The sequence below is a fragment of the Lynx canadensis genome, chromosome E1 (genome assembly GCF_007474595.2).
Source record: "Lynx canadensis isolate LIC74 chromosome E1, mLynCan4.pri.v2, whole genome shotgun sequence".
Classification (NCBI taxonomy): domain Eukaryota; kingdom Metazoa; phylum Chordata; class Mammalia; order Carnivora; family Felidae; genus Lynx; species Lynx canadensis.
Genome location: NC_044316.2, coordinates 39960727 through 40064973, shown reverse-complemented (window position 1 = coordinate 40064973; position 104247 = coordinate 39960727). Strand labels below are relative to the sequence as shown.

The 104247-nt window shown below is 51.0% G+C and overlaps 6 protein-coding genes across 14 annotated transcripts; 3 read left to right on the top strand and 3 right to left on the bottom strand.

Moving 5' to 3' along the window:
• Window positions 1–9631: 9631 nt before the first annotated feature.
• On the top strand, window positions 9632–17700 carry CE1H17orf113 (chromosome E1 C17orf113 homolog). Of its 2 annotated transcripts, XM_030295533.1 has the most exons (3): window positions 9632–9765; window positions 14193–14925; window positions 16198–17700. In XM_030295533.1, the coding sequence occupies exons 2-3, from the start codon at window positions 14383–14385 to the stop codon at window positions 17680–17682; spliced, it is 2028 nt and encodes a 675-aa protein (XP_030151393.1). In that variant the 5' UTR covers window positions 9632–9765; window positions 14193–14382; the 3' UTR covers window positions 17683–17700. The 2 variants fall into 2 exon arrangements, with proteins under 2 accessions (XP_030151393.1, XP_030151394.1); XM_030295534.1 differs by lacking the exon at window positions 9632–9765 and having other exon boundaries at window positions 13114–14925.
• Window positions 17688–28191, top strand: ZNF385C (zinc finger protein 385C). 3 transcript variants are annotated; one of them, XM_030295536.1, is made up of 8 exons: window positions 17688–18798; window positions 19075–19223; window positions 21095–21205; window positions 22620–22785; window positions 24862–25158; window positions 25711–25904; window positions 26177–26272; window positions 26762–28191. In XM_030295536.1, the coding sequence occupies exons 1-8, from the start codon at window positions 18405–18407 to the stop codon at window positions 26996–26998; spliced, it is 1644 nt and encodes a 547-aa protein (XP_030151396.1). In that variant the 5' UTR covers window positions 17688–18404; the 3' UTR covers window positions 26999–28191. The 3 variants fall into 3 exon arrangements, with proteins under 3 accessions (XP_030151396.1, XP_030151397.1, XP_030151395.1); XM_030295535.1 differs by having other exon boundaries at window positions 17689–18798; window positions 26177–26287; XM_030295537.1 differs by lacking the exon at window positions 26177–26272.
• Window positions 28132–32362, bottom strand: NKIRAS2 (NFKB inhibitor interacting Ras like 2). 2 transcript variants are annotated; one of them, XM_030295539.1, is made up of 4 exons: window positions 32237–32362; window positions 31164–31271; window positions 30522–30763; window positions 28132–29842 (listed from the first exon to the last, which is right to left on the bottom strand). In XM_030295539.1, exons 2-4 carry the CDS (start codon window positions 31255–31257, stop codon window positions 29603–29605), a joined length of 576 nt encoding a protein of 191 aa, XP_030151399.1. In that variant the 5' UTR covers window positions 31258–31271; window positions 32237–32362; the 3' UTR covers window positions 28132–29602. The 2 variants fall into 2 exon arrangements, with proteins under 2 accessions (XP_030151399.1, XP_030151400.1); XM_030295540.1 differs by having other exon boundaries at window positions 31164–31267.
• Window positions 32363–34807: 2445 nt separating this feature from the next.
• Window positions 34808–64020, top strand: DNAJC7 (DnaJ heat shock protein family (Hsp40) member C7). 2 transcript variants are annotated; one of them, XM_030295076.1, is made up of 15 exons: window positions 34837–34923; window positions 39063–39221; window positions 46179–46267; window positions 47018–47142; window positions 47616–47729; window positions 48365–48439; window positions 52705–52823; window positions 53323–53476; window positions 54009–54173; window positions 54994–55085; window positions 58169–58242; window positions 58636–58782; window positions 59245–59397; window positions 60939–61001; window positions 61442–61689. In XM_030295076.1, the coding sequence occupies exons 2-15, from the start codon at window positions 39193–39195 to the stop codon at window positions 61477–61479; spliced, it is 1437 nt and encodes a 478-aa protein (XP_030150936.1). In that variant the 5' UTR covers window positions 34837–34923; window positions 39063–39192; the 3' UTR covers window positions 61480–61689. The 2 variants fall into 2 exon arrangements, with proteins under 2 accessions (XP_030150935.1, XP_030150936.1); XM_030295075.2 differs by lacking the exon at window positions 39063–39221 and having other exon boundaries at window positions 34808–34923; window positions 61442–64020.
• LOC115500567 (2',3'-cyclic nucleotide 3' phosphodiesterase) lies at window positions 63043–69722 on the bottom strand. Of its 2 annotated transcripts, none has more exons than XM_030295073.1 (4): window positions 69620–69722; window positions 67757–68426; window positions 65924–66063; window positions 63043–64551 (listed from the first exon to the last, which is right to left on the bottom strand). In XM_030295073.1, the coding sequence occupies exons 1-4, from the start codon at window positions 69620–69622 to the stop codon at window positions 64102–64104; spliced, it is 1263 nt and encodes a 420-aa protein (XP_030150933.1). In that variant the 5' UTR covers window positions 69623–69722; the 3' UTR covers window positions 63043–64101. The 2 variants fall into 2 exon arrangements, with proteins under 2 accessions (XP_030150933.1, XP_030150934.1); XM_030295074.1 differs by lacking the exon at window positions 69620–69722 and adding an exon at window positions 69452–69547.
• A 1593-nt stretch (window positions 69723–71315) lies between these two features.
• Window positions 71316–94903, bottom strand: TTC25 (tetratricopeptide repeat domain 25). Of its 3 annotated transcripts, XM_030296381.1 has the most exons (12): window positions 94698–94901; window positions 92955–93086; window positions 92602–92752; window positions 91855–91916; window positions 91391–91556; window positions 89846–90070; window positions 89466–89673; window positions 82775–82861; window positions 80739–80935; window positions 78354–78454; window positions 74441–74525; window positions 71316–72036 (listed from the first exon to the last, which is right to left on the bottom strand). In XM_030296381.1, the coding sequence occupies exons 1-12, from the start codon at window positions 94809–94811 to the stop codon at window positions 71501–71503; spliced, it is 2064 nt and encodes a 687-aa protein (XP_030152241.1). In that variant the 5' UTR covers window positions 94812–94901; the 3' UTR covers window positions 71316–71500. The 3 variants fall into 3 exon arrangements, with proteins under 3 accessions (XP_030152241.1, XP_030152242.1, XP_030152243.1); XM_030296382.1 differs by lacking the exon at window positions 92955–93086; XM_030296383.1 differs by lacking the exons at window positions 71316–72036; window positions 78354–78454 and having other exon boundaries at window positions 74442–74525; window positions 94698–94903.
• Between the last annotated feature and the right edge of the window lie 9344 nt (window positions 94904–104247).

Below are 104247 nucleotides of genomic sequence, written 5' to 3'. Positions count from 1 at the left end.
CTTCTTGGGATCTGGGAGCTCTCCCTGGGGAGACTTCCGGGGCCGGACCCCTAAGCAGCATTTCTCCAATCTGGAGCCCTCTGGCAGGGATAGGCTATCTGACAAGGGTCTCACCTGCGGGGTGTCCTGGGATCCTGAAGGCCGGGTTCAGCAAGCTGGGGAACACTCCAGCTGAGGGACAGGCAGGGGAAGCCTCTCTTCCTCTGGCCGCTGGACTCCTGGCCGGGATTTCTGCCTCTCCCTGGCTGGGGTGACTTTGCAGAGGTTTGGCTCTAAGCACTGAAGGGGCCGCTGGCTACAAGACAGATTTCTGGGGGAAATGGGTGAATGCATTCGTGAGGGTGATTCCAGCTGACAGGCACATGGGGGCCGTGGGGGAAGCAAGGAGAGGCAGGCTGCTGGCTGACAGGGAGAAAAGGTTCAGAACCAGGCCCAGCGTGGGAGGTCGGAAGGGCCAGAACTTCCGCCTGGTTCCTGGGGGCAGCACCAGAAACCTACTTTGCAGCCCAGGTAGGCAGCTTTGCCAGAGGGCTGTAACAAGCCTGCCTGTTCTTACGTTTTCATTTATTCCTTTTAATTTTAGAGAGAGACAAAGAGCACAAGCCGGGGAGAGGGGCAGAGGGAGAGTGAGGGAGAATTTTAAGCAGACTCCACGCTCATTGTGGAGCCTGACACGGGACTCGATCTCATGACCGGGAGATCATGACCGAAGCGGAAATCAAGAGTCACCCAGGTGCCCCAAGGCCGCCCGTTCTTTGGGTGAATAGTCATGGGTCACCCATTGTGTTCCCTGCACTGTGCTGGGGACTGGAGACCAATCCTGGTCCTGCCTCTCACCATCCTGCGCCAGGATTGAGTCCGTCTTTTGGTCTGAGACAGACACAAAAAGAGCAGCTGAGTGTTGTGGGTGCCACACGTGGGTACAAAGGAGAGAGGGTAGTTATACCTGGGGACACCAGGAAAGGCCTCCTGAAGGAAGGGGGATGTGCTGAACTCTGGAATAGGCGCACGGGAAAAAGGGACATGGCAGGCGGAGGTCACTGCGTAAAGCAAAGGCAGGGAATGGTCTGATGGCTGGTAACTGCTGTCCACCTGAGCGCTTGGGGCTGGATGCCAACGCTGTGACTCTGAGTAAGAGTGTATCTGACTGTATGGATGTTTCCAGAGTGTGTGTGTGTGTGTGTCTATATACGTCTGAGCTCAAAAGCCACTCACTAATTCATTAGATATTTATGGAAACCTATGTGCAAGCTGCTGTTCAGAGGATTCATAGTTGTACTTCTATCCAGCTGTACTGAAATATTATTGACATGGAACATATGTAAGCTTAAGGCGTACAATGTGATGACTTCATGCATATATATATATATATATATTATAAAACAATTACACATATACACGATAAGGTTAATACCTCTATCCCCTCGCATCTTTATGATTGTGCATGTGTTGATAGCCTTTTTTAACGTTTATTTTTGCGAGAGAGAGTGTGTGAGCGGAGGAGGGGCAGAGAGGGAGACAGAGGATACAAAGTGGGCTCCGCACTGATAGCCCAGAGTCCGATGCGGGACTCGAACTCACGAACTGTGAGATCCTGACCTGAGCCGAAGTTGGACATTTAACCAGCCGAGCCACCCAGGAGTCCCTGTGTTGATAATATTTAGTATCTTCTCTCAACTTAAGTATCTAGTGCAGTGTTTTTAATTATAGTCACCATGCAGTGCATTAGATCCCCACATCTTATCTGAAAGCTGGGAATTTGTACCCTTTGCCCAACATCTCCCCATTTTTCTGACCCACCAGCCCCTCGAAACCACCATTGTAATTTCTATTCTATGAGACTGGCTTTTTAATTTTTTTAATTAATTTATTTATTTTGAAAGAGAGAGAGAGGGTGCACAGGGGAAGGGCAGAGAGAGAGAGAGAGAGAGAGAGAGAGAGAGAGAGAGAGAGAAAGAGAGAGCAAGAATCCCAAGCAGGCTTCATGCTATCAGCATGGAGCCCGATGCAGGGCTCAAACCCACGAACTGTGAGATCATGACCCGACCCAAGATCAAGATTCAGATGCTTAACTGACTGAGCCACCTGGATTCAGTCTAAAGACTCGCTTTTTTAGATTCTGCATGTAATTGAGGACATACAGTGTGTGTCTGGGAATTCATATTTTTCAAAGGTGGCATACCTACCTGTCAAAAAAGAGTTGTGTGAATACACACGCAGACAAGTTTGTCCAAGATAATAACAGTCTTCACAGAGGTGGGTGTATGGTGCTTGGAGAAGTGAGTCACTGTCCCTCCAGTCATCTGTCTGTGCTGGCCCGTGCCGGGATTCTGCACAGAGACGTGCTTGGTGCCTGCGACCCCTTGCATCTTTATGATTGCATATGTGTTGATAACATACACGGTCAGGCACACACACAGTCTAGAGGGGGAGACAGCCATGGGGCCAGACCTTTCTAACCGTCTTGTTGAGGGAGTGAGCAGCACTGTGGGAGCATGCGACAGGGATGGCCGTGCCTCGGGCAGGGATGAAGGGTCCTCGGATTTCCAGGAACCCTGGAATTTAGGGGCTCCAGCCAAGAACCTGCTCTCCATTGGCCTCATTGTTTCTGAGTCTACTCCAGGCCGTGACCCCCCAACACCCACCCACTCCCGTGGATCTCTCCTGTCTCCTTGTCTCTCTGAGGGCTGGGGTGGGAGAGGCAGGCCCCCAACTGCCCTGCAGCGAGGGGTGGGGGTAAGAAGACCTCAGGCATGCGGAAGGCCTTTCCCAGCCCTTGGCGGGGACTGGGCCAGAGCAGAGAGCCCTTGGGGTGCAGCTCCGGAAAACCAGAGTCACACCTCAACTTTCAAGAGGCTCCAGGCAAAGTATAAGGAGCCTTTAACACACTGATTTGTTCCTAGACACGTGAGGTCTCAGACCTGCGGCAGCCAGGAGGACCACACTTCCCTGGCAGGATGCTGAAGGTGTGGGGGTGGGACAGCCGCTCTGGGCTCTGGGAGGCCTCCTGGAGCTGTCACTTTGATTAGGGGTCTGTGGGGCTGGCGGCCTGCACAGCGACAGGCCGTCACAGGCAGCGAGGCAGGGACCCTCTCCTGCTCATGTGCCCGAGGCCATCCTTGGGAGGGGGAGGCAGGGACTCTTCCCTCTCTGAGCCTGCTTCCCCATGCTTGGGTCAGAGGCCTCCTGACTCTGCCACACCTAGGTGAGCCTCGAACTCTTGGGACAGGGCACAGGGTGAGGAAGTGGCAGGTACCCCACACTCCCCCAACTCCCCTCTCCAGATACCTCTGCAACTTCCCCTGCCCATGCTCCGCCCCATCTGTCTCCCACACAGTGCGCCCTTTCATTCTTCAGGAATGTGTCTTGAGCCCTCTCTCCCCAGCTCCTTGTGCTGCCTACCACAGGGTGGGGAGTGTGGGCACCAGGCACCTCCACCCCAATAAGGCTGAACTCAGTGACCCTACTGACCATCACACACACACACACGCACACACACACGCCTCTAAACAATGTTAGGTGGTTCCTGAACATCCACGGAAAGGTTTGCCGGCTCAATCCTCTTAGCTCCAACCTCTAGTGTGGATGTTGGGCTGGCACAGGGAACATGTAAGCATCTACTCAGGACCTGAGCTGTTGGAAAGCACTGCCACATGCAGCAAGGCATTCCCTTCTCACCCAGCCAAGCCAGGAGTAGATGATGGCATTCAGCCCTCACTTTATTTATCTGTTTGTTTATTTGAGAGAGAGCATGAGTAGGGGATGGGCAGAGGGAGAGAGAATCTTAAGCAGGCTCCACGCTCAGCACAGAGCCTGACACGGGGCTCGATCCTACAACCCTGGGATCATGACCTGAGCCAAAACCGAGGGTCAGACGCTCAACCAACTGAGCCACCCAGGTGCCCCAGTCCTCACTCTACATTGGATATTGGAGCTTAGGGTGTTTAAACAAATTACCCAGCTGGGTTCAGATCCTAGCATATCTGACCCACCCACCCTACCCACTTTGCTGCTGAGGAGAGCAGCACTTATTAAAAGATATTGGGCCTAGGGGTGCCTGGGTGGCTCAGTCGGTTAAGCGTCCGACTTCAGCTCAGGTCATGATCTCAGTTCGTGGGTTTGAGCCCCGTGTTGGGCTCTGTGCTGACAGTTCAGAGCCTGGAGCCTGTTTCAGATTCTGTGTCTCCCTCTCTCTCTGCCCCTCCCCTGTTCACGCTCTTGTCTCTGTCTCAGAAATAAACAAACATTTAAAAAAATTAGAAATAAGTAAAAATAAAGGATATTGAGCCTTAATATTTTAGGAATGAGGAGAAGGGATGTCCAGAGAAGGTGGACTGGCTCCCAGATGACTCCACGGTGCTTAGAACCCATGGCCTCTCCTCTGCCCTGTGCCTTGGTATCCTCCACTGAAAAATGGGGAGATGCCAGCCAACTCCTCCTTGGCCTCGCCCAGCTGGGGAGGGGAGGGGAGCCTCCCAAGGCCAATCCATCCCTCCCTTCTCTTGGCAGGACTGACCCAGCCATGCAATTCAGGGCCCACCCCCAGGTCCACCGTGAGGACTGCAATATGACACCAGAGCAGAGAGAAGGGGATTTCAGAAATCACTTAAGTTCCAGACGGGCCAGGGGGGCCTTGAGTGGGGAGTGCAGGGTAGACACTAAGGGGGACAGGAGAACAAGAGATGAACTCAGACTATAATGGATTTCAGGGCATAGACGCTGTGTCTTTGGGGGCAGGGAGGGATCAGAGTGGCAGGCGGAGGCTGTCCCCTGCCCTGCACCCTGAGACCTCCCCCAGCTCATGCTCTAATCAGACCTTCCATCTCTTCTCCGATTCTTTGCACAAGCCTCTTGCTGCATTCGGAGCCTCAGAGATCAAAGACCTTGAACTCAGGTCATGCCTGAGTCGCCGGCTTGATGAGCTCCGCACCCCCCATTCCCCGCAGATGGATTAATTTCAGTCCCATCAGGAAGCCCGGGAAGCCCTCCAGCCTGTGCCCCCATCGCTTCAGTATCTCCCTGGGCTGCCGATTCCTCCTCAGTGCCCCCAACCCATCCCGAGGCCTTTGGGCACGTGTTTCAGAGAAACTGTGCTCCCCCAAGGCCACTGGGAAGTTCTTCTAGCAGTCTAACCACTACCTCCTGCTGCTGTTCTCCTTAAATGGCAGGTGATAGAAGTGCGCCTTGCTGTCCCTGGACAGCCATCACATCCCCCTCCCCCAGGTGTGAACCTGACCATCAGACACTTCCTCCCTCCCCCCCACCCCACAGGGACCACCAGGAAATGCAAGGTTGTCTGGGTAGAGAATTAGGGGGCTTAGCTCAGATCCCTGCCCTCAAGAAGACAAAGATTCTGTCTGTGTCTGGGTGGGTTAATTAGCTCTGGGCTTGAGTTTCCTTCCGCTCCCCAAACAAGCAGCTCCTTCCCCCTAGAGCCTCTTCCTAACAAACCTGTTTTCGGGAGCTGCTGCCGCCAACCCCTCCCCAGACCCTTTGGGCTGTACTGGCTGCTCCAAAGATTACAGGTTATTGTCTGGTGGAGACAGGACGCTGAGGGGGTGGGGGGCTAGCGCTGGGACTGGGCTTGGAATGCCAGACTGGATCCAGCTGTGGGGGTGGCTGCCTTCTCTCCCCCATTCCGCCCCCTCCCAGCCACCAGGTGCTCAGGTGAGTAGAGAGCTGGCCCTCAGTCAGGAAGAGGAGGGGGAGGAGGGAGCAAATGGAGAGACAGAGACTGAGGGGTAGGGAAGGGTATGGGCAGGGGAGGGGTGTCAGAAGTTCTAGCTGGTCAGATGACCATGCCCCACCCCACCTGGCATTGCCCAGGGAGCAGGTCCGATGGTCCAGGTACTGGACTAAGAGGGGCAAGCCGCCTGCGCTCCCTTCCCCCACCTCCATGGCCAATGCTCTGGGATGAAATCGGGCCTCAGTCTCCCCTTCAGCAAAAGGAGGCCAATGTAAGGGGACGGTGGGGAGAGGATGAGTGAGGCTGGACAGGAGAATGGGGGCTCCTGTAGCAGCAGGCCCTGAGGCAAGGCTTCAAAGTCCAGCAAGAACTTTCTGGCAGGCTGAGAAGTGGCTGGCAGAATCTCCTTTCTGGAGGTCTGTATGGGCAGGGTCAACTCTGTCCCTTGTCCCCACATTTGCCCCATATCCCACCGTGGGGGCAGGAAGTGTCCTGTGCTTTCCACCCTGGTCAGGATGGGAGAAACTAGGGAACAGGCAGCTCCTTCCAGGCAAAGGGAGAAAGGGCCCTGCACCCACTGCTTTCCAGCGGCAACAGGAGTCCCTCCCTCCGCCCTCCCCTCCTGTCCCTCACATCCCCACCCCTTCCCTCTGTCACTCTCTGGCTGGTTTCATTTGCTCCTCAGACGGCGCGCTCTGCGGTGCCTCGGAAGGCAGAAAATGCTCTTGGGTGAGTGCCGAGGATGCCGGAGTGTGGGGAGGGGGCTCAGACAAGGGTGGGTCTCTCCTCTATCTGCCCTATCCTCTTCCTGCTACTGCTGGCGCCCAAAAGTTGGCTGTCGAAAGATTCTGGGAGCCAGTTGACTCTTGGTACCTTTTCCCAGGTCCAGGGCTGGGCCGGGCGGGGGGGGGGGGCATTCTGGCTGGGAACAAAGGCAGGGGTGGGGGTGGCGGGCAGGGCCAGCTCGGAAACTGGAGGTGTTCCCTGCAGGAGGGAGGTGAGCGACACTTTGGGGCAGATGCATGTTCAGGAAGCCTGTGCCAGAGGTTCCTTGTATCAAATCATACCTTCTGCTGCCTCCAAGGGGCTGCCAGGAGCCTCCAAGGAGGATTGTGTGTGTGCTGGGGTTGGGGAGGGGTGTTGAAAAGAGAGTTATTAATTCAGCAGAGAGAGAGAAGTGGACAGAGAGACAGGCAGAAATCTGAGTGGCTCCTAACTGAGGTCCAGCCACCGTGCTGAGGTCACTGTGCTGCCCCCCACCTTTATCTATGGTCTCCTAGCTCACCTCTCCACACAGGGGTTGTCTGGCACACTGAGGGAGACAGCCATTATGTTTTAAGGGGTATTTTGGGGAACCCCTTCCACGGGGGCAAGGGCTGGAGGCTGTGGGGCTGGGGCAGAGCTCTTGTGACTGGCCTTGGGGTCTTCCTCCAGCCTGGGGAGAGGGGAAAGTCTGGAACATCAACACGTCCCATCCCAGGTGCTGGGTGACCCAGAAGTGGCTGGGGGCTCTAGAGAATGTGGCTGGGGTGGGAATCCTAAGCCTACAGGGGAGTGGGCAGGCAGGAGATGTTGGATCAACCCTCCCTCCCCTCCCCCCCCCTTCCCTGCCTTTGACTCTCTCTCCCTCCCATTTTCTTCACAGAGTTTTTGGTTTCATCTATGATAGGAAGGGTAGCTTCACTATTTGAGGGTGTGTGTGTGTGTGTGTGTGTGTGTGTGTGTGCGCGTGCATGCATGCGTGCGTGCATGCGTGTGTGTGTGTGTGTGTGTGTGTGTGTGTATGTACCGCCTCAGGGAGGACCCTCTCATCTGCCCCTATGAATCGTGGTGAGGTGAGAGAGAGAGAATCTGAGTTTGGCTACATGAGCTTGTGTCCATGTCTGATGCATTTAATTTTGTAAGGGAGGGTGTGCGCCAGGCACCTACCTCTGGGTAAATGTGTCTGTATATGGATCTTCATATATACGTATCTCTTTGTAATACCTGCCGCTGCCTGCCTGTGGTTTCGTAGTATGTGCATATCCCTTAGTAGGGGTCTGGGTGTCCTCGTATGTCTGTCTCTCTGGGTATATGCGGTCTGACTGTGTCTTTGTTGATCTTGCCTGTCTGTGTGCACGTGCATGCTTATGCGTGGCCTCTGGGTCCGCCTTTGCCCCCAGCCAGCCTGGGTATCTGGCCATCTCTGCGTGGTACCACCTCTGTACGGGCACACCTCAGTGTGCCAAGATGGACTCATCACGAGGAGATGTGTGTAAGTGTGTGCGTGGTGTTTGTGCCTATTGCCATCTCTGTGGGCGCCCACGGGTCTCAGGGTGTGAGTCCCTGTGCTCTTCTGTGTATCTTTCCAAGTGATGGCAAAACAGCAGGATGTGGTTTGCCCAGATCTTCTCCCTTGGGTGGCAGCCAGAGTGATGTTATTTCATAAGACACCTGCTCTGTGCCCCTGCCTCTGCCTCAGGTGGACCCCTGGGGTGGCCTCTTCTCTGCCACTCAGTTTGTTTGTATTTGACCAGAGCAATAACCCACCCTCTTGAGGCAGCCGTCCAATGAGCCGTGGGTCCCAGCCGTGGACCTCTGGCTAGGGTTGGGAGGAGAGGGGCTTAGCGAGGGTGTTCTGCTGCAAAAGACCATCACAGACAACTTCCTCTCCCCCTCGCACACACATATCTGACCCTATCGTGGGTGCCAGGCTGTGTGGTGCTATCCTGGGGCAGGCTTGGGGTCTGCAGTGTCTCCCTTCATTTGAGCGTACCCACAGCCAGGCGGTCACATGTGTGTGCATGTGACATGACTCATGCATCATCCCAGCGGCCCTGGGGGCCAGGGTTCACTGTGAATGTCAGCAGCAGACGGTGGGTGGCACAGAGGAGCGATGTGGGAAGGGTGCTGGGGGAGTACCCAGACGCCACCGGAGAGGTCCTGACCTCAAATCAACGTGTGCCCTAGGCCTTGCGTGGGAGAAAAGTGTACCCAGTTGGGAGGAGGGCCTGGAAGGCATTTCTGGGTGACTGTGTTGACTGGAGGGAGAGACTAAATCACCAAGTGCCCTGGCACACCTTCTTCAAATCGCCTCCACACCTAGTTCCTTTGTTCCTCAGACCCATTCCTGTCCTGCCCTTTCCTCCTCACCCAGCCATAATTCCTACTTCACAGATGAGGAAACAGGCTCATAGACTAAGTGTACAGCCCAAGGCCTCAGAGTTCAATGTCTCTGGAACTCCAGTGCAGGCCTCTGGACTGCAGGTCTGGGAGGGATGGTCTGCCACAATTCCACATTCCTCCACCTTCTCCTTCCCTCCCCTGGGAACCCACATAGGGGTGAGGGGCTTCTGTGCGTCTGAGAATTCTAGGAAGAGGCCCCTCCTCTCTCCACCAGCCCTCCCCTTCTGGCATCCCCATTACAAATAACTCATTAGATTAAAGATTGAGCTCCCAGCTCCAACACCTCCGGAGGTTCCCCACAAGGCCTGAAGGTCAAAATCCCCAGTATTCACTGCAGAGCCTTCCAGCCGCAGGCACCGCCCCCTCCCCTCCATACCTCCACTCTGCCGTGACTTCGTGAACCTGCCCCGCACTTTCAGCTTGGGCCAGGCCCACCCACTGCCTGGGATGCCCCTGTCCTGGTGAAACTTCACTTTTCCTGCAGTGAAACCTAATAGACTCTCCCCCGCAGACCTACGGCTTTCCACGCGCTCCTGTGTGATCCCAAAGCATTTTGCTGGTGCCTCCCTAGCGCCCTGTTTGGCTCTCGCCTGTGAGCTCCTCTAAGAACTGACCGGTGCACGTGATGAATGAATGACTCTGTCCCTCCCGCTGGCTGGCGGGACACCTTTCCTGAGGTCTCGCCTCCGTCGCTCCGGCTGCAGCGCCCGCAGCGGAGGAGGTCGAGCGCGCGCTGGGCGACAGCCGGGGCAGGTGAGCCCCGGGGCGCCGCCACCCGGCCCGCCACCCCGGCCCTCGCCGGCTGCTGGCGCCTCTTCGCCCCGGTTACCGCTAGTGGCTGCTGTCGCTCAGTGGAGCCCAAGGAGACCGCGGCCAGAGCGTCCACCGCGCAAGATGGTGGCTCCCGAGTCTCCGTGAGTGTGTGCGGCGGGCACGGTGGCCGGGCCGGGCGGGGCGCCCCCTCCAGGAGCTTCGCGGCAGGGGGCGGGAGACGGGTGGGGTCCCTGCGGGCGGGGCAGCAGCGGGGGGAGGCGGGGGGGGGGGGGGGGGGAACTCCCCCACCACGCGCCCCCCAGAGGAAGTTCCCCAGCCCTCCGTGTCCGGCCCAGGGCGAGCAGAGAGCCCCTACCTCGCCTGTCCTCCGCCTTGAGCGTGGACCTTCCTAGGGGCTCCCGAAGGGAAGGGGCCCAGAGGGGACTAGGGAGGAGGCTGGGGACTGCCATCCTGGGGCCAGGTGAGCACCGTGTTTGAGGCTGACCTGCCAGGGTGGAATGGGGACCGCAGAACAACACACAGTCACCCCAGGGGCCCCACAAGTTGTGCCAGCTCACGTCCAGGTGGCCAGGGCGTGGAGAGAGAGGTGAGAGGGACCTGGGTCTGACAGGTGCACACCCCTGGTCAGCTTTGGTCATATAGTCACATTTGATTTACACTCCAGCCCGTCCAGCCTGGTTCCTTCAGGTTGAGGTAGGGAGGGGAATGCCAATGCTTTGGCTGGGTTGCTCTCGAGGAGCACTGTCCAGTAGAACTTTCTGGGATGAAATAAATGTTCTCTGTCCGGGCCATTTAATACGATAGCCAGTAGCCACATGTGGCTATTGAGAACTTGAAATGTGGCTAGTTGAGACTGAGGAATTGAATTCTAAAATGTTTATCTAATTCTGATGAACAGCCACATGTGACTATTGCTACCATATCTGACAGAGCAGTTTCAGAATCCATCTTCCCATGCTTCCTCCCTACCAATCTTTTGTTCCTTTATCAAAAACAGTAACTTTATCCCTCTGCAGAATGGGACAGGATAGCTAGTTTCTAGGTATATGGAAGGGACTTGACAAACTTTGGAAGGGTACCACCTTGGACTTGCACCTCTTCCCCATTCTAAGATCCCTTGGGTGGTAGGCTGGATAGGGTCACACAGAATCATGGGATCTTAGGAGGAAGAGAGGTCAAAGGCAGCTGTTTTAGCCACCCAAGAGGTACCCAAGGCTTCACTCCATTGTTCTCTCTGCCCCAAAGCTGGTGCTTCCTTACTCATTCACTCCTGAAATTTTGTGGAGCACCTGCTGGGTGCCAGGCAGTGCTCCCTTCTCTGGGGTCCAGATGTGAACAAGTTGGTTACGTTTCCTGCCCTCAGGAAGCCTGCTTTCTTGAGAGAGAGGGAGACAGAGAGTGGGGGTGGGGGGAGGATGCCAAGCAACAGAAATGCAGAGAAAATAAGCAGATTTGTAAACTGTGGGGAGTACAATAGAGGAAACAAACAGGAAGCAGCAACAGAAAAGAAGGGGACCTCCTGGGAAGGGATAGAGAAGTCTCCTGGGAAGAGGCGACAACTAAACTAAGACCAGAGAGGAAGTGAAACAGGCAAAGTATTGAGAAGGGAGGATAGAAACATTCTGGAAGAAGGTACAGCATGCGCAAAGGCCCTGGGGATGGGAACCTGGCACTCTGGAGGAACTGAGGGATGTAGCTGGAAGGGAAGAGAGGCACAAGTGGCCACCAGAGAGGTCAGCAATGCCTGGACATTTGGCAGACCTCGAAAGGGATCCTGGCATTGGCCTCAGAGAACAAGAGGTCATAGAGGGGTTTTAGGCAGTATGTTTTAAAAAGCCCCCTCCAGGTGCTATAGGTCCAGATGGCTCAGAGAGGGTTAAGAGTGGGTGGAAACCCAGAGTGCCGTCAGGAAGTGACTGCTGTAGTCCAGGCAGGAGATGCAGGTGCCCTGGATGAGGCTGGTGGCAGCGGAGAGAAGAGACAAGTGAGAAGCTGATTGTGGAGGTGGAAGTGACAGCACCTGTGGATAGACTGGGTCCAGAATGTGGAAGAGAGCAGGGGCTGAAGGGGCAGGTTTCTGGCCACAGCACCCGGGTAGGAGAGCAGGTATTTCCTGAGCTGGGCTGACTGGGAGAAGAGCATATTTGTAGGGACAGATCGACAATTCCATCTAGATGAGCCAGGAACGTGGTTTGATGGAGAGGTATGGAGCCCAGAGGAATGGCTCGGGCTAGGCTTGTTTATTTCAGGGTGACTGGCAGGGATGGTTCTGAACTTTTTGGACGGTTTTAGGTTAGGAAGAGGAGGAGGAAGTGTCATCAGAGGTGGAGGAGTGCTGATGGGGGAAAGGAAACCCAGGGGACATAGAGTCTTGGAAGCCAAGAGAAAAGCATGTTTCAAGGAGGGTAGGGTGAGCAGTCTAGGGGGAGAGAATTGATGAATTTCACCACACGTAGCAACAGAGAGCACCTTCCCTTGCACTGAACAGGCTACCCCTGGGATTCTGCTCATCTGCCCTTGTACTTACCCATTACATGCTAGGTTCCATTGCAGGGTGCTGGGTATATCTGGAGGACAAGACAGTCACCGCTTTCTTGGAGCCCAGAATCATCTAACCCATAGCCTCAGACACATGAGGTTCTTTCATAGGGCCCAAGTAAATCCTTTTAGTCTTTTAAACAACAAACTTGTGCTGAAAGGCATCTGGATGCCCAGCCGTGCATGCCCAGGGACTTAGGAATCCCAAACTGAACAAATGTGATCTTAGCCTTCTGGGAACCAAGTGCAGAGATACACAGAGAGTCCCTGAGTTTACCATATTGTATCACCAAGATCCATGCGCAGAGAATTATGGGAAGCTACAGGATAGGCACCAGCCCCGGCTGGGGGCTGGGGGCAGGGGAGGGCAGGGTGGCAGAGGGGATGCAGAACTGCTCTCCAGGAATGAATGGAGATTAGCCAGGGAATGGGGAGGGATAGGAAACTCCAGGCACAGAGGATGGAGGCAGGAGCAAAGTAACAGCTGGGTGTGTGGGGGGAATGGTAAGCCTTTGGAGCTGCTGGCCGAGCAGACGGGAGCTGCGGGAGGCTGGGGAGGGCCCCGCTGGCTCATGGTGAGGTGTGTAGACTCAGGCAACCATTTAGGACGCCACTGAAGAGGTGGAAGCGAGAGAGGGATCTGTGTCTGAGCTCGCCCTCTGGCTGCTGGGCAAGGGACGAATCTGGGGGCATGCCTGCAGAGGTGGAGGCAGATGTATCATCCAGGTGTCACCAGAGTCTCAGCATGGCCTTTGGGGTCAGGAGGACTTAGATTCTTTTTTTTGTTTGTTTTGTTTTTTTTAGAGTTACTTTATTATTTTTTTAATTTCATTTTTTATTTTTTAAAATGTACATCCAAATTAGCATCTAGTGCAACAGTGATTTCAGGAGTAGACTCCTTAGTGCCCCTGACCCATTTAGCCCATCCCCCCTCCCACCACCCCTCCAGTAACCCTCAGTTTGTTCTCCATATTTATGAGTCTCTTCTGTTTTGTCCCCCTCCCTGTTTTTATAAGGAGGGCTTAGATTCTAACTCTGCCTCAGCCTTACTCTAACTTACTGCTCGTGGAACCCTGGGCAAATCACCTGAAGTCCCCAGCCTCGGTTTCCTCCTCTTCAAAATGGGGATGATACCACCCTCAGAGTACTTGAAAGAGGAATCTTGGCTTTCTCGTGGAGTCACTGTAAAGTCCTTAGCACAAGGCCCGATGAAGTTCACATTTGACAAATGGTAGTTACTGCTGTTGTTATTAGTAGGCGTGGAGAGGTGGGGACAGGGTTGAAGGACAGCTAGGAAGTTGGCTGGTTTTGGCCGCTGGCTGGACGTGGCCTTCTGGTCCTGAACGGCTCACCTGTCATCGTGCCTGGGGCGGTGGAAGCATGAGCGAGGTACAGGCAAGCAGCTAGCTCCTTTGGTCTGGGGTCTGGCCCCCACTTCTGGGCTTCCCTTCCCAGAACCCCACTATCAGGGAGTGTGTGTAAGTGTGAGTGCGCCCATGTGAACGTTCAGGGAAGGGAGGTCCAGTGAAAACAAAGGACATTCCTTGGTGCTGTGACTCCGGGAGCTCAGCTTTGTGCTAACTTCATTCTGATGAAATAAGCGATGGTGGACTAGAGAGACTGGGCATCCTCTTGAGTGAGGAGTCAAGGTCTGAGTTGGAGTCCTGGCTCAGTCACGAATTATTCATGGGCCCTGAGAACCGCTGTCACCTGGACTCAGTGCCCTCACCTATAAAATGTGGTTGCATAGATGATGCCAATCTTTTCAGAGCTGAGTTCTGACATGTTCCAGCAGTCAAAGTTAGTCAGCGCCTTGTCCTGGATGGAGGGAGACCCTCAGAGTGGGCTGGGGACCCCCAAACCTCCCCCACTTTGGATAACATTCTATGGCCCTTTGCATGACCCCACCCATTCCCAATAGCCCTTCCCCATTAGGTGCAGTCCACCCGTCAGCTGGGGAGTGCTCTGTGGGCAGCATGAACCCACCTCGGACCCCCTAACGCCTCTCCCTTGTCTCTTTCATCTCCAGTCTCCCACCGGCAGAGCGGGAATAACCGTTCCCAGCTAAGTTAGATGGATGGTCCCCATTAGCCTGGCGCGCTGCTCCCCTCCTCCCCCCACAATTTCCATTGTCAAGGGAGGTGCTGCCGTGTGTGGGGGGAGCCTGGGGGACCAGAGCATTTGGGTGGGGTCGGGGGTGCCCTGCCCCTTGAGCAGGAATGGTACCCCCGGGGAAGAAACCAGCGGGAGAGGCCTCCAACTCCAACAAAAAATGCAAGCGTTACTTTAACGAGCACTGGAAGGAGGAGTTCCCCTGGCTGGACTTCGACTACGAGCGGAAGCTGATGTTTTGTCTCGAGTGCCGCCAGGCCCTGGTGCGGAACAAGCACGGCAAAGCCGAGAACGCCTTCACCGTGGGCACCGACAACTTCCAGCGCCACGCCCTGCTGCGCCACGTGACCTCGGGGGCTCACCGCCAGGCTCTGGCTGTCAACCGGGGCCAGCCCACTTTTGAGGGCCAAGCTGAGGGAGGAGGGGCCTACCCAGACCTGGCCACCACCCCCACCCCCACGGGCGTCAAGGTGGAGGTGGACCCGGCCAAAGTGGCGGTGCTGACCACGGTGTACTGTATGGCCAAGGAGGACGTGCCCGACGACCGCTGCTCTGCCCTGCTTGAGCTGCAGAGGTTCAACCTGTGCCAGGCGCTGCTGGGCACGGAGCATGGCGATTACTACAGCCCCAGGAGGGTGAGGGACATGCAGGTGGGTGGCAGCCAGAGGTGTGGGGGAGGGCTCGAGGAGGGAGGACATGGAGCTGTCTGGGCACAGCGCCAGCATGCCAGGCCCCCGGGCAACAGCCAGAACGCTTCATTCATACCTTCACCCAGCAGAACCTTTCACTGAGGCGTATCATGTGCCAGGCCCTGGGCCAGCTGCTGGGGGCACAGCTTGGAAGAGGCCAGACCAGGCCCTGTCCTCAGGGGCACAGAGGTTTTCCCTCGCTGTCTAGGCCAGAGGTTGCAAGCCTGGAGCCTCGATCGGCCCACAGATACATTTTGTTGATTTTCACAGTGCTTTTGGAAAACCTAAGTTAATTTCCAAGTTAAAAAAAAAAAAAGAAGTGAGAGATTACACATAAAAATGCGGATTTGTGACTTCTGAAAAGCTAGGTCCCTATGCTCTCAGGGCATGAAGAGCAGACCCGGGCCTTCGCCATTCCCTTTGGTGTATCCCTGGCCCACTTCAAGCCCAGTACCGCCCATGTGGCCCCAGGGGGCATGCAAGTTGCAGCTCTGTCCTAGGTACCAGTTGTGTGAGTCCTAGGGGCTGGGGTGAGGGTGGGAGAGTTCGATCTCATCCTACAGAGTGATCGATGACAGACAGACAAACGGAGCACACAGTTGGGGTTCTATGTAACTGGGAGGGAACATGTCTATCAGTTAATCCCTGAGCAGCAGAGTGGAGGGAGACTCCCAGGAATAAGGCGGACTAGGGCAATGCCATAAAAGCACACATAAAATGCTATAGAATCTTTATGGTTCCTAAAGCATTTTTACACTTACAAGCACAGCAACATTTGTAATTGCTGACAACCCTTTTTTTTTTTAATTATTCATTTTTGAGAGAGAGAGAGAACATGAGCAGGGGAGGGGCGGAGAGAATGGGAGACACAAAATCTGGAGCAGGCTCTGAGCTATCAGCACAGAACCTGACGCGGGGCTCGAACTGGCAAACCAGGAGATCATGGCCTGAGCCAAAGTCGGATGCCTAACTGACTGAGCCACCCAGGCACCCCAATTGGTAGCAACCTTTTAAGAGCTTAGAGGCAGGCAGTGGCCTGATTTCAGAGCTGAGGAAACTGAGGCTCAGAGAGATGAAATAACTTGCCCAAGATCACACAGCCAGTAAGATGCAAAGCTAGGAGTGGTCTGTCTGCCCCCAAGGTCTGTGCCCTTTCTTTCCCCAGTACTGCTGCCTCCCCTTTGCAGGAGGAGCCTAACTCTGTCCCTTCCTTTCTCTCCCTGGCTGTCCCAGGTGGCCATTGCCAGTGTCTTGCACACAGAGGCCTGCCAGCGCCTGAAGGCATCCCCATATGTGGGGCTGGTGTTGGACGAGACCAGGGACTGGCCCGAGTCCCACAGTCTGGCCTTGTTTGCCACTTCGGTGTCCCCCTGTGATGGCCAGCCTGCTACCACCTTCCTGGGCAGTGTGGAGCTACAGGAGGGTGAGGCCACCGCTGGCCAACTCCTGGACATCCTGCAGGCCTTCGGCGTGTCTGCACCCAAGCTGGCCTGGCTCAGCTCGAGCCTCCCCAGTGACCGCCTTGGGCGTGTGGGCCCACAACTCCGGGCCGCCTGCCCGCTGCTCACCGAACTACACTGCCTCCCTGGCCGGACAGATCCCGAGCCCCCTGCCTACCTAAGCGAATATGAAAGTGTGCTGGATGCCCTATTCCGCCTCCATGGTGGCCCCAGTTCTCACATGGTCCCTGAGCTGCGGGCAGCACTGGACCTTGCAGCTATTGACTTGGCAGGACCGCGGCCAGTGCCCTGGGCCTCCTTGCTGCCTATCGTGGAAGCTGTGGCTGAGGCTTGGCCTTGCCTGGTGCCCACGCTGGAGGCCTCTGCTCCAGCCTCCCCTACAGCCAAGGCACTGGCCCTCGCCCTACGCCAGTTCACCTTCGTGGCCTTCACCCACCTGCTGCTGGACACTCTGCCATCCATGCAGAAGCTCACCCTTGTCCTGCAGCCTGAAGAGCCGGACTTGGCCTTGTTGCAACCCCTGGTGATGGCAGCCGCAGCCTCCCTCCAAGCCCTGCGCAGCTCGGGTGGGGCGCGCCTCCAGGGCTTCCTGCAGGAGCTGGCGTCCTCCAGCTCTGACTTGGGCGGTGGGCGCTGCACCTACCGCGGCGTGGAGCTGGTCGGCTACTCCGAGGCTGCGGTGCGGGGCTTGCAGCGGCTGCGGGGGGCCTTCCTAGACTCCATGCGGCGGGGGCTGCGGGACTCCTACCCCGGGCCCTCGCTGGACGCCGTGGCCGCCTTCGCGGCGATCTTCGACTCGCGCGGCTACCCGCAGGCACCCGAGGAGCTGGGCGCGCACGGCGAGGGGGCACTGCGGGTGCTGCTGCGCGCCTTCGCCCCCGCCGTGGTGCGCCAGAGGGCGCTGGGCGACTTCGCGCTCTTCAAGCGCGTGGTGTGCAGCCTCGGGCGGCTGGGCCCGCGGGCCTTGTGCGCCAAGCTGGCCTGCGCGCGCTCCGAGCTGCACGAGCTCTTCCCGGACTTCGCCGCCCTTGCCGCCCTGGCCTTGGCGCTGCCCGCGGGCGCCGGCCTCCTGGACAAGGTGGGCCGCAGCCGGGAGCTGCGGTGGTGGGGGCAGAGCGGGGCAGGGGAAGGCCGGGGTGGCCCGGCGGTGAAGATCGCCGTGGATGGGCCCCCGCTGCACGAGTTTGACTTTGCACTCGCCGTGGAGTTCTTGGAGAGTGGGTGGGCGGAGGGGCTCCTGGGGTCACAGCTCACGTGAGGGCGGCCCCCTTCCCTCCGCCCAGACAGCCTGGGGCCCTGAGCACTCTAGGGGCCAAGACAGACTCTAGGTGACTGTGCTGCACCCAAGCTGACCCCCTAACTGTGGCCTTCCAACCACCTGCCCCGTGCTTCCTCCGCTCCACGCTGAGTACTAACCCAGCCCCGTGGGCTGTGGAGGAAGGGCTGTGTCGAGGGGGTCCTGGGCGAGCCCACGGAGATGTTGGGTTTGGGGACACCCTCAGGATCACTCCTGCCCTTGCCAGAGTTTGGGGAGGAGTAGCTCACCATTTTCCCTCTGGACCCAGCCCAGGTTTGGGCCATAGAAAAGCTGAGGAGTCTTGGTTGGAGGGAGAAAGGAAGACTGGGTCTGAGGGATTGAGGGAAAGGGGAATGGGTCCTTGGCTGTTAGCTCCCTGCCTGGCAGCATCTCTTCTCTTCAGATAGGACTAGACGGCAGATGACTTCCTTGGTGTCGACACAGCACAGCACCCTCTCTGTGCACAAGCTACCAGTTCAAGGGAGGTGGGGGTGGTGCCCTACCTCCCCACCCACTGGTAGGCTGCCTATATGTGGCTGTGTATATAGATATACACATCTACAAATGTAAAATAAATCTATCCTATCTTGCATATCGTTAACACACAAAAAATCGAAAAGGACTTCTTCCGGCTTTGCAATGACAGAGTCCAGAAAAGTTTCAACGGACTGCATTTATTTCTAATGTTCTTCTTCCTCAAAGTCTGGTTGCTCCCCAAAGTTCTGAGCCTTCCCCCACCCTTGCCTCAGACCTTTAAGACCAAAGACTGTAAAACCACAGGGCTGGAAGGGCCAACTCTGAGGACCAGCCTCGGGCCACACCCAGGAGCTGGAGGGCTTTTTGCCTCCTGGGAGAAGGAGTTGGGGCCTCGCCAGAGCTGGGGAGGGGGGGGGGGGAGGACACATCCCTTCAGATTCCAATGGGTTTCCCATCCCCTCTGTCAGCCTTGCTGTGACTGTGTGGGCATTAGTGAGAGGGGTTTGGGTTTAACTTGCAATAAACTGGAAACCCAGTGCATCTCGCAGTCTCCATGGTGCTGTGTGTGTGTCAGGACTCCTCTGGCCTGGGATTCATGGGGTACTTCTGCTACCTCTATAGGGGATGGGAGGGGCATCCTCCTGGACTGGGAACCACAAACTGTGGGCTTCTGCTCCCCCGGTTGTGGAGAGGAGAGGCACAGAAATGGGCGGTAATTGCCCTGGGCTTAGCCAGTGCTACTTTGTGAAGAGGCAGACAGGAGTTTCTGCCCCAGCTCCACACCCGAGAAGCCCATCAGCCTCTTTTTCTGGCTGTGGAGGTAGATGTGAGCCCCGTGGCTCCCCATTTCAGACCCTGCCCTTCTTCCTCCTGCAGCAGGCCCGGCCTCCAGCGCCCCCAGCCCCCTGCTGGCCTCCCTGCCCCTGCCTGCCAGGCCTCTGCAGCCCCCGCTGGACTTCAAGCACTTGCTCGCCTTCCACTTCAATGGCGCTACCCCGCTCAGTCTCACCCCCAACTTCAGCACGGTACGGGCTGGGCTGGCGGGTGGGGGCATGCGGCCAAGCTTGGGGTGGGCAGGGAAGGTGGGCTCAGAGGGGCTGGCTCTCAGAAGCTGGGTATAAGTAGAAACGACATCCCCAAGAGTGACTAGGTGCCCCCCAAACGGGGACCCCTGGCCCAGCTTTTCCTTAGGCCAGGGAATGAGGATGGTTCCAGTAACACCTGCTGGGCCTGTCGTCTGTAGGTTATACTTGAATTTTTGTATAGGGACATCTATGGGTGATCTGTGTACGTCTGTGTGCATTTGGGGTATGCCCTTCTATTTTAGTTTATGTGTCTGTGGGTCTTTGTGTGTTCCTTGTGGTTGTGAATGTGTGTGTGTGTGTGTGTGTGAGTGTGTGTGTTTGTAAACATCTCTTTGTGCCTGGGTCCTTGTATGTAATTAATGTGTATGCCTGTGTATCTGAGAGATATTTTTGTGTCTTTGTGTCAACTCTGTATGTGTTTGATGTGTGTGACCTGTGAGCGTGTGTGTGTTTGTGTGGTTTGGGTGATTGTGTGTCTATGCAAGTGTGCCATTCGTATGCGTGTGAGTGTGTATCTTTCTGCATGGCTCTGTGATTTGTAACTGCCTGTAGGCTTATGTGCTATGTGTGTGTATACCAGTCTGTGTATTTCCATGTGTGCATGTGTGTGAATGAAAGTGTAGGGAGCATGAATTTTACTTCACTCCATGAGTGATAAGGAGTAACTCCCTGCTTTCTTTAATTCTGGAAAATCAAATGTAATCATCAAGGAGCCCACCCTACCTGACAAGATGGCGGGAAATTCAGTCTCAGTCACTCTTTGGAGCCCCTTTCCAACCTCCAAGGTCACACAGAGATCTGAAGGAGCCTGAGTCCTTTGGGGAGGGTCCCCTGTTCTTCAGTCCCCTCTGTCACTTGCTGACACACTCACTGTTCATGCACACAGTCCCTTGGGAGTGGATAAAGCTTCTGTCACCCTCCTCGCTGGGGGCCCTGCTGGCCATTCTCCTGTCCTCTGCCTGCCCCCAGCCCTCGGTGCTGTTAGGTGAGGGTTAGAACCTCTTTCTGTTCTCAGGAAAGTTTCTGAAGGCATGCTTTTTTCTCAAAGCCTCTGTTCTCTTCTCTCAGGAAGGTTGAGAAAGTTCCTCTTGATAAGCAAGCCGAGACCACTTCTGCTGTTGGTCCAACAAGCCAGGCCCTGAGAAAAGGGAACAGGAAGACTTGGTTTGATAGAAGAGAAAAAAAAATAGTTAAAATAAGGAAAAGGGAAAAAGAAACCACATAAATTAATGTTCCAAAGAAATGATCCTGCTGCTCGGGGAACCTTCTGGCCTCCATGTGCTGCTGCCTGTCCTTTCCCGGCCCCCCACATGCCCCAGCCCTGCTCTCACTCCCCTTCTCAGGCCCTGTGACAGTGGCAGAGCTGATGAGATCAGCCTTCTCTGTCCCAGCCCATGGGCCCAGCGCAAAGCTGGGTTGTGGGACAGGATTTCCAAAAGAAGACCCTTTGTCCCTTCCCTGCTTCTCCCTGCCTCTAACTCTGTCCCAATAGTTGTGATTCTTGTGAATGAGGAAAACAACAACAACAACAAACCAGAGACCAGAGGGGCTGCAAGAGATGCCAAGGTGATCACCAGGACATGGTTCTGTTTCTCCCGATCATGGAGGCCACCCTGGCCATCCCACTGCCTCCAAGCAGAAACCCGGGGAAGAGATTGTTTGTGTGTCTCCTATCCACAAGGATGGGGAAGTTCTTCCTACGGCCTGATTCCTGCCCTCCTCAATAGTCTCTAGTTTTTGGCATTTTGCACTGCCCCCTCCCCCCACCAAGCCGACCCCAGAGTTATTGTGCCCTCCCACCCCCTTCACAGATGGACCCAATCCAGAAAGCTGTCATCAGCCACACGTTTGGGGTCCCCTCCCCTCTGAAGAAGAAGCTCTTCATTTCCTGTAACATCTGTCACCTGAGGTTCAACTCAGCGGTGAGAGGGAGTAGTGGAAACAGATTGGGGAGGAGGCTGGGCAGGGAGGGGGCTGGACAGTGGCTTCCGGGGTCTTTCCTGGAGGAATAAGGCCGGCAAAGGGACTGGGGTCCATATTTTCTGTCCCTGGGTGCAGAAGAGGCACTCCTGGTCCTTTACCCATCCCACCCTCTCCTCTCCCCAAATTCCTCTGCCTCTTCCCTCCCTCTCTAGTGGTCCTGGGACTCCATTTCCCTCCCGCTTCTCTCCTGTGTTCTGGATCCTTCTGCAAGAGAGAAGACTGACCTTTCCTGCTCTGGGTCCCAAGGGACACCATCAGTTCCTAGTCTGGAGCTGAGTTCTTAAAGCATCTGACAGTTAACATGTTGAACGTTTTCATGCCCATCATCTTAATTAGTTCTCATGACACCTTGTTAGATGGATAGGGGCCCTGTTATCATCCCCACTTTTCAGATGAGGAAAATGAGCCTCAGAGAGGTTAAGTGTCTTGTCCGAGGTCACACAGCTGGTGAGTAGCAGAGCTGAGATTTGAGCCCAGGCCTGGCTGACCCCAAGGCCCACATACTTTCTACCACAGCCTGCCCCTAGATAGTGGAGAAGCCTCATTCTGGCCTCCCAGAGAAGATTTACCTTCTCTCTGGACAACTGTGGGGCTTGGAGAGATCTGCTCTGGTGAAAAGGTCTAGGGAGGGGCCATGGGGGCCTGTCTTTCCTATACTTGGGAGCAACAAGCAGGGACCCCTAGGTGAAGGGGGGAGGACACGAACAGGCCAGATTCAGGGGTTTCCTCCAGGCTTTCAGGTTATATGAGCCTTATAAGAGATGGACAGAAAGACCTTGCTTTGAGGGAAGGACCATGTCTTCTCCATGCTGGGCTCCTGGCACAGAGCCTGGCAAAGAGCGAATGCTCAACAACTATTTGCTGAAAAACTGAACAAAGAGATGAATGTTCTGGAGTGCACATACCCGAAGCATGAGGACTGCTCTATTTTTTCCATTTGTGCATTTTTGAACCTGGCAACTAACATCGTTGAGCACTTGCTGTATGTACTAGGCCCCTGTCATTCATGTTCTCTTTTTAATTCTCACAACCCTGCAAGGTCAGTATTGTCATCACAAACTTTACAAGTCAGCAAAATGAGGCTCAGAGAAGTGAGGCGATTTGCCCAGGGATGCACAGCTCATCAAGTGGCTGAGACAGAATTTGAAGCCAGAGGCTGCTTGTCTGGAGGCTCATGTATGAGAATGAGTTCTGTAAACCTCAAGGCCACACAAATGCTGTGATGACAAGGATTCACCTCTTGTCTGGCCAGAGCCCTGTCCCTTCTGACCTGCCCCCCTGCCCCTCGCCAGCTCATGGATGGGGCATGTGGACTCAGCAAAAAATGGTGACCCCAAGTCCTCCCCTCCCCAGAACCAAGCTGAAGCACATTACAAAGGCCACAAACATGCCAGAAAACTCAAGGCTGTCGAAGCCGCCAAGAGCAAGCAGAGGCCACAAACCCTGGCCCGGGATGGGGTGCTGGTGTCCCCCACCCTGACTCCAGCCAGTGGATCCCCTGGAGAGCCGCACAGCAAAGGTCAGTCCTGAACTCTTCTCCCCTCTCCCCAATCCAAATCTGGTTTCTGGCAAGGGGTTGGGAGATTTCTGCATATTATTATTACTTTTAAAACGTTTATTCATTTTTTTGAGACACGCGTGCGCACGCGCACACACACACACACACACACACACACACACACAGAGTTGAGTGGGGGAGGGGCAGAAAGAGAAGGAGACACAGAACCTGAAGCAGGCTCCAGGCTCTGAGCTGTCAGCACAGAGCCCGATGTGGGGCTCGAAGTCACGAACTGTGAGATCATGGCCTGAGCCGAAGTCGAACACTTAACTGACTGAGCCACCCAGGCGCCCCTGCATGTTGTTATTATTTTTGTGTGTGTTGGGGTATTCCATACATACAGAAAAAGGCACACATCACAAATGTTGAGCTCGATGAATTTTCCCAGTCTGAATATACCAAGATCAAGAAACAAGCACCCAGAAGCCCTCCTTGGTCTCCTCTGGGTGACCACCTTGTTGTAGTAGCTTTCTAGGCTACCATAATCAATGACTGCAAACTCGGTGGCTCAAGTCAGAAGTTTGAAATCCAAGTGTTGATGGGGTTGATTCCTTCATGGGGGCTCAGATGGAGAGTCTGTCCCATGCCTGTCTTCTAGTTTCTGGCACTTGCTGCCAAGCCGTGGCATTCCTTGGCTTGTAGATGCATCCCTCCAATCTCTGCCTGTGTCTTCACATCACGTTCTCCCCGTGTCTCTGTGTCTCCATGTGGTCTTCTTATAAGGACACCAGTCATTGGATTGGGGCACACCCCAGTCCACTGTGATCTCATCTTAACTACTTAACATCTGCACAGACCCTAGTTCCAAAGATCACATTCTGGGGTTTCATGCAGATGTGAATTTTGGGGTGATGCTAATCAACCACTTGAATTCAACTACCCTCCCCCAGGTGATCCTGACTTTTCTTGCCATCGATCCGTTGCACCTGGTTTTGGTGAACCCTATCGCATGGAACTTTTGTGCCTGGCCTCTTCCATGTTGTTGCATACAGCTGTGGTTTGTCATTTTTATTGCTGTGTAGTGTTCCATTTAATGACCGTACAACGCTGTCTTTTTTTTTTTTTTTTAAGTTTTTTTGTTTTGAGGGGAGCCTGGCTGGCTCAGTCAGTTAAGCGTCTGACTTCGGCTCAGGCCACGATCTCAAGGTTCATGGGTTCGAGCCCTGCATTGGGCTTTGTGCTGACAGCTCAGAGCCTGGAGCCTGCTTCGGATTCTGTGTCTCCCTCTCTCTCTGCCCCTCCCCCCACTCATGCTCTGTTCTCTCTCTCTCAAAAATAAACATTAAAGAAATTTTATTTTATTTTTTTTAAATTTTTTTAACGTTTATTTATTTTTGAGACAGAGAGAGACAGAGCATGAATGGGGGAAGGTCAGAGAGAGAGGGAGACACAGAATCCGAAACAGGCTCCAGGCTCCGAGCGGTCAGCACAGAGCCCGATGCGGGGCTTGAACTCCTGGACTGTGAGATCATGACCTGAGCCGAAGTCGGACGCTTAACCGACTGAGCCACCCAGGCGCCCCTAAAGAAATTTTAAAAATATATATTTTTGTTTTTAAAGTAATCTCCATACCCAGCATGGGACTTGAACTCACAACCCCGAGATCAAGAGTCGCCTGCTCTACTGACTGAGCCAGTCAGGTTCCCCTCTCTTTTTTTGCTTAAATCTATTCTCCTGTTGATGGATTTTTGGACAGTTTCCAGTTTTATGCTATTACGAATAGTGCTCTATGAATATAACACCACATCTTATTGGCAACTTCCGCTTATTTAACAGTTAGCAAAGAACTGTAAAGTATCGGGGCTGTGAGGGCTATCTGAGACCACTCTGTCCAACTCTACATTTTCAGATGCGGAAGCTGAGGCCTAAAGAGGCCCAAGTCTGCCCAGGGAGTTGGTGGGAGAGTGGAGTCTGGAACCCACTGCTGGTCATCCCGACACCAGGGATGCTTCCACTCTGCCATGCCACCCCCAATATGTCACTACTTAAAATCATGGCCTCCAGATGATTCTAACCCGATGCGTTCGATCTCCCCAGCCGTTCCTGCAGCCCCACCCCCTGGCCCCCAACTCCAGCCACCGCTGACTTTGACCGACCCCACGCCGAGGGAGCCGGCTCACTCAGATCTCTTGGATGCTGCCTCCTCTTCCTCTTCTTCCTCCTGCCCACCCTGCTCCCCGGAGCCTGGGAGAGAGGCGCCAGGGCCTGAGCCCTCAGTGGCTGCTGTGGGAAACGGTGTGAACGGGGAGGGCAGGAGCGAGAAGGGGCGCCTCTATTGCCCCACGTGCAAGGTGACAGTGAACTCTGCCTCCCAGCTTCAGGCTCACAACACAGGTCAGTGCTGTGCCCCTCTCCCTCCCCCACCACCCTCACCCCCGAGTCCAGGGAGGAGTGGGGCAGGGAGACCCCCTCCACAGCTGCAGGCAGGCTGGAGTTTCTGGGCACTTTGCCCAAGGGCTTCATGACAGAGGTGTTGTGTTCAGCTGTGATTGGGTGGGCATTTGGGGTCCTCCCACTAATGCTTGAGGCGGGAGAATTGGGAAGAGAAGTCTGTGGCAGCAGGAACTGAAGGGTCGCTGGGAGAAGGCAGGAAGGTCCTCCTCCATCTATCTTAGACCCAGAAGGAAAGCACTGAGATGGGAGCAAAGGGAAGCCACAAGGCTCCCCTGCAGGGAGGCGTTCTGGGGAGGCTGGGGGTGGGGGGGACAAGAGAAGCTGGGAGGCCCCGGCGGAGGTGGGGAAGAGAACGCTCAGGTGGCTGGAGGGGAGAGCGTGTGCAGGCGGCTTAAGGGGGCAGCCAGCATGACCTGGTTCAGAGGCATCTCCCCTGCCCTGGAGCCCTTCTTGGGTGCTGACAGGCTGGGGCTGTCATTCCTTCTCTCTCAGGAGCCAAGCACCGGTGGATGGTGGAAGGTCAGCGAGGTGCTCCTCGAAGGGGCCGGGGCCGCCCTGTGCCCCGGGGAGGCGGACACAAGGCCAAGAGAGTGGCAGGGGGCCAGGGCAGCCGACAGGGGCCCAGCCCCCCCTTTCACTGTGCCCTGTGTCAGCTCCAGGTCAATTCGGAGACCCAACTCAAGCAGGTGGGAGAAACCAGAGCAGGGCTGAGGGGTGGGACCGGTCCCAGGTGACAGGAGGGAGCCAGGGAGGAAGAAGAGGGAGGCTGGAGGGGCAGTGGGCTCCTGGAGGGGCCAAGGCTGGGTCTCACCTCCCCTTCCCACGGTGATACCCAGTAGGTGTGCGTCTGACGTGTGACTCATGGGTGAGGAAGGGTTAGCTAGTGGAGGATGATAGAGTCATCTAGGGGTCCTTGGGCTTCCTTATCCTGTTGCCAGTTTGTCTGTCTGTCCATTAGCACCTGAGCAGCAGGAGGCACAAAGACCGCCTGGCTGGGAAGCCCCCCAAGCCCTCCAGCCAGCACAGCAAGCTGCAGAAACATGCAGCGCTGGCTGTGAGTATCCTCAAGGTATCTGTCTCCCGGCGACAGGGCTGGGCCCTGGGTCAAGAGGGGAGAGGATGGGCCAGAAGGGCAAGCCGGGGGGGGGGGGGACTGGTGGGGGTGGGGCAGGAAGGAAGCCACCCCCCCTTTAAGGCTGCCTGGGCAGAGAGTCGGGCTGGGGTTTTGGACCATCTTGGGATCTGCCCAGTGGAATTTCCGGGGAGGTGGGCCGAGGATAGTAATCTCTGGGTCAAGAGCGAGGAGTGGGCGTGCATCTCCTAGAGACCATCTCTGCCCCCACCCCCCATAGCCTCCTTCCTCTGGGCAGGAAGACAGGTGCTGGAGAAAGCCCTTTGGAATGATGTTTTGGGGGTGGGAAGGGTTTAGGTTTGGAACCCTAAAAGGCACGTCTTTCCTGCAACAGAACGCCCAAGGATGGGGCCCCGGGAGGGCTGGGATTTTCCTGGGTCAGACTGTGTCCATTCTCTCTCTCCTCTGCAGTCGAAGCTAGCCTTGCAGAAGCAACTCACCAAGACACTTGCAGCCCGCTTCCTGCCCAGCCCGATCCCCGCCGCTGCCGCAGCCATCTGTGCGCTGCCAGGGCCCCTGGCCCTCAGGCCTGCCCCCACAGCAGCCACCACCCTCTTCCCAGCTCCCATCCTGGGCCCGGCTCTGTTTCGCACCCCAGCAGGAGCCGTCCGCCCTGCCACAGGGCCCATCGTCTTTGCCCCCTACTAGGCTTCCTGGGGAGGCCGGGGCTCGGCACCCAGCAGTCGCTGTCCTTGCCTCCTCTTCCCGAGATGCCTCAGTTTCCTCCATCCCCTAGGAGACTGCTATTTACAGCCAAAGCTTCCTGCCCAATCTAGGAAGAGCTGGGCTACTTTTAAGGGCAGCTGCCCTTTGCCCAGTCTGGACTACGGATTCAACTACAACCCTCCTGGCCCAAGACCTTCCAACCCTCCTCTCCCCAGCCTCCTGAGGCTGGCACTGGGCTCCCCTGCATTGCCCAGCCTGATTTGCAGGGAGCAAACTGAGAAATCCCAAAGATCTATGCAAAATCCTAGCCCCAGCCCCATGGTGCTCTCATTTCCCCCACCTGAGACCTAGAACCCCATGGTCCGAGGTCCTAGGAATCTTAACTTTGAGCCTGGCAAGAAGTCTAGAGAAGAGGCCCTCTCCATTCACTGGACTCTCTGGAGAATCACTGGAGGTGGCAGATGGGGTCTCAAGCTGGACAGGGTTCAAGGCTATCTGGACAAGGTGACCCTGGGGGAGTGGAAGAAGACTGTGGAGGAGAAAGGGGGGGCAGGGAGCAAAGCCAGGGTGGGGCTGGGGCTGAGAGATTTTGGGGTTCCTCCGCTGTGATCAGACAGGGCTGGGAGAGGGGTAGGGGAGGGTGATTTTCTGGCTGGGCCCAGTTTTAACAGAGGTCATCAATCCCACACAAGCTCTCTCCTCAGCCTTTCACTGATTTCTCCTGAACCCCAGCTGGGGGTGGAGGGTGGTGGTGGGCATTGGATCTCGCCAGACTATGGACCCAGCTAACACCAACCCCCCCTCCCCCAGGGCTCCCAAAAGAAGAGCTTTCCCCTCAGGCTCCTCACCCCAAACCGGTCCCCAGCACTAAATCCAGCTTCCCCTCTTCCCAAGCAGAATCCTGCCCCCTCCCTGTGAAGCTGAGTGTTGGGATCCAGGCTGACACACTCAAGACCCATTTTCATGCTGTCAAAGTTAATGTCACAACCTCCATCCCACCCCCCAGCACTGCTCTGTCACCCCACAATATGGGACTTTGCCAGTATCCACCTGTATCTTTTCCTTTTTTAGATATTTCCAATGGGAGGACAAGAAGGGGGGAGGGGAGGGGAACCTTTTGATAACAGTTGTGGTTTTATTGTGTCCAATGCATCAATAAATGAATTCAAGCCCGAGCCTGTAGATGCCCTAATTCGACTCACCCAGCCCTGCCCTATTCACCTCTCCCATCCCAGGGAGAAGGGGTGTGGACTAGAGGTCACCTGGCTCTGGCTCTGGTGTCTCATCTCTGCTGGGTGTGCACATTAGAAGCATGAAGTGGACACGGGAAGTCGTGGGTTACAAGCTCACTTGATAGCATGTTGAAAGTGTAACCACCCTTCTGAGCCCCGACAGATCTGTCAGCTCCTGAGAAGCTGCTACTGGTTTGCCTTGTTCTATTCAGGCATCTGAGGTAAGGAAGGGCTAGAGGAGCACCTTGTCCAGCCTTCACCATGGCAGCAGGCATATAAACACAGGTAATTTATAAATAGGAGTCCAGCTATCAGCTGAAAACAACCACAGGAAGGGGTGAAGGCCAGGCCCCACCGGGTGTGAGGTGGGCTGATCGGGCACTGGGCGGGCGGCCGCTCTGGCAGCTAGAGGCAGTGCACGCCTGCCCCCTGGTGGTTGGGGGAGAGCAGTGTCTCAGCCTCCAGGGCCAGTGGGCATAGCACCTTGAAGAGGGAGAAGCAAAGGGTACAGTAAGAGCCAGCCCCAAGCCACAGGTGTTATAAAATCAGAGGGCTGGAGAGGATCCAGAAGATCATCTAAGCAACTCCCGTCACCTTACAGATGAGAAAACTGAAACCCAGAGAGAGGAAAGGACTTGCAGGGTCCTAAAGCCAGCTGGTGAAGCCCAGCCCATCCTTCCTTTCCACCTCAGCCAATAAGGGCCATGTGCTCCCTGAGCAGGAAGAAGAAGCAAAACAATTGGGGGGGGGGGGGAGTTAAAGCAGAAAATTACACTTCCCAGGAGGTTGGCTTCTTCCAGCCAAGGAGAGGACAGGAGAAAGGTGAGGGGGTCAGAGTTGGACACCAGCATGCACACACATGCACATGTGCACACGTCTACACGCACATACATAATACCTGGACGCCCTTCCTCTGGAGTCCAGTCTGGTGCCATGAGTATGAGTGTGTGTGTGTGTGTGTGTGTGTGTGTGTGTGTGTGTGTGTCTGTCTGTCACTGGCAGAAAGCTCACAGGTGGGGGACCCATGTGACAGGAACCAGAGCCTAGACTGGGCACTTGTGCATGGCAGCTCAGCTTCCCGTCCAGGGCAGGTGGAAGGGGACATTGACCACAACTGCCCCAGGTCATGGAGGGCAGGTATGATAAGAGCTGGTGGGGAGGGAGGCTTTGGGGGCACTAACCTAGATTATCTCCACTTCCCAAGGCTGGGAGGGAGCAAAAGTGACCTGAGCCTGGGACAGCCCAGCTGCCTGGCCTGGGAAGGACAGCTTGTCTAACCCCACCCCTGGATATATCTCCCAGAGCCCCAGAAGCTGGAATGAGGCTGGGAAGGTGGAGGAAGGATGGCAGGTCTTCAGCCGTCCAAGGAGCCGCTGCCCTTGTTCTTGCGGCTGAGGGGGAAAGCAGACTTGCTCTGGGGCTGGGTCATCTTGCTGGCCAGGTAGACGAAGGGCTCCAGCAGAGAGCGGCGGTCAGCCACAGATACCTCCCACAGCTTCACCTTCTCGGACTTGGCCCAGTGCTGAGCCACGTCTGGGTCTACACGCCGTTGCTCCTGTAGGTCACACTTGTTGCCAAGGACCACGATGGTGACCTGGGGAAGAGGGACAGAGTAGAGGCCTGAGGATGTACCACGGGCCTCAGAGTTGGGTGTGAGGGTTGGCAACGACCTAGAAGTCCTAACAGAAGAAAAAGTCTCAACAGCTAACGTTTTGCCTCTTCTTATATAGGAAACAATGACTGGGGAGAGGGAGATGGTTGCTTTTTATTCTCCTTCCTCTGTTTAAGTTCTACCCTCCATCTGGCCCTCCCTCCAGGAGTTCTCTTATAAGCCCTGTGTCACCCGTGCCTGCTTATTACGAGCATCAGTCTGTTTCTGGCTAAACAACTGGTGAGGGAACATTCCCCAAACACCTGCAGCTTAAAGGGGGATTTGGGAACAGAAGGATAAGAGCAAAGAACCATCATAAAGAAAGATTAGTGGGGGCTCCCAAAGTTAGGTCAGAAACCTCTAAAACTAAAGGAAAGCCCCTTTGGTTGAGCTGCCTCAACATACAGCCACCTGTAGGGGTGAAGACACCCTCCAGTGGCCTCCATCCCCCCTCTAGCTCCTACCCTACCTCCTGGGACATGAATGAAAAACAGCCATGCCAGGCTCCCCAGAGCCAGCCCAGGGCCCACTCTTTCTCCTAACCCCACCCGTGGATATGTCTTTCAGAGCCCCAGAAGCTGGAATGAGGCTGGAAAGGTGGAGAAGGGATCCCCACACACACCTCCTTCTTGTCCTTGGATTTGTCGATCTCCTTCTTGAGCAGCTCTACACGCTGAAAGGACTCTCGGCTATCCGTGCTGTAGACCAGGACATAGCCATCAGTGCAGGAGAAGCAGTGCCGGGGTAGCTCGGCCCCATCCCGGAGCCCCCGGGTGTCGTAGAAACGCACCTGCTCCCGCACCCCCCGGTCGGTCTCAATGGAGCCCACGTAGATGTCTTCCTGTGTCTCAATCATCTCAGAACCTGGGGCAAAATGAGGAAAAAACTTGTTTGTAGAAAGAAGGAAGATGGGAAACGTGGGTGACTGAGTATATCCTAACAGGCCAATCAGCCAGGGAAGGAAAGGAATGTGGGGCTGGGGACAGAGGGCCAGGGACTGACAGGCAGGACTGGATGACTTGGGGAACAGCATGGATCTCATGCTAACGCCATACTAAGCAAAAGCGTGACCTGAGAGCTTTTCCTCGCTATCTCAAATATTGGGTTTCCTCTTTCCAGATTTCAATATGCTGGGGTTAAGGTCGTTATGTAGATTTCACTCTTTGGGGGTACAATAACCAGCAGCAGCAGCTTTTAGCCTTTTCATGTTATGATCACATCCTACTTATTCTTCCACCATGTCCCTACCCCCAACAACACTCACCTACTACATGGTTCCCATATAGAAGCTGCTCCAGGATTGAAGTTTTGCCCACAGATGCTTGACCACACACGACCACCTTGCAGCTCTTCCCCATGCTTAGCCTTCTGCCTTGAAGAACAGAAGCACACTGGGTGAGGTGGGATGAAAACAGAGGGCAGATCTCCTATAACTGAGGGCCAGGTTCTGAACCTCAGAACTTCAGGGATTCAGCACTGTCTGTCCCCTACTGTGGTCAGGGTGTATTGGAGTGATGTGTCTCCGTCCGCTACTGGACAGTGGGCTGTACTTTACTCATCTTTGTCATTCCGAGCACCTGATCAGTAACTGGCTCAGAGCAGGTTTTCAGTAATTGTTGCCATAAAGGAGAAAGAGAGTCTTTGGTTTAAAGGAACCACTGGCCGGGTTCCTTTCTGTGCACAGGATGTGGAAGACCAGTAGCTGGAGGGAGCTCCACTCAGCTTCCTGTCTTGAGCCATGCCTCCATGGAGAAATAAACAAGAATGCTATATTGTGTGGATTGGTCTTAAGCGGCTCTTCGTCTGGAGAGCGAGCTAATGAGAATGGGATTTTGCTTTCCTGTATGATTCATCTGGACAATTAATTCCCTCTAATTCCCAGTCAAGTCCCTGGCTAAGATGAAGAACATCACACAAGAAAGAGTGAAAGAATCTAAGGGGAAAAGGAGAAAATCTGTGATGCCCTTGAACTCATAAGCCAAAATGAGGCTCAGACACAGAAACCTCCCGGACAGAGATCTCGTCGAAGGCATTCCAAACACAAGCTTCCCAGAAGAAACCCCAGACAAGGACTGCATCAGAGAGCAGATACAGAGGGCACTCCCAAGAGGTGTCTTAAACAGAGACCTCTCGAGTAAACTCCCGATATAGACCCCCTCCCCGCTCGGGGCCCAAATAGTGGGCCCCACAATGAAAGGATACCCCAAGTGAGACTGCTAGAGGGGCTTCCGCCACCGATTTACCCCCGAGGGGGCCCCTAAAGGGAATCAGAGGCAGAGACCCGCCACCTAAAGCGGCCCGGATGCGGTGACCGACCCTGGCCTGCCACCTCCGTACCTCCCGGAGCCCTCGCAGCACCCCGGCTGGGCCCCTCCAGGCGCGCCGGGACTAGGGGAGGGGCAGCACAGCCACTAGCACTCCGCTTTTCCTCCCGGGTCGTTCCAGGCTCCGTCTGGCCCCGCCCCCCAGCTTCCGTCCTTCAAGGACCAATTCCGGCTGCAGCTTGCAGGAGCCGGGCACACAGCGCCCCCAGAGGCAGGAAGGGAGAATGACGGGGAGAAAGCCGGCACCAGGACTGGCTGCACACGTGAGCACAAGGTTCTAGGCAACTTGGACACAGGGGGCTGGTGTCTCTAATGCCCAAATGTTCTTTCTCTAAAGGCTACCATAGTGCAGTGACGCTTCATTTATTCAATCGTTTATTAGTCAGATGTCTTCTGAGCAGCTACTCTGTGCCAGATATAAAACCACATGCTGAGAAAAAATGTAATTAGACAAGGTAGCTGCTCATGAGAACATCACCGTCTAGAGGAGCTAGATATCTACAGGGCAGCATGGTAAAAACTATTTTGGAGGTGCTATGGGAGCACAGCAAAAAACATTGGACTTCAGGGACAGTGGGCATCACAGAAAACTTCCTGGAGGAGGTTATGTCTGTTTTGAGATTTGAAGGGTCTGGGAGGAAAGAGTGGAGGAAACATGGCAAAAGTCATGGCATTTTTCTGGAACTACAAGTGTTTTGGTTCAATATTGTTGGTGGAAAGGAGGCAAATAATCGAAGACCTTGTGTGTTAGGTCAAAGAGTTCAAACTGTATCCTAACAGCAGTGGAAAGCCATTGACAGGTTTTATGCCAGTGAAGTGACATGATCATTTTTGCTTTTAGGAAGGTCATTGGCAGAAGAGTAAAGAATGGAGATGAGACAAGGGGCCAGTTAGGAGACTATGGTAGTATTCCAAGTTTTAAAAATAAAAATGAGGAGAGCCTGATTGGTATGGAATGGAGACAGATAGATTTGGAAGACATTTGGTAGGAAAATCAACAAGATTTGGTGATAAATTGGGAGTCAGGAGTGAGAAAGGGGGCGTTCATGATGTCTCCTATCTTTCTAATTCGGTGACCAATTGGTGAACCCATTTGACAAGATAAGGAATTCAGGAAAAGAGAAATAAGCATTTGTTGTTGTTGTTGAGGAATGAGAGAATGACAAACTTGACTTAAATATAAATGTCTCCAGGATTTGTGAAACATACAAGACATCCAGTAGATATAGAGATCTAGAACTCACAAGTGAGAGGCCTAGGTTGGAAATATTGACAAAGTTGAGGGTCATCTACAGCTCAAATGAAAGCTATGGGAGTAAATGAATTGGCTTAGATGCAAAGAACACACAGTGGGAAGATGGTCCACAGACAGGTTGGCTTCCTGCATTAGACCATAGATTGTGACGCATTGGCAGGCAGGGCAGGTGGTCTGTGAGTATCCGCCCAATCTAGCACACTCCCCAAGTAGGCCATTTGGAGAGACTAGTGAATGATTGGCTGGCTGAATGACTTCTCTCTTCCCACCCACTGAGCCTCTCCCAACCTTCTCTAGCCAGTGGTGGGTGTGGTTTCTGCTCCCTTAGCACTGCCATAGGCAGAGGCCTTTCAAGAAGCCTACTGAGGATGACACTATTTTACTGGAGGAAAGGAGTAGATCCTTTCCAAATTCACTTGTCCCCTTCTTTAGTTCTCAATTAAAAAGTTTTAACCTCAAACTCCTCCAATTTTATTTAACCTCAGAAAACCCCGGTTTTATTCAAACCCACGAATACTATTGGTTCGAGTTCCCAGTCCAGACTGCATTCGGCAAAACAAGCGTGCCGAGCAGGGTGTTTCCATAAAGGATGAGTACTGGGGACACTATGGAGCAGGGACCTCACCCTGAGAGCTGCCTTATAAACTCCAGGGCAGGGTCTGGGGCGCCGTGCCACCCTTCCTAGGCTTAATGCTGAGATGGCACTCCCAGGCAGCTGACATGAAAGCAGCCTCATTAAAGGGTCAGCGTCATTAGGGTGATGAACCAGTTGTTGCTTGGAGATCCAGTGGGGATGAAAGGCGCGGGGTGAAGACGCCCTGCGTTCCCCTGGCTTGGTTGGGCAGGGCTTCCAAGGGCCGATGAAAGCTAGGGGAACTGGGCTCAAAGTGTCTCTTCTTGCCTTTCCCGGTAGGAAGCTGTGAACACACTCCAAGGTCAGGAAGGTAGTAGTGGGGGCTCTTTCCCTCCAGAGTGCTGGGTCACCGAGTCCCCAACCCAACCCAGACTCTCCTGAACCTTACTGGAGACTCTCTAGGATTGGAAGTTGCTATGGCAACGAGGCTCTCAGAATACTGAGAAGAGCTCAGGCCTAGAGAGGCATCACCCTCTTGTACCCCTCACTTCCGACGCACGGGTAAAGTGGCGCCTCCTACGCACAGGCACCGTCCCTGGGCCACCGGCCCGGCACGGAGACCACCGTGGACCTCCGGAGGCGGGAGGCCTCTCTGGCCCCAAGCGGAGCCTCTCGATGGTAGACGGGCCCGAGGGAGCCCCTCTGGGCGCAACGCCGCCGAGCGGCTCGATGCTCCAGCCGGAAGTGCTCTTCACCGCCTGCCTCCCACCCGCCTCTTTGGTCCCGGCGGTAAGATGGCGGCTGCCGCGGAGTGCGATGTGGTAATGGCGGCGACCGAGCCAGAGCTGCTCGACGACGAGGAAGCAAAGAGGTAACCGGGTAGCAGGGTAGTGGAAGGGGCGAGCTTCAGCTCCGTGGCCCCGGGAAACCCGTCCCTTCCGTGATGCAGCCCGTGTTGAGGCGACGCCCCGCCCTCCGCGACCCCCCCCCCCCATCTGAGATAAGTCCGGATGGACCCCCTGAAGGGGCGCTCCCGGAGGTCGGCCCTCCCCTCCTGCTTCCGCCTGGCTGGAGAGCTGAGGCACGGCCTGGTTCTCCAAGCAGGGAGCAATGTCGCTCTTAGTGTAGAGGCCGGGTCTCGGAGGGGACCTCAGAGGTCTGTTGTGGGGTGGGGGAGGCTGCGCGGCGACGATGACGACTTCCTTACATCGCCCCCGACCCCCGCCTGCTCTTGTTAACTTCTGTGCATTGTTGTCTATCAGCACTTTGCATCTCCGAAGCCCGTGTTCTCCTCACCCCCTCTCCTCAGTAATGTGTCCCAGCGACCACGAGCCTAGGTCCGAGCGTGTCTCCATTATTGACCTGGTGCCCCCTCCCCGTACCCCAGAAATCGGAGATGAGAGAGAAAGAAGAGTGAGGGGTTTGTCTCATGCTCTACGCGTCAAACTCCGGCCCTTCCGTCCTTCCGGAGTAAGATCCTCATTCTTTCCAGGACTGTTCTTTCTTAAGTTAAGCAGCAGAGAGGAAGGCAACTGCTTGGGCGCTGTTGGCACCGCTGGGCCGCCGCAGTGGCTCGAGATTGCCAGTCTGGACTAGCCAAGGGAGCTGCTGAGTGAGTGGTTTTCGAGAACACTCTGGATTCTGGCTACAGCTAAGGCAGGTTATTGGAACACAGTTGTGGGTAGTCATACTTGTCCTAATCCTGAAGGAGAATTAACGAAATGGTTCTGGAAGCGCGGGGCCCTTTCCTTATCAACTGCAGATTAATTGACTACAGTGCCCTCAGTCTCCTTCACTTGTCTTTCTTATCTTTGTACCAAACCCTGTCTGTATGGCTTCATTCTGGCTGCCTGAGATCTGAAACCAGGGTTCTGAGGATTTTTTATTATCCAAGTTAAAATACGGGGAGGTACTCAGGGTGGCAGAATGAATAGTTCTCAAGCTTCAGGGTAGTTTACTGCAGCCTGTGTCTCAAGGTCTGTTGAGAACTGAGAGGCTTGACACAGTGTTGTAGTAAGTCCTTGGGACGATCAGAGAAGGCAGGACACCAGAGTCTATAGTCTCTTTCTCTTCTTGGTTTTGAGTTTTCACAGAGGACCTATTTCTCAGGTGTTGAGGATTAGGCATCATTAAGGAACTACACAACGGGAAACAACTGCCCCCTCCCTCTCCTGTACATACCGAGCTTACGTTAATTGCAAGGATTTACTTTACTTGGGATTGTGAAGAATTCAGTGGTTTTTTTTTTTTTTTTTTCTTTTTTTTTTTGGTGCTATAGAGACTTGGGCTATATGTAGTAATTTGAAAAAAACCTTCTCTTACATAATATAGATCTCTGATGTAGGGACTGTCCCTAATTTGGGTTTTACTTCAAAGCCCTCTATCTGAAGCAGGTCCTTTTCCTTAAAAAACAAAAACAAAACAAAAACAACACACAGCCTTAGAGGATATTCTAACATAAAACTATAGTAAATGAACCTGAGGATACATTAAGAAACACAAAATGGGTGGGGCGCCTGGGTGGCTTGGTTGGTTAAACGACTTCAGCTCAGGTCATGATCTCACGGTCTGTGAGTTCGAGTCCCGAGTCGGGCTCTGTGCTGACAGCTCAGAGCCTGGAGCCTGTTTCAGATTCTGTGTCTCCCTCTCTCTCTGCCCCTCCCCTGTTCATTCTCTGTCTCTCTCTGTCTCAAAAATAAATGTTAAAAAAAAAAAAAATTAAAAAAAAAAAAAAAGAAACACAAAATGGGTGATGCTGTAATGTGACCACATCACACAAAAACATGGTATTTGGTAGAAGAGGTGTCAATGTAGGTTAACTCTGCCTTATTACATGGAATTTAAGATGTCATCGATTGTAAAACGCACAGTTGTTTTATCTGCCACTAAGAAAAGATACATCCTTGCTAAATAGACTTCCATGTTACACATATTTATATGCTCTCTTTTAGATACGGCTAAAAATGGATATTTATATCACTTATGTGAGCCAATCAAAAGGAAAGTATAGTGAAATTAAAAAAAAATTACAGTTTGATTTTCTGCCATATAAGGCATCCTTGGAGAGTAAGTAAGCACTGGAATCTAAGGAAAAAACCATGTTATGTATGGTTTATGTATGGTTTTCCAATGCTGAAAATGGAGTGATGATGTAGAAGTTTTGGAGGAAGGTGGTTTTACATTTTTCATGTGTCCTGGAATCCTGTGTACCCATAGCAGAAGGCAGGGATAGTAACATCCCTTACAGATGCCCTTTACTATCTGGCTTGGTTAGTCATTTGGCCAAGTTTGTGTCTCTTATTACAGTCCTACTACCAGTTCACTTGGGGACACCGGAGTTGATGGGTCTCTTGGGTTGTTTTTGTGAAGTCCAGCAAGGAATCCTTCCTTCTGTGCATCTTGGTTCAAGGGCTTGCTGCTGCTGCTAAATTGTTATGGTCCCACAGCGGCAAAACGAGAGGAGCTTTCAAGACTTGGGGCCTCATGGTTGCAGCATTTTAAAGGGCTACATGTTTTATTTCATTAACTAGTGTCTCTAGAGAGAAAAAAAATGTACTTCAATTTTTTTTTGCTTGTCACTCTGACAGAGTTCTTTTTCCTCCATAGCAGCTGAGAGGCTAAAATAAAAGATGTATTAGTTGGCATCCAAAATAGATCAGGGTTCTGAACATGAAGATTATTTGTTTCTCTTTGCCCACCAAAACAGATAAAGCTACTTGGGGAGCCAGAGAGCTAAATTTCAGAGGTTTTACAATTCAGCTAATTTAATTTAATTTCAAGCCTTACATTTTCCTGGGAAGATGCTGATTGCTTTATGTAATGTATGAATACCGGTCTTGAATGAAGGCTGTCTGGTCACATTTCCTGGGCTGGGGAGGTCACCGTAGGTAGTCTTTATTATGGTAATATCGAAGGATTTCCAGTTGTTCCTCCACAGAGGAGACACTTCTGTGTCTCAGCGTATATCAGGCATGACTGGACAGTAGGGTCTAAAAGAAAACAGAAGCCATAGATTTAGAAGACAGAACATCCTTTTCTGATTCTTTGATAATCTTTTCCATATCTGTGTGAATGCACGCAAGAACATTAGGTCCCTTCTTAGTATCCAGGATTGTAAGCTCTGTAGAGTTTGCTTTTTATTTCTCTTCCTATTGCTGCTGGGAAGCACTGAACCCTGAATCCATATCCCAGGGTCTGCAGTAGGTGCTATTTATTTTACTACAGATTCCTGGCACATTTTGGTGTTTGTGGCCATAGCCGAAGAGCTTGTAGTGTTCGTTGTCTTCCCCAGCTCTTCTTCCTCACTTTGTTTTAAATTCTTAGACATTTGTCTCTCTAAACTTTGTCTTCAAGGTCATGAAATGAAGCTAGACATTTCAGTAAGCCTGCAAGCTGAATGGGATATTATCTTTGACCTTAAACCCAAATCAGTGAAAACAGTGTTTGCAGCCTTCATTTTCATTTTGGTATACTCTTAAGTGCGGGGTCAGTGGTGAAGAAATGAGAGGCGGGACAAATAAGTCATGGTTAAGGAACGGATAAACCTAGGAATACAGAATCCCAAACCAGCAAATTAATTGAATCTGATTTTAACAAGTGGCAAAATTGTTAAATCAGGGGCACGTGGCTGGCTCAGTGTCACTTTTGATCTCAGGGTCGAGTTCAGGCCCTACATTGGGTGTAGAGATTACTTAAAAATAAAATCTTTGAAAAAATTGTTAAGTCATAACTAGAGCAAAGGTAGAGCACAGAGAAAGGGTCTCTCTGTCCTTGCTGCTTTAATTCAAGTCCACATGCTAACCAGAACCAGATACCAACCAAATTGAGCCAAGTTGAGTGGCAGTTGCTCTAGTGTCTATTCCGTTCCAACGACCTTAACTCTGATTGGCTTAAAACCCAGGCTTTTTGAACATTCTAGCCAATCAGGGATGAGTGTAGTCATCGAAGCTAGTATTTTAAAAGTTTTTAAAAGCTGAGTACTGGGCACTTGCCTTTGCTTTTTTTCTCTAGGACTTTAGAAGATTGGAGAACAATGGTCAGCGGCTGCCTAGGTGCCTTGTGGTCTGATGCGCAGTCCCTCTGAGAGCCCATTTCTCCCTTACTCCACTAATGTTTGGTCCCTTTTCTTCAGTGCTGAGTGATGTGGAAGTTACTTAGAGGTCGTTCCAGGTATTCTTTTAAACTCTCTGAATTTCAGCAGTAAGACCGGATTCGTCGTGCAAATTATCTCAGTGTTTATTCATTTTATTGGATTGACAATTTGTTTTCTTCCCCATTCAGATCAAAATAACAGTTCCTCTGTTTTATCCCACCATTGGCAGGGGGATGAATGTTTGAGGCTTTTGAGAATGAAAATATGAGGAGGAATATTTGACTTTCAAAGTCTAATTCTGATACCTAATATTCTGGTGTTGTGTGACTTAAAGTTTTTGTGGGGAAGCTAGATTGTCAGATCAACAAAGTGTTAACCATTTCTTCTGATTCTCTTGTTAGCCTTTGGGGGAGGGGTGTATGAGGCAAGCAGCATTTTCTCTTGTTTTTGGTCTGTCCTGAGTTTTTCCTCTGGCAGTTGGAGATAGTCAACCTCCTGTTAAAATAAGGAACCAAGAGAACTCTGGAAGCAACATACCAGTTGACAACCTAGACTCCGCACTCTGGTTTTCATCTCTACCCACTCACTCCCTCCCCTCCCCCCAAGAAAAAAACCTCAGCAGCTTTTTTCTTAATTATAGTTCCTAAGTTCTAGATTTTTGTTGTGTACTAATGTCCCCATGAGGGAAGTAGTGGATCTCACAGAATGGGGAACCAAGGGATAGAAAATGGTGGGTTTGGGAGTGTGTTATGAAAACAAGCCTCTGGCTATTGCTGAAAGGCCAATGCCATGTGGACTCAAGAGTGGCTTCTGAGAAGCTTGTTTCCCCAGGTCTCCTCTCCCCCGGAGTAAAGAAGATTAGGTAGATGCCACAGATTGTGATACCTCCCATTTAAGGAACTAGCATAAATGTATTACGGTTGAGTCAGCTATTTCATATGACTATCTTTTCTGCCTGCATTAGTGGGATTTCCGTCTGGATGGATCCATTAGTTGGTTGCCTTGTCCCCCCCACTGAATAAGACATTGCCAACTCCATGGTGTTGCCTGGTGTCCTTCCCTGCTTGAGCAGTAGAGAGTGCTACTGCCTTGTGTAGCCTGTATCTGTGACTCCACTTGGTGCCTCTTGGTCCCTTCTGGTTCTGCCCCTGTTGAGGCTTCCCCCTGAATGTCCAGAAAGAGAACACTTTGAACTGGTATGTTGTTAATGAGTTTTCTTCATCTCGATCTCCTCTCTTTTAGGAGAAGGCTGGGTATTTTAATTGTGCTTTAAAGTGAAAGCAGAAGCTGTTTATTCTAAAGCAAATTGGGTAAAGGATGCTGGGTAGCCCACTTTTACCAACTGGTAGCCATTGGACAGCCCACCCTCTGTTTTCGCTGGACCATTATGAAGCCTTTATTCACACTCAGCATATAGCACTTGCATTTAGCAAGCACTGAATCTGTGGAATTGTTCCAAGTCATATGTGGCTTCCGCCTATAAAACTTGTCGCTTCATCCCTAGACTAGTTACAAAAGAAAGAACAGTTTACTCATTTGGTGAGATGGAATAAAAATAAGGCTCCTGGGCTCTTTTTACTTTATTGTCGTGGAGGTCAGAGAGAGTACAGCATGAAACAGGCCCATGACATGTCTTCGGGGACAAGAGGTCTTGGTCTGTGGGAAGGAGGAAGGAATTTCTACTCTGAGACTGGCCAAGATCCCGTAAATTCTAAAGGGTGGAGGACATTTCTAGATCAACGGGCAACTAGTAAACTTGACTGAAAAAAAGAAATGGGTGCAACAATCACAGAGTGAAGGTGACATTTTGGAATTAGTAATTATAATAAGATTGCATAAAGGTTGATTTATGGGCAATATAAAGTATTGTTAGTAGATATCTTTTTTTTTTTTTTTAACGTTTATTTATTTGAAATAGAGTGCAAGTGGGGGAGTGGCAGAGACTGAGGGAGACAGAGAATCCGAAGCAGGTTCCAGGCTCCAAGCTGTTAACGCAGAGCCTGATACGGGGCTCATACCCACCAACTGTGAGGTCATGACCTGAGCGCAAGTCAGATGTTTAACCAGACTGAGCCACCCAGGCGCCCCTAGATATCTTTTTTCTAAGATTCTTTCTGCCAATAAAATAGTCTCCAAAACCAAAGGCCCTGAAACACTCCTTTGCTCTAACAAAAGAAATCATCTTGTCCTGAGTTGTAATTTTAGCATTTAGATGTTTCTTCCACAGTAAGGGTAGCAGAATACATCAAGAAAATGCAAAAAAAAGAGGTGCAAAAAAAAAAAAAAAAGATTTCAAGCTTCTGCATTTCTTTTGATTTAAACTATTATAAATGGTTTTTGGAGAACTGAATGTTATTAAAAGTATATTATTGTAGCCAAATACTTGAAATAGATAAAAGCAGTCTGGTATGTTTTTGTCATACAAAAATCAGATTAGTGTTTCCTAGGTTGCAAATATTACAGAATAGTGACCTATGTTAGTCTGTATTTTTCATTCACTGAGGTAATTAAATCTTAAAATGATACGGTACAAGTGATGAAGCATCTCATCCCTCTTTTAATAATTCACAAATACTGAAACATGAAACAGTTCCAAAGAGAGCCAAGTCATTGAGGATGTTTTAAAAACTGCCACCCAGTGAATCCTGCATCAATGAAAGCGGATGAGTAAAATTCTCTGCATAACTCTTTCATTGCTAAGAGACAGACTAGTTTCCCTAAGGCAAAGATCTTGTTTAAGTGTTCAAGTTGGAATATTTAGAGAGAAAATGAAGATTTTTGTAGAGCATCTAATTGGGGTCATGTTGCAATGTCAGCTGCAGTGTTTTAAGGTATGTTTAATTTAGCTGAGCTGTAAATGTGCAAAGTTGACTGGTGATTGTAAGCCCTAGTTGTCTGACTTGATCACATAATGCTGAGCCCTACTAAGACCTGTGTGATACCAAATGATTCCGTTGGCCTTTTGTTGGAGTAATTAGCATCTGTGATGCTAAATTGGGAGAGAGAGTATAACTGCATGATCAGAGGACACACAGATTTTTCACACGTGTGTAGTGTAGAAGAGCAGGTTATGAGGCTGCAGTTTTCTGAAGTTTGATGAAGTTATTTCCAAAAAATAAATACATTTTAAAAAAGCAAAGCAGACTAAGAGCAGAATGTAGTCTGCTTATCTGTATGTTTGAGAGAAGGCCTGCCGGGCCCTCTGGTGAGATCCTGTTGTTTGGGACCCTCCCTATAACCTCCAAAGAGGATAGAGAGTTTTGAAAATCTTTCAGTGGCTCTTTTCACAGGAATTTGTTGCTGGCTGTTAAAGGGAAAGGACTGGTTTGGTGGAGGCTAGAGTCTTTCTTTCCCTGTGTCTCCTGGTGAGTCAGAGTGGCGAAGCTTATTCTGCTTAGAGATTGGGTGGGAAACTAGATAAATTAGTTTTAATCTAAAAACCTTGATGCCAGCTGACAGGATCTAGTGGGCAAGAATCACCAGACTGTTGGAGTTAGGGAACGTGTGCAGCTGCCTTGGATGCCTCTCCGGCTCTTCCTCTGCCGAAGGACATGTGATAGTATCACCATAACCACTTCAGGAGGCCAGGATCTTCCTTGGAAATGCTTTGAAAATCTGAAAAAGCACTAGAGATACAGTGTGGCTATTAATAGCTCCATCAGGTCAGTCAGTTAGGGCCAAGTCTATATTTTGATGTGATACTATATTTCAAGGTTTGATCTGAATTTCGTTTTGTGGCCTTAGAAAATAATTGGTAGCTTAATTAGTCCCTTTGGGAATCCTTTCCTCTTTTTGGTTAGTCCAGGTGAGCCTAATTAATCCTAATTCTTCTTTCTCAGTGCCCATGTGTTTTGGTAGGTACGTGTTGTAACCTCACTTTGTTACCCATCGACTCTGGCAGCGAGCGGTGTGACAGATACCAGTGCCAGATTGCCCTCAATTCCGGTGTTAACCAGCTCTTCTCCTTCTTTTCCAGTCCCACGCCTTTGACATCTCATCCTTCAGTCCCTTTGCTGTAAGGGCAACTTGAACAAGCTTCAGCCCTTTCTCAGACTCCCAGGGCAGGACTTGAATGGATTTGACCCTGGAATTGTTCCTGATGCAGCCTTGTTCAGTTCTTGCTGCTGCCATGCTGGATTCCAAAGATCCACTTTTTCCTCGACTGGTCTCACAGGGTCAGGCCCATTGGTTAAAGCTTGTCGCATACTTGGTGGGGAGGTTCAAAATGGAGGAGGGACTCCACTTTGGGAGTTGGACCTGGAGGCAAAAAATAAGCCCTTCAGCCTAAAAGCACTAAGTGCCCATTGTTTAGGCAGCTGTTAATCAACCATGTTTCTATGAAAATAAGTCCTTTTCATGAGGCAATTGTGTGGGAATAGCTAATTCTGGCCTGATGCTGTGCAGTGTGAGGTTAAAAACATGGTAACTTGTCACAACACAATTCTTCTTGTTCTTTCTGCTGTGGGCTGACTCTACATTACTCGCTTTGTTTGCTCTAGAATGGAATCTACTCACCATTTACTAAAATGAAATGCATTTCTTGGTGGAGGCAAAGTCCAGTTCACTAGGTCTTGCATCTTAAAGAGAAAGGAGCCCTGCTCTCTGTGACTAATTGTTAGGAATGTCATTTAGCTTGTTTAGATCCAGATTGTAGTCCTGGAGTTGGATTTTACACGCTGTGGCTGTTTTATGTCTTAGTTTGAAGAAATTCACGCTCGTTGCCCATGTCTTGTTCCTAGCAAGACAGATTAATTTTTAAAGTCTTAGTTAGGCAATAGATAGAGATGAGCATTAGAGAGAAAGCTAAGTGTAGTAGATAGCACAGTGCACAGGCTTTGAAATCTGACAGGTGTGGCTCCACATCCTGACCTTGGGCCAGTTTTTAACCTTCTACCCCTTATTTTACTCCTATGAGAAAGGGGAATAATGTGAAACACCTGATGGGAAGATAACATATGGAAAGTACCAGACTTCAGTAATTGATACTGACTTTCCACAGAAATCATCCTTTGCCTTTTTGCTAAAAGCCAGTGCTGAACTTCCTTGTATCCATGGGTGTTAGTGTTTCAGGAAAGACAGAGCACCTTTCTGTAGCTCTGCAGATTGCTTCACCTTTGACTAACAAGCTTTATACTGCTGATATAGTGTCTGTTCACATGCCTGGATGCCTTTGGCTTTCCTCTAGGATTTGCGTATTCTTAGCCACTAGCCTAAAAGAGAAGGCTAGATCTTTTCAGGTACATCTTCAGTGTTTCCTTTGAATTTACCATTTCATGTCTTCACAATGGTTTGACTCAGCTTCTGGCATCCAGGGTTGGGGAAACCATTTCTTCAGATCTCTTGGCATGTCTGCTCTTAAAAGATAGGCTCCTCATAGTTTTTATAGTGCCTTGCTTAATTTATAGAGTTACAGGATGGTGTCTGCCATGTAGAAAGGTTGCAGTTGGTCCTGTAAATCTTGCAGCTGGGGGATCCTTCTTGAGGACTTAATAGCAGATGGCCTCTTTACAGCATTGTGACAGTTGGTGTAATAAAATTATTCAAACAGATTCATGTCCATCACAGTTCAAATCTGTCAGCATTTGTAGATCATTCCCATTTTCTTTCTCCTTTCTTCTGGCAGCCTTTTCATGTTAGTAGGGCTTGCCAGAACAGTGATGGAGAAGAATAGAAAGGGAGAGGGCCTCAATTTAAAAGGAGAGCAGCTTTGCTACTTTGTAGTTTAAAATATGTAAATAAAAAAATCACAAATCTTCCCAATGCTGATGTCTGTAGAATCAAGCTGTAAACTCCCATACCATCACCAAAGTTAAGAACTAGGTACTTTTGTCCTTGCTTCCCTTGAACTGGGTTCTCTTGTGTGTGTGTAGAGGACAGAAAAAGAAACAGATTCTTACAGCAAAAATGCTCAGGTATTTAGTTATATTGCAGTAACCATTTTGGTAAAGAATTATCTTTGTCACTCAAAGATAATTGAGTCATTAGAATGATTTGGGGTATCTTTGATAGAGGTTAGTAGTTCTTTTGAAACATTGTTGGTCATGTCTTAATTCTAGTTCCTTGGTCTGGAGTATAATTCTCACATAACATTGTTCCTTTTGGAAAGAACAATTTGTCTAATGGTACAGCTTCAAAAAATGGATCTTGGAGTAGGGCAAAAATTCTGATACTACCCATTTGGTGGTTATACAAGGTACAGTAGGAACGGTATAGGGGGCAGTAAGAACCCACCCAGATGTGATAGGCAGAGAGAGTGTCAGTAGATGGGTACTTCTCAAAGCATATCCCCGGCAGGCTGTACCTCGTATGTCCCTGTTACCCACGTTCTTGGTCTCTGCTGTCACTCAACTCCGTCCTCCATCTTAAACATCAATATGCTCTGCTTTTAACTCCTTTGCCACCTGCTTTTGCTCTGCTTGTCCTTTCAGTGACAAATGCATGAGCCAGTTTTCAAGAGAACAGATCATTAGAACTCTAAAGATGTGACCCATTTCACATTAAGAAGTCATTGCCCCAGAATGGAATGATCTGTAACTGATTTTTTATGGTTGCTAAAGAGGCAGAAGTTGTGGCACAGTGGAAAGGAAATAAATAGAAAAATTCTGGGGCTCCTGGCTGGCTCTGTTGGAGGAACATACAACTCTTGATCTCGGGATCATGAATTCAGGCTCCATGTTGGGTGTAGAGATTACTTAGGTGGGTAAGTAGGTAGGTAGATAGATAGATAAACTTTAAAAAATTTTTTAGTTTCTGTGAGAGGATGTCTAAATTTGCCTGTTGTATGGGGTGTGACTGTAGGCCAGAATAGTGAGGAAAGGCAGGCAACACAAGAGAGGTTTTCTTCATTTAGTTTAAACGTATCTGACCCAAAAAAGCCCCCCCAAAAAACAGCATTGAACAAATCTATAAATTCCTTCAAGTATCGCACTAACTTTCAGCTCAATATGCCCAGAGCTGTAGACCAAAGATTGCTCCCATGAGATTACAGAGGTTATTCCCTGTGTAAAATAACGTGCCCTTCTTTCTCTTTTCAGGGAAGCAGAGTCTTTCAAGGAACAAGGAAATGCATACTATGCCAAGAAAGATTACAATGAAGCTTATAACTATTATACAAAAGCCATAGGTGAGAAGGACCTACTGCCTATGCTGAAAGATAAATTTGCTGAATACCATTATAAGTAGCCCCTCTCGAAGAAGTAGCCTTTGGCGTAGTGGGTTCATAACTGTTATGAACTCTTTTGGACTTAATGGCATGTGAACTCTTTTGGACTTAATGGCTTCATGAGGGATGACGCTTTCTAGCTCAAATGGGTAGTTTAAAGGCAATTCCAGAAATTCTAGATCTAATGGCAAAAAGATAACCGCCTAAATGCATCTCAGCCATTTCCAGTTCATTTAACTATCTTAGAAAATGGCCCTTGTAGATATTATCAAGCCTTAACTACTTCCGTGCTCAATTTGCCAGCATATTTTAATCCCATGTCAGCATGTTTCTCACCTAACTTGCTTACAGGTTCTCTACCCCTAATTCAACAAATGCAAATTCATTTTCATGTCTTATTACATAAAATACAATTCATTAAGAAGATGAATATGCTGACATCTCCCAACTTTATCCTGAAAAGATAATCAGAGCACTTTCAAGCTAAGTGTAAATTATTTTTAAGCAACTTCCTTTTTCATTGGTTGCACCATTGCTGCTGTCCATTTGCACAAGTAGTCAAAAATTTGGCCATGGCCTTTTAAACAGAGTATGTCAGCATTCCTGTTAGAGTTTGATTGCCTTGATACAGTTCTGAGGGAGATGGCCCCGCAGTTTTTGAGGCAGTGACTTGGTTAAGCTGTATTTTACTTTCTTCTGCCCTTCCTGTAGATATGTGTCCTAAAAATGCTAGCTATTATGGGAATCGAGCAGCCACCTTGATGATGCTTGGAAAGTTCCGGGAAGCTCTTGGAGATGCACAGCAGTCCGTGAGGTTGGATGACAGTTTCGTCCGGGTACGTGATGTGACCACTTGGCTGGGGCAGAGGGGCGGCAGGTGGGGGGGGATTGACTGGGGAGAAATGGTTGGGGAAAGATCAGCTGGGGAGGACCGGTTGTTTCAATTAAATTCTCTGTCCCAGAGCTTCTCAGTCTAGACACTGTAGACATTTGGGACCAGATCATTCTTTGTCATGGGGAGCTATCCTGTGCATTGTATGATGTTTAGCAGCATCCCTGGCCCTTAACCACTGGGTATAAGTAGCACCCCCCCCACCCCCACCCTGGCCCCAGTGGTGACAACCAGAAATGTCTCTAACATTGCTAACCATCTAACCATCCCATGGAGGGCAGAATCTCCCTTGGTAAGAACCACTGCTCTGGCTATTTTCATCCCATGTCGGTTTTCTGTGGGTGTTTCTTGCTGCTGTTGATTGCTTTTTGCTTGGCCAGTCATGCTCCTTTTCTTCCCTCTTTCTGTTTCTTCTAGGGACATCTACGAGAGGGTAAATGCCACCTATCTCTAGGGAATGCCATGGCAGCATGTCGTAGTTTCCAGAGAGCCCTAGAACTGGATCACAAAAATGCTCAGGCACAACAGGAGGTATGGTTCTGATCTTGTGTGTAGGGAAAAAGACAATGTGGTATAGTGACCTGAAAGTCAGAACTGAGAGCTGGAAAAAAAGAACTGAGCTAGTTTCACTCCTGCCATCGGCCACACCTGGCTAACTGTAGGCAGTCTCATAGTCTGTCTGAGGCTTGATTTTGTGTATGTAGACAGTTTTGAGTATGATTTATAGGTTTAGGAATCTGTGAAAACTGGAGGGTTTCTGAGATTCCTGGGGTGGGCAGATGCTGCAAGGAACTGATTTGAATGAAGTTGAAGAATCTGAGTAAATTCAAATCCTGATTAAATTGGTAGCAGCTAAAACATGTTTTAGTTCCGTTTCCATATATACCCTGTTTACCTCTGGTTGCATTTTAGTGAGAATCTGGAAACTTCTGCTCGACCTCTGACAATGCCTTGCCCTTATTTTATATCTTTCAAGGCATGATTCTTGTATTCTTGACTTTAAGTTCAAACTGAGGGTGCAGGTTGGGCTTTACCCTTCACCAACTTGATTTGTAAAGTCTGTGGTTCTGATTTTCTTGAACTAATAATTCATCAAAGCCTTAATTTTTGTGTTTGTTGAACCTATAACTTCATTAAAACTTTCCTTATCTGATTTTCTGGTATAGTTCAAGAATGCTAATGCAGTCATAGAATATGAGAAAATAGCAGAAACGGATTTTGAGAAGCGGGATTTTCGGAAGGTAAAGTATAACTATGGGGAGATCTCACCTACCCTTTGTCACAAGGTTTCGTGTGTGTGCGCGCGCGCGTGTGTGTGTGTGTGGTATAGTACACAAGATCCAGAATAATCAGTTACCACTTTATTTTGACTTTTTTTTCTTTTTTTTTTTTTCTCTCTCTTTTAAAGACTGTTTTTTTTAAGAGCAGTTTTAGGTTCACGGCAAAATTGAGAGGAAGGTAAAAAGAGTTCTCCTATGCCCTCTACCCCCCCTCCCCACATACATAGCCTCCCCCATTATCAACATTCCCCCACCAGAGGTACGTTTGTTACAGTCACATTTTTGACAGTTGTGAATAGAGCTGCTCTAAACATCTGTGTGCAGGTTTTTGTGTGGGCATAAGTTTTCACTCCTTTTGGGTAAATACTAAGAAGTGCAGTTGCTGGATCATATGGTGGAAGTATGTTAAGTTTGCAAGAAACCACCCAAATGGCTGTACCATTTTGTATTCCCGCCAGCAATGAGTGAGAGTTCCTGTTGCTCCACATCATCACCAGCATCTAAAAATTTTTTGGGCCAAGGTACTTATTTTCTTAATAATATTTGGCTTTATGATGAAAAGCAATAATAGTTTACTTGAGTTTGTTCCTGGTTTTGATATAAGATGGTAGCCTAAAAGTGTGCTGCTAATAGAGGAAACACTGGTTGGAATTAAATATTATGTTTGGATAATCCATTTTTATTTAAATAATGGGAGCTAGCTCTAACTCTTGCTTTATGTGAACTGGATGCAGCTGTAACTAAAAAGTAGAGGCTCCTTTTAGATTCTTGAACAGTGTATGTAACCTGTCATCAGTACCATTTTGATATTAGGCTTTTTTGCTTTTTAAGTTTTTATTTAGAGAGAAAGTGTGAGTGGGGGAGAGGCAGAGAGAGAGACTCCCTAGCAGGCTCTGCACTGTCAGCGCAGAGCGCAGTGTGGGGTTCAAACCCACGAATTGTGAGACCGTGACCTGAGCCAAAGCTGGAAGGTTCACCGACTGAGCCACCCAGGGGCCCCATTGATGTTAGGCCTTTCTATGAAAACCCACTAGTCTCCTTTATGGGGCCGTGTGACAGTCCCATGAAAATTAATGTGCCAAAAAGATTGCCCTGTCTGAAAACATGCGAAGGGTATAAAAGTTTGAGATATCTTTCTAGATCTTGTTTATAGTGGTTATGCCTCATCTGTATAGTTCTGAATTCCCTTCTTTAGATGATATTTTGACGTAGCTTTCATTAGTTTCAAAAGGGACGGTGAATGGCTCCCAAAAAAGTTAAAAACCACTGATCAGGATCAGTTTTCAGAATCACTTAAAAGAGGTTTGTATTGGATCGGTTGAGTGGTCGACCCTTGATTTTGGCTCAGGTCATGACCTCATGGTTGGTTTGAGCCCTGAGTCAGACTCTGTGCTGACATTGTAGAGCTTGCTTTGGATTCTCTCTCTCCCTCTCTCTCCCTCCCCTGCTTGTGCTCATGCTCTTTCTCAAAAATATAAAATAAACTTTAAAAATTAAAAAAAAAAAAAAGTTTGTATCATCCAGGGAACAGGTGAGAATTTGCTCAGTGCTTTCTGTGAAAGGGACTCAATAAATGTTTGATAAAAGGATACAGTTAAGAATTATTCATAAGTCAAAAACTGTGCAGGTCTTTTATTTGGTAATAAATATTTCTGATTAGCTTATGCAGAGTCCCAGCATTAACTTATCAGCATCCCTCTTCTGTCCATTGGTTTTAATAACCACAGTGTCTTTGTAATAACCACGGTGATTCATAAGTTTTTTTATTGTGTGTGTGTGTGTATCTGGAAAGCGATTCTGCCTTCTGTCATGTTTTCTGAGGTTTACATAGGCAAAAGCTTTGTCTCAAAAGGCAATCTTTTGAGTTTCTTTTCTCTCTTGCCCACTCTGGAGCCAGAATCCCCAGTTTGTGACAGAATCCTCTGTTTGTGACATCCCAGCCCCCCCACTGTAGCTCATGGTGATGTCACAAATGAAGAATTATGATCCTGGCAGGGGAAGCAGATGAACTTGGAAGAAACAAAGATCTTCTTTGCCTGCAGCTGTCCCTGGTCGTGGGGAGATGGGGGTGGGAAGTGAGGCACTGAGCTTCGGCTCACACTCCACTGACCCGATGGGCAGAACCATCTCCGCACAGAGCGTTGCGAAGGCAGCAGGGTGTGGCTGCTTACATTTGACTGCTTCACCTCCCCCCCAATTATTTTTCTGTCGAAGGGAGAAAAGGTCAGCACCGTGACTCTACATCATACCTAAAACTTCATACAGTCCTGGGACTTCCAGGATAGTAACCCGTGCCCTGAAAGAGAGGCGCCCCACCACTGCTCTGAACCCTGCAAGGAGTCTTCCCAGTGGAGCAGAGCAGCTCGTGGGGTTTCCCTGTTTCCACATATTTTCAAATTAAAATTTTTGAATAGGTGCCATTCATCGTTAAAAGAAGTGGAAACAGATACTCAGTGATAGGTATTCCGCCCGAACTTGATTTCCATCTGCTTAGTTCTCACCCACTAAAGTAACCACTGTTCTTGTTTCTTCTGTTCCCTTCCAGTTTAGTTGTACACATATAAGCAAAGAGAAGCATAGATTTCTAATTTTTTTGTTTTTGCATGAGAGGAAGGAAATAATGCTGTATACTGTTCTATACCTTTTGTTTTCCCCCCTCCCCCACTTAGACCTTGAAATCTTTATTAATATATGGAGAACGTCTTTATTATATTTTAGAGGCATGTAGCATCCCATTATATGAATGTCTAACCAGTTGCCTGTTTGCTGGAATTAGTCCTATTTCTGCTTCTGAGTTTTCAGACTTCATCTCTTCCTGATCCCCAGGGCCAGATTCTGAGAGGAAATGGGTGTCCCTTAATTCCACATTTCTCCTTTGGGTCATTTATTACTGGACAAGAAGGTGATTCAGCAAGGATCTCCCAGGAATAGCAGCTAACCCAAAACTGAAAGCTCAGAGAACAAACTTCTGAAAAGAGAAAAAGGGTGAGGGCGGGGGGCACCAATTTCTGCTCAGGTCGTGATCTCACAGTCCGTGAGTTCGAGCCTCGCTTCGGGCTCTGTGCTGACAGCTCAAAACGTGGAGCCTGCTTCGGATTCTGTGTCTCCCTCTCTGCCCCTCCCCTGCTTGCGCTCTCTCTCTGTCTCAGAAATAAACAAACATTAAAAAAAAAACGGGGAGGCACCTGGGTGGCTCAGTTGGTTGAACGTCCAACTTTGGCTGAGGTCCTGATTTCTTGGTTTGTGACTTCAAGCCCCACGTTGGGCTCTGTGCTGACAGCTCAGAGCCTGGAGCCTGCTTCAGATTCTGTGTCTCCCTCTCTCTTTGTTCCTCCCCTGCTCATGCTCTGTCTCTCTCAAAAATAAAGTTTAAAAAAAATTTTTTTTAAAGAGAAAATGGGAATACATGGAGAGTCTTTATCAAGCTGAAAGATTGAAGTAATCCCAGCCATGTGCGTGTGTGAGAGAGAAAGAAACTTGCCTTTTAGTTTGTGTAGCAACATGTTGGGTGCAGTACTCTGATTAAGTCTATTAGGACCATTTAAAATACGCCATTTTATTGGTATATTTCTGTACTAAGATAGAAGTGGAAGGGTGGCCACCAGGGTACTCAGTGAGACATGAGGCTCGTGGCACAGGGAGGAAGGAACTGTGAGCCATTCTGATCATACAAGGAGTAATGAGTCTACATCAGGTTATTTGGGGTATCCTTGTCTTACATAATAGGCTAAACATGGTGAGTTAGGCAGAGTAGCAAATGAGTCTACATTAGCAGAATGTGATTCTGACCACAGTCACTGGATATGATTCAGTGTGGAGGCAGCTTAGCATGGTGATTACAGTTACAGGCTCTGGAGTCTCAGTGTGAGACCCAATCCTGTTTCTATCACTTACTAGCTTTGTTGACCTTGAACACATTACTTTATTTCTGCATTTTCATTTAGTTTCTCATTAACAAAATAAGGAACTTCATGAAATTACTGTATAAAATTCTGGTGAGCATTAAGTGGGTCAGTATATAAAGTACTTAATGTTTGCTGTCATCATTATCGTTTGGATCACCTGCTCTCCTTGTTTCAGTGGTTTAATCAAATGACTTAGATATTTTCCTAAACTCTGATATCACTTTCCTTTGAATCTGTTTGTTGCCTGTGGCGAAACTAAAATGAAGATGTTTCTGTAGAGTCCAGAATGAAGAGAGTTATTTGCTTTCCTTCTCCCCATAGGTTGTTTTCTGCATGGACCGTGCCCTAGAATTTGCCCCTGCCTGCCATCGCTTCAAAATCCTCAAAGCAGAATGTTTAGCAATGCTAGGTCGTTATCCGGAAGCACAGTCTGTGGCCAGGTATGAAGTCGGGCCAGTTCGGCCTTGACACACCAGATACCACTAGACAGGTGCCGTCTGGCAGCTCTCTACAGCAGGAGCTACCATATGTCCTGTAGGTAGGCCAGCTTGGGCTGATCAGTCCTTTGCAGGTCATATGGTCTCTGTTGCAACTGTTCACCTCTGCCACTATAGTGCAGATGTGGCCATCGATGATAGATAAGTGGATGATGTGGGTAGGTTTCAATACAATTTTATTACATAAACAGTAGCAGGGAGGATTTGGTCCTGTGGGCTGTAATTTACCAATCACTGTTCTAATAAAGATTGAGATGCGTGAAGTGTATTAGAGATAAATGTAGGTGGTTTATTTGGGGAAGGTATTGGGATCTGTCTACCTTTGGATACTTCCATACTAGACACATGGTCAGGAGAAAAACTGGCTATAGTAATCACAAATGTTAGCGTTGGTGGAGAGATCCAAACCACAGCTGAGCATGTCCCTTTACGGCTATTGCAGTGACATTCTACGAATGGATTCAACCAACGCAGATGCTCTGTACGTACGAGGTCTTTGCCTTTATTATGAAGATTGTATTGAGAAGGCGGTTCAGTTTTTTGTACAGGCTCTCAGGATGGCTCCTGACCATGAGAAGGCCTGCGTGGCTTGCAGAGTAAGTTCTAGGCCCCACATCTGAGTAGGAAAGAAAGCTTCCTTTTTGAGCCTTTAAGAAAGTCACAAATAGAAGATTCTAGGACCACATGAAATGTGAGCATGCTGGACATGCTTTTTCCACCTTGCCAGGATGCTTGGTCCTTTCCTTAGAAATTATTTCAGAACTACTTTTATTTGCCTAAAGGCAGATGTGATCATATATGATCCTCCTAATACTAGGTGTGTTTTTTTTCTTCTTCCCTCAGTAAAGAAAAAATAGTAATGCTTATTCTGGGAAGTGGAGGTAAACCCTGGGTGACACAGGTCTCATTGGTATTCTCTTGTAAATCTTGGTTTCCCCTGTCCACTCCGTAGGAAGCACTAGTGAACAGCGAATAGCCTAGGTGGTGGGGTTGGAGGGGAGGGGGATAAGGATCTGTAAGATGCTAAACAACAGGGATCTGAGAAATTGAAAATAGACTCGGGCCTCTCTGTATGGTGGTCTGAGATTTCCTGGATGTGAACTAACCTCCCTTTGCTTTTCCCTGTAGAATGCCAAAGCACTTAAAGCAAAGAAAGAAGATGGGAATAAAGCATTTAAAGAAGGAAATTACAAGCTAGCCTATGAACTGTACACAGAAGCCCTGGGGATAGACCCTAACAATATAAAAACAAATGCTAAACTCTACTGTAATCGGGGTACGGTTAATTCCAAGGTAAGCACTCGGTCTGGGTCTTGGGGCCCATGGAGATATGTTTAAGGGGCATCTTGGGGAGTCTGCTTAATAAGGACAAGCCACACGAAAGGAGAATAGTGGTTTTGGTTGAGATCTCAGCTTGTTAGGAACTTCCTTTTGAGAAGCAAGCTTTTACCTTTTTCCTAGGATTTCAGGGCACTTGAGGGACAGCTGGGAAGGATATTCCTATCTGGTCTTCCTCAAGATCCCTTCCTTTCACTAAGGGAATGGCTAGAGGCTTTGGGATAATTTTTTAAGCAAATATTGTTGCTGCTTTTTGCCAAAGCAAGTGATTGTGGCTTTCTCGGGAGTGATTTGGAGGAAATTAGAGTATGAAGCAGGCTTAGTTTTTTTTGTCCAGCATGCTCAGCTGAAAATGGTCTGAGCGCCCGCTGCAGTGCTGCATACCACGAGAAACCAGAGCAAGCTCTTGCTCTTGTAGCGTTCCAGTGGTCAGAAATCAGTGATTCTTACTCCTGTAGTTAGCCTTTTGGAGAGTGGAGGGCAGGAACCACCCTTACTATTTCCATGTCGTGTTTGGGCACCACCCTGGAATGGCAGAGGTGGCTTATCCTTGCCCATAAGTGTGCCTGGCTTCCATCCCTTAGAAGAGAAACCAGTTTTGAACCCGGTGTCCGTAGCCCTCTGAGATACTGGAGGGCTATCTCAGTGACCAGAAATGAGTGTGACAGGGGCCTGGTATGACTGATCCTCTTAGAATTGTGAAGCCGTGCTCACAGCTTCTGGGCTCCCTCAGTCACCGAAGGTGTGAAGTATGACTGCTCTCTCTCTCCTGAAGCTTAGGAAACTAGATGGTGCAATAGAAGACTGCACAAATGCAGTGAAGCTCGATGACACTTATATAAAAGCCTACTTGAGAAGAGCTCAGTGGTAAGTGGTGCTGGAGGGTGAGGGGAAGAGGGAGTTGCTGCCGGCCTGCCAGGGGGATTGCGTTATGGATGCTGAAGCAGCCCCAGGGATGTTGTGAGGTCATTTGGTCCTTCCCCCTGCCTCTAGGTGGGATTGTTCCAGCCCTAGACTCTCTTTATAGACCTCCAGCCGAGGAGATTGCACAGCTCCCTCAGTCTCCCATGCCTGTGTCTTACGCCCCTCACGGTCAGTAAGTTTCCTCTGATGCCTGACCCAAATTCCTTTTGTTAAAGTTTAAATCCATTTCCTTTGGAGATTGTATTTTGTATTGTACACTTTTGCTCTAACTTGGCACAGTGCTTGGCACACAGTAGGTGCTCACTCAATAAATGTTTTGTCGAATGAATGTATGTTGTTTGAAAGAGGAAGACAGAGACAGTTGAGAGTTCTGCTTCTCCTGTTTGTTCCGGGTTACAGAAGACAGAAAGGAGTTTAAGCTGGCTCAGCCTCCCAGCAGTATAAGGAAACCCTTTTTGAAATACCTCTGTGACTTGGAGACTTATGAGCCAGGATGTGCCTGCCTAGATCTAGTGCCCGGATTCGCCTTTAGAATCGGGGTGCTCCCCAGCTTACATGTCCTTCTTACTCTTGGACCCACCAGACTCTTTTCTGCAGACAGGAACCTTAGCAAGGGCTAGGAGACACCTCCCCCAAATCCATTTCTTCTTATTTCAGATTATTTCCCAGACAGAGAAGAACAATTCTATCTTAAAATTCCAGAAGGAAGACCTATTTGTTGTATACTAATTCTCCAGCATTCGTTCATTCCGTTCCTTGTCCTGAAATGTCACATCCAAAGAGGTGCTGCTACTGATGCCTGATGAGCCCTTCATTCTTCAAGCTCCTCAGTCTCATTGGTGCAGGGTGTGGCCTGCCTCCCTTTTAGTTTTCCCAAAATGATCCACTTTTTTTGAAAGCAGGAAAAGTGCTCCTGTATGTGGTGCTTTTTTTTTTTTTTCCAAGTGGATTTCTAAGTAGATGAGTAAGTCTATCAAACAGAAACGTACACAAAATTGTATTATAGATCTTGAAACTAGCTGTCTATCATCTCATGTTTGCAAACTGCTGGCAGGCAAACATGGAAGCTTTGGAAGACAGCAAGTACCCTATGATCCAGCTAAAGACTAATGTTAACAGATCCAGAATGCTATGTGCACGTTTACTGTGATGTTATCTGAAAGAGCAAACAAGGAGAATCCCCTAAGCGTCTAGTGGGGCGGGGGTGGCTATATATATGACACTGTGTCAACTCAGTGGATACTCTGCTGTGTTTGAACAGAGAATGGGGAGAGAATATTCTTGGTTTGTTAGCAAGATAGAGGGGTGGACAATTCTATCTTGATATGTGTTCAATAAAGAAAAATCAAATGGCTTTAATCAGACAACTGACAGCTTATCTTTGTGGTAGAAACAGAACTGTCCTCTGAGTGGCTCTGCCTTTGAGATCCCACCACGGGGCACAGCGTGCACTTTGGGGCACAGTTGGCCAAGAACTTGGCAAACAGTCCCCTCAAGCAGCTGGGACTGACATGAAGTAGTGGAGATTAGTTCAGGCCAAACCCTTACCAGAGTCCTGACTGCTACCTCAACTTATCTCTAAAGACGGGGAGATGCCAGATTTCTGCTACATCTCCCATCATGCATTGCAGTTTCCCATTTTCCCTAAAGCTCTACTTCTCTGCATTTTCTTCAACTTAAAAAAAAATACTTTTTAAAAAATAGATGTATAGTTTTCATACAGTGTTGTAACGTTTCAGGTGTATGACAATAGAAAAAAAATTTAAATGGAAAGATGTCCTTGAATTTAAAAAACACATTAAGTAAAAATGTAAATCATTATAATACAAGCTTGTTTAATACATTCCAAAAGGGCATTGAAAGTTCATTAAGGTTATTTATTTGACAGATCATTCTACACCTGGGACCATCAGCTTATATTACTCTTCATGCTGTAAATGGGTTCTCTGAGCTCCTGGTAACATTTGTGCCCAGTGTCCACAGGGCACTGGTTTTTGTCACCATTGTTTAATTAAAATTGTAAATCAAGATGTTGCCAGAAAATCAGAGATGCCTAAGAAGTTGGGCTCTGTCTTGCCAGCCACATCAGCAGCACCCCTCTGCTCTGGCCTCTAAGCCCACTGGGGCTCTGATGTTTGCAAAGATGGGATGTGTGGTGGCAGTGTAGTAAACTTGGTCTTTGTTGGGCAGCAGCTAGCTGTGCCGCACAGTCACTCCTGCTCCCCAGCCGATGGGATCTGTCTCTGGAACTCCTACACAGTCTGTTTAATCGGTAGGCCAGTCTTGGCACCAGTGATCTCATCGGGACATGGAAAATGCCACTTTGCTTCTGTGGAAAAGAAGGTCTTAACAGGTCTGACAATCAGCCTTTCAAGTTAGATTCCGCCCATCTTGGGGCAGCCCCCCCCCCCCCCCGCCTTTCTTCTACACTCCTGAAATAAAAGCAAGCCTGCGTTTAGAGTCTCCTTTTTCTCTCACTTACCTCCATCTCTCAGATTGATTAGTCTTAGTGGAGGCATTTGCCAGCAGCCACCATCTTGAACTTGATCCTTCTAGTGGCTCACTAATCCCACTTGTACTCTGGATTGGAGCTGGCCCTGCATGTTTATGGCACTGCAGGTTTCAAAGCTTTTCCATATTCACCGCTCTCACTTCATGATCTTTTTCTCTTGCATTTTAATCCCAAGTAATCAGTCAAGTAGGAGCCTTCACATTGCCTTGTCCTGTGGCAATCCAGATGCCTTTTGGTGGCTCTGAAATCAGAAGGAACTTTCTCCCCCTAGTTGCTTTCTGCTCAAAGCAGAGTATCACTTCGCTGGTTGGGTGCAAGTGGCATGAGACCTGTCTCTTTTTACTTGAGGAACTGGTAGTTAATTTTTTCTCACAGCTAGCTTAAGGATTCCTGTTTCATGAAGCATCTCAACCGAAAGTGTGTGTCTCTTGCTTGAGCCGTGCCTCTTCTCCCAGAGTGATACTGAAGGTGATTGCTATTTATGTTGATGGACCGCCCTGTATTTCCTTTTCAGTTACATGGACACAGAACAGTATGAGGAAGCAGTGCGGGACTATGAAAAAGTGTATCAGACGGAGAAAACAAAAGGTAAAGGTGTTTGAGAGCCTGTTTCTCAGGGAAATGTGAGGTCTTACTCATAGGCCCTAAAACTGGACATAGGAGTAGTTTGATTCACGGATCAGGGACATACCTGGGGCTTATTTGATCACCAGCCAGGAAGAAATTAACAGAGACCCCAAGTGCAGGACAAGGCACTTATTTTCTGGCCCTATATCCTATCGCTTTTACTTCCTTTTATGTGTAATGAGGCTGATGTGCAGAACTGAAGTATGAGTAGATTTGTTTTTTAATCTTCAGAAAGAAAACACCATAAAAGCACCGGGTATGTATGGTTAACAAGGCTTCTGACTGCAAGGCATCTGGGTTAGTAAGGGAAACCAGAGTCAGATTTGTCCATTGACTCTAGATGTCTCCTTCCAGAACACAAACAGCTCCTAAAAAATGCACAGCTGGAACTGAAGAAGAGTAAGAGGAAAGATTACTACAAAATTCTGGGAGTGGACAAGAATGCCTCTGAGGATGAGATCAAAAAAGCTTACCGGAAACGGGCCTTGATGCACCATCCAGGTAGAGTGGGTGTGGGGAGGGGACTTGGTGGGAAGAACGAACCAGGACTCGGTCCAGAAAGTTCCCAGCTCTTGGGGCACCTGGGTGGCTTAGTTGATGGGGCATCTGACTCTTGATTTCGGCTTAGGTCGTGATCTTGCAGTTCATGGAATTGAGCCCCGCCTCAAGCTCCAGTCTGACAGCACGGAGCCTGCTTAGGATTCTCTCTCTCCCCTCTCTGCCTCTACCCTGTGCTTACCTGCTCTCTCTTTCCCCCTCTCCCTCCCTCTTTCTCTGAAAATAAATAAACTTTTAAAAGGAAGAAAGTTTCTGGCCCTTCAGCTGATAGGTAATAAGGTGTTGCTAAGTTCCATACCCTCCAAATTTTGGAAGTACCAAATTCTAAAATTGGACATAAAGTGGTCTTTCTCTTCAACTTTTATTTTCTTGTGACCCTGAGTTCTTCCTATACTCTTCCGTTAGATCGGCACAGTGGAGCCAGTGCCGAAGTTCAGAAGGAGGAGGAGAAAAAGTTCAAGGAAGTTGGAGAAGCTTTTACCATCCTCTCTGATCCCAAAAAAAAGACTCGCTATGACAGTGGACAGGACCTGGATGAGGAGGGCATGAATATGGGTGGTGAGTTGGTTGGGGCAGCCTGGGACGAACCTGACCAGTGTGGATCTTTAGAATTTTTCTTAAGACACTCCAATGGGGAATCTATATAGTAGCTAGTGATGCATAGTGATTTGTAAGGCACACCCTAGATAAATACCTGTAACGTGTGAGGCACTGTGATGGGTGCTGGAAATAACAAAGGTGAATCAAACAGGTTCCCTGTGCTCTGAGAACCCAGTCTAGGGTTTTGCAAACTGGCCCACAAGCCACTTCTGACCTCTGACCCCTGGGTGTGAAATCCCGACAAGTACAGTCAAATGTAGTGGGTGCCCAGGGTGCAGAGGACATAAGCACTAGCAAGGGAAGGCTTGGAAGTGCAGAAATAATACCGTTGGGGAGCTGTAAGGGGCTGAATGTAGAAGAATAGAGGGTGTTTGAGGCAGGGGGTACTAAGGCATGAAGCCCCAGAGTAGCTGGATCCCCCTGCAGGGGCTAGAGTAGGCAATACGGGTTTTTTTCCTGTTGGTTAGAAGTTTCCCCCACTGTTGAAGGATCCTAAGTAGGGGAACTATGAACCAGAGTTAGGTGGCAGAATATTTGTGGTGGCGGTGAGGAGAGGCGCTTTGGTGCGGTGAAGGGGGAGAGAATCGGAGGGCACAGTGGGAGGGCAGGGCTTGATTCCTGTCTGTGTTGGAAGAGGGGAAGGATGAACTTGAGTGGCTTTGGACGGCTGACTGGATGGAGCCATTACCTGAGCTAGGGGGCCCAAGATGAGCAGATACAGAGAGGCAAGGAAGAATTTGCATCTGGATACAATGTGCCTGCTGGATCAACTGATGGAGATGCGTCCTCTGTGGGCTTTAGCAACGGAGGCGCGGGTAGGGGCAGCAGACCTGCTGTGGCCTGGTGATGAGGGCACAGTACTGGAGTCAGGCAGGAGTTGGAATGTTCAGTTCTATTGCCTTCACTGGCCACGTGATCTTGAGCAAGTTACTTGAGCTCCTACCTGGTTTTGTTGAGTATAAACTGGGGATGATGTAAGGCATGCAGAGTACCGAGCACCACGACTGGCACCTAGTAGGTGCTTCATAAGCCATGGCGCTTTTTTTCTGGCATTTAGTCTAGACAGCATGGAATCAAATGAATACAGTAAATCTTAGAACTTACTCTTACATTTAGTGTTGGTAGCACTGAAGTGATAGATTTTAGCCTTTTCAGTAGCAGCCCAGCATTATAGAGAGACAGTGTGAGGAAAGTCTTATGTAAGTGCAAATGGCATCCCACTTGTTGTGAAGAAGGTCCAGCAAAGTAGGTGGAGGTGAAGAAAGCTTTCCTTCAGGTTTGCGCTGGGAAGGAGTAGGGAACATGTCCCAGGAGTGGGATTAGGCATGGGGGGTGGGGATACGTGTGCCCACCCCCGTCAATGACTTTAGGGAAAGGAGGTGAGGGGTGTGTCTGGGAAAGCTTGGGGGCCCATCTGCCATGTCATCCTAAGTTCCTTTTCAGACAGGTCTAACTTGTTCACCTTTTGCCCCTTCCCTGTTTCTCACTTTGCTGCACAGATTTTGACGCAAACAATATCTTCAAGGCATTCTTTGGCGGTCCTGGGGGCTTCAGCTTTGAAGGTGGGTATGCCCGCTGCTCTTGGGAGCTTCCAGATCACAGGCCCATAATGCAGCTCCCCGCTATGGGAGAGTCAGGGGGGCCCTTAAGTAGAGGTGACAGAACCCCCATCCAGCAGGGTACCGATCCACACAGGTGCTGCTGAGGATGGCGGTAGGGAAGTTCCTGGGTGCACCATGCCTCGGGACCATTGGTGCCACACCTCTGCAGGGCCAGGGGGTAGTTCACGCGGTCTAGTACCAGGGCCTCTCCAAGAGTGAAGGTTAGAAGCTGCACAGACAGCTGCTCACCTGCTCCCCTTATACCCCCAGGCCCAGGCTGTTGATTGACTTGGCAGCTTTTCTGTTTGAACTTGAAGCAGCCCTTGAAGACTTTCCCATAATCAGAGCAAAGTGATCTTCCCACACAGATTCAACTAACAAGCCCTTCTTTTCCCTTACAGCATCTGGTCCAGGGAATTTCTTTTTTCAATTTGGCTAAGGAGAGGAAACCATCCAGAACCCAGAAAGTGGAGACTTGCTCAATGTAACCTTGAACGTGGGCACAGTTCACCTCCTCCCTTCATCTCATCTCCCCATCCTTAGAGCAGTTTCGTTTTCTTAGTTGGATGCCCTGTGTCTGTGTGAGTGGGGGGAAGGAGAGGGAGCCAGCGCCGAAGACTGCGGGGAGGGGAGGGAGGCGGGGGGTGGACAGGGAGGCAGCTTGTGAATTTTTGTTTTACTGTTTAACTTTATTAAAAAAGAAAAAAAAATTAAGAGAATAAAATGTTTTGACCCTTTCTGGCACTTTGCTCTGGCAGCTGCTTTGTGTCACTTCAGACTCGGTGGGCCAGAAGCTGAGCCCCCAGCACGGAGCTGGTGCTGGCATGGATTTTAGGCTCAGCAAGCTGCCCCACAGGGGATGTGGGCACCTAGGGCCTGATGGCAATGGGATGCTGGCCGCCTCTCCCAAACCTGTTGAGCATGTGAGTACCCAGCAGGCCCTGAGTATGTTGTTGGGCCCAGCCTGATGTCAGTCATGGGGAAGTTGAGTTCAGAGAACGGGTTTATTTGATGTAAGGGCCACCACAAATCACCAGAGGCTGTGTGTGTCCAGAGCTCACATGGAACGTGGCTGGGCTGACCCAGACCCCCTTGCTGTCCTATTGCCAGTGTAGGCTAAGGGAGCTGGGGACCAGGACAAAATCCTGGCCTCCCTGACCCCCAGGCCCATTCCAGGTGGGACATGCAGCTCCTGGGACACAGATGTTAAACTCACGTGCTTAGAGACAGCATTCTTAGCATATACTCCTCACTTTCTCCACTGGTGTCCCTTTCTGTGTGGGAGGCAAACTGGGGAAGGAAACAGTGGTCAGGGTCCTGCTATCCGGGTCAAGTTTAGTGTTTGTTGCAAGTAATCTTTCTAGGAGCTCCAGGCAGAGACACTTGAGACTTTGGCTGAAGCTTAGACTTTTGGCGCTTCGGTAGTAGCGATGGCTGGGGAAAGACTGTGGACCAAACAGGTAACTTACGCTTCTCTTCCTTCTGAGCCCCTGCCCCTCTCTTTCCAGTCTTCCCCCTTTGTCGCCGAGGCCATGGTGACAGGATGCCCGAGGTAGGCCTGATAAGCTCCTACTGGCCTGTACAAAACTCCTCAGTGTCAGGTGTTGCCTTGTGTTTAAGGGTGGCCCGTCCCTAGAGGACTGAGGGACCCAGGCTAGGGACCGTGGGTCTTGCTGGGAAGGCCCTCTCCTTGCTTTGGGCTGGCACACCTGTGGCCCCACTGCTGCAGTCAGTGGGGGAGACAGGCTCCACTCCATGTCCCTCAGACCCAGGCAGCCCCCACTTTCTGTGCCCATCTAAGATCAGCCTCTCTCCGTTCTGCCTCCTCATGAAAGCCAACACTGTTCAGCTGCCCAGCCTCACCACAGCTGTGCCCGGCCAGCAGAGGGGAGACAGGACCGATGGCCCCACGCTGCGGGACAAAGCCAGTCCTGATACGCCAACCCCGGCCCCAGGGAGGCCTGAGCTGGGCACAGAAGGGGTGAGAGAGACTGCACGCGGCCAAGATTAACACGGTTTATTTCACTGTCAGTCTTACAAGTCACTGAGGTTGGGCAAAGCCAGGATAGTAACTCGAGCACTTTCGTCCAGTAACAACTCAATGAGCAAGGCCCTATTACTGAGCAGGGGGCAGCAGAGGGCACCCCAGGAACCGCAGCACAGGCACCGATGTTCCAAACCCCTTCCCGGAGGCACCAGGCAGGGCTTGGCCCTTAACAGCCAGGCGTGCACCCCACTGGCTCTTGGTCCCCACCAACTGACGCCCTTTGGAGGAGGCACATGGGCCTGCAGAGGCATTAAGGAGGCAAGTTGGGCTGGGCAGACAGCAAGATTGGAGCTTCCCCACCGAGGTACTTTCTCTGGCTTTGATCTCCCCATCCCCACAGCAGAGCCACACCGCTGGAAAGGATGGCCAGCCCGTCCCCATCCCAGGAAGGGGGAAGCCCTGTGGCCATCCGGGAGTGGCTGTTGCTTACTGTTCTCTTTTCTCCCCTACTTATCCAACTGTTCCCTAGTTACAGTGTGGAGGAGGAGAGGACAGGCACTTAGAGCCAAAGGTGGGACGTACACCCCTTTTTCTACTCTGGTAAAAAGCCGCAGACTTCCTGGGGCTGCAATGATTAAGATCCAGGGTCTAAGCCCAGGGATTTCCCCCCCACCCTGAATCCATCGCCGGTTTCCCACAGCCGCAGTGACCGCCCTCTAGGTACCTGCAGCTCTGAGGTGACCCCCTCCACCCCGCTGGCCAGCTCTGGGCAGGGGCAGGGGAACCAGTAACAGGCAGCTGGGCTCGGGGTTGTGGCTGCAGTTCCAGGCCCAGCTTGGCTCAGCCTGGGCAGCTTTGCTCTGGGTTCCTGAATGGTGCCTCCTACCCCACCTTGTGTTGAAAGCTTGGGCATTAGCGGGACGAGGGTGGGCAAGAAAAGTTACAAGTTTTTAAAAAGTTACAAGAAGGTTAACTTTGAGTAAAAAAAAAAAATCTTAAAGATGAAGCAGAAGGCATGCTTCCCTCTCCCCGCTCTCCCTGTAAGGAGCAAGGGGCTGACCGCAGCAAGGACACTCAGATGACGGTGCAGGACTGGAAGGCACCCCCCTTGCGGCTGCCGTGCGTGGGCACAGGTTTGCCCTTCCCGTAGTACCCCGTGAAGATGGCCCTGACCTCCATCTTCTTGGCCAGGCTCAGCAGCCAACGCCCGCTGCCCAAGGAGTAGAGTTTGCCCCGGTGTAGCTCACCCACCTCCTCGCCTCGGCTGCCCCCCTTCTCCTGCCGCACAATCTCCAGGAGGTCAATGCCCGTCTGCACGGCCTCCACGTCCCCCGCGCAGCCGAGGGTGATGTGAGCACGGCTGCCCCGGGGCAGGCTGTCAGAGGGGGACAGCTTGTCCACGTCATTTGGCCACAGCGGCAGCTCCTGCTCGCTCAGCTCCACCCGGGCTCCGGCAGTCTTGGGCGTCACGAAGAGGGCAGTGACAGTCAGCGTGAAGGCCTTGCCGTAGGATTTCTTCACCACCTGTGGGGAGAGGACGACAGCTAAGCTGGAGGTGGTGGCCCCTGCGGTGGACAGCTGACCAAGGATGGACCTGACAGAGGTGAGCACGAGGCAGCCGAGCCCTGGGGGGAAAGCCGCACGCAGCCCGTGTGTTCCAGGAGGACATCTTTCTACGGACACCGTTCAGGCTAATGTGACAAAGCCAAGGTACCAGAGGTGCCAGACATGGGCGGAGTTGGAAGCCAGACTCCCTGAACTCAGCATCCCCCTGTCCCTGCCCACCAGCTGCAGGGCTCCGAGCAAGCTGTTTAACCTTGCCGTGTTGGCTTATTCACCTGTAAAACAGGGATACTAGAACCTACCTCGGTGCCTGGATTAAAGGAGTATCTGGGTGAAGACTCTAGAAGAGTAACAGGCATGTGACAAGTGCCAATGCCATTGCTATTCAGTTCATCCTGGTAATAAGCCACCCTGGTACCCAGGCAATATCCCAGAGGACAGGGTGGGGCCAGAAGTCAATGCCTTCAACCAGAATCTACCCCGTACACCTTGGTTTACATCTGATTACATGTCTGGTTATATCTGATTCTCTGAAAAAGGCCATCTTTCCCGACTGACCATAAACACGTCTCCAGTTTTGCTCACAATCCCTTGTGTCTAGCGCAGAACAGGTGCTTAATAAATACCGTTACACGCATGAGTGGTTGGGATGGTAGTGGACAATGTTACGTATTCGTTCATGCAGCTGTGCTTGGTGCCAAGAACACTACCACAAACCAAAGTAAAGAATGCAAGTTGGGGAGACCAATAAACAGGAAGATGGCTGCCGCGTCAACCTAGGCAGACGAGCAGGGGAGACACCGGGGAGGCTGGAGACAGCAGCGTGCGGCCGGGCGACACCTGCTGCGTAAGGACCACACGGCAGAGGCTGGGGGCGGCAGCAGAGCAGGAGGGAGGGGTCTGGCACCTCAAAGCCAACAAGCCTCACTATCCCTCCGTGCGCCCTACTCCAGGGCAAGACCGGGCCTAGGACCCGGGGACAGGGACGTCAGAGTACCAGGCTCCCTGGGGGCAGGGGACACCTGGCCTTCGGGACTCCACACAAGCTTAGGCCAGAGCACAAGTCTGCTGCCGGGCATCAAAAGTAAAATGCTCTGGTGGGCGGGCCTTCAGGGTGAATGCACAGGCCAGTGGCGTGCTGGGCAGGAGGGTGCTCCCCAGAAAGGGTAGGTGACATCTGTGTGACTAAGCCTGTGGAGGGGTGAAGGGAGCAGGAGATGCCATTTCTTCTGAGAGGCTGTCTGGTTTCTGGTCCCTGCCTTGAGCCGGCACCCATCTCCAGGAGACCCTGCCCTCTCCCCACCTCAGCTGGGTGTCCCTGGGGGGCACTCACATCCTGCTGGGCATACTCTTCTGCCCCAGCAGCCTTCCCGTAGTCACAGAACTTGGTTGTGCAGTGCAGCACGCCTGGGGGTCTCTTCCCAAAGTAGGTGACCAGTTCAATCTTCTCCCTGGGCTCATCCCCAGAGACAACTGCAGGGAGAGAGAGTGGGGCAGTCAGGGCAGGAGAGCAGGGGCCATCCCGACATCTGTCACCACAGCCATGGAGGCTCAAGAGGAAAAAAAACAAACTGGAGATCAAACAGAAGTTCCTCAGTAATCCACGATAATTCACTCATTTACTAGGTGGTCAAACAGCCACGCCAGAGCTACAAAAAGGTGTCTAAATTCCCTGACTTCACGTTAGTTATGCAGATTTTTATAGCTCTTTTCCAGATTTGAAAACTAAGGCACTTATAACCCAGGGACAGGCAGCAGAGGCCAAGGGAATCGGCTTCAGCAGCTACACGTCTGAAAGAGGGAAGCAAGTCATGAAAAATAGGGTAGAAAGGCAAAGGAGTGTTGGAACCGTGCGGCATGACGGAAGGAGTCGGAGCATAATTAATATCCCAGCCCACTCACAAGCCCTTCAGCCTGGGGCAAGTGATCGACCCTTATCTGTCTTTATCAAGTACCATCAGGGTGACTATACACCCATTTTCCCAGGGTCACTCCAAGTCAGGCCCCACTGCACTCGGAGCTTCCTGGACAAGAAGTCACCAGAGCATGTACCTTGCAGGCCTGTTTGGTGGAGGAGACCATGCTTGGGATATGAAGAGATATTACGAGGCGAGACTTGGAGTATCTGGGGTTTCAATTTCCAGACTCTAGGCCTGTGGCTAGCTTCCGAGTCACTAGGTCTGTCCTATTTACTCCCAGAGTCTAGTCCCTGCGAGGATGTCGCTTACCCTCCCCAGGGGAGGGAGACCCGAGAGCAGGCCCATTACATTTCTCCTGCTGTGTCGCAGGCAGAAAAGGACTGTAGTTTTTAACGGTAAAAGCAGTTTCAAGAGGCAGCCACTCTCCAAGGCACAGCCACCAGCTCTAACCAGGAGCCCTGCCTGGCCGGTGCTTTTCTGCCAAGCCATTCCGGGCACAGGGGTCACACCTGGACGATGTCACCGTAGGCTCCACGGCTCCCTGGTTTCCCAGCATTCCAGCCTTAGGAGCCAAGAAGGGTCTCTGAGCAACGCGCAGGCACAAATCCCCTGCCTCTGAGTGGTAACACAGAAACATGGGTAGGGACACTGCAAGTAGAAAGATGGTCCAAAATGGGGGGAAACCAGCCTGAGACCTGGGACCCATCCTCAATGAGGTCACAATAGTCCTGTCAGTTTTGGGCAGCTTAGGATTCCATGGAATATTTTAAGTTTATATTTTTAGTAATCTCTACGCCCAACACGGGGCTCAAATGCATGACCCTGAGATCAAAAGCCAGGTGCTCTTCCCACTGAGCCAGCCAGGCGCCCCCTCCGTGGAATACTTTATCTCAAAAGATGGTTCTGCGGCTAAAAACAAGTTAGAAGACAACGGGACCAGATCCTCCCTCTAAGGTTATACGAAATGTTGATGCACTTCCTGTCTGTGTTTCCTGCCCGAAGACAGGGTCAGTGGTCTCTATGGGGGGGGGGGGGCAGGAAGGGAGCAGTGAGAGGAGAGGTGCCCTGGGGAGCGCCTCCCCCCACAGCCCACCGTGCCTCACACCAGGTGAGCCTCCACCTGCCTGGCACAGCCGGCTCCCGACGCGGGGACACCACGCGGTCCCGGGCACACAGCACCCCGTGCCCAGCGAGGGAGGCTCGCGAATGAGGCTAACCACCCGCACCCTGGCCAGCCTGCCACCTACAGTGTCGCAGCTCCTTCTTGAAGGCCTTGTGGTTCCCCAGCTCCTCCAGGAAGGCCTGGCCGGCTTTGCGGAGGCTCTCGGAACTCTTCTTGGTCAGGAACCAGCCGAAGTAGAGCGGCAGGAAGTCCTTCTCCAGCCCCGGCTTCAGCTTCTTCAGCTCGTCGGCCGACAGCTGCCACTGATTCTTCTCCTTGAGCTGGGCACAGTCCAGCCGCCACGCCGTCTTGGGCTCCACCAGCACCACCTGGTACTGGTACTGGTCGGCCATGTCAAAGAGCTGCTCCAGCCGCTCCCGCTCGTGGTTGGTGTCGTCCAGCACCAGGACGCGGATGTCCCGGCGGCAGTAGGCCGCCAGGTCCTCGTCCAGCCGCTTGTACTCCTCAGAGAAGTCTCCTCGAATGCCGGGGTTAATCTTGTACGCGTCGGCAGACACCATCTTGGTGCCGTCGCGGTACCTGTCCACAATGACCCGCGCCAGCGTGGACTTGCCGCTCCCCGGCAGGCCTCGCAGGATGAAGAGTGTCTTGCACTCTTGCAGTGTGGCCACCGTCTCCTCATCCTGCAGGAAAGGAAACTGCAGCTCAGGCTTGTCCTTGGCCCCTGAGGATGACATTTTGCGGAAGAAGATCTTGGGCAGGAACGCGTGGCTCTTTCGGGAGAAGCTTCTATTCTGTGTGAGGAGGGGAAGAGCAGAGTCAGCCAGCTCGCCTGGGGCCACCCCGCCAGTCTCTCGCCCCTTGTCTCTGGCCTCCTTCGAATCGGGGCTCCCAGCCCTGAGTTACAAGCAGCCCCGGGGTTGCGGGCACCCTGCCGAGCGGCAGCTCGGCCCCGGACCTTTCCCTTCTCTATAGTATGTAGCCGTAGGCTTCTGGTTGTAGAGGAGGGAGGGGAGAGCTTGTCTGGGCGCTCCTCAACTCTTAATTCCCTCCGGCTGGAGCTATAGCTTCAAGGATCCCCCACTGCTGCCACCTCTCAAGGGAAAGCGTGAAGTGTGCGCCTGTGGTTCTAGGAGCGGACCCTAATTTTATATTCCTGGCACCTATTAAGGATGACCTCTTTGGAGGTGGGGCTGCTATGTCTGGGCAAAGCCACAGCTGCCCTGGCTCTGGGTGTGCAGAGGAGGGTGGGGGTGGAGAAGGGTTACCCAAAGACTGCCTCCCTCCCCCGAACAAGGGCAGCAACAGATAATACTCTCTTGTCTGGGATGGGGGGGGACAATGGTCCCACAGAAGGCCTGGTGGGGGGCAGGGCAGGAGAGCGCCGCACAAAGGGCCTCATTCACCACGCCTGCCACCTCCTCCTCTGCCCTTGGCCCCCCCACAAAGTCGTGGTCTTTGTGCCTGCCCCAGGACCGCGCGGTCCAGGGCACCTGCGTCCAGGGTCCAGCTCTGTCCACCACTTTGTCAGCGGCACCTCTCCGAGCCACTTGTTTCCCGCCCCGCTAAAAGCCACAAGTGGTAACACTTGTTGCGGTACGCGGTCTCCCACAGCGCCTCCGCCCCCAGGCAGCAGCACTCCGAGCGCTGCGCTGGCCCTCGCTTTTCTCAGACAAGGCCCGCGGGCCGGAGAAGGCGAGGAATGCCCACCCCGCGCTACCCCCGACCCAGACTCGGTCTGCCCGGCTCCCGCGGCGCCCGGCACCCGCCCTCCTGCGGCGGCCGTGCCGCCCTCCCACTCGGCTCGCGTCTCCCCTACCTCGGGCTGCACTCCACGGCCCAGAAAGCCAGAGCTCAACTCCGGAACTTCGAGTGCTCATTTGCATGGCACTTCCTCCCGAAAATCCCCCCACACTCCCGTTTTCCGTAAGGGTACTTCGCCGGCCCGGCCCGCTCCCTCCGCTCCCGCCTCCCCGCGCCCGCTCACCATGATGAGGGGGGCGCCGCCGTCGCCGCCTAGGCAGGCACTAGCTCTCCGGGACCGCCCGCCTGCGCGGAGGGACACGGAGCCCAGCGGTGGCACGACCCCCGCGGAGCAGCCTTATATAGCCCGGGGGGCGGAGCGCGCGGCGGGCCGGGGCGGGCCGGGGCGGGACTCTCGGCGCAGGCGCGGCGAATCGAAACCTGAAACTGACTGCGCGCGGGAGGAAGCGGCCGCCCAGCGCCCAGCTGGGCCGCGGCGCACCTGTGTCCTCCAGAGTTCCAGCCGAGCTCTAGAAAGAGGGAGGCAGTCACCCTTCCCTGGTCCCACAGCGGGATTAGGGTGAAGCCAGGGAGGCAGGGTCGTGCAAGGGCAAAGGCAGATCCTGTCTTTATTTAAAATTTTGGTATTTTATTCATCGTGGGGGTTTGCGTTAATTTGTGTGTGTTTTACAATATTATGTTAAAATACTGTTATGTCGCTTACTGAGTTTCTTGGCACCTTATGAAAAATTGCATCTGAAATGCCTCACTCGCCTCACCCTAGTCGGGGCCTGGTCCTAGCTAGCGTCACGTCAGCCCTAACACCTACAAGGACTGCAGAAATGGAACAAGGATGGCAATAGCCAAGGGACAGATGGATAACGTAGTGAAATCCTAGCTTACACCCTGAGGTAGCTGTTCAGCCACCACCACCTCTGGGAAGCCACTGAAAGCTCGGTTGGATTTTTGAGAGCTTCCCGTGTACCAAGTGCTGTTGCTAAGCACCCCTAGAAGCCTCACACCAACCCGGGAGACAGATACCCATTCTACAGAGGAGGAAACAAGCTTGCGGGAGCCTGATTTACTTGACCATGCCGCCCGGAAGTGGCGCAGGTGCAGGCGAGCTGCCACTCCTACTTGGGGCTGCTCCCTGTACTTGGGCAGGAACTTTCTCCAGCTGGGTTTCTAGAACACAGTGCCCCTGTCAGTGCCAGCATTCACTTCTTTCTGCCTTCCAGGCTTCAGGGTTTACAAGTAGGGCTTCCTCACTGTGACGGCTGAGGCTGTCCCATCATTATTTCTTCCATAAAGCCTCCCACAGTGCCCTGAACACAGTAGGCACTCAGCAAGATGAACAGATGACCGGTGCCTGGGCAGACATACCTCTATTCCCCTCTTTAAGTTAGCCTGGTTCCTTGGAGCTTACCTATTTCTTCACCCTCCTGAAACCCTTTCTTCTTAGCACCTCTCTCATTTCTTCCATGTGGTCCTTGGACAGGGCTTAGGGGAGAGGACCACCCGTCTCACCTTGAACACGCTCTGGGTCAGCCCTTGCTTGGGGTCTGTGTTTGTCACCTGGTCAGGGTCAGGTCAGAGTTTCGCTTGGAATGCGGTACCTCGAGCTGGGTTGAGCTGGGTTAGTCGTTCTTTTTTTTTTTTTTTTAATTTTTTTTTTCAACGTTTATTTATTTTTGGGACAGAGAGAGACAGAGCATGAACGGGGGAGGGGCAGAGAGAGAGGGAGACACAGAATCGGAAACAGGCTCCAGGCTCTGAGCCATCAGCCCAGAGCCTGACGCGGGGCTCGAACTCACGGACCATGAGATCGTGACCTGGCTGAAGTCGGACGCTTAACCGACTGCGCCACCCAGGCGCCCCTGGGTTATTCGTTCTCTAAGGCTCTTGTGGGAGAGGAGGGAGGCACAATGACAGACTCGGGGTTTGTAAGAATGAAAGGTATCTATTTAAAGGGAAAACAGTAACAGAATTAGGCAGAAGTGACCTGCGGAGCCTAGGCCCCATATTCTCCCGTTAAAGACAAATCTCAGCTCGAAAGTCCAGTTTAAGATCCCCACAGCCCCTGGGAACACAAGCCCCCTGATTCTAATGCCAGCTGCTGACTGCTTCATTCATCTGCTTTTTCATCTTTTTCCATTTCTTCAGCATCTTCTGCTGTGGTCATTTCTGCTGTTCCTCCCAGTCCCGTTTGCTCTACTTCTGACTCTTTTCTGCTGGCTTCTGAAACTTTCCTCTCCAGTCCCTCCGACTCCTTTCCACTTAAGTCCCCTGAGAGTTTCTGGTCCAGCTCTGAAGGCCTCCTGTAAATTTCTCTCGATTCCCTTCTGTTCACATTTCCCGCTCTTTCTGCGCCTGCTTCTCCAGATGCTTTCTTGGCAACGTCCCTTGAATCTTGCCCCATGGCTCCCAGCCCTGTTCTCTGAAAGGAACGGGCTCCCCCTACTTCTCTCTGCCCGTTTTCTTCTTGTCCAGTTGCTGTGATCCTCAGAATCTCCTGAGACAACTTGTCTTCTGTCTCTTTCTCGTTCTCAACTGGCTCTCGTTCCCAATGCTTCATCACCTTCTCAGGCTCGTTTCTTTCTCTTCTCATTGTTCCCTTCTCCCTTACCATCATGATCTTATTTTCCAATGCAATGGCCTCTTCTGAAAAACAGGAAATAGGAGGGAAGAAAAGTAAAAGTTTGTTCATCTCTGGGCCTGGGTGAACCTCAACCTATAGGGGCCTGTGCTTCTGAGAGATAGCACGCCTTTCCAAAAGCAGAGAAAGGGGATCATTGTTTCCCGAGCGCCAGCCCTGTTCCAGACATCGTGTGAGCTGCAGAGGTGATACCATTCGGTTGTCATGGAATTGCATAGTGTCAGTGATTCAAGTTCGCAAAGGACCCGAGACTGATGACAGAAATCACAGCCAGTGGTCACACTGCAGATAAATAAATGGCAGGACCAGAATTTGAACCCAGGACGGTCTGCCCTCGGAGCACATTCTCTTTCCCTACGAAAAATAACATAGGAACTGGAAAATCACAGAGGGGTTCTTTTCTCCAGCACCCTTATTCTGCATTTCTCTTTGTCCCTGGGAAACACATTCATCATTTATTGGGAGGTTCCCTATCAAAATATGAGCAGACTGTTAGCAGGAAGTTCAGCTGGAGAGCTATGTTTACAACCAAAGTGATCCTTGCCCCATGTTTTTATGAGCTACAGAGAAAAGTCACAATCCCCTCCTGAGTTCCTCCATATTCTCTTTCTGGAAGCCCCTGGTCTCTAAGATGCCTACAAGCACGCCCCCCCCCCCCCCCCCCCCCCCAAAACCAAAGTTCACAGCAGGGAAAAGGCCTCCATTTGGTGGTGAAGACATGTGCAATGCTGCCGCCTGCTGTTCCCGGAGGGAAGTGCCAAGCAGTACCCAGCTGCTCGCCCGAGGGCCTTCCCAATGGGTTTTCAGGATACCTTCCCCGGCACGTGGCCCCGCCAAGGGGATGGGAAGCTGCAAGGTGCATCTGCCCTTTCCCTGCTGTATCTCTTCACATCAATTGCCCCTGCAGCTTCTGAGAGCAGCTCTAAGGGCCTGTGGGAGCAGGGGCAGATTCCCTCCCTGGGGAGATCCAGCCACCATATGGCAGGCTCTGGATAATAAAGGGCTGTGGAAACCTCACACCCAGCTTCCCGCTGCTGCTACTGGAGGACTTCGGCCTTGGTGCCTGGAGGGGCTCTGTCCTCCTGGGAACACGGAGCCCAGACCTGGCTGCCTCTCACTGCGATGCAGCTGGAATGATACACCACCACAGAGGGGGAGGCAGAAAGTGGGTAGAAGTATGGGTTCTGGGCCAGGCTGCCTGAGACTGAAAGCCACGGTGGGACTTGAACCCTTCTGCCTCTGTGTCCTCATCCATAAAACCAGTAATACTTATTTCATAGTGTTCTCGAAGGGATCAGGAGAGTCAGCTCACATCAAGCCCTTAGAGGAGGGCCTGGCACACAGGAAGCACTGAATGGAGAACAGCCTCTTTCATCACCCCAACCCCCTGGGGCCCATCCCTGCTGACTACCATGGGGCCTGGGGTTCCAGCCACCTCCTCTTCCCTCAATCCTTCCTAGAGCTGGGGGATGGGCGAGGGGGGGGTTTCAAGGGGGATTTTCGAGGCTTCCCTGGAGGCCAGACTCCTGTGTGCCCTCACCTGGCCCCTGCCTTAACGTGCCAGCCAGGAGAGCAGTGTGATGCAGCAGGGGACAGTGTGGCTCCAAGTCAGACTGCTGTGTGTCCTAGGCAGGTTACCCAACCTCACTCAGCCTCCACTGCTCCCCCCAAAAAAACCAGTAGCTACTCCTAAGGTGGTGAGGACTGAGCCAGATCCTTCCTGTCTGATGCTTAACCCTGTGCGGGAATGCAGGAAGAGCCCCCAAAGTGTAAGTGTGCTTACAGCGTAAGCTGCTGTCATTCTGCCGCTGTGTGTTCGCCCCTGCTATTTCCCACCAGAAGTGCCCTCCCCCTTCCTCCTCATGCCTAGAAAGCCCTTGGGCATCTTTTGGAGCCTAAAGCAGATGATTCTTCCTCTTTGGAACCTTCCCGCTCTCCCCAGAGACAGCCGGAGTTCTCTGCTGGTGCCCACAGAAGAGCGATGCCTCCCAGTCAGTAGTGCTCGCCCCGCAGGAGCCCATTTGCCGACAACTCAAATCGCCTGACTTCGCCCCCGGGCTGTGGGCTCCTCTGGGGCAGGGGCTGAGCCTCTGTCTCCCCCAAATCCCACACCTTCCCAGTGCATGGCAAGTGTTTAACAAATATCTGATGAATCAACTGGAGAAATACAGGGGTGGGCTCTCGGGGAACACGGTGTGGGCTCTGACCCCCCCCCCCCAAATGGGCTGGACCACCTGCCTCTCTTGCCCCAGGGAAGGCCTGGGGTTTGCAGAGGCGGGGGGGGCACCGCAGCCAGAAGGCTCAGTGGGCCGTGCCAACCCGGCTCCCGAGGAGCTGCTGGAAAGTGCGGCGGAGGACTGACAGAAAAGAAGGCAGAAGACAATCCTGAAGCTACCTCCTGGCACTCACCTTTCTCCCTCTTTTCTTTCAGTGTCTCCCTGTAGTTCGTTTTCTTCAGCTCTTCAATGATGCCCTTGTTGGCATCATCCAAGGCCTGTGGGTGGAGAGGAACTGGTGAACTCTTTTTTTTTTGTTTGTTTGTTTATTTATTCTTGAGACAGAGACAGAGTGTGAGCAGAGGAGGGGCAGAGAGAGAGGGAGACACAGAATCTGAAACAGGCTCCAGGCTCTGAGCTGTCAGCATAGAGCCCGACACGGGGCTCGAACCCACGAACTGTGAGATCATGACCTGAGCTGAAGTCAGGCGCTTAACCAACTGAGCCACCCAGGCGCCCCCCCCCCCCACCGGTGAACTCTCTTAACCCCTGTTGGCATCAGCAGCTCCCTTTCTCCACCCAGGCCCCTTCCCCAGCAGGCAAGGCTCTGCACCAGCCTTGCCACCCTCCCTTGTCCCCTGGCTCCTCTGTAGACTCCTGCCCTGGGGCTAATTTAGACTTCCGGACTTGGGGGGCGCCTGGGTGGCGCAGTCGGTTAAGCGTCCGACTTCGGCCAGGTCACGATCTCACGGTCCGGGAGTTCGAGCCCCGCGTCGGGCTCTGGGCTGATGGCTCAGAGCCTGGAGCCTGTTTCCGATTCTGTGTCTCCCTCTCTCTCTGCCCCTCCCCCGTTCATGCTCTGTCTCTCTCTGTCCCAAAAATAAATAAAAAACGTAGACTTCCGGACTTGGAATTACCCACACTAAGTGGCAGGGGATACACAACTGCGGGGAACTCGGACTTCACCTCCCTTGGGCTGGGCTGTGTACTTGGGAGCTGTCTCTGCTCATTCTGACCTCCTTACCAAAAGCTTCTTTTGGCTTCAGCCAGTGTAGAGTGGAAAGCCTCTAAGCACTCAGCAAGGCAGTGAGCCATGGAGAGGCCTCAGAAACACACCGTGGGTGGGGCTGCAGTGCTGGCCTGTCTTCAGAGAGGCTTCCGGGGCATCTGCAGCTTCCCCAGGGGCCTGGGCCTCAGCCTGTGCGAGTGTTGTTGCGGGCAGAGCAGCAGTAAGCATGCGGGAACCATCCGCAGAAAGACCACGGGCCTGGATGCTCCTGTTCAGCGTTGGTCTGCCCGCTAGTACACATTCCTGCCCAGGGCTGCCGGTCCAGGAAGGTGAGGCGGCAGGGACCTGGTCTCCTGAGGTGTCACCTAGGGCCGAGACTTCCCCGTGCCTCTCATTTTCAAAACACTGCCCTGCCTTCAAGGCGACCCCAGACCCTCCAAGATGGGAAAGCCCAGCCCTGCCTCCCGCCCTGGGCTCTCTCACTCCAGATCCCCTGGTCCCTGCAGCACTGGTCAAGAATAGGGATTTTTGCCTTAACCTTCCCACTGACAGCAAGCTTCCCGAGGGCCCAGGACCATAGCTGTCACCTTTGGGCTGGGCAGCTCAGAGCCAGCTAGTGGTCGGCAAATATGTACTGGACTGAACTGTCAAGCTCCATCTGCAGGGCAATCACACAGAAGGACATGAAGTGGGAGAAACCATGAGTGTGACTGGAGAGCTCTTCCTCTGGAGGCAAGGTGCACATTTGGGGAGTTGACCCCCCAACAGAGGAAGAAGACAGCGGTATGACGGGCCTGAGCTGCCCTGGGACAGGTGAAGGGAGGGCACAGACTGCCTCATGGTGGACTCTCTTGGGAGCAATTTCCCCCTGACAGGAAAGGGGTAGTCCCACCAGGGTCCTCACAAACCACAAGCTCACGTCCTAAAAAAACCGAGTACATCAGGTCTCTCCTCTGCCATTCCCAGCCCTTGGAGTCAAAGCTGGTCCACTGACCGTCTAGGGTCCTCTGGCCCTACTCCTGCCACAGTGAGCCACCCCATGCCCCCAGTCCCAGGACCTCTTCTCTGCCTCCCACAGACTCCTCAGTGCCCATGGCCTCCTGTGCCTTCAGAGCCCTCACCCCTTCTCAGCCCAGCCAAACCCTGCTGTCCTGGTCCTTCGAAGCCCAGAATGAGGCCCGCCTCCAACTGCAGCATCCTTGGCTGTCACTTCCCAGGGTCCCTGCTCCCTTTCGCGAGTGCCTGAACCTTCAATCTGGTCCCTAAGGCCATCCATGCCCTTCGTGGTACCCCTAGTTACCATGCCTGGCCTCTCCTGACCATGGGGGCAAGCTCCCCAAGGACAAGGCCCTGCTTTTTGTTGTTGTTGTTAAGTAAGCTCCGTGCCCAGCATGGAGCCCAACTTGGGGCTTGAACTCACACCCTGAGATCAAGACCTGAGCTGAGATAGGAGTGCCTGGGTGGCTCAGTTAGTTGAGCGTCTGACTTCAGGTCATGATCTCGCGGCTTGTGAATTCGAGCCCTGCATCGGTGCTCTGTGCCGACAGCTCAGAGCCTGGAGCCTGCTTCAGATTCTGTGTCTCCGCCTCTCCCTGCCCCAACCCCAGTCACACTCTGTCTTTCTCTCTCTCTCTCTAGAGAATAAACGTACATACACACATACATACATACATACATACATACATACATACATACATACATAAAAGACCTGAGCTCAGATCGAGAGTCGGACGTTCAACCAGCTGGGCCACCTAGGTGCCCCGGGACAGGGACCCTGCTTAATTCACACCAGCAGATGCTTACTGGGGTCCAGCCAGGTGCTTGCTGGTCGTAGCTCTGGAGTTTCAACGCGGGGCAGCCTAGGCGGGCAGTGGGAGGTGGGGAGGCCAGGGGATTCATGCCAAACTGCCTGTGTTGTCGAGGGTCGGTGCGCAGACCCTACTGAGGGTGTGTATTTGCCTGGAGTGGTTCTGGGAGCAGTGGCCAGCCTGATGCACCTGCAGGCTTCCCTGGATTCCCCTCTGGTCTCTGCGTCCTGAAGCTTGCACTCTAGGCCGGCACTATCCAACAGAAATTTCCACCACCGTGAGAATCCTCTAGATCTGCGCTATGTGGTACCTGCAAGCCACATGTGGCTACTGAGCATTTGAAATGTGGCTCGTGTGACTGAGAAACTGAATTTTACATTTTAGTTACTCTTAATGCGTTTTAATCTAAATAGCAGCATGTGGCAGGCGGCCGCCTTAATGAGAGTGAGCAGTGCGGGTCTAGGCGTGGGAGGCTGTCACACTGTATTTCTTGTTGTCTCCTGGAGGAGGCAGCATTTTACAAACTGTCAAGTCCCAAAATCAACTGAGAAGATTTCAACCAGCATTAAAGAAAAAATGAAAACTAAGAGAATATAATAGGAAATATCAACATACATAGTAATGGGAAATATGTTTTGTAAAACGTTCGTTTCTGTTATTTACTTCAATTAAAAAAAATTTTTTTTAATGTTTATTTTTGAGAGAGAGAGCAGAGCAGGGAAGGGACAGAGAGGGAGAGAGAGAGACAGAGACAGAGAGACAGAATCTGAAGCAGGCTCCAGGCTCTGAGCTGTCAGCACAGAGCCCAACGCAGGGCTCAAGTTCACGAGCTGTGAGATCATGTCCTAAGCCGAAGTCGGACGCTTAACCGACTGAGCCACCCAGGTGCCCCTCTATTGTTTATTTCAAATAGAAATAGGGGCGCTAAGCGTCTGCCTTCGGTTCAGGTCACAATCTCACGGTTCGTGAGTTCGAGCCCCGCATCAGGCTCTCGGCTGTCAGCGTGGAGCCTGCTTGAGATCCTCTGTCTCCCTCTCTGTCTGCCCCTGCCCCACTCATACTCTCTCTTAAAAATAAATAAACTTTAAAAAAAAGAAAGAAAGAAGAGTATCGGGGTTGCTGAATAAACTGACGGCAGTAGCAAGCATTCGAAAGCCACTATCCCTCCTAGAATGTGGCCTGCAGTTGGTGGGTAATAAATACCTGTGGACTGGCTAACTGAGGGGCTGAGGGGCTGAGGCCCACCCACCCCTTCCCACAGCCAGGGCCCAGGGGGGTGGGCAGCTCACGCTGATGATGGCTTGCTGCGCCTCGTTGTTATGAACCAGCTTCGCTCTCTCCAGGGCCTTCTCAAAGTTGCTCACGGCCGACTCGAAGTCTCTCAGCTTGACTGGAAAGCAGGGAGGAGGCACGGCACAGGTAGATTGTGACACTGCATGTTGCACAATGCGGCTGCCTGGCTGCTTCCGGGGTCAGTGAGAAGCCCCAGGCCTCAGGCAGCATCACTGGCCAGCACCACCCTTTCCGTCACCTTCCTGGACCATCTCACCACTAAGGACCAGAACCCAGGAGCCTGAGTCTTGGACAGCAGGCCATTCAGAGAGGTCAAAGAGGAAACTCCAGGGCAGTGGGACAACCCCATCTTCTCCCAACTTAAGATTGTTCCAGAAGTGGAAATCCGTATTTTAAAAATGTTCATTCAAATTGCGCAAAAACGCTGCGAAGGCCACAGAAATATCAAAAGGCTGGATGCGACCCATGGGCCAGCAGCTGGAGTCCAGCCCCTGCACCTGCTCGATCTGAACCCAGAGAGGAAGTGGCGCTGTCTGAGCTCACTCACCCAGCTCGTTAGTGCTGGAGCTGGAACCCAGTCCCTGACTGACTGGCCAACTCCCCAAGGTTCTGAGCCTGGAATGCCCAAAGCCCAAGCTCTGCCCGCAGGGCTGCATGGCCTCTAGAACTCGGTGGCTCCCAGGTGGCTGCACCTGATTTTTTCCATCCCAGAGAGGGGAAGCTGAGAGGGGCCCAGCGGCCCTCGGGGGCAATTGAGTCGAGAGTCGAGAGTCGACTCAGGGCAATGTCAGTTCTGACGGGTACACTGCATTTCCCCTTGAGCTTATACCATGACCTCCTAAGAAAAGGAAAGAGTTCTAGGAAAAGCTCCAGTCATCACACCTTCCCCCAGCTTAAAGCTTCCACTGGAAGTTTCTACCCATATTTTTAGGGAAGAATCTGATTTGTAAATGAGGCCCATGAGGCCCTGTGGATCTGCCCCTCATCACCCCCACCCCCGGCCCCCAGGGGCTCCAGCTGGAACTGGTCTCCCCCAGCCTTTTAAATCAGCCGAACTCCTAAATGCTTCTAAATGCTGTCCCTTTGGCTGGAAAGCTCTGTCCTCAGCTCTCGGAGCAGCTGGTGCCTTCTCATCCTTCAGGTTTCTGCTTAAAAGTGACTTCCTTGGACATGAAGGCAGGAAACGGTTACCAGTGGTCGTCCCTACTGTATGCCCAACTTGGCGCCTAGAAGGTGCCAAGGAAGTATTTGCAGTACGAGTGAGTGAATGATGATGCCCTTGATTACAGCACCCGCTGCATTTCCCTCCTCACTGCGGATCAGCTGCTCACCTGGGGCAGGGCACTGAGCTCTGGTCGCGGCTTCATTGTGTCCTAACCCGTGACCTGCAGCCATTTCTTTTTCAACTTCGTGTTATGAAATATTTCAAATATACACGAAGTAGATGGAGTAGTTTGATAAGCCCCCACTACTCACCCAGCTTCAACAATGATCAAGCTACCACCGATCTTGTTTCATCTATTCCTCCTCACCCCTGCCCCTACTGGCTTGCTTTTTATGACTTCATTGAGATGTAACTATCATATTATAAAGCGCACCATTTGTAAGTATACAGTTCAGTGATTCTCGGCAACTTTATGGAGGCGTGGGATGATCCCCATGACCCACTTTCAGAATATTTCCGTTACTCCGTAAAGGTCCCTCAGCAACCTGCTGAACCACTCAGCGCCTCATTTACCCCTACCCCTCCCACCGTCTGCAAAATGAGGAAGATAACACCTTCGTCATTGGTTCACATGGTGAGTAAGTGCTAGAATGCATGTGCACAGAGCACCAGGGCTGGGGGAAGTGGCGCTCTTCTGACAATGGCACAGTGCTATGCTGGTCTGTGGCCGAGCTCTTCGACAGCAGGGCCAGCTTCCGGGGTGCCCCAAGCTCTATCTGAGCCTAGCTTAAAGAAGGCACTTACCGCACACTGGGCAAAACAGAGGGGTTTATCGTCCACCCTCAGAGTCAGAATTAACCTGGCCAGACTAAGGGGCACCTGGGTGGCTTAGTCAGTTGCGCATCTGACTTTGGCTCAGGTCATGATCTCACGGTATGTGAGTTTAAGCCCCGAGTCGGGCTCTGTGCTGACAGCTTGGAGCCTGGAGCCTGCTTCGGATTCTGTGTCTCCCTCTCTCTGCCCCTTCCCCACTCGTGCTCTGTCTCTCTCTGTCTCTCAAAGATAAATAAACATTTAAAAAAATTTTTTTTAAACAAATAAACATTAAAAAAAATTAACCTGGCCAGGGATACATTGATGGTAAAGCTTCTGGCCATGGCATGGCAGCGGGCCCTGAGGGCTGGGAAAGGTAGGACAGTCCTCTCTGTGCCCATACCTTGTGCCTGTGCCACCAGAACGCTGGCGTTCAGCTGCCACTCGATGTCCCCTTCTTCCTCAGCACACTGCTGGGACTTCTCGCCGTAATGCTGGGCCTGCCAGGCCTGGTCCAGCTCCAAGTAGCAGCGGCCAATCTCGTGGAACAGCCAGGTCTTCTCCAGCGTGGTTTTTGCCAGAGGGATCTTCTCCTCCCACCTGGGAACACGAAGAACCAGGGTCGGCTCTTTCCACCCAAACCCTTTACTCGGCCACAGGAGGCCAGGGCTCCTTCCCGGGGCAGAACAGAACTTGTGCTCCAACTACCAGCTCTTTCAGACACGGGGATGGAGCCATAAGCGTTAAGATATTTCCAAACTAACAGAGCTATTTTGGTACATTTACGGAATCGAATCTGATACAATCGGAGATAATGTTTACAAACTTGCGTTTCAAATAACATAGGGGCACCCAGGTGGCTCAGCGGGTTAAGTGTCCAACTTCGGCTCAGGTCATAATCTCAAGGCCCCACGTCAGGCTCTGTGCTGACAGCTCAGAGCCTCGAGCCTGCTTGGGATTCTGTGTCTTCCTCTTCTCTGCCCCTCCCCAGCTCATGCGCGCGCTCTCTCTCACTCTCTCTCTCTCTCAAAAATGAATAACCATTTTTTAAAAATCTTAAGGGGTGCCTGGGTGGCTCAGTCGGTTGGGCATCTGACTTCAGTTCAGGTCATGATCTCACAGTTCATGAGTTCGAGCCCCACATGGGGCTCTGTGCTGACAGCTTGGAGCCTGGAGCCTGCTTCAGATTCTTTCTCCATCTCTCTGCACCTCCCCTGCTGGCTGTCTCTGTCTCTGTCTCTCTCTTTCTCAAATATAAAACATAAAAAAATTTTTTTTATCTTTAAAAATAACATAAAAATAACATTGAAGAATCTCACTAAGTATACAGAAGACAAAATCAATACCGAGAAAATATTAGAATAAAAAAAAAAACGCGAGACCTCAATAAAGTAAGAGCAAGATTAGAGTTAATCATTGTCTTCGGGGGGGTGAGATTGAGTAGTTTTTCTGCTACTTTTCCATATTTTCCAAATTAATATTTTAGCAATAAGCACAGATTTACTAGAAAACATATTCTTTCTTTCTTTTTTTTTTTTTTTTTTTTAAAGTAGGCTTCACACCCAGTGTAGAGCCCAATGCAGGGTATGAACTCATGACCGTGAGATCATGACCTGAGCTGAGACCAAGAGTCTGATACTTAACGCACTGAGCCACCCAGGAGCTCCTAAAACATTTTCTTATAAAAAGATGCACATGGGTGGGTGAACTCTCAAACTCCTCCATCTTTTGGCACATAGACACCAGGGGCCATTCAGGAAACCAAGTTGCCTGGAGCACAGGGTCCTGGTGAACGAGTCTATTTCGATCTAGCACTGAGCACCGGTAGGACAGCTGCTCTCAGGGGTAAGCGAATGGGCCCGTGGAACCTCTCCATGCAGGCTGGTCGCCAGGCGGGCCAGGCTCTCTCCGGAGTTTCCCCGGGGCTGAGCTGCCCATTGGAGCAGACTGTTGACCCAGGGTTGCACATCAACACTTCAGTGATTGGGTCACCTGGAGAACTCAGCCTCCCTTCCCAGCGAGTCCACGTTGACTTCCCAGAGTCACAGAAGAGCCTCAGAAGAGATCCCCAAGGTCAGGCAGTTCCTGAACTTGCCCAAGGTGAGAACCATCTGGAGGGCTTTGTTAAAACCAGGTTCTTGGGCTCCCACCCAGACCGGTAGAATCAGAATTTCCAGTGCAGAGACAGGTGTTCGTATACCTGTACTGCAGGGGATTCTTGTCACTGGGAAATTTTGAGAAGATGCTGATTCCAGCCAATTAACAAATGAGCCTCAGAGCTTACAAAACGGCTTGCCCCTGGTCACCTAGCAGAGCCTGGAGCCAAACTTGGGTCTTCTGATGCCTCTTTGCCTGGCATGCTGGCCCCTGGCTGGGAGTCTGGTGGGAAGTGGGGAATCCTGGCCCGAGGGTGGGGCAGGGACAGCCCTGAGCACTCACGTGTCGATGGCTTGCTGGAATTTCCCAACTCTGGCAAAAACTCTGCCGATGTTGTCAAGGGCTCTTGACTTAGCATCAGGAAGGTCACTGTGGGGAAGAAGCAGAATAAGTTGTTCACTAGAAGTTGGCCATTCTTCGAGCTGTAGGAATTGAAAAGAAGCAAAGACAGGGCCTCTGGCCTCCAGGACTCGGGTAGGGTGGGTTGGAGGGATGATATCCAGGAGGCGAGGCTGTGGCACATAGGCCCTCTTGGGCTCTGTGGCCATGAATGAACACCTTTGGGATCTTTCCAGAGAATAATCACTCAAGAGCTTACCACATGTCCTTTGATGCAGCAATTTCCCTTCTAGGAATTTACCTGGAGAAGGGCATTCTTTAAAGCACTCTTTATAATGGTAAACATCAGAAACAATCTAAACCAGTGCCCTAGTGCTGGCAATTTTTGTGTATAAAAAAAAAAAAGTCCCTCACATATTAAGTTAAAAAGCCAGATTATAGGGGCACCCGGGTGGCTCAGTCGGTTAAGCATCTGACTCTTGATTTCGGCTCAGGCCATGAATCTCACAGTTTGTGAGTTCGAGCCCAGAGTCAGGCTCCATGCTGGCAGCATGGAGCCTGCTTGGGATTCTCTCTCTTCTCTCTCTTTCTCTTTCTCTCTGCTCCTCCCCTGCTTGCTCTGTCTTGCTCTCAAACTAAATAAATAAACCTAAAAAAAAAGTCAGATTATAGGAGCATAGACTAGGTCTATTGCCCTGTTTGTGCCAAAAATAAACATGCAGGCCTGAGGCACGATGCTGTGCCCCTGGCCTGACGATGGAGGAAGGAGCCATGGATGAGTTACGTTCAATGCACGGAGTACAAGTGTAGAAGGTGGAAAAGGCTGGAAACAGATTCTCCCTAGAGCCTATAAAGGGAGCACAGCCCTGCCAACACATTGGTTCTGGTCCAGTGACAATGGCTTACGACTCTACCCTTCAGATCTGTAAGAGAATGAGCGTGTGTTATTTTCACTCACCAAAAAAGAAGTGAATGAATAAAAAGTGGGCATTTTTTAAAAGATTTTCTCTCTTTTTTTTTAATAAGGTTTATTTATTTACTTTGAGAGAGAGAGAGAGAGAGAGAGAGAGAGAGAGAGAGAGAGAAAGAGCACAAGCATGCGTGGGAGGGACAGAGACAGGGAGAGGGAGAGAATCCCAAGCAGGCTCCACACTGTCAGCACAGAGCCCGATGTGGGGGTCAAACTCATGAACTGTGAGATCAGGACCTGAGCTGAAATCCAGAGCCGGATACTTAACCGACTGAGTCACCCAGGCACCCCTAAAGATTTTATTTTCAAGCAATCTCTACACCCAACGTGGGACTTGAACTCAACCCCAAGATCAAGAGTTGCATGCTCCATGGACTGAGCCACCCAGGTGCCCATTTTTTGGCACCTAAAATGAGCACCTGGGTGGCTCAGTTGGTTAAGCGTCTGACTTCGGCTCAGGTCATGATCTCATGGTTCGTGGGTTCGAGCCCCACATCAGGCTCTGTGCTGACAGTGACAGCCCCGATGTGGGGCTCTGTGCTGACAGCTCAGAGCCTGGAGCTTGCTTTGGATTTTGTGTCTCCTTCTCTCTCTGCCCATCCTTTATTCTCTCTCTCTCTCTCTCTCTCAAAAATAAGTAAACATTAAAAAAATTTTTTTTAATGGGCATTTTTTTTTTAATTTTTTTTCAACGCTTATTTTATTTTTGGGACAGAGAGAGACAGAGCATGAATGGGGGAGGGGCAGAGAGAGAGGGAGACACAGAATCGGAAACAGGCTCCAGGCTCTGAGCCATCAGCCCAGAGCCTGACACGGGGCTCGAACTCACGGACCGCAAGATCGTGACCTGGCTGAAGTCGGACGCTTAACCGACTGCGCCACCCAGGCGCCCCTTAATGGGCATTTTTAAAAGAAGTTGAGAGGTGGGCGCCTGGGTGGCTCAGTCGGTTAAGGGTCCGACTTCGGCTCAGGTCGTGATCTCTCGGTCCGTGAGTTTGAGCCCCGTGTCGGGCTCTGTGCCGACAGCTCAGAACCTGGAGCCTGCTTCTGATTCTGTGTCTCCCTCTCTCTCTGACCCTCCCCCCATTCATGCTCTGTCTCTCTCTGTCTCAAAAATAAATAAACATTAAAAAAAATTATTTTTTTTAATAAAAAAAAGAAGTTGAGAGGATGTAAGTCTAACTATTAACAGTGATTACCCAGGGGAAATGAGAGTATGAGGAAAACTATTTATTTATCCATATTGTTTAAATTGTGTACAGTATTCCTGTAACAACAGAAAAGAGAGTAAGATATTTCCATAAAGAAAAACACAATTGTTCCCCTTACATTGGTTCTTTACCATCACCACCATACGAACACTCTGATCTGTCAAAAACTTCCTCCCCAACAAAGAAAATAAGAAAACCCTCCTCCAATGCTCCCGTCACCCCCAGCATCTCCTCCCACTCTTTCCTTTGTCCTCACCCAAGGCCCTGCCATCCAGCGGGCTCCTGTGTCCCCCATGCAACTTGGCACCTTGGACTCATTCTCCCCAGTGTGAACAGAGCCTGCCTTTCAAACATGCACATCTCATCAGGCCATTGCTCTCGCCACAGAAACATGCACACAAAAGCACCGAGTTGCACTGTATTGCTGTGCATGATGACAAAAATGGAACATCCTGCATGTCTGCCCACAGGGACACAGTGCAAGAAAGTACGTTGTGTGCTGAAATTCCTTTCTCTGGAGCCATTTAAAGGACGAGACCCTTTCCAAGGCACATGCTTTTTAAAAACCACAAAAACGAGTTGCTTTTGTTTTGAGAATCCTAGGTATGTGCTTATGTACAGAAATACACAGGTAAATATATTGCAAAGGGGCCAGAAGGCCACATGTCTACATGACCCCAGGGAAGTGAGGGGGGTGTGGTCCTGGGAGGTGGGGGAGGAGGGGGGGACTTCCAAGTTCTGCTCTCCGTGCCACAGAGCTCTGGACCAAGTACCACACTCACACTAGTACTTGTGTAAAAACAGACTCGGCCCTCAGTCCTCTTCAGCATGGGATCTAGACTGCCACTCCCCATAGGTCCTGCCCCACCCCCCGCAGCTTCCACCCCTGCTGCTTCTCTCTCTCCGCCTAGGGTGCCCTCCTCCCTCTCCGCTGGTCCACTTGGTTGACCTGTCCTCTCCGAGGCCCCCTCAGCTCCCGCCAGTGCTCCCACCTGCCTCTCCTTGGACCTTCATCCACATTGTGCACCTGCTGCTCTGATGGCACCCCCGATGGCAGCCTCCCCCTTCTAGAGAGGGTGCTCTGCTATGGTGTGATGAATGAATGAATGAATGAATGAATGCTAACTTATTCATAATACCGTGTAACAAGAAATAATAGCAATGATAAAGCATGCAATCTAGAGTGTCTGAAGGGAGAAATGAGGGCTGGCAGGCTCTGGAGGTGGGAGGCACATGTGGAGCATTGCTGATTACAACGAGGGAGGACCTGAACTCACAAACAAGACTGGAGGCCCCTTCATGGGTGTTAAAAAGGGCCTAACGTTATCAAAAGAACACCTCTATTTGCTTAGCCACTTGGCGTGCATTTATCACATGCCCACTAAGTGGCAGCTGCTGGAAAGGGAAAGGGATATATGATAGTCCCTTCCAAAGTCCAAGGGGAGCCAAGATCCACATGGAGTGTGCAGAGGGAACATTAAAGGGGGATTTCTATATCACCCAGGGGACACACATTTAAAATTTGAAGGGGGTGGTGGTGCCTGTGCCTGAGTGGCTCAGTTGGTTAAGCAGTGGACTCCTGATTTCAGCTCAGGTCATGATCTCGCGGTTCGTGATCAAGCCCCACATTGGGCTCCACAGTGACAGTGCATGAAGCCTGCTTCTGATTCTCTCTCTCCCTCCCTCACTCATGCTCGCTGTCTCTCAAAACAAATAAACTTGAAAAAATTGTCTTAAATAAACAAAATTTGAAGGATGGGAAGGAGGGAGCTGATAAAGAAAGTGCTGGCTAGAGAGAAGGAAGTCCTCTTTAGGGGCTGCAGGAACAGAGCCACAAGGTGCTGGCTGAGGCCCAAGACGCCCAGGGGCCTGGAGAGAACTAGGTCAATTGAGGCCAGGACAAGTCAGGTCAGGAAGGGCAGACCACGCTGAGCAGAACTGGGAGCTGGAACTTCATCCCGACCCACGACTGGACTTGTTTTGCACAGAAGGGCCAGGTGGGCTCCAGGAAACCCAGGATGGAGGAATCAGTCTAGAAATGAGGAGGGTCTGGACTGAGCTGTGGGAGGGAAATGGAAAAACACCGAGGAGACAGGAAGGAGGAGGCCCAGACAAGACGTAGGCTGGCTGGGCATGAGCACGGAAGGGAGGGAGGAATCTGAGAAGCTGCCTGGGCTCCTTCTTGGGGACTGAGTGGCCAAGAGAGCCATCCCCGCAGACAGAGAACCCTGGAGCAAGAGGTTGGGGAGGAAGATAAGGGGTTCCACTTTGGACATGTTAAATTTGGGATTCCTGTGGGACACCCAAGTGAAAATGCCTGGGATTCGGTTGGCTATGCGGACCTGGGGCTCGGGAGGGAGGGGTGGTGAGAAGCAAAGGTAATAAGTAAGTCCTCAGGGCCTGGGAGACAGCTGGATTCACGGCACTGTCAACACATATCTCATTTCATCCTCATAGTCCCTGAGTCGGTATTATTATGCCTTCATCAGAGATGAGCAAACCGAGGAGATGAGCAACTTAATCAAATCCACACAGCCTCAGAGTGCCAGAGCCGGGAATCAAACCTGGGAATCAAACCCGGCCGTGTCTCCAAAGCTGCTGGGTTGTTTTCTACTTCCAGAACAGCTGCTATGGGATACTTCTGCTCAGTACGCAAAGGCCAGTGAGAGATGAACTGGGAACGAATAGTACATGGGGCTCCGGTGAGTGAGGAGAGGGTGGGAGGCAGGAGCCTTCAAGGAATATGGTTTGACCCAGGGGCGCCAGGGTGGCTCAGTCGGTTGAGCGCCCAACTACGGTTCAGGTCATGGTCTCATGGTTTGTGGGCCCCGCGTCGGGCTCTGTTCTGACAGCTCAGAGCCTGGAGCCTGCGTCAGATTCTGGGTCTCCCTCTTTCTCTGCCCCTCCCCCACTTGCACTCTGTCTTTCTCTCTTTCTCTCTCTCTCTCTTTCAAAAATAAATAAACATTAAAAGATTTTTTAAGAAGAAGAAGAAGAAGAAGAAGAAGAAGAAGAAGAAGAAGAAAAAGAAGAAGAAGAAATAGGGTTTGACCCAAATGGAGGAGTGACAGGGAGCGCTGTGCAGAAGTGGGTTCACAAGAGGCCTTGGGTGCCAAGTGAAGGCAGGTGGTTTGAACCCGCAGACAACAAGGGGCCAAGGCCAGTGTGTCAACAGGGTTAGAAGGGTTGGGGGATGAAATGCAGGTCGCTGGAGGTGAGGTGTGGGAGCAGCTGGAGGCAGAGACAGCCGAGCCCCTGATCTGTGACCGGAAATGGATAATGGGAGGTGGGAGGGAGGCTCAGACTGTGGACAAATGGGAACCGAGCAGGGGAACGTCATGGAGGGCTCTACAGGTTAGATTCAGGATGACTGGAAACTGATGGCACCTTGAGAGGGACCCTCAAGTCTTGGGAAGAGCTGATAGCTGGTATTCATACTATTATGGATACCTGGCACTGTCCTGAGATCTTTACATGGACTTCTGCGTGGTTTCTTCCTTCCCCCCTATCAGGAAGGGGCTACTGTTATGCCCATTGACAGAGGACACCCAGCTGGGACAGGGGAAGTCCCTTGCCTAAGGCCCCAAGGCTGCGGTTTTGCCTGCGAGGTACAATTCCAAAGCCCAGGTGAGGTGGACTCTAGAGCCCCGTGCTCTTGGTCAGCACCATAGTTTCCAAGACCCTGTTCGATCTGACCCCTGCCATTTGGCCTGGCTTCCTCTTGGTCACTCTTCCCCTGGCAATACTCTGTGCTCTCCAGCATCAAGCTTCCATCGGCCTCCTTCAGGGTCCTCCCATAGACCAAGTGTGCTCCCCAGGGCCCAGTCCTATCCTCCTGGAATATACTCCTCATAGCACTGGGTCCTGTACTTCTCCTTTGTGACACGTCTCACAATTACCATTTATTAGCTATGTCATTTTTTTGTTTTACATCTGCAGGGAGATGACCCTTATTTTGGGTCACTGCTGTGTTCTTAATGCTAGCAACATGTGGCAAGTCTGGGGTTGATATACGCTTCTTGAGATGATTTAAGAACAGAAATACCCTTGGGGCACCTGGGTGGCTCAGTCGGTTAAGCCACCCACTCTTGATTTCGGCTCAGGTCATGATCTTGCAGTTTGTGAGATAGAGCCCCGAGTCTGGCTCTGCACTGACAGTGTGGAGCCTGCTTGGGATTCATTCTCTCTCTCTCTCTCTCTCTCAAAATAAATAAAAACTTAAAAAAATAAAGAATAAAAATACCCCTCAGAGCCAAACCTCTGGGAGCTTTCTGGCATTGGGGCCACTTCCTTCCTCTTTGTGGCAAAAAAGCTGACAGTCTAGGTCCGCCTCTTAGCCTCGGTCCTAGGAGTTCACCCGCCAGCAGTCCTGGCAAAAGGCCAGGCACGGCCCCTGCCCCCCTCGTCTGCAGGCCCACGGGCCTCAGCTGCTCAGCTTTTCCTGGACACTCACTGTTCCTTGGCAATCTCCAGGTCCTTCCGGTGGCTCTGCAGGGCTGCGACCATCTGCCCCAGCTCAATCTGGGCGTTCCCTATGCAGCTGTACAAGTTTCCAAGCAGCTCATCCTTGTTGGGCACCTCCTCTTTGTTCCATTCCAGCACCTTCTTCAGCACCTTCTCAGCCTTCTGAAGGCTCCCTTCAGCATTGCCGCTGCTCAGCACTAGGAAGGGGAACAGGGGACATGGAGGCGGGAGCAGCCTCCTCAGGCTGAGGGGAGAACCCACCTCCCCACAGGGGATACCATCCACAGGCCAGCGAAACCAGGGTCTCAGGCCACAGTGCTGCATTCCACCGCCTGGCGAAGGCCTCGCCCTTCCAAGAACACTACCCACACATGTCAATGTCCTCGAGGCTCTTGAGGATGTAGCGGGCTGTCTGTGAGGGCTGCCGTTTGCGGTCTCGCAGCCATTTCTCTTGCATCAGCTTCCGGTCCCGCTCCCTGGCATAGATGGGCTTCTGCTGTCTCCAGAAATTACTGCGGGTGTCCAGGTAGTTGATGCCTGTCATGATGAGGTCCTCCACGGTCAGGCCGTGCTTGATGGTGCCTTTGATCAGGTCTGGGGAGAAGGGTGTGAGGAGAAACCAACTAGAATGGGCATGTAAGGGAGCTACCTCCTCTTGGCTGGGGATCCTTGCTGCGGGGGCCCCTGTGGGGCTCTCTGCTTTGAGTTGGAGAAAGCAAGGGCACATAGGTGACAGAGTAGCTCTATGTGGACCCAGGTGAGGCCAGAGCCCCCTTTCCAGGCACTCCCAGGGTGCCGAATTCAGTGCACAGGCCTCTTATGGCAAGATAGAAGGAGCTAGCAGAAGGGGCAGCTGGCGGATAGCTTTCTGAAAGGACCCCAACCCGCAGGGCTCCCTTATTTCAGGTTGTGTCCTCTGAGAAGACTAAGTATGAATGCACAACCTGGTCCAGGTTACGAGTGCCAAGTGATTCCCCAGGTGCCAGTGGGTCAGTGCAAGCTGGGAGCCGGGGTGGGGGAGTGGGGGCGTGCCCAGGCTCTGCCCGCCTGCCTGATCCGAGGTTAGAGCTGGTAGCAAAACTGCAGGGCTTCTTGGGGATAAATTTCAGGCTACCCCTTCCTCCACAGAAGATCCTCTGGAGGGAAGGAAGTTTTCAGGCCTCTTTCAGAGATGGGCCAGCAGTGAAGCTGCTCGAGACACAGACCTGCAGGGCGTTCTGCAGATGCCCTCAGGAAGTCAGTTCTGGAGAAAAGGCATTTGATTCAAGGATGAATCCTGCTTAGGTTTATCAGCTAACGGCAAGACTCCCACCCTCCCATTTCATTTCAAGGCTCTGCCCTATTTTCTGCCACCGCCAGCACAGTATGGTGGAAAGAGCGCTGGACCTGAGGTTAGGAGGCCGGCCTCTGGTGCCAACTTTGCCATGAACTTGCTTGTCACCTTGGACAAGTTACTCCCCATTCAGGGTCTCTCTTTCCTTATCTATAAAAGGGGGGATTAGACCAGATGAGGTTTCAGAACATTCGAGTACTAGTATCGTAGGATTCCCCCCAGCAAGTCCCAGCTAGATTCCTTTGCCCGTTGTACAAATTGAAGGCTCAGAGGATGCCCCTCCAAGGACCCACATCTCTGGTGTTCCCTCGCAGGGCACCATAATGCCAAGAGCACTGGTTCTGAAATGGGACGTCTTAAGATTCAAGTCCACTGTTTACCTATGCGCCACCTTAGGTGAGTTACTTAACCTTTCTGCACCTGAGTTTCCTCATCTGTAAATGAGAACGCTAGGAAAACCTGTCCATAGGAGCATATCGGCTCATGTTACACGACAGGCTCTGTCTCCCGCTCGTGCATTAAGCACCCGTCCCAGATTTCTTCTGCCCCAAGTTCCCTGTCGCAAACAAAGTGTCTGAAACCTTCATCCAAAAGGAGCTTCTCCAGATACTCCTTGTCCACGTAGAGCTCGCCCAGGAGCTGGCGGACAATCTTCTCACTCTTCAACGAGCCCTTCCGCTTGGACTCTATCTTGGGGTGGTGTACGAGGTGTCTCATGGGATGAGGCTTCTGCTGGGCTTTCATACTCTGGTAAGATGGAGTGACACCCGACAGAGCCTCAACAGGGATCACAGAGTACCCAGTCATGGCCCCAGAGTCTATGATCCCAGACATCTCCTCCAGGGCCCTCTCTGTGCACCCAGAACCACGGAGTGTGTCTGGTCTGGGAACAAGACTGCTCTGGGGCCGGGGCAGAAACCCATGGCTGCCCGTGATGGGCAGAAGCTGACCGTCCCCAGGTAAGAAGGCCACTGAGACCTGTGCTGCTCAGGCCCATGTGGGCTTCTCCTTGGGCGGGCTGTGGTGTCAGAACCAAGGCCCTCACCTCAGCCTGCTTGCTCAAGAAGGAGACGTCCCCTTTGTTCTTCAGCTTAATTGAAGAAGGACCTGCAAGGAGAGAAGTCTGGCTCAGGTCTGCCAGGCCCTCAGGCATGATCTATCACCTACTTTTATGTAGAAATGGCTGCCTTTGGCAGGGGGTGGTGGAGGTTGTGGCAAAGCTGGCTCTGAGCGAGCCCAGCAGATTACTGGTACCCGGGTGCTTGGAAGGAATTACAGCCTCCTAAGAGCTGGGCACCCCCCTCTAGCCCAAGGCCAAGGCCGCCAAATTTCCAAAAGAAGGCAGTCCCTAAGCACTGGAGGAGCTCTCTATCCCCAGGCATTTCCACACTCTGCAGCCCACCCAAGGAGGCAAATTCGTGCTCTCCTCCCTCCTCCCCCTGCCACCAACCTGACAGGTAAGTCCAGTCCTTGGTGCAGATGTGGTAAGAGAGGAGGCCAGGTCCTAGGGCAGGCTATGCTCAGAACCCCAACCTACCCTATGAAACCAGGCCAAAGACAGGCCTAATGTGAACAGCCTGCCCTTGGAGGAGAACCAGAAGTTGCAGAGCTGAGCACAGTGGCTCAGGAGCTGGTCCTCTGGGTAGACAGTTCCTAATCTCCAACAAAATCAGCAGCAGCTAAATCCAAGCATGCTCCCTGCAGGCCTGGTGGTGGCTGCTCACTCGTATCGCCAAGCCTAAGGATTCCAAGAGCCTCCCTGGATAAGGGCACAGGTCCAATGGTCACTCACTTCCCACTGAGTTGTTGATGGCTTCCTGGGCTTTCTGAATTCCAACTTTGAATTCTTGGTCAGGCCGCAGCTTGTAGCCTCGATGATAGAACACCAGCGCAAACTCAAAGTCCCCCATGGTGTACAAGGTCTCAGCCTTTTGTAAAATCCCCTGAAACGAGAGAAGTCAAATTGAGGTGGACAGACAAGGCTTTATGGGACTTCGGCGTGGTGGAACAGAGAGGGTCCTGGGTTGAGGATCCAGGTTGGGATGCAGGGGCAGGGAGCTAGATAAGTGACCTAAGGCGAGAAAACGGCATCAAACCCTAGGCAATCTGGTTAGCCTAAGTCCTCCCACCCATACGTAAAGTCACCTTACAGAAAGTCGGGTCACCCTGGAGCGAAGCCTCAGCATCCTGCAGGGATTTCTCCAACTCTCCCATCTTCAGGAAGCATTTGGACCGGGCAACCAGGCAGTTCTTATCTCCATTCTGAAGGTGAAGAGCCTAAGAAACGAACCACCCAGGTCGACAGGCACCAGGCAGCACGAGGTAGAAGCGGGACCGGAAAGGGCCTCCCAAACCCTCCTGCCAGGGCTTCCGGGGGATTCCTCAGGCCGGCAAACATGTCTCTGGATCTGATCAGACCAGAAGCAGCATAACACTGATCTTCGCTCCGCCAACTTGACTGTCTGCACGTAGCTCCTCTCAGACAAGGTCAAATCACTAGCTGTTGTGGAAGCGACTGGCTGAGAGAGATGCAGATACCACTCTGTGGATATATGGAATTTTCCCAAAACGTCTCGGATTCCTCCGGTCCACTCAGGTGACAGAAGCTTAGGATTTTTTTGCGCCTACTGAGTTCACCTACAAACCTCAAAAGGCTGCACTACACTCAAAATACATTTGTGAGGCTAAGCACTCTGAAGGCTAACGAAATGGGTTTTAGGACACCTGCCACTTGAGGCATCCATTCCCCAACTCTCTCTTCCTTACTCCCTTATTGAGAAGGAATCACTATTTCAGGAGATCAAGATGAAAATGCTAGCAAAACTGAAACTGTGATTTGGGGAGTAAGGCGAGAATGGAACACTTCTCCCCATGTCCTCTCTTCTGTCTGAAATCATCATAGGTGCTTTGACGTACTGTCCTTCCTGAGGCATCAGACTCCACTCACACCTTTCTAAGACCTACTTTTTACAGGAAGCAGCTACTGGCTTTTCCAGAAGAAGGCTACTTCTCAACCAAAGCTATTTTCCCTCAGGGTGTTCTTTTCACTCTGCCTGAGCTTCTCTAGGATGGAATGCGATCCTGAAAGAGGAGACTGGGTGGAGGCAGGGATCCTGAACTCAACCCTTAACCCATCTGGCCAACCAGTTCTGGTTTTAGGGTGTGGTTGGTGAGCCAAAGGGACAAAAGACTTTGGGTAGCAGTGGAGAAGCTTGACTTTAGGGGGAGTCTTGGGATGGTTAGAGGGCTATCCTGCCACTCCCTTTGGAATGAGAAGGATTGGTTGTAAAAGAAATTGTGGTAAGAACATCTAACAGCTTACTTGTGAGGGAGTATGTATGGTGGTTAGTATCTAGCCCTGGAATCTGACTGCCTGGGTTTGAATCCTTTCTCTTGCCAGTTCAATGAATCTCGGACACGTAATCCACTTCTACATCAGTTTCCTCGTCCATAAAATGGATTCATAACAGAACCTCCCTCATAGGGTCATACTGTGCTTAGCACCGTAGGACGGGGTGGATCGAGTCATACTAAGGTTATGTGCAATGTTAGTGCTATACTGACCATCTGTGAGCAACTGTGTGCCAGAGATTGCACCACTTGTATATGCAGCCTCCAAGGGTAATAAAGGCTGCTCTGTGGAAAGAGGCCAGTGAGTCACAAAACATTCAGCAAAAAGTAGAAGTCACTGTTAATGCAGAGAATGGTTATTAACAGCAGAAGGCAAGTGAGAATTGGTAGAAAATGGCCGAGCGGTGCCAGTAGTGCGTCAATTAGGCACAAGTGAATCATAGAAACAATAGGGTCCTCCAGCACCACGGGGACCTCAGTGTTACCGGGAATTAGAAGGGGTGATTGGGTAATCGGTACGTTCAGAGCGCGACTCACGTTGCTGAAGCTCTGGGCAGCTTTAGAGAACTCCCCGCACAGATACAACCGCTCGCCTTCCGCCATGTAAGAGGGAAAGGTGCTTCGCAAGGTGTCAGCTTCTGGGTCCGACATGGTGACCGCATGCGGTGATGCTGAAGCAGAGAAAGGGAGGAAAAGAAGCCGGAGAACCTCTGTGTGGCTTGTAGAAGCCCCGTCTCCTAGCAACCGGGAAGCGTAGAGGTGCTTCCGGCCCCTCCCCTCGCTCCTTAGGGGCGGGAGTCCCCGGGACAACCGCTTCCAGCGTGCGCATGCGCCGGCCCAGCAGCGCACTGGGTGAGGGCGTGACCCGCGCGTGGCTGGTGACTGCAAGGTGGCTGCAAGGCGGCTGCCGCTAGGCCGTGTTTACTGTTGCCTGCTCCGTCGGTTTTCTCCCAGGTTGCATCGTGTCCAGAATTTACAGGCAGCAAAGTGGGAAGAGGATTGGAGGCAGAATTCCAAGTAGGGATAAGGCATACGTGGCAAGGATGTGTGCACCATGTACGGCCACATTCAGGATGTGAGGATTTGCAAAAGACAGCGGAAGATACTGTTGGGTTGAACCTTACTTTAACCCATTTATTGAGCACCTGCTAGGGGCAGGGTCTGATCGAGGCCTTTCCTGACTTTCCCCACTCCCTCACTCTCTCTGTCAACAAGGTAGACTAGATTATTTCAGATTACAACAACCTGCCTTTGCGACATTACTTTTTTTTTTTTTTAAGTTGATTTTGAGAGAGAGAGAGAATCCCAGGTAGGCTCTGCACTGTCAGAGCAGAGCACTGTGACGCTGGGATCCATTTCACAATCATGAGATCATGACCTGAGCTAAAACCACGAGTCTCGGGCTTAACCGACTGAGCCATCTAGGCACCCCTGCGACGTTACTTTTTAAACGTCAACTTCCAGCGGCCCCTGAGGCTCAGTCGGCTGAGTGTCTGACTCTTGATTTCAACTCAGGTCATGATCTCGCTGTTCTTTGGGTTCCTGTGTCCGGCTCCATGCTGGCAGTGTGGAGCCTGCTTGGGATTCTCTCTCTCTCCTCTCTGTGTCTTTCTCCCCCCAACTTGCACTGTCTTGGTCTCTCTCAAAAATAAATAAATAAACTTTAAAAAAAGTATATAAAAAAAAACAAAACATCAACTTCCAAAGCCAATGAGATTGTGACCTCCATTAAGGCAGGGGCCTTGTCATAACCTTGTATTTCCAAAAGTCAACTGTCTGGCACATAGTAGGAGCTAAATAAATCATTGTTAAAGTTTAAACAGTAAAAAGATGGTCTTAACCACACACATGTACACACAAATGGATACATGGAAAACTGAGGAAATCTGAGTAAGATCACTGAATCCTATCAGCGTCTATTTTATGTTGTGTTATTGACTGTGCTCAAGTTTTTCAAGGTGTTACCATTGGGGGGAAATGGGTAGAGGGGTACCTGGAATCTTTTTATTATTTCTTACAACTGCCTATGAATCTACAATTATCTCAAAATAAGTGTAATCAAGAATGTCTTTAATATCAAGATAAAAAATAATGTGTTTCCGGGTGCCTGGGTGGCTCAGTTGGTTAAGCATCAGACTCTTGATTTCAGCCCAGGTCATGATCTCATGGTCCATGGAATTGAGCCCCACATCTGGCTTGGAATTCTCTCCCTCTCTCTTTACCCGTCCTCTACTGGCACACACACACACTCTCTCAAAATAAATAAAACAAACTTAAAATATTAAAAAAAAAAAAAACAACATTAAAAAAACGCCCACAATCAGAGGTGGTGCTGGGCCACCTGACCCGCCAGCTGATTCAATTCGGGTGGGGAGCTGGAGCCCCAGGCCCGGCCATGCTGGAGCGGTGCTCCACAGGTGTTCACGGAGGACCTGAGGACATGATGGTGGCATTGCACAGGTGGCTAACAGCCACTGGCTGAAGAAGCTGCAGCAACTTCAAGGATATCACCCCTGACAAACTTCTCTTGGCCGTCAAGACCACAGTTTCCCTGGCCGTCAAGCTAAGCCGGGCCCAGCTGGGGGCTATCTGCGTGGGAAATGTGCTTCAGCTCAGGGCCGGAGCAATCATGGCCAAAATCGCTCAGTTTCTGAGTGACACCCCAGAGACTGCCTTTGTCCACTGTCATAGACAGTTTTCATCTGGGCTCCAGGCAGTGGCCATCATAGCTGGTGGCCTCACAAATGGGTGTTATGATATTGGCATGGCTTGTAGGTAAGAATTTCTTTCTGCCAGAGCTTACCAACCAACTTCTAACAATAAAACTAATCTTCATCTCCAAAAGCAAGCAAACAACAACCACCACAAAACACCCCACAATCAGGCACCACTACACAGCCTGACTAAAATAAAAGACTGACTTTATCAGATGTTGGCAAGGATGTTGAGCAACTAGACTCTCAAACGCCGCTGGTAGGAATGTAAAACGGTATGATCACTGTGAAACAGTCTGGCAGCTTCTTAAAATGTTAAACATATGCTTACCCTATGACTCAGCCATTCCTCAATTCTTGGAAATTTATCTAAGGGAATTCAAAGCTGTACACAAACATGTATAGCAGCTTTATTTTTATAGCCTCAAACTAAAAACAAACCATTGGCAGGTAAATGGATCAACAAACCGTAGTTAGACCACATAATGGGATACGACTCAGCAATAAAAAGGAAAGAACTGTGGTACATACATAATATGGATAAATGTCAAGCTAATAATGCTGAGTGAAAAAATGCAGATGAAAAAGACTCTATGATTCCATTCATATAAAATTCCAGAAAATACGGGGGCACCTGGGTGGCTTCGTCGGTTAAGCCCAAAAGAAAAGGGTGCTTCCTAGGAATATGGACAGAGGGCAGGTAGGGATAGAAGACGCAGGAGCACAAGTAGCCTTTGGGGGGCGGTGAAGGATATGTCCGCTATCTTGATTGTGGCGATGTTTTCACGGTGTATACCTGAGTTGAAACTCATCAAGTTGTACGCTTTAAATATGGACAATTTATTGTACATCAATTACGTATCAATAAAGTCATAAAAAAAAGCATAGTTAAATAGCAATAACAATGTGTGCTTTGGGCAGGTGAAAAAGTATTTTGTGGTCTTGACAGCACCCAGATGAAGAAGGGAGCCAGGCACTATTTTCCTGGTTTCACAGATGGAACAGTGAGGGTGAGAGAGGTGACAGGGTTTGCCAGAAGCCACAGCACCAGGAAATAGGTGATCTGGGCTGGGGCCCATGCCTTAGGTTGGATTGGTTAGGGTTCAAAGCACTGGCATTAGTTCCCAACATATCTCAGCCATTTATTACCCGGGCTCCTTATGTTACCTCTTTATATCTCCGTTTTCTCCCTTTATAGCTCCTTCTATGGTGAAAAATAGCACAAGTACAAAAACACGCATAAAATACACAGTTTATTAGATAATTATAGAATGAACACCCATGTAATCATCACACAAGTAAGTCAAGAAACACTGCCAACAGGGGGCACGCTGTGAGGCCTCTCCTCAATCACAATCTCATCCCTGCACGAGCTCCTCCCTAGGTAACCACCACCGTCCTGGTTACTACCCTAGTCTGAGCCCACATGGGTTCCCTCCAGGATTACTGCAATATCTTTTTTTTTTTTTTTTAACGTTTATTCGTTTTTGAGAGACACAGAGACAGAGCATGAGTGGGGGAGGGTCAGAGAGAGAGGGAGACACAGAATCCAAAGCAGGCTCCAGGCTCTGAGCTGCCAGCACTGAGCCCGACCTGGGGCTCGAACTCAACGGACCACAAGATCATGACCTGAGCCGAAGTTGGTTGCCCAACCAACTGAGCCATCTAGGTGCCCCTATTGCAATATCCTTTTAACTAGATCTCTTTTTTTTTTTTAATTTTTAACCCTTGCCCCCTTCCTTCTCAGCATAGCAGTTAGGATATTCCTTTAAGAGGCACCTGGCTGGCTCAGTGGGTAGAGTAAGTGACTCTTGATGTTGGAGTCATGAGTCCAAGCTCCACGTTAGGCATAAGCCTTACTTAAAAAAGGGGGGGGGGATGTAAAAAAAATAAAGTTGTCCTATTAAAAAATATATGTATTCCTTTTATTTTTTTAATATTTATTTTGTTTTTGAGAGACAGAGAGTACAAACAGGGGAGGGGCAGAGAGAGAGAGAGAGAGAGGGAGACATAGAATCCAAAGCAGATGCCAGGCTCTGAGCTGCCTAGTGCAGAACCCAACGCGGGGCTTGCACCCATGAACTGTGAGATCATGACCTGAGCAGAAGTTGGATGCTTAACTGACTGAGCCACCCAGGGACCCTTATATACAGATATTCCTTATAAAATACAAGTCAGATCCTGTCACTCTCTGTTCAAACCCTACAATGGTCCCCCATTTCATTCTGAATAAAAGCTACTCTGTCCATCACTCCCTGTGCCACGTGGTCTCTTTACAGTTCCTTGAACAGGAAAATAGCAGACATCCTCCTTCACAGGGCTCTGGGTGTTCTCTCAGCTTCAAATGCCTTGGAATTGATCTGGAATGCTCCCTCCTAGCCACTTAACTGACCCCTTCCCCTCCTTCACGTATTTGTTCAAATTTCTCCTTTGTAATGAGGCTTCCCCCTACCACCCTATTTAAAACTGCAACCTACTTGCCCTGTCCATTGCTGTTTCCCCTGATGAAATGTGAACTACACAAGGCTTAGCATCTTTGCTTATTTCATTCATTGGTGCCCCAGTGTCTAGAATAGTACCCGGTACACTGCAGGCATTCAGTAAATATGTATTGAATAAAAGAACTAGAATGCAGTTTTTGGTGATAATCATTTCCTTGCTTTTCTTGGTAGTTTTCCCACCTTTGTGTATCCATTCTAAATAATATAATTTAGGTTTGTCTCTTTTTTTTCTTTAAATGTAAGGAAAGTGATTTGACTTTATATATGATGCATCGGGGTTTTTTAAACGTTTATTTATTATTGAGAGACAGAGCGTGAACAGGGGAGGGGCAGAGAGAGAGGGAGACACAGAATCGGAAGCAGGCTCCAGGCTCTGAGCTGTCAGCACAGAGCCCAATGCGGGGCTCGAACTCACAAACCACAGGATCGTGACCTGAGCAGAAGTCAGATGCTTAACCCACTGAGCCACCCAGGTGCCCCAAGGTTTGTCTCTTTTTAACTCTATGTAAATTGAAGCGTCCTATATACACACCTTTTATGTTCCACTCTTTTGCTCAACATTATGTTTTTGAGATTCATTCGTGTCGTCGCATGTGGCTGCAATTCATTCATTTCCCCCAGCTGTCAAGTTTTTCCTTGTATGAGCATATCACAACCCATCCAACCATTCAGCTGTTGAAGGAAATTTGGACAATCTCCCATGTATCTCCTGACATGTATGAGATTCTCCTGGGTACATACCTAGGAGTGGAGCTGTATGGCCTTCATGTATGTGACTCTTCAGTTTTATGGGATAATGCCGATGGTTTCCAAGGTAATTGAATCCATCTGCCCTCCTATCTACAGTATGGTTATCTCTTTGGGCCTCAGTTTCCCCTGCACCTCCTTTGTAAAATAAGAGGATTGGACTAGGGTATTTCTGAGGTCTCTTTTGGTTCTGATGTTCTGTGATTCTGTGATCAAGGAGGCCTAAATAAGCAGCACTCATGGCTTCACAACCTCAAGGCAGGACCTAAGTTATTAGGGAGAGAGGCAGACACAACCTGTGCTCGGGATGAGGCCTTCAAAGCCCCCTAGGGTGAAGCACAGTCCTAAACTCTTAAGACTGGTGTCAAGGTAGAGACAGCTTCATGGAGGCTGACAATTCTCATTCATATACCATGACTCCTGTTTCTTCCTTCCTTCCTTCCTTCCTTCCTTCCTTCCTTCCTTCCTTCCTTCCTTCCTTCCTTCCTTCCTTTCTTTCTTTCTTTCTTTCTTTCTTTCTTTCTTTCTTTCTTTCTTTCTTTCTTTCTTTTTCAGGCAGGGAGGGGCAGAGAAAGAGGGACAGAGGATCCTAGGACCTGAAGCAGGCTCTGTGCTGACAGCAGGGAGCCTGATGCGGGGCTGGAACTCACAATCCGATCTGTGAGATCACAACCGGAGTTGAAGTCAGACACTTAACTGACTGAGGCACCCAGGCGTCCCCACACCATGACTCCTGCTTCTGCCTGCCCTTGAGAGAATTTCCAAACACAGAGCGTGGCAAAGAGAGACAAGCAACAAAAATAATGAGTTCATTTAGAGAGAAGGTTAAAGACGTCAAGTGAAAGTCAAGGTTAAGTAATGTGGGGGGGGGAGGGGCTGTGTAGGTTCTGTTTTAGGATAAGAAGTGATAAAGTGGAGGAGTGCCTCCTGAAAGAGGAGGCAATTAAAGAGGAACACACCTGGTGAGCACGAGGCAGTGAGAGTTTTTAAGACAGGGTGAGGGCAGAGTTGGGGGGGTGACTCTGGAAAGACGCTGGACAGGAGCTGGTTGGGCTGGCTGGAGAATGTTTCCTGAGCACAGAAGCTGGCTCTGGCTCTGGCCATACCTCCCTGGGGAGCTTACCCCAGGATACATGGGCTCTTGGCCCTTGGCTCCAATTAGAGACTGCTCAGTGCTGGGCAAAAAGTGAATGCTGCAGGAGTGAGAACTTCCCTGGTTCCTCACAGGGTGGGTCATGATGGGCCTCTGCTGTAAGCCCTTATCTCTGGTTGTTGCAAGGGGACAGGTGGGTTTAGAAGCGCACACTCAGGTAGACTCCTATCTTGGCTGCATCTTCTCCCTCTTCCCCTGACTTCTACAATTTCCTTCCTTCCTTCACATGTTCTTTCCAGCATTTATTCAGTCATGTATACAGTGAGTGCCTAACGTGTGCCTAGCACCATGCTAGGCCCTGGGGATGCCAAAAGGAACAAGGCATGGTCCTGGGTCTTGAGGAGCTTCTAGCCAAGTTGGGGAGACTCACTGGATACGATTTCCTTTTCTTCCTTCTCACCTGCAGCAGGTGGTAGTGGAAAGGGCAAGGGACCTGGCAGCAGAGGGCCAGTTGCCCATCTGCAAAATGATGACGCTTAGCTCAAGCGGTTGTTGTGAGGAGTATGCATTAGCACCCATGACTTTGACATAGTAGGTGCTCAATGAATATTAGCTAAAGTGGATTAAAATCCAGGAGGGAGCCACTGGATAGTCTAAGGCCACTGAAACTGTTGTGGTGTGCCTGAAATCCAGGCACGGAGATGGTGTCCATATCCTATGTCGGGGGGCATGGACTTGTCTTCCAGCTCGATCTAGAAGAGGAGAGAGGTGATTCAAATGGCAAAAACAGAGGCACCTGGGTGGCTTAGTCGGTTAAGGGTCCGACTCTTGATTTCGCCTCGGGTCATGATCTCACCGTTTGTGAATTGACCAATTCAGAGCAGAAGAGCCTCTGTGGGAACATGGTGGAGTAATGAGAGAGTATTTCCTGGGGAGGTTGAAGGCTGTGGGGAAGGACCTAGCACTGAACCACTCAGAGAACTGAAAAATCCCAGTGCTTGGCTGGCTCACGGACCCTCAGGCCAGCACCTCTCCTCCCCTCACTCCCTGGACAGTTCCTTTCTTGTTGCCCCCACCTGGGGCTAGTCACATTTGGGCCCAGCAATACCTATATGGGGGACTTAATCACTCAGCAAATATTTATTGAGTGTTTATTATGTACCAGGCCCTATTCAATGTGCCGGAGACACAGCAGTGAACAAAGCAAAGAGCCTCATCTTCGTGCACATATGCAGGTATATGTGAAGGATAAATTGTTCGTAATGAAATTGCTGGGGCAAAAGAATGTGCATTTAAAATTTTTATCGAGGGGCGCCTGGGTGGTGCAGTCGGTTAAGCGTCCGACTTCAGCCAGGTCACGATCTTGCGGTCCGTGAGTTCGAGCCCCGCATCAGGCTCTGGGCTGATGGCTCAGAGCCTGGAGCCTGTTTCCGATTCTGTGTCTCCCTCTCTCTCTGCCCCTCGACCGTTCATGCTCTGTCTCTCTCTGTCCCAAAAATAAATAAACGTTGAAAAAAAATTTTTTTTAAAAATAAAATTTTTATCGATATTGCCAAATTGATGAACATTTCTTACAGTTTATGTTCTACCTGGGTGACTGTTTCTGGATGAGTTGTATCTTTCTAGCCAGAGGGATAATCAGGGCACCTGACTACAATCTTCCTGCTAGCCCCTGAAGACCTGGAATTTCTGTCCCCCAAGGCTAGGAGATGTTTTCTTTCTTTCTTTCCTTTTTTAAAAAATGTTTTAAATGTTTATTTATTTAAAAAAAAATTGTTTTTTTTCAACGTTTATTTATTTTGAGACAGAGAGAGACAGAGCATGAACAGGGGAGGGGCAGAGAGAGAGGGAAACACAGAATCGGAAACAGGCTCCAGGCTCTGAGCCATCAGCCCAGAGCCCGACGCGGGGCTCGAACTCACGGACCGCGAGATCGTGACCTGGCTGAAGTCAGACGCTTAACCGACTGCGCCACCCAGGCGCCCCTTAAATGTTTATTTATTTTTGAGAGAGAGACAGAGACAGAGTGTGAGCGGGAGAAGGGCAGAGAGAGAGAGAGAGGGAGACACAGAATCTGAAGCAGGCTCCAGGCTCCGAGCTGTCAGCACAGAGCCCATTGTGGGGCTTGAACCCCTGAACCACGGGATCATGACCTGAGCAGAAGTTGGATGCTTAACTGACTAAGCCACCCAGGGGCCCCTCATAAGAGATGTTTTCTTTACCTACTGAGAGGTGACACTTCCCTGAGATTTGTGATCTTTGGGGAGATTCTTGATAGGGTTGGAGCTCAATCCATAGATTGATTGTTGGTCAGTCTCCAGGACCAACAGGAGAGAGGATGTGAGGAGTTGTTCTTTGAAAAGGACCATTGAGAAGGAAGCAACCAGAAAGTGACATCATCAGGGATCACTTAGTTCAGGCATGGGCAGTGAGTGACTTTAGTTGACCCACTCCTGGCTACAGCTGAATTGGAGGAAGGAGGGCTTCCAAAAGTTCTTGTCCACAAGAATGTCGCAACATTGTTGCAGTGTGTCAGTGGGACCGGAGTGCTTGGCAGTGGCTCAGGCATGGTGATTCTCTGCATACTGGGCTGACCCCTTCACCTGAGTTGATCAGTGCTCCATTGATTCTCCTTCCTGGAGCTAGTTAGGCAGCTGTTAGGGTCCTGGAGCAGCTCCTGAGACCTTCAGGACTGGGGTGAAACCTCCAGAATGTCAGAGCAGTAAATATATGTCCTGGTTTTCAGGACTGCTTGATTTCAAATATTCTGCTCCACCTAATTCACCAGCACCTGTCAGACCGGGTGTCCCAGTTTTTGGTTTGGAAAATAGCCTGTCTCACAGGTAATGGAGAAGGAGGAGGCAACAGTTCATTCATTCCAGTGTGGAAGCTTGCGATGGTGGGTAAGGGAAAGGAGACCTGCAGAGATGACCCCAGCCTTGTGCTAGAACCTCTCCGTTGAATTCTCAGCTCCGCCTGGAGGTGAGGCGAGTGGGACGCAAAGCGATGTGACTGGCACCCACCTAGCCCCA

Excerpts from the sequence above, each read along its gene's own strand:
- CE1H17orf113 (XM_030295533.1), top strand. The coding sequence starts at position 14,383 with ATGGTACCCCCGGGGAAGAAACCAGCGGGAGAGGCCTCCAACTCCAAC. Across the intron at positions 14,926-16,197 it reads GGAGGGTGAGGGACATGCAG|GTGGCCATTGCCAGTGTCTT; the intron begins GTGGGTGGCAGC and ends TGGCTGTCCCAG.
- ZNF385C (XM_030295535.1), top strand. The coding sequence starts at position 18,405 with ATGTTCTTCTTCCTCAAAGTCTGGTTGCTCCCCAAAGTTCTGAGCCTT. Across the intron at positions 18,799-19,074 it reads TCTGGCCTGGGATTCATGGG|CAGGCCCGGCCTCCAGCGCC; the intron begins GTACTTCTGCTA and ends TTCCTCCTGCAG. Across the intron at positions 21,206-22,619 it reads ACCTGAGGTTCAACTCAGCG|AACCAAGCTGAAGCACATTA; the intron begins GTGAGAGGGAGT and ends TCCCCTCCCCAG.
- NKIRAS2 (XM_030295539.1), bottom strand. The coding sequence starts at position 31,257 with ATGGGGAAGAGCTGCAAGGTGGTCGTGTGTGGTCAAGCATCTGTGGGC. Across the intron at positions 30,764-31,163 it reads ATATGGGAACCATGTAGTAG|GTTCTGAGATGATTGAGACA; the intron begins GTGAGTGTTGTT and ends ATTTTGCCCCAG. Across the intron at positions 29,843-30,521 it reads AATCCAAGGACAAGAAGGAG|GTCACCATCGTGGTCCTTGG; the intron begins GTGTGTGTGGGG and ends CCTCTTCCCCAG.
- DNAJC7 (XM_030295075.2), top strand. The coding sequence starts at position 34,847 with ATGGCGGCTGCCGCGGAGTGCGATGTGGTAATGGCGGCGACCGAGCCA. Across the intron at positions 46,268-47,017 it reads CTATTATACAAAAGCCATAG|ATATGTGTCCTAAAAATGCT; the intron begins GTGAGAAGGACC and ends CCCTTCCTGTAG. Across the intron at positions 58,783-59,244 it reads GGCCTTGATGCACCATCCAG|ATCGGCACAGTGGAGCCAGT; the intron begins GTAGAGTGGGTG and ends CTCTTCCGTTAG.
- LOC115500567 (XM_030295073.1), bottom strand. Across the intron at positions 66,064-67,756 it reads CAAGAAGGAGCTGCGACACT|TTGTCTCTGGGGATGAGCCC; the intron begins GTAGGTGGCAGG and ends CTCTCCCTGCAG. Across the intron at positions 64,552-65,923 it reads AAGAGTATGCCCAGCAGGAT|GTGGTGAAGAAATCCTACGG; the intron begins GTGAGTGCCCCC and ends CTCTCCCCACAG.
- TTC25 (XM_030296381.1), bottom strand. The coding sequence starts at position 94,811 with ATGTCGGACCCAGAAGCTGACACCTTGCGAAGCACCTTTCCCTCTTAC. Across the intron at positions 92,753-92,954 it reads GTGACCCGACTTTCTGTAAG|GGGATTTTACAAAAGGCTGA; the intron begins GTGACTTTACGT and ends CTCTCGTTTCAG. Across the intron at positions 74,526-78,353 it reads CGCAGCAAGCCATCATCAGC|GCCTTGGATGATGCCAACAA; the intron begins GTGAGCTGCCCA and ends CTCCACCCACAG.